This window comes from Rhinolophus ferrumequinum, chromosome 4 (genome assembly GCF_004115265.2).
Source record: "Rhinolophus ferrumequinum isolate MPI-CBG mRhiFer1 chromosome 4, mRhiFer1_v1.p, whole genome shotgun sequence".
Lineage (NCBI taxonomy): Eukaryota > Metazoa > Chordata > Mammalia > Chiroptera > Rhinolophidae > Rhinolophus > Rhinolophus ferrumequinum.
This window is the reverse complement of record NC_046287.1, coordinates 56,415,098-56,559,276: the sequence shown is the minus strand read 5'-3', so window position 1 is coordinate 56,559,276 and position 144,179 is coordinate 56,415,098. Positions and strand designations below refer to the sequence as shown.

Sequence of the window (144,179 nt, the reverse complement as noted above, 5' to 3'; positions counted from 1 at the left end):
AAAAAAAAAAAAAAAAAAAAAAAAGAGCCCTTTAAGAACAACAACAGCTTTTTTACTTCATCTTTAAAACATTTCTCCAGGTATTTGTAGTGCCTGATTAACTTGTTAAAAATCTGAGCAAATGCTTGCATGTTCCCGAGGCCTTCTTGTGCTGCGAACACAGACATTTGTACACATCATGTCATCTGCCAGTGTACTACCTGGGGCCAGCATTCCACCAGCCACCAGAATGTCAGTGCTTCTGCATATCGACGGTAATCAAGTTTTGTTCCAGAATCATCAAGCAACTTTGTTACTGCTTCCAAATCAGCACGTTTCAGTTATGCCTTAAATAATACAGTCTTGAAACGGAGTAGGGTCAAACCTCTCTTTCCACCACTTTTTCTGGTTTGAAAATGCTGGCCTGATGGTGTTAGCTCTTGCTGTTTTTGATTATTCATAAAAGACATCCCTCAAGTCGTGCCTGTGACCACAGCAGCCACTTTACTACCAGCTGCAAAATGAACCAACAGCAGGCTTAGCCTCTTCTGTCCCGGAAAATCCAAGCCTCCTCCAAAGGCACGTGTCTCCCTCAGATACATTTTTATAAGAAGTGTTCTTCAACACTTCACTACATGCATTACAGGCAGGTTATCACTTCAATTCAGTGAAATAATGCTGTGCTAATGTCTCTTGCAAGTAACTTGTTATAAACAACTTTACTAAATGTGTTCAACACTTCACTGCATGCATTACAGAGTAAACGTGACTTCCATTCACTGAAATAAAACTGCTGAATGCATCTATCAAGTAGCTTATTATAAACATCTTTATTAATTATGTTGTTAAACACTTCACCACAGGCATTAAAAAGTGGGTATCACTTCCATTCCCTGAAATAACAGTGCTGAACACACCTTCAAGCTTGTCAAACATCTGAATTAAATGTGTTCTTAAACACTTCATTAGATGCATTCCTGAATGCCTATTACTTCGATTCACTGAATTAACACTGTGCTGGATGCCTCTTAAAGTAGCTTTTTAGAAACATCTTTATCTTTATTAAATGTGTTCTTAAAAACTTCATGGCGTGCATTAAAAATGGTATCACTTCCGTTCACTGAAATAACACTTGCTGATCGTGTCTTCTAAGTGGCTAGTTAAAAATAACTTTATAAGAAGTTTTCTTAAACACTTCAGGTCATGCATTATAGTCACTGAAATAAAACTGTGCTGGACAAATTTCCAAGTAGCTTGGTAGACACATCTTTCTAACAAGTGTTATTAAAAACACGACATGCATTACAGATGGGGCATCATTTTCGTTCTCTAAATAACACTGTTCTAACTGCAATTGCAAGTATCTTGTTAGAAACAGCTTTATAACTGTGTTTTTAAACATATCACTACATGCATTACAGAAGAACTTCCAGTGGGAAAAAAGTAACACTGTGCCAAACTCATCTTTCAATTAGCTCCTTAGAACATCTTTACTAAATAAGTTCTTAAAAACTTCACTACATGCATTACAGACTGTCACTTTCACACACTGAAATAACACTGTGCTGAACGCATCTTGCAAGTAACTTGTAGAAACATCATTAGAAGAGTATTTTAAACACTTCACTGTAGGCATTAAGAGTGGGTATATCTTCTATTCACTGAAAATTTCTGTCCTGAACACATACTGCAAGTAGCCTGATAAAAACATTTTTATAAAAAGTATTCTGAAACACTTCACCACATGCATTACAGAATATTACATCAATTCTCTGGGAAAAAACTACATATATGGCAGAATAATACTAGCTCTTATTTCGTGAGTCCCCCCCCTTCCCCTCCCCCCCACGCCCCCACACCCTCCCACCTCCCAGTAAGGCTGTCTACACCTGAGGCATATGAGCACAGTCAGCGAGGCATCCAGGCCCCTTTCTCTGTGAGTTCATCACTCCAAGCATCAGTTTCATTCAGTAATGCACTTAGACACCACGGGTTGTCTACAACTAGTTAGGCTCAAATAGTATGTTTTTGAGTTTTCATTTTTCTTTCCAGTGGCTTTTCTATCTCTTCTTTGCCAGGCATCACATGTGCCTGCTTTTATGCTTCTCCTCTTTAGCTGAGGCTAGAAAATCAAATGACGGCACTTAAAATAATCATTTTTAAAGAAATAAAAATGAAGGTATTCTATTAATACCTTCTTGTACATTAATTTTGCACAGCAGACCAAAATATTTCTTCATTTAGTGTCTTCATTGATCATGTGGTATGACTTTTGAGGTTTCTGGAAAAGTGAACTCCTGCACGGGAGCCATTACCATATTGACAGTGCTTTGAGACACAAAAGGTAAAAGCTTCACCTACTGGACTAACAACAGTTTGCTGCCAATGTTTAGACTTCAGAGAGTATCAAAAAAGGTAATGTGTAACTGTAAGCCAAGTATTTTTCTGGGACTACCCAGTTCTCCAGTATCTCATAATGATGCATAGTTTCCTAAAAAGGTATCCTTACTGCCACCTTTAAAGTGACCATGCTGTCGTCTTCAAAGGAAAATGGGAGTGTTAGGGTCACCGTCTACCTTAAGCCACTGTCATTTACCAGTTAGACCTGTGCTCCCAAGTAAATATAGTCTTTCCTATGACAGGCATTTATCCCAGGACCACATTCATGGGTGGAGTGTTCAGTTAAGCAAAAACAAAGTTACCTACTATATTCACTCTGACATTTGGAGATTTGTTCTTACTGCTTTATTTTTGACTATAGTTCTGCATGTATGTAAAACAAGACATTTTAACAGGCTCGGTGTTGTGTGAGAAGCTAGACTTTCTTTGTGATATACTTATTTTTTCATATAAAATCATAACTATTTTCATATAAAATCATAACTAGTATTTCATTTACTGTATCTTGCAAACTGTGTTATAATATTTTATTGAAAGCATAATTTCAGCAAAAAACCCGAATTCTAAAATTCTGTCATATTTCTGAAACCTTTTCTTTGAACTTTTTTTGTAACAGGAAGTTACAGAATCAGAGGGGTCTTTAAAAATTGACAGTGGTGCCTGTTGCTTGGTGGGGGGTGGGGGAACAACTTTTGGGCATTTTGCTGGCTGGATTGACAAGAAATATACATCCAGCAAACATGAGAGTATCTGTAAGTGCCAGAGACAGGCCTGGGCTGGGCACAGAGTTGAACAGAGTTTCTGCTTAAGTGACGTCACAGTTTTGGGTTGTAGGGAGTATCCTTTCAACACTAGCATAATGTCACCAGTAAATGGGGGTGTGCTCAAGGTTCTGGGGGATCTCAAATGAAGATCCCATGGTTGTGACAGTGTTTGTTTGGACTGAGAGAGATTCATAGCATAAGCCATGGCTCCATAGTGGTGGGGGCAAAATATGGACTCAAGAAACATCACCAGGCATTGTGACCGATGGGGCCTATTGAGAAGCGGAGGACAGGAGATCTTTTCTCCTTTTGATAATCTTGGTGGGTTTTGGCTGAGTAATAAACAATTCCCTTAGTGCTAGAGTGCTTCAATAAGAATAGATGTGGGGTGTGAAATTTAGAGTCCTTTTTATTACCCCTATTGAGAAATATCACTAATGAGCTAAAATTAGATATTGTTAGATGATTGTTTAATCTAATATTTAGAAATTAGAGAGGGAAGACCTGCAAATAGATTGAGAACAGTTATTTTTAAAGATATTCCAAATACAAGCTTTTGTGTTTTAAGACTGCTGAAACATTGAAAATTTTGAAATAAATGGTTTGCATATTTTTCACCATCAGCCCCCTCCACCCCTACCTCCCACCCTATATTAAAAGATTTTATCTGGGAACCACATTTTCCCTCTTTTTAACATAGATAAGATCATCAGAGATTTTCATCAACGTAAGCAGCTTTTTTTATATACGGACTTGATTTGGACAAAAAAGGACACTGTAGATCTAGTGTGCGACTGTATCATAGGTGTGTTTCTAACAGGATTCCTTTAGGCTTTATGAGATATTGAAAACAGCTCCTTGCCCCCTCATGGGGTTTGGGAGAATTCAGTTTTGGAACTACTTTGTGAATCTTTTGGCCCATTAATATGTCACATTTCTAGTGTGTTCATAGATATTTAGTGGTTCAAGGATCAGCACTGGATTGAGTTAAGCCTGGATTTACTTTCCATACCTCCCAGTGACCCCCTTGATCTCTTAATGCCTCAGTTACTCCATTCTCTAGTTTCTTTTTTTGATTTCTACTTGAGTTCCTTGGGATAAAGGTGCTGTGGATAAAAAGTATAGCCAACATGCATAAAGAAAAATATGAGAAAATATGAAATATATGGCATTTAAAAATGAAGAACTTCCATATATGTTATTCTAACCAAGTGTCACTGCCTGCATGTTTGTAAAAGAAAAGTATACAAATGTGAATCTGGCTTGGTTGCTGTCCCATTAATTGAGAGCCCCAAAAAGTTGAATAAAAGTCGTATTGGAAAACCTTCTGAAGGCTCTGTTTTGTGGGTGCCGTGGGTCTATTAGTTACTCTAACCCAGCCTGTAACGCCATCCAGAAGGTAGTCAGCGTTGCCACCTGAGCGCCTGAAGACAGCTGAAGTGAACCTTCCACGCCGGCCAATTTCTGCTCTCAATTCTGGTACATTTATTCTATTCCGAATAGCAAAGCCATGTAGCTATTTGTGCTGTTTGTGAATCCGTCAATTTTTCTTGAGTACAATTACTATTCTGTGTTGAAACTTTCAGATTTCTTTGAAAAAGCATAGCTGTAAATAGTTTATGAAGCGCGTGAATGTAATTCTCAGGAATGTTTAGCTAACGGACCAGCTCTCCTCCGTGGGAAACAGATCAGCCCTTCAGAGTTTTATTAAAGGCTCCTGCTGGAGCCAAACGTCCTTTGGTGCTGAATTTCCCGCTGACCGCTGACCTGCTAACAGGCGTGGCGGTCGAATCCTTGTCCTATCCCAGGCCCTCCGAAGTCCGGGCTGTAGGAGAGCGCGGGCAGTCTCGACATGGGAACCACCCTGCCCACTGCTTCCAGGTGACCACACAACAGAGCGGTAGTCAGAGGTGCGGGTCCAGGGCCTACGCCGTGCGGCCCGGACACCAGACTCTAGGTTCAGGGTCCGGAGCCTGCAGCAAGCCCCCTGACCCCGTGTGTCTCCCGTGCGGGGAAAGGTGGCAGCATCGAAGGTCATAGGCTGCGGGGGATGGAGATGCAGAACCAGCAGCTTCATGGGGGGGGCGGGAGGGAGGGACAGGCGGCAACTGAACTGAGGGGGTGGGGTGAGGGAAGGGGTGACACTGGGGGCAACCTCGAACTTAGTTCTTGCGAAGTCTGGGCCAAGGCGAGGGGAGGCGGTGGATCTGCAGCGGGTACTGGATGCGATGGGAGCAGGGGCCCAGAGGCTCCGGGGTGGCCCCTGCTGCACAAGATCCGAGAGGGAGGGAGAAGCCGTGAGCCGTGGAAGCCCACTTCCACGGTGATTTGCAGCCGCGAGAGCCCGAGGCGCCTTCAGTCTTGTCCTCAGGCTGTGGGGGTAGCGCAGGCAACCTCGCGAGGAGGAAGGATGGTGCTGAGCGAGGTCGGGGCTGGGCGGTACTTGCAAACCTCAGTTCAGAAAGGTGGGGCGGGGCGGGGTGAGGACCTGGCAACGCGGACACACCTCGCCTAAGGAGGAGGGTCCTCAGCAAAGTGGAGAGTGGCGAGGACGCGGTGGTGCAGACAAACATCACGAAAAAAGGATGGTCCTGAACTGGGCAGGGATGGGGCGAGGAAAGAGGCGGGGTGGGCGGAGGGGCGAGCGGGACAGGGCGGAGGAGTGGGGTGGCGGCGGAGGGGAGGGGCTGAGAATGGTGAGCTGCTGGTGGGGCCAAAGGAGGGCGTCCGCTTCAGCACCGCGGACAGCGGCCGGGCAGCGGGGCCGCGAGCTCCTGGTTCCAGCAGATACTGGATTTTCCGCGCCCTCCGACGCGGTTTTTCTGGTTTGGGGAGAAAGAAATGTCTTTTCAACCTGTACAGGTATCCCGTTGGGGCTAAGAAGCTGGGCTCACCAGCGCTGGGCAGTAGCTGTCCATACTGCCCAGGAGAGGACAGGAGGTATTATTTTTCACTGGGGCACAGATACTAAGCGTCATGCCAAGAGTTGTCGGGTAGTAATGACATGATTGCATGAAAAAGAACTATTAGGCTCAGCCTTTTCTGACCTCACTGATGTCTTTTCAATTTTTCAACCCCCATTACTCTTTTGACAGCCATGTTTTCTATGTACTCGTATGTATTTCTTTTTCATTATTATTTTTTATTTTTCACCTGTGGTACATTTATACAATGGAGTATTACTCGGCTATAAAGAAGAATGAAATCTTACCATTTGCAATGATATGGATGGACCTAAAGGACATAATGCTAAGTGAAATAAGTCAATCGGAGAAAGACAAATACCATTTGATCTCTGTTACATGTGGAATCTAAAGAACTGAATAAATGAGCAAAGTAAACAGAAATACAATGTTTCCACAAAAATAAGACCTCACCGGAAAATAAGCCCTAGCATTTTTCAGGATGACATCCCCTGAACATAAGCCCTAATGCACCTTTTGGAGCAAAAATTAATATAAGACCTGGTCTTATTTTCGGGGAAACATGGTAGTATCAGAGATATAGAGGAAAAACTGATGGTTGCTAGATGGGAGGGGGGTTGGGATGACAGAGAAGGGGAGGGGTTTAGAAAGCACAAATTGGTAACTACAATATAGTCACAGGGATATGAAAGACAGTTTGGGGGATATAATCAATAATGTTGTAAAGATTTTGTAGGGTGTCAGATGGACATATGTCTTATTAGGGAGACTATTTCATATATACTTCTTAACTGTTCCTAAAATGTGTGTTTCTATAGACTCCTGGTTTAGATTTTCTCTCAGCATAAACACAGGTCACTAGGTATTGAAATAATTGAAGGTTAATACAGTAAGAGTGAAACAAAACCCAGCCAGCCTCCTTTCCCCAGGTAGTGATCCGGCACCTTCCTCCCAGCCTCACCAAGGAGCAGCTGGAAGAGCAGCTACACCCGCTGCCTGCACACGATTACTTTGAGTTCTTTACTGCAGATCTCAGGTGAGCAGCTGTTTACCAACATTAAGAAGCTGATAGGTGTTGTCGTTTGCTGGCAAATTATTACAGATAACAGAAGGCATCCCCACTTCCATCTTATTTCCCACATGTACCCAGAAATCAATGCAGATCTGTATTTCTGCAAGTTATTTCTAAGTAGGCAGATCATTAAATTCCTGTAAAATAGATTTAAAATATGCCTCTACTAGCACCACCATAATCTAAAAAGAAACACATGCCAACTAACAACATATTAGTTGCTTTATGTATTTTGGATATCAACAAACCTTATTTCACAGAGGTTTTTTAAGAAAACTGTATTGAGATATAACAAAGGAAAGTGAATAAAAAATAGGTATATAACCTCATGAATTTTCACAAATGAACACACCCATGTAATAACACCGGATAAAGAGACAGAATATTCCAGACCCTAGAAGCCCCTTGTACTCCCTTCCATCACTAACATCCAGACCCCACACCATCCCTCTCAAGTTGTATCTTTTTTTAATTCCCTTTTACAGCTTTGTAGTTAGATGACTCTGACAAAACTTCTTACTTCCAAATCCCTCTTCATTAACAGAAAGAGCCAACCTCAGGTTAGACCTTCAACAGGTGATAGATAGTTCATCAGTGATTTAGTGATTTTCACTATGTTTGGATTATTCTCTTTATTATCATTGTTATTCTTTTTATCTTCAATATCATGAGTTCTCATTTATGGTAGCCATATAAACTTTCCTTCTGAATAAAGACATTTAAGTAAAAGGTGTCAGTCCATTCAACTAAAAACACCACTAACAGATAAATATAGATATGGTTTTAAAAAACATGAAGATGATTTTCAAATGACTAAAGTTTAGGAAAATTGGTACAGTTAAAGGAGGACAGATGCTGGACTCACAGAGTGACTCAGATTGGTCCTAGTCCCACCTTTTAACTATCTGCACTCTCTACAAGTACCTAATTTCTCTGAGCCTCAGTGTTCTCATCTGTGAAATGGGGTTGAAAGTTACTGCCAGTGAGGGAAACTGTTAGCTCTGAGATAGCAGACAAAAGTCTTAGGTCTTCTATAACATGTGCTATAGTAAATCATCTTAAAAACCTAAAAGTGTTCTTTAAATCAGTAAAGACTGTTTTACAGTATAACATTTCTTCTATGAATGAATGAATCGCAGCTAGGTTGTATTGCAGCCATCATGCATGATTAGGTATGACCTTTGAATAACCTTGCCTTTGGTTTTCAACCTCTGAGGACCAGTATTGTAACCCTTATTTGTACAGTAGAGAAAGTGACCTAAATTGTCTCTCCCAAATCATTAAAGAGATCTCAATTAATGTTTTGTTTGTTTGTTTTGGGGGGTTTTGCTCAAGAATATCCAGATTGTTGTGATGTGTGGAGAGGTGATTCTTTGGCATAAAGATTTTATCTGAAGCAGTTTGTTATATCCAGACAAGGGAAAAAATAGCAAAATTAAAGAAGTCTTATATTTGTCACTAATCATTTTCACTGTTATCTGTTATTACAGTCTTTATCCTCATCTCTATTCAAGAGCATACATTAATTTTAGAAATCTTGAAGACATCTTTCTTTTTAGAGATAATTTTGATGAATATATCTTCATTGACAATAAAGTTTGGGTCATTGGCCTTTTAAACTCCTTGTGATAATCTCTAAGTACATTAAGTTTTGCTGGAATGCTTGTGAGTTTTAATTAAGAAGTTTAATTAAGAAGTTCTCAGATACTAATCTAAAATTATTTTATAAATTTTGACTGTTACTGTGATTGTGTGCTTACATTAAAAAATTAAAATTACATATAATATATATAATTCTTTGTAATAGTGACAACCTATTTATATATTGTCATCAGAGAGTGAAGTTTTTCATTTAAATGAGTTTTCTGGATAAGTGAACTTTATTTTTTTATTTCCCAAAACTAAATTATTTTAGCCATGCTTTAAAGAAATTTTCTAAAATATACTATTCACTTATATTAATGCCTTCCTAAACAGAGTATGCTTCATAATTATACAATTTCTGGATGACATCATGGGGGAAGACATTGTAGTAATAAACATCAGTTTTGATCCTGTAAATAGCATTGTCTGTGAGACAACGTAATTAACATCTACACTACATGGTTCCAATTCTCTTTTTAGGTTCTGCTTTGATTTTTTTTTTTCTTTTCCACCTATCCTGTGAGACTGTCAGCTGGTGTTCTCGCTGCTATCAAGTCTGTACACTTTTAATAGCATATTATTTTCTATAAACCCCTCTCAAACCAAACTTTTTCCACTCTACCCCAACCACACTACTGATGTATTTCCTTCCCCTCCACTGAGGGGTCACAGACTAGAAAAGATGGTTAAAGAGTGACTCGGCTGAGGCCAAAAGATTTTTCCTGTGACTAAAAGCAAGTTTAATGCTTGAATTATTTGACATTTGTGTGGAATGTTCACTTTTTCTGTAATTCATTTGAGTGCCTGTTTTCTTTTTTAAAAAAATCGTGGTAAAATACATATAACATGAATTTATCATCTTATTCCCTTTTAGATGTACAGGTCAGTAGTGTTAAGTATATTCATATTGTTGTGCAACCAATCTACAGAACTCTTTTCTTCTTATAAAACTGAAACTCTGCACTTGCTACAGAAATAGTCCTCATTTCTCCCTCTCCCCAGCCCCTGGAAATCACTCTTCTACCTTGTTTCTATGCACTTGACTACTCTAGATACCCCACAAAAGTGGAATCATACGGTACTTGTCTTTTGTGTGCCTGGCTTATTTCACTTAGCATAATGTCCACTAGGTTCACCTCAATGTTGTAGCGTGTGTCTCCCAGAAAAATGAGAGATACAAAATCATAGTCACCTGGTCCTTCCTGACAGGACAAAAAGTGAGTGCTCAGTGAGTTTAGAGTCAAGGTACAGTGTTCTGACAGATGATTAAGCATATAGCAGATTATCTTAGTGATCATTTCTGTGTTTATGTTTTCCCCCACATAAAAACAAAATGAGTTTCTAATGACTTTCATTTTAAAATTTTCTATGTAAAGCAAATATTACCTGAATGTTATATACACTCTGAAGCCCACTCTTTAAGCCAAGTGTCACTTCTAAGTAAAGTTGTTTCCTTGAACTCATATAACAGATTCATAATTGAATTAACCTTTTAAAACTTATAATTTTTCAATGTGATTAAGAAATCTATATAAAGATATATCATGATAAACTCTTTGTTTGAGACAGATCTGATTTATTGAGGTATAAATTGTATATGGTCAAGTCACCATTTTAGCATGTTCAGTTTGGTGAATTTTGACTGTATTCAGTCATGTAACCACCACTACAACAGGAATTATGTTGTTTAATACATAATGGCTTCTCCTTTATTTAAATCTTGATTTTGACATGCTAAGTTTGCAGTGGCTTGAAAGTATAATTAAATTATAGTTTAAACAGTAACACTATCATTGTTATGCTCAATCCTTAAATTAGCTATTAATAGATTTTTTTTCCCCAAAATAAATATAGTAGAATTTCAACACGGTTTTTGGAATTTGTTTCCTATTATAGGCCTAGAATACCTGGAACTGGTAGAGTTGGCTCCATTCCAGAAGATAGCCAAAAGGAAGCTAAAGAAAAAAGATGCCAAAACAGGAAGCATTGAAGATGGTGAGTCCTTTCTCAAAGGCTGGATTATGGAACCACTGAATTAAATATACTGATCAATTATGAGTTCTCTCCCATATATGGGGAAGAATGTATGTATTTTCTTTATAAATTTACAGATGTAGAATATAAGAAGTTTTTAGAAACTTACTGTGTGGAGGAAGAGAAAACTAGTGCCAATCCCGAAACTCTTCTGGGAGACATAGAGGCAAAGACAAGAGAACTTATTGGTGTGTTTTGCTCATTTCTTCTCTTTACTATATTAAGATATGTATTTATAGAGTACGTATTTATTTCCTCTTTTCATGATTATCATATAAAATTGACACTTCTGACAGGCGTGGTAGAAATGTAGACTATTTCTAAGTTTTGAGGAAAGGATGGCAAGATGGCGGCTTGGGAAAACATTCTGAGCGTCTGTTGATGGAGCTCACCTGAGTTATCAGTGAATTCGTTTGTTTCCAAGCTGTGGTGAATGAACAGTAGAGAAGATATTTGAGTGCTCTGTGCCTGGCTGCATCGGGAAGGAGCATTATGTCTCAAAGTTGAAGTCCGTCATCTTTGCAAAGAGCAGTTACAGAAATCAGATGCTGGGCTTAGGTAGAAAGTCACCTTGCAGCTGCTATTCAAAAAAAAGTAACAAGCCTCCCGAGCAGGCCAAGCAAACAAGTGGATAAACCCAGCCAGATCATAGAACCTGGTTTGAAACAGGCCTTCACCTGCAAGTGGTGTATTTTAGAAATGGTTATCTCCTAGGAGCAGTCCCCCAAAAGTCAAGAGTAGACATGAGACACCTTTTTCTGTCATCGGACACTTTGATTGTAGCTCCCAAACATACCTGTAGTGTCTCCTTTCCTGTCTGACTCCACTGGGTGCCAGGCCGGCCCCCAAGGCCCCGGCTATGCTCACCCATGACGAATTGTAGAATAGACATCACACTGTTCATAATTTATCTTCTTATTTGTCCATCTCCCTCTACATAAACTCTCTTCTCATTTTGTCTCCCCACTCCCCATCAGAACTATATTTTTGTCTTTGTAGTCCCAGCACATAGTACATTGCTTGGACAAGTTTAGGTATTTAGTAAATGTTTGTTGAGTAAATTAATAAGAAAGGTCAACATTATTGAAATATTCTTCATTTGTCTAATAACGAAGTTTTTCTTTTATAATAGTGGATTTAACATGTTGGTCAAAGGACTTTTAATCACTAAAGTAAATACTTATTAAGATGCTCTTAGGATACATTTGCTCATTTTCATTCATCTCATGTTGACTGGGTACCGACTCTGATCCTGGGCCTGGGGACAGAACATGAATAGGATGCACGAGGCCTCTGCCCTCCGGTACCTGACTTTTTAGTGGGGCTGCCTGTGGTAAACCCACGCAGAAATCATCGAGCTTCAAGCCAGAGCATTTCCATATGTGGTAAGTGCCACAAAGGTCATGAAATGGATGATGGGATAGCGAGTAAGGCCCATATTTGAGCTGAGACCAGCTGTGCTAAGGTTAGAAGTAGAGGGAACTTCCAGAGGCAGGGGCTAGAAGCTGGCGCTTTGGGCCTGTAGGAGCAGGATATGTGCTTGTATGGTTAACACACGGTGGACAAGGAGCAGTGTGGCTGGAGAGGCAGGTGGACACACCAGGTGGGGCTGGTAGGTAAGAAGTTTGGATTTTATTTGTGGGACACCGAGAAACCATTGAAAGAGTGACAAGTTTTGATTTATTTTCCCTGTCATTCCAATTGATCCATACATGATGGCTTATGGATGCCAAGAAGAAAACCTGGGCCTCTGGTTAGGGAAGGCTGCTTGAATGAGGCCGCAGAATCAACATGTATTTTGGAGGGAGAACTGACAGGACTGAATGATGGATTGGATGTGGGAGGTAAGGACACAGAAAGAATCAAGGCCTCCAGGAGTTTGACTTGAGGAGATCGGTGGGTGATGGCATCGTTACTGTCATGGGGAAGCCATACAGTATTCACCCCTATGACTGAATTCTCATTTCTGTGTCGGTCTTTTTTATTTTTTTTTTAATTTTTTTTTTTAATTTTATTTTTTAATTTATTGGGGTGGCAATTGTTAGTAAAATTACATAGATTTCAGGTGTGCAATTCTGTATCACATCATCCATAAATCACACTGTGTGTTCACCACCCAGAGTCAGCTGTGTCGGTCTTTTTAACTCCGATGAAAAAAGATATAATCATCTATGCTTTAAGCAGATTTGCTTTCTATTCTATTCTTATCTTTAAAATGAAGGACATGTCAGAGTTTAAAGTAGAGAATTAAGTAGGTATTTGATCTGTGTTAATAGATTAATAATGAAAAAGAAAATTGAAGGAAAGTTTCTTTTCAGAATAATATTCAGAGTCAAGAGGGGTTTGTTTTTTTAAAAACAAATTATCTTACTTAAATCCACCAGATAATTGCATCAACCTAGTCTCAGCTACAGGCAAGATCTAATGGTAATAACTGTTGTATGAAAACTCAGTTTAAATCTTTTTTTAAATTTATTTTGTCACTTCAGTTAAATTTAGAAAAATGCTGTGTGTCTTCTCTGTGTGAGTTTCTGTTGGGCTGCACTTTGGTGGAAAGCTAACAGCTTCTTACAAATGGTTATCTCTGTCTTCTTTGAATCAAGAACATGTTTATCCTGTAAAGTTCTAAATTTCTCCCAGAATTCTTCATTGTTACACATCTAAAAGAAAAATAACTATGTAAGTAACCTTGAATCAAAAAAGGGATAAAAGAGATCTTGGTCAATTTAAACACAAGTAGTCTACCCCATAAAAGGAATGGCATTTTTCAATGATAATAGCATTTTTAGTAGAATAATTTTAAATTATCAAGGTAGAAAAATCAATGTGCCAAATTGAGAGCATTGTGTGCACATATTATTAATATATACAATATATCTACATATGATTACCTCTGTTACACGCCTATGTCACTAGGACCATATTTTTCCGAACAACAAAAAAAATGAAACAATTGATTTCATAGAGGATTCTTGTTCCACTTTGGGGTGTGAGGGCCACTGTAGGAGATGCTGTTTGGATACCAAACTGCTGGCATTCCTATGATATCCTAACAGATGACAGAAAGCATGATATTTGGAGTCAGGCCTTGCTATGCACTGAATTGCATTCCCTCATTCACACATTGAATTCACACATTGAAGCCCTAACACCCCAGTGTGGCTGTATTCGGAGTAAAGAAGTGATTAAAGATATGAGGTCAGAAGGATGAGGCTCTGATCCAGTAGGATTAGTGTCCTTACAAAGGAAGACACCAGAGAGTTCATTCGCTTGACCACATGAGGACACTGCTAGAAGGCAGCTGTCTGCAAGCCAGGAAGGGCCTCATCAAGAACAAAATAGGCCAGCACTTCCATCTTAGACTTACAGCCTCTAGACTGTGAGAAAATAAATGTCTGTCGTGTAAATCACCCGGTCTGTGGTATTTTGTTATGGCAGCCTGAGCTGACTAAGTCAGGCCTGACCCGGGAGGGAGACCTAAGGACTGAGAGGAAACAAAATGTCAGGAAGGAGCCCAGTTGATGGCCTGTAGCAATGGGCCCTCTCTCCTGGACCTTTAACCTCTTCTTCTCTTGGATCATTGCTGTCATCATTCAATCAAGATTTTGTAGTTCCTATGTTATAAAGAAAATTCCTCAGGCAAAACTGCTATATCTAGTATCAAAACATAAAATGGAAATATCCATACACCCAGCATTTGAATTCCTAACACTACATCCTATAGCGAGACCTGCACAAGTACAAAAAATAAACACACCAAACTGTTACTATGTCCTGCTATAACAGGGAAATGGACACAACCCAATGTTCATCGGGGGGATGGCTGCGTGATAGTTCCAGGAATACTGACACTGAAATGCCCACAATGTATTAGGTTGGTGCAAAAGTAATTGTGGTTTTGGACTGAGAATTTTAAATCATTATAACTAGGCTCAAACACATCTTTATTAATCAATGTAGGAACTACTACAATCAACCCATTTTTGCCAACGAGAAATAAGTTTGTTAATTCCTGTAGCGTAAAAATTCGTGCTTCAGGATTCGATGAACTCTTGGAAAGCATTTTCTGCCTCCTCCTGGTTGTGGAATTGTTTTCCCTGCAAAAAGTTGTCGAGATGCTTGAAGAAGTGGCAGTTGGTTGGCGAGAAGTCAGGTGAATATGGCGGATGAGGCAAAACTTCGTAGCCCAATCCGTTCAACTTTTGAAGCGTTGATTGTGTGACGTGTAGCTGGGCGTTGTTATAGAGAAGAATTGGGCCCTTTCTGTTGACCAATGCCGGCCGCAGGCATTGCAGTTTTTGGTGCATCTCATCGATTTGCTGAGCATACTTCTCAGATGTAATGGTTTCGCCAGGATTCAGAAAGCTGTAGTGGATCAGACCGGCAGCAGACCACCAAACAGTGAGCATGACCTTTTTTGGTGAAAGTTTGGCTTTGGGAGCTTCTTCTATGTCCAACCACTGAGCTGGTCGTCTCCGGTTGTCGCATGAAATCCACTTTTCATCACACGTCACAATCCGATCGACAAATGGCTTGTTATTGTTGCATAGAATAAGAGAAGATGACACTTTAAAACGATGATTTCTTTTATTTTCAATCAGCTCACGAGGCACCCACCTATTGAGCTTTTTCACCTTTCTAGTTTGCTTCAAATACCCAATGACCATACAATGGTTGGCGTTGAGTTCTTTGGCAACTTCTCGTGTAGTCATAGGAGGATCAGCTCCAATGATTGCTCTCAGTTGGTCGTTGTCAACTTCTGATGGCCAGCCACTATGCTCCTCATCTTCAAGGCTCTCGTCTCCGCACTGTACGTTCATTAGCAGTTCCTGGGCCAAATGCATTGTTGATGTTGTGAGTTGTCTCCGCTGCTCTATGACCCATTTTGAACTCGAATAAGAAAATCGCTCAAATTTGCTTTTTGTCTAACATAATTTCCATAGTCCAAAATAAATATAAAATAAGCAGCAAGCAATAAGGCATTAGCAAGAAAATATAAAGCGAGCAAAATTCGCATTAAAATGATGTATAACATAAACACATTTATTTAAGAATGTATCCCAATATCAAGCAGCAAATTTCAACAATGCAAAAACCGCAATTACGTTTCCACCACCCTAATAGTAAAAAGTTAGAAGGGCAGAAAATGCTTTAAATAGTTTATAGACACATAGGATGTTTGTGTATGTGTAGAAAATGTCTGGAAAGATGTGCACCAATTACTAAGAGTTTACAGTGGCTAATCACAAAGATTACTTTGTGGAAATAGAGTTTTACAGTTTGTTGCACATTTTTAAACTTATTTTTTTTTAAACATTCTTAGCCCTACATACTCCTCTAGCTATTGCACCTTCTCTGTACTTCCCTTCTGTGATTCTTGAAGCAGATTTTTCGCACAGCCTCCTTCACTGCCCCTCCCCCGTCCAATGAGACCACCCTTCAGAGTCTCCCTGGGCTTCATGCCCATGTGGACCTCTGGCCCCTCAACAGCACCCAACACGGACAGTTTCACTCACTCTCTCCCCCGCCCCAGTGCTTTTATATTAGGTTGGTGCAAAAGTAATTGCAGTTTTGGCAATTTTCTTTTAACCTTTTAAACCGCAATTACTTTTGCATCAACCTAATACATTCCCTTGACTTTAAATATCTCCCTGTGTCCCAAATTAGCGCCAATGTATCTTTTGACTTCTGAATCTGATGCCTACCTGTCCGTTCAACCACTGTTACCTGTATATCTCACAGGCAGCTCAAGTCCTGAACCCTTGTTGTGTTGCACACTAACGCCACCAGCTCCTGCCCACAGGAGCACAGGCACATCTCCTCACTGCCATTGTCCTCCACTGTCCACCTGCACACCTCTTCCCATCCCTCTGCTCCCTGTACCCAGTGCTGCCTTCTTCAACCAGATAATGTTGATGTTTACCACAGTCTAAAAGCCCCATGTGACCCATCCTCCTGGAGTCTCCAGCCACCTTCACACTTTCTGACCCTCCGTCTGTGCTCTGGCCACATCACCATTCAGATCTGGGAAAGCTCCCTTCTTACACACACAAGTCACAGCCTGTGCCTCTGCAGAGAGCACCTTGGTTCTTGGGTTTACAAGTCACTTCCTCAGAGAGGCCTTCCTTTGTTCCCAGTTTAAATGGAGCACCCCATAGCAGTTGTACTTATTTATTTTTATAAACTTTGGATTTATCTCCCTTATTTATTTTTATGGAGACTTTGGATTTATCTCCCTTGCCCATCCCCTGGACAGTAAGTCCATGAAGCCAAAGACTAGATTGTGTACTACTGTAAATATTTGTTGGAACTATATTTACAGCAATTGGTGTAACTCAGTAAAAATTTGTTGGAACTCAGCAATCGGTTGAACTCAGTAAATATTTGTTGAACTCAGTAAATCTTTGTTGAATGAATGCTAGAATGACTGAAAAGATACAGTACCTAATGCTGTAATTTACTCCTTATTTTTTTATTAAATTTGTTGGGGTGGCGTTGGTTAATAAAATTATATAGTGTACAATTCTACAATACATCATCTATATATTGCATTGTGTGTTCAACACCCAAAGTCAAATCTTCCATCACCATGGATTTGACCTCCTTTAACTCTTTTACCTCCTCCCCTCCCCCTTACCCAACTAAACTATTGTCCGTGTCTTGTGTTTTTGCTTGTTTGTCTTGTTCGTTTGTTGCTTTCAGTTTTATATCCCACATATGAGTGAAATCATATGGTTCTTGACTTTTTCTGTCTGACTTATTTTGCTTAGCATGATAACCTCAGGATTCATCATTGTTGTTGCAAATGGCACTATTTCATCTTTTCTTATGGCAGAATAATATTCCATTGTGTATATATACCACATCTTCTTTATGCAATCATCTATCAAAGGACACTTCGGTTGTTTCTATGTCTTGGACACCACAAATAATGCTGCAGTGTACACAGGCATAACTATGTCTTTATGGATAAATGTTTTCAGATTTTTGGAGTAGATACCCAGAAGAGGGTTTGCTGGGCCATGGAGTAATTCTATTCTTAATTTTTTGAGGAACCTCCATACTGTTTTCCATAGGAGCTGTACCATTTTACATTCCCACTAGCAGTGCATGAGCGTTCTTTTTTCTCCACAGCCTCTCCAACACTTGTTACTATTTGTCTTGTTGATAATAGCCATTCTAATGGGTATGAGCTGGTATCTCATTGTGGTTTTTGATTTGCATTTCCCTAATAGCTGTTGAAGTTGCATCTTTTCATATATCTGTTGGCTGTTTATATGTCTTCTTGGGAGAAGTGTCTGTTCAGGTCCTCTGCCCGTTTTTTAATTGGATTTTTTGTTGTTGTTGTTGAGTTGTATAAGTTCTCTATATATTTTGGATATTAGCACCTTATTGGCTGTGTTGTTTGCAAATATTTTCTCCCTTTCAGTTGGTTGACTCTTTGTTTTGTTGATGGTTTCTTTTGCTGTGCAGAAGCTTTTTAGTTTGATATAGTCCCGTTAATTTATTTTAGCTTTTACTTCCCTTGCCTTTGAGGTCAAATTCAAAAATCCTCTCTAAGACCAAGGTCCATAAGTTTAGTACCTATGTTTTCTTCTACGGAATTTTTGGTTTTAGGTCTTTATATTTAGGTCTTTGATCCATTTTGAGTTCATTTTGGTATATGGTGACAGAGAGCAGTCTAGTTTCATTCGTTTGCACATGACTTTCCAATTTTCCCGGCACCATTTATTGAAGAGGCTTGCTTTTCTCCAATGTATATTTTTGGTTTCTTTGTCAAAAATTATTTGCCCAATATATGTGAGTTTATTTCTGCGTTCTCAATTCTGTTCCATTGCTCTGCATGTCTATTTTCCTGCTACTGCCATGCTGTTACGATCATTGTCACTTTGTATACATTGAAATCAAGGAGTGTGATGCTTCTGGCCTTGTTCTTTTTTCTCAGGATTGCTTTGGCTATTCTGGGTCTTTTGTGATTCCATACAAATCTGATGATTTTTTGTTCTATGTCTTTTAAAAAATGCCATTCAGATTTTGATGCAGATTGCATTAAATCTGTATATTCCTTTGGGTAATATGGCCATTTTAACTATGTTGATATCTTTAAGCCAATATTTATCTTATAAGTAACAAACTGTTTTATGACTAGAATTTCTGACTAACTGAATATTTTTAGTTATGTACTTTGGTCTAGATGCCACCTAAACTTCATAATGAAATATCTTTAAAAATACTCAAGCTTTTAGGGAAAATACTGACAGGAAATATACCAAAACTTAATAGCAATTGAACGTAGGATTGAGATGATTTTTAGTTCTAATTTTTAAACAATAATTATGTACAAAAAATAGGTTTTCATTACTACTCTTTCCAAACGGATTCAAAACTTATTATTACCAAATATGCACAAGTGCCTTAAACAATAATCTAAAATGAGGAATTTGAAAACTAATTTTTCCCCAGAGATCTCTGTTAATCTGCTGCCAAGTTTCCCACCGAACACTGGCAAAATCTGCATTTAGGAGTTCCTATGCAATTTCTTTTTCTGTTTTGGTATTTGCTTAAGTTCAAGTATGAGTAGAAACTATATTAGTACTATTTTTAACACTTTCTTTTATGTGTGCCTTTTTTAAAAATGTCATTTACCTTGAAATGCAGCATAATGGATTTCCCCTTACTGTAATTGCTTTGCCTGTGACCCTCATCGACCTTATGTTTTACAAACAACCACTGTATTGTTCTCTCTACTTGTGCTACATTTTCCTCTCAAGGGGTAATTTAACCACAGGTCATAAGTAAAAAATGGTTTCTTACATTATTTTTAAATTATTTTTATTTTAATTATTTTTGCCCCAATCCAATGTTTGTCATCATATGAAGTTAAGATTTTCTAAATGACTCCCTCTCTATTTCAAATTCTGTGCAATATTTACAAGTAAAAAAATGTTTTAAGGCCTTACCTTTTGGAATCTTTTGCAAGTGTCTGATAGCTGCCCAATGCCATCCAAATCAAGAAAAGATCTGTAGGATTATGTTGTCAGGCATGCGAACTAACAAGTCAGGTTTTCCCTGACAGAAATTCAAAGAATAATCCAGTACTTCTTTCCCAAACACTTTCTGCATCTGCTCTAAACATCAGCGAGCGAGAGAGAGAGATGGGAGACAGAAACAGCTTAGGTTATGACAGGCCAACTCAATGCCATCCACTCTCAAAAAGTCACCTATGCTTTTTCACAAATAATACACCTCTCTTTATAATACATCCATATTTCCACTGGAAAGGGTCATATCATTAAGAAATCCTAGCTTACTTAAGTTGAAATAATAGAATCTCATATTTATGAAGTTCCTTACATTTTTCCTGACGACAGCTCTTTGAAGAGACAGTTATTGTTACCTTTGCACATTTATCCATTCATCAAATTTTCACTGAATGCGTCTGTGTGGCAGGTACTTTTCCAAGGATCAAGCGTACAGTGTGAGCAAAGCAGACCCTTCCCTAACTTCACAGGGTCACACCCTTCCTCTCACATAAAAGGAGCGGAAACCCCCTAAAAAGTCACGGTCTTCATCAAACCCTCCGAGTCATAAATGGCATAACCAGATCCTCTGCATCAGGAATTCTTAAGCAGAAACCCATGCTGGGGGCTATTGAGACGCTGTTGTTCTTCGGGTCATCCGTGGGTTCCCTAAATTAGTACCACGATATTATGAGTGAGCATATCAAATATTTTTCTATGGAATGGTCTATATTAGCTTTCATCAGATCCTCAAAGGAATAACTTTTAAAAAGTTACATTTTTTATGCCTTAGGTTGTCAGTAATTCAGCACTAAATTGTTTTCACAATCTTCTTGCTCCAAAATATGAAATGGAGCAATTCCATATTACAGGCAAAAACTATTGCTTGAAGTAACAGACACTTCATATTCTGTCTCCACTGAAAAGTGGGTAAGTAATCACTGTCTCCTTCTTTCTTCCAAACAGAACCTACCACTGCCTGCAGCCCACCCACCCACAGCCCACCCCCTCCCCCACCAAGCCCACATGGCTCAGGCCAGGTCTGATCAACGCAGCCCCCAGACACAAGCCAGTCTACTCCTAGCATGTGCCTGGTGGTTGTCATTGATCAAGTTGTGGATGCATGACCTCAGTGAGTCCAGAGACGGCAGGCCTAAGGGGAGTCAGCCTCCAAACAGAGCCAAAATGTGCATGCAGAATGCAGAGGTGGAACGACCCTGGGCCCCTGACTGCAGTGGGGGGGCTGCTGGACCAACTCGCCCTGAAGCCCCTATCCCCTTGTAGACTTCTGTTAGGTGAGATGGGGCCTTCCTTGCTTTGTAAGCAGTTTGAGTCGTGGTATCGACTGCTTTCAGTCAAATCTGATCTTAACTGACAGGTTTGGTTTTGTTGTAACGTATGAGAAATCTTTGACTCATAGGAAAACCACTACTTGCACTATAGTCTTGATGCTCAAAATGTGATTCCTCAGGCCAGCAGCAGCTTGCCTGTACTCGGGCACTTGTTAAAAACGCATTCTCAAGCCCCGCCTCAGAAGTACTCATATTCTAGGCCCCAGCCCTCATCCTCCAGGTTATTCTGATGCCTCAAGAGACCCCCCTTCACCATCATGCTGCCTGTAAGACCAGGAGTCCACACCAACATAGAACCACAACCTCGTTTACAAAACAGCTGCAAAGAAACACTCCAAAGTCTCAAAGTTCTAACTTAGAACTAATAGGTTGTAATGCAATAGAGCTGTGGTTCCTCTTGCAATTTTTGCTAATTAAACAAGAAATATTTAGAAAAATTCTAAGCCTATCAAGTTTTCCTGGAAACTAGCATTTCCATGTAATAGGCATTTCGATAAACCTCTTGTGCTGTTTCCAAGAGGTACATCATAGGTTCTACCTTGAGGAGTAAAAGGCAGATCTGCATGGCCACTCCTCCACACCACAGACAAACTTCCACTTGCCAAGCGCCCCCCTACACAGGACTGTCATTCACTCTAACCACACTCATCTGGGGGTGTATATCCTGCCAGGGGATGGTTAGGATACAAAGCACAAGAATGCTGATAACGGGCTCTCCATTTGGCAGAGAAGTCCACGCACATGGATGGACCATTACAGTTCACTGGGAAAAGGGCTGAAATAAGATGCGGACAGGAAATCGGGATTTTTTAATTTTATCAATCACCTTCTCCCCAAGTACAGTGACCTATTTAGGAGGAATAAACATGTGGGATCCCTTGCCCCTGACAGCAGGAGGCCAGAGCTCGACCAACGAGGCGTTCCTGCCCGTGACCCTGGCTCACTGTACAGAGGTGAGGCGATGATTCAGTGCCCTGCTGGGCAGCTGCATGCGGTGGTGGGGATAACGGCACTCCACTGGTGCCAACAGTGATCCACGGGGCCTGGTATGTGCTTTCTGCATGTACCCTCTCTCTGTTGGGTCTGAGCCTCATCTCATTCTCCAGAACCTCCTAATAACTTCCCTTCTCTTCTTCAGTCAGCCAGGATAGGTTGCTATTGTTTGAAACCAAGAACTCCAAAGAAAAACTGATAAACAGGGAGGGAGTTAGAGGCAACAGTAACAGAGGGAAATTTGGGGAAATAAGTTCCACTGCACTGAGTAAAAATCCCATCAATACCCAGGAGCGAGACTCTGGCAGACCACAGTCAATGGGATAACGGCTAATTACCTGTGGTCACCTGAAGTAAACTGTTCATTATGGGTCAGGCTTGGAGAAACGACCTTGCCACTGCTGTAGAACAGTGTAGAAAGCAAGAGGCTCATATACCAGCAGGGGCCAGGGAGCTGTGTCCTATGCAACTAGACTGAGAAACAACGGCTTGAACGGAGTGGGGAGAGGGGGGAGGAGGCGGAAGAAAAGAAAACAAAGAAAATTCATTTTAGACAGATGGAGATTTTTTTCCAATTGGTTCAAATATTGACAGATAAATACTTTTTATTAATAGAATAAGATGATGTTGGGCAATTCTATTCCAGTTTTTCATTTTTATTAATCTAATTGCTGAGAAACCTTGTTGAACTAAAAGGGAGCAGAGGAGTTTGGTTATAGTACTACATTTAATTCTTTAATTTTTTTTTAAGTTATATGCCAAATGTCCATAGTTGTCTACAATAAAAAATTACTTCTAATGGTCTACCATCTGATGGTTCTTTTAATTTTATTGAGAGCAAAGAATTAGAAACTACTTGATTTCCCCCTCCTCGTCTTCCGCCTCCCCTCCCCCACTCTGGTTCTATCTGACTTTTAAAAGGACTTGTTATTCAATCACTAGAGTCACTTAGTTTCTCATTTTCTGGGAAGTAGACATAAAAGTCTTTTTCAAGATTTACCAGCCTCTTCTGAATGACTGTTTAGCAAACATTTAAAGACCATCAGCTTGAAGGGGAACCAACCTATTAACCACATTGGGCACCCACGTGGCTCACTCAGTCTGGCTTCATCTCAACCCTCTTCTCTTCCTGAATGTAGAGCTCACAATTTAAACATTGAACTCATTTGGCCTCTTCTCTGCTCATTTAGATATTGAATTTTACAACTCAAAATACAGTATGTGTTAAGATGTTCCTGCTTCCACAAATGTGATTCACAATGTACACAGCCACTTTCTCTTAATCACTTTTTTCCTAACAGCTCCGTGAAGTAGATATCCTATTACCTTTTTAAAGAAAAAAAACCGAGGTGTCATGTAAAGGTGCCCCCTCACTTGACAGCAGATCCCCTTCCCACATGGGGAGTTTCTGTTACCACAGCACAGGTGGGTGGTGGGTAAGACTGAGGACTAATAAATATGGTCTATAACCATCATTCTTAACCTTGGCTGTTTGGAAGCATATGAGACTCTAGAAAACACCCAGGACTGTGCCTGACACCTAAAATATTTCACTGGTCTGGGGTAGGGCCCAGGAACCAGTAGTTTTTAAAGCTTTCCAGGTAATTCCAATGTGTAGCCAGGGTTGAAAACGACTGCTAGGTAACACTGTGTCCGTGGGGAAACGCTGGGTACCAAAGGATGCCCCATCCTCTCCTCATTCAGCAAATACTTCTTCTATATTCCAGGAAGAACGCATGCAGAGCTCTGCCTTTAAGGAGGGGGAGACACGCCAGTAAAAGTCAGTAACAATAGAGTGTAGGTGTCTGGGTGCCCTGCCCAGCCAGGGAGGCAGGAAAGTCTTCTGGATGAGGAAGTGCTGCAGGGGCTGTTTTATCCAGGACCTGAGGCCTTCTTTCTGTGGTGACAGCACAAAAGGTGAAGGGAAAATCGGGTATGACTTCTTCCCCACTGGAGCTCCTACCCCAGGGTGGGAGTCCACCATGAGTATTTCCAGGGTGGTTACAAACTGGCTATTTATAACTCAGATGTTTGATAGTGTCCAATCCAAAGGCTCTAACTAATTGCCAAGAAGAGGTAAGCCATAAAATCCTGCACTTTCAATATGAACTATTTTGCCTACTAGTGGTCAAAGTTCTTCTTAGTATAAGTAAACCAGAACATGAAGTAATGACAGCATCTAACATTTATTAAGTACATTCAGTGTGCCAGGCTCTCTAAGTGCCCAGAGCGCTTTCTGCTATCTTATGCCAGTAACAACCTTATGAGGTAGGTCCTACAAGTCTACCCTGTTTTACATTTGAGGAGAATAGGTCGCCCAAGTTCACCTTCACCACACACATACACACACACACACACACACACACACACACACATACACACACAGTGATGGAGGTAGGTTCAAACGTAGGTTTGCCCAAGCTCCCAATCGCTGTGCTTGTTATTCCCAGCATGAGAGGCAGCGTGTGCTTGTCAAGCCTTAAAGCTGTAATATCCATGAAAGCAGGTCCTTAGCCTAGCCAGTGTCTTACCTCAGTTGTGGTGATGACTAGGTAGTGGAAGTCCTTGCTCAGAGAGGGAGCCTGGCTTCCAAACTCATACAGAACACTGGGCAGGAGAGAAGTCATGAACTTGTCCTGCAGCTCCAGTATCCAGCAACAAGAAACAGCCTCCAAGGCCAGGTTGGTTTCTATGCTCACCACTCCTATTTTCGTCACCAAGAGCAGGCGACATTCACTCTTGGGGCAGCCTGCTTGAAGCAAAGTGCCCTCTGACTTCCCCTTCACAGGAGCAAACAAGACTGTTGGAAGAGGTTAAGCTTTGCACTTACAATACACGGGCCAGGCATGAAGGCACTCATCTGGCCAGTGTGTTTCCTGGTAGCCTTTCACTTGCACATGTGCGGGATTCCCACAATGCACCAGGCCCTGGGGAGTCAGGAGATCCTGTCAGTTCCCACCTGACTTACCCCGGCCGGCTGTGTGCAACTTAGGTTGGTCATTCAGTAGAGCCAGCTCTGCCTGGCGTTAAGAGAAAGAGCCCCACTTCCACCAGTAGTCTTCTGGGGGCTTGGCTCCCCCTCTGGCTTCCTCCTATAAGGTGGGCTCATGAATGGTCCTCAGGCCACGGTTGGTCATCCAGTTGTCTTGCTGAGGTGGAAAGTTTCTGCCTCATCCACCAGACAAGACATTGTGTTGGGTGTTTTCTGTTAATATATGCTTGATAGCCCACAGAGCATATAGAATATTTGTCTGTGGTTTTTGTCCCTCATTCCTTGTATTTGTCTTATTTTGCATTTAGTTGATTTTTTTTTTGTAGTGAAACGTTTAAATTCCTTAATTTCCTTTTGCATATGCTCTATAGCAATTTTCTTTGTGGTTACCATAAAACGAACATCCTAAAGTTATAATATCCTAATTTGAATTTACAGCAGCTTAACTTCAAAAACATACAAAAACTCTGCTCCTTTACAGCTCCATCCCCACCCCTTTATACAAAATTACATCTTTATACATTACGTGCCCCAAAACATAAAATGCATTAGTCTCCTCAATTATGTAGAAAAAAGATTTGGAGTTATATAGTCACAGTAATGCTAGTTTCACACTAATTATTTTATTTTTAAAATGTATTTTTATGAGTTTCAGGTGTAAAAAACAATGTAATAGACATTTACACCCCTCACAAAGCGATAACCACCCCCAATCTACCACCCCTCTGACATCATATATAGCTGTTACAATACCATTGTCTATATTCCCTATGCTATACTTTACATCCCATGACTATATATATATATATATATATATATATATATATATACACACACACACACACACACACCTCCAAGAGCAGTATATATATATATATTACACTTGACATTCAATACTATTCTACTTCAGCTTCAGGTGTACATACAGTGCAGTGGTCAGGCATCTACAGTCTATGAAATGATCACCCTGATAAGTCTGGTACCCATCTGGCACCCTACAGTCTTTACAACAGGGGTGTCCAAACTGCGGCCCGCGGGCCAACTGCGGCCCATGATCCATTGTTAATTGGCCCGCAGCAAATTCTAAAAATATATGTAGTTTACTTAAATAAACCAGGTGAGGCAATACGTACTTCACCTCGAGTGAGTGGCCCAGCTGTTTGTGTATTTTACCGCATATGGTCCTTGGTGAAAAACGTTGAAAAAAGTTTGGACACCCCTGCTTTACAACATTATTGATTATATTCCACATACTGTATTTTACATACCCGTGACTATATTGTAACTATTACTTTGTACTTTCTAATCCCTTCACCTTCTTCCCCATCCCCATCTCCCTCCCATCTAGCAACTGTATTTTTTTTCCTATATCTGAGTCTATGTTTTGTTTGCTCATTTATTGTTCTAGATTCCACATATAAATGAGATCATATGGTATTTGTCTTTCTCAGTCTGACTTATTTCACTTAGCATAATATTCTCTAGGTCCATCCATGTTGCAAATGGTATTTCATTCTTTTTTATGGCCGAGTAATACTCCATGGTATGTATAAATGAACGACAGTTTCTTTATCCAGTCGTCTATCGATGGGCATTTCGGTTTTTTCCACATTTTGGCTATTGTGAATAGCGCTGCAGTGAACATAGGGGTGCATATATTTTTTTCAAATTAGTGTTTTGGATTTCTTTTGATAGACACCCAGGAGTGGAACTGCTGGGTCATTAAGGTCGTCCCATTTTCAACTTTTTGAGGAACCTCCATAGTGTTTTCCATAGTGGTTGCCCCAATCTGGAATCCCACCAACAGCGCACGAGGGTTCCCTTTTCTCCACATCCTCACCAACACTTGTTTGCTGACTGATTTATTGATAGCCATTCTGACAGGAGTGAAGTGGTATCTCATTGTGGTTATTTGCATTTTTCTAATGATTAGTGACATTGAGCATTTTTTCATATATGTGTTGGCCATTTGTCTGGCCTCTTCAATGTCTCTTAAAGAGACATTTTTTAATTGGGTTTGTTTTTTTTTTGGTGTTACACTATTTTTTTTCTTTAAATGTATTAGTCTCTTAAATAGTGTGGAAAACAAAAAGTACAGTTCCAAACCACTGTTACAATATTAGCTTTTACAATTGTCCATATATTTACCTTTATTAAAGATATTTTTTCGCCATAGGGCTTCGAGGTACTGTCTACTGTACTTTCATTTCACCTGGCTGAATTCCCTTGAGCATTTTTTTAATTTATTGGGGTGACAATTGTTAGTAAAATTACATAGATTTCAGGTGTGCAATTCTGTATCACATCATCTATAAATTACATTGTGTGTTCACCACCCAGAGTCAGTTCTCCTTCCATCACCATATATTTGATCCCCCTCACCCTCATCTCCCACCCCCCAACCCCCTTACCCTCTGGTAACCACTAAATTACGTTCCTCAGATTAATTTTCAAACCCCATGGCCATCTTATGGTTGCTGATTGTTTTCTAATCCCCCCCTTGAGCATTTCTTGCAGGGCATGTCTAGTGGTCACAAACTTCTTCAGCTTTTATCTGGGAATGTCTTGATTTGCCAGATATAGGATTTTGGGTTGACAGGTTTTTTTCTTTTCTTTTAGGACTTTGAATATATCAACTCAGTATCTTCTGGCCTCTAAAGTTTCAGGTAAGAAATCTGCAAATCTTATTAAGAATTCCTTGTATATGATAACTGTTTTTTTACTGTTTTTTAAATGCTTTCAGCATTTGCTTTTTGTCTTTGGCTTTTGAAAGTTTGATTATAATATATCTCATTGTGGGTCTCTGAGTTCATCTTACTTGGAGTTTGCTGTTTCTTGAGTGTTTATATTCATGTTTTTCATCAAATTTGGAAAGTGTTCAGCCATTATTTCTTCAAATATTCTGTCCCCTTTTCTCTTCTCCATCTAGAATTCCACAATGACTATTTTTGTCTGCTTGATGGTGTCCCACAGGTCCCTTAAGCTCTGCTCACTTTCTTTTGAATGTTTTCTCTGTTCCTCATCCTTGATAATTTGCATTGATTGATTATAAATTTAACTCACCTGGAAGTCACTTCAGCGGGAGTAAGAGGGGCTTGCAACAATGGGGGAAGGTACAATAAGAATGGATGCCCACCTCTTTGCACTTCTGTGATCAAAAGCAGCAATTAGCAATCAAAGCAGAGATCCCCAATATTTGGAAGACATGGTCCTTTTTGCCCACCCTAGCTCCCACAGGTTGTGCAAGATGCTCAGATGGCTGGGGTTGAGGGAAGGGTGGCTGCTGTATGAAGAACTGAAATTAACTAAAATTAACCGTAAGTTTCTACCCAAGCCTTCTCCAGAGTTCCAAAAGCTGTATCAGATTCTGCCAATACAATTGCTATGTAGATAGGCAGATTCCTGTGCTTCCTACTCCAGAATCCTCTCCATTTCACTGCTTTTGGTTTACTGTTTTCCAATGTAGAGGCAATTTGAGTGGTTTCCAACTGGCCTTTGCCACTGTAATAGGCCTCACCCCATAGGTCAGGGAACCAATGTAGGGATACTGCCAGTTCCTGAGTACGTCTACTTACACATTCCAGAACTGGGAAGTAACCACTGGATGGTTTGGGGACCCACTGAACCCATTGTTGAGATGTACCTGAGCTGAAATTCCATTGATTATCTGACCTCCATAAGCACCTCCTTTGACTGGAGGGCTAGTGATGCTTGGGGTCTCCTGGAATCAATGCCAGTTCAGAGCCAGTATCTAGGCACTCCTAAAGGGTCTGATTATTTCCCTTTCCCAAAGCAGTCGCTCAGATAAACGGCCATAGTTCTCTTTGGGGAAGGCCATGAGAGGGATTAAGTGTTTTTTGGCCATGTACTGGGGTCCTCACTCAAGGGGACCTAGCCTCCCTTTCATTCAAGGGGCTCTGGGCCTATAAACTGGCTCAAGTGTGGGAACTGACTGCAGAGTCATGTCTGTTTTTATAACTCAAGTTATATTTTTGTTCACTTGACCTAGAACTCTTACATTTATACAAATCAAGTTAAGAATTTAGTAGTCTTCCGATTTCATTTAATCATCCCTATGGCCAAAGGCAAATATTTGGAAGAGATTTGGAAGGCTGGTGGTGTTAGAAGCAAAATGTTAATTGACGTCATGCTCAAACCAACTAAACTACTAATTGATCAGCATCAAAGGTGTTGAAACATCAGATTTTATTCCAGCAGTATTGTTAGAATTGAGGGTAGCGTCCAATCTGGGGAATGTGTAAATAAGTAGCATTCCTGAACTAAATTAACAGCAAATGAGGTCCAATTCAGTCTTACAGGTTTTTTTTTTTTTTTTCCCAGCTCATAAAATAAAAAAGCAGTTTGGCAAGAATATCCTTGGCAGGTGGAGAGAACTGTACGAGGCTTAGTGAGGGTAGGACTTTAATAGGAAAAAGGGTGAGCATTACTGGTTGGGGAAGAAAAAGCGATGAGCAAGGTGGGGTGGGAAAGTTACTTGAGTATCGTTTGCCAATGCCTTAAGTAACTGGATCTTAAGGGGTCATTTTGTATTGAGAGTGCAACATAAAATCCGTGTTGTGGAGACCTTATTTTGGTGTGTAAAGGGTGGATAAGGGTTGACACTGGAGGCCCCAGACTGAGTCTCTACTACACCAATCTGTGCACACAATGATGAGGGCCTAGACCAGTGAGGTGCTAACAACAGATGTACTGCCCAAGAAACCCAACCAGACTTGCTTAGGCCAGAGGCACCAAACCCCTCATTTCCAAGCCCAGGTGTGATAGGGAGAATGGCCCCCAAAGATGTCCAAGTCCCAACTGCCAGACCCTGTGAATATGGTAGTTTATATGACAAAGGAGACTTAAGGTTGCTAATCAGCTAACTTTAAAACAGGGAGGCCATCCTGTATTATCTGGGTGGCCCAATGTAATCACAAGGGTCCTCAAGTCAAAGAGGGAAGCAGGAGAATCAGAGAAAGAGATGTGATAGCAGAAGCAGTGTCAAAGAGATGCTATGTGATAGCTCAAAGATGCAGGAAGGGAACCATGAGTGCAAGTGACTTCTAGAAGCTGGAAAAGGGAAGGGAATGGATTTTCTTCTAGTGCCTCCAGGAAAGAATGCAGCCCTGCTGACACCCTAACTTTAGCTCAGTGAAGTACAGAACTGTCAGAGAACTAAGCAGTGTTGTTTTTAAGCCACTTAAGTTTTATATAATTTGTTATAGCGAAACTAATACATCACATGATCAAAATAACATGTGAACAGAAACAGCTAGATGGCAAAAGCAGTACAATTTCAGAGTTTTTTAGACCTAGGGAGTAATTCAATTTTAAAAGATAGCCCTCTACATTTTGTGATCAGAGATCAGATTTGATAAGCATCCGTCTCCATCCAAGACAAAGCTGTAGAATCCACACCAATATTAAAAACAAAAGAATCTGCTATAGACACATTACAATTCATGTAGTCAAATTAATGAAAATTAAAATGGTCACCCAAAATATAACGCCATCAAGTCCATGACTGTTGAGTAAAAGATGACACAATAATCGATTCCCTTGCAGATTAAGTAAAATTACTGGTTTGAGAATTCATTAGTTGTAATTACATAGGAAAGTAAGAAAATGAAAATGTACAGAGGATCATATTAGAGGGATGCTACTGTATAGGAGGCAAAGTTATCAAGTTTAAAAAAGGTATTAGGTTCTAAAGTTAATAGCACAGCTTACCCTGACCTTAGAGGTAAAAGAAGAAACATTTTAGTGGGAAGCCACCAGTAAGGGGAGCCAAGAACATGCTGATTTAATTAAGTAGGGTTAAGGCCTTAAGGCCAAAACTACACATGCATCGCTACTACTTGCCCTAATATCCTCTATTCTATGAAAATATTATGAAAAAACCCACATCAGATGGCAAGTCACGGGATCTAGTTGGCTCCATCTTGAGCAAAGGTCTAGGTAGTATTCTGTGAGACGTTTGCACCAAAAAGTGTGCTGTCCTAAGGAAAAGAATGTTGCATTAACACGGTTGGTTTGAGATTGCAGGCTTCAAAAGGGTTTCTGGGTACTGCAGACCCTTTGTTTTTCCATTCATAATTTTAATTAAGTCAGTATAGATGAGAAAAAGACAACAGTAGATCCAATACATCTTTACTGGCCTACTTGCTGGCATCATGCCTAGAAACTCCAGATCTGGAAGCTTCTCAAGGTGCACAGTGTAAATTAACGACAGAACCAACTATTCATAGTGCTTTCCTGCCTGACTGTGCTCAACAAAGTGATAGACCTGAAACTTTTAAGACTTCCCTAATCGTATCTAAACATTAAGCCTTCCCAACTGGCATACTAATTTGGATGCCATGAAAAAAAAAAACACTCTTTGTTCAAAAATGTCAAGGAATAGCTTAATTAAAGCCAGTGTCTCAATCCTGGCTACATATCAGAATCCTTAAGGCACTGAAGGCTTCACATTGTTTAAATGAGGCAGCCAGGACTGCCATCTGCTGGGATTAAACCTTTAATAAGGTAATGTGCACTGAGATTTTCCACAAGGAGCACGTGGTACAGTGATTCTCTAACTTACCTGACCACAGAACTCTGAGAAAATGCTGCTCCAGATATGAAAAAAATTAGTGTGCTGAAAAAAAGTGGAAATAGGCAAAAGTAATAGAATTTGGATATCATACAATGAAAAAGAAAACACACACATGAAGATGTTGGTGACATGAAAACCTTTGTTTTTAATTTGGTTGATACACATTTGACAAAATATTTTAGAATAAAATAACCCATGAACAGGCTCACAGTATTTACAATAACAACTTTAAAAACATAAAATTGACACATTCTCAAACAGAAATGCTATTTATAAAATTTTCCATTGTGAATCTGGAAGACTTTCAGTTCCTACTCATTACCTGATCTGAAGCCCCAACAGGTAGCACATAAAGCCCAGGAGTAGGAGGTACATATCTAACACATTTGGCAATTAAGGGTCATCTATTGGTGTGAGCTCACAGGGAACTGAAGAGCCAGATCTTGGGATAAGATAGAGAATGGAAGACTCCAAAGGAAATAATAACTAATATAAGACATAAAATCATACTCACCTTTTTCAGTTTCCTATAGAAGGCTGCAAACAATTTTTTAAACTTACTCAATTTTCCCCCTTTTAGCAGAAAATCAGCAACTCTGACTCCAATTTTCCATGACATAAAAGTTAATAAACATGTAGAAACTGTTCAAGATTTAAAAACTAATTTTGTACGATCAAATAGAAACTTCAAAATAACTTTTATGATCTGCAAGTACATTTAAGAGAACAAAATTTCTCAAATTTTTCATGCCTAATTCTTAAATATTCCAAATAATTTCCATTGTCTGAAATTAGTTTCACCAAAAAAATACACTTTTAACTAGATGATTTAAATTGAGTACAACTTGCTCTTGATTGTTAAATGGAACGCCTACATCTTTGTTATTCAAATGTACTAAAGAAATTAGAAAAATTTTACCCATCTGGAATATACAGTATGAATTTATTGACTTACAAGATAGCCACATAAACAGAGACCATGAAAAAAAATAACCAAATGCTTATTCTCTGTAGTACTACTGAGACAATTAAACACTGTATATCATACACATCAACATCTACTGATCCAACTAGACTATTTGACTATACTTTCAACAAATGGTTTCAACAAACAACTTTGTAGAGCATATATCCACACTGTTTAAAAATCAAATTTGCTGCTCCTCCAGTGGTGGTTCAAGAGCTTCCATTAGCTTTTTATTTGCCTCTTCATTATGCCGGCTTTGACAATGAGTTAAATGTTTCTTGAAGCCTCGTGGGAAATTTGATTCAAAATTACAACGGGGACATTTAAGTAAACTTTGCCCATGGGCTGCTACATGATTTTTAAGGAGAGATTCCAAAAGAAAAGCCTTTCCACAAATTGTGCATTTGTAAGGGCTATGGACATTATGCTTATTAACCAAATGATGCAAAACAGCACCTTTTTTCATAGCACGACAGCAACAAATTTTGCAATAATACTTTCCTTTTCCACGCTTCATATATTTTGCAATTTCTTCTTCAGAGATAAAAGCTTCCTTTTCTTCAGTAAATTGTAGTACATTTTTGGACTGCTCTGGACTACTCATGTCCATTTTGTTCTCTTTACTAAAATCAATAGATTCCACATCAACCTGCTCTTGATCACTGCTTGATTCTTGGCCCTTACTATCTATCGCATCCAAATCTGTTTTTATATACTCACTACTACTAAGCTCAGCATCAGAGTTCTCTTGGTTGTCTTTCTTGAGCTTCTTTGAGGAAGGAAATAAAGTGTCTTCTAAGAGTTTCTTAGGTGTAGCTAGTAGTTCTTCCTGAACCAAAACGTCACACTTTTGATCATCTATGGCATCTGTCTGTAGTTCATCACCAAGCTCAACTGCCTTTTGAGCTTCTGAGAAGATAGCAGACTTGGGAAGTTCAGGGAAAAGGGCATGTTTCCGTGGCTCTGGAAAAAGAGCACGTTTTCGTGGTTCAGGAGAAGCAGGAGGAGCTGTTTTGGTAGGCTCAGAAAACAGGGCAGGCTTTCTAGGCTCAGTGTCAATGGAGAGAACAGGCTTCCAGATATCGGAGGCCACTTTAGGGGACTCAGATGGCCCAGAAGGTTTCCGGGTCTCAGGGAAGACAGGTTTCTGAGGTTCTATAAAAAAGGAAGACTTCCAGAGATCAGGGGAACCACCACGGGAACTTTTCTGGGACTCAGGAAAATCAAGTGAAGCAGGAGAAGTCTTCCGCTGATCAGGAGAAAGCTTCCAAAGCTCTGGAGACCCTGAGGGTTTTCTGAGCTCTGGAGATCCTGCTGGACTACGGATATCTGGGGACAATGGTGGGCCGGGTTTGCGAAGCTCAGGAGACAAGGGGGCTCCTGCTTTACGGAGCTCAGGAGATACTGGGGGAACTGTCTTCCAATGTTCAGGTGACAAGGTGGGAGTTGTCTTTCGGAGTTCTGGCGGGCCAGATTTCCACGACTCAGGAGACGCAGAGGGAGATTTCCAGGAACCAGGTGAGACTGATGAAGACTTCCAGGATGCAGGGGACACAGACGGAGTTGGTTTCCAAGGTCCAGGTGATATAGAAGGAATTGGTTTCCAAGGTCCAGGAGACACAGATGGAGCAGGTTTAGCTGGCTTCCAAGGTCCTGATGATGCCGAAGGACTGGATTTCCAAGACCTGGGGGACCCAGGTGGCCCTGGCTTCCAAGAACCTGGTGACACAGCTGGGGCTGGTCTCCTAGGCTCTGGAGAAACAGCAGGGAATGGCTTCCAAGATTCAGGAGACTCTGATGGGGATGGCTTTCTTGGCTCAGGGGAGACCGCCCGGGCTGGCTTCCGAGACTCTGGAGATGCAGTTGGGGACGGCCCCCAAGGTTCAGGGGAAGCAGCTAGAACTGGTGACTCTGGAGACGACGCTGAAGGTGGCCCCAATGTTTCTGGAAAATGGGAGTGTTTCTGAGATTTGGGATTAGTAAGAGTAGCCTTTACTGGCTCAGGAGAAACAGGAGCAAGTTTCTGTGGTTCTGGAGAAGGAATAGGGACTGGTTTCTGAGATTCAGAAACAACAGGGACTGGTTTTAGAAGTTCAGGAGAAGAAATAGGGGTAGGTTTTGGAGGCTCAGGAGAAGGAAGAGAAGGTGTCTGTGGCTCAGGAGAAACAGGGCCAGGCTTCTGAGGCTCCAGGGAAGTAAGAGGAGTAGGTTTTGGTGATTCTGGAGACAAAACTGGGCAAAGTTTCTGTGTTTCTATGGAAAGGGCAGGTACAGGTTTCAGGAGTTCTGCTGAATTAGAGGGCATTTTCTGGTGTTCAGGAGGGCTTTTCACAGAATCTGATTCTTTGTTCAACTGATTTTTTGGTTTCTCATTCCATTTCTCTGGGCCTGAATGTTTGGATGTGATGTGATAGTATACATTAGAGTACATCTTGCTGGTGAAGAAGCATTTATGGCAGTGAAATAGTTTTGCACTTTTCTGGTAAAATATCATTTTACCTAATCCACCAGCATCCATTTCATCACAAAATTCTGGATGGATGGTGCCCATGTGAATTTGTACATTTTCATAATCTGTGCCTCTGAAATTGCAGTGGTCACACTCCAAACGTACTGATGGTTTACGAAGTTCCTGGAATACTTCCATTTTCTTTTCTGTTACAACACACACGATTATATCTTTAAAAACTTTCAACAGTGCTGCAAAAAGTAAAAATAAATTATTTTCAGAAAATATGATCTTAAATGAAATGCTGTTCTAGTTAATTCTAAAACTGTGTAATTTTAAGCCTAGGATGGCACATGCATTTATTCAATAATATCTCTATCAAGATTTTGAAGAAGAAGAAATCAAACTAATTTTGAACTGAGTTCCAGGAACTCTGCTAGGTCTATATACATCACTTTATATACATCACTTTATTTAATCTTCCTTAACAATATGATTCAAGTATTATTTTTTCTCATTTACAGATGAAGTGACTTATCCAGGTTATATGACTATCAGTGCCACAAACCTAACCTCAGAATTATTTACTGCATGTACCTTAGACCTTGACTCTAAAACCCTGAACATCAACAAGCTGTCAGCACACAAAGCTAAGTAAATATCAAAATTCAAGCTAGACTATTTAGGCTGAGCAAGAAACTTTCAATCCATTTCAGAAAGCACTTTTACTAAACTAACTATGAAAAGATAGCTTTCAAAAAATATCAACATATAATGTTTTATCCATCCTAATATTATTTTTCATTTATTTAATAAATGAATTACTTTGTGTCCCATGCTTTTCTAGGCACTCAGGTTTAAAGAGGTGTCTTGCAATATGGTGCTTACATTAGTTGGAAGGTAAGAGTATGGAAGGCAACATAGAGAAAGCTGTCAAGGAGACACTCGAGCCGAGTTCTTGAATGTAAAGGAGTCTGCCAAGAAAAAGGGCAATTCAGATAGAGGACAGCCTTGAGGGAGGAACTTGCTTGCCAGAAAATGACTTTTTAAAATTTTAAATGCAACTTAAGTGATAAAGCAACAGCAGCTCACTGTTAAAAACATACTCATTTACGCAGTAGAAGATAGTCACACAGTATCACTCCCAAAGGATAGCCACTGTACTCATATGTCACTGAAGAAATGTGCTATGTATGCACAAATGTATAAGCACATTCTACACAAATTGGGTGTTAAACATATTGTTCTGCAACTTGCTTTCATTTAATGAAGAGAAAGTGTCTGTGGCGGACAAGAAACAACAGGATTCTGAGACTCCAGGGAAGTAAAAATTATAGGTTTTGGTGATTCTGAAAACAAAACTAAGCTAAGTTTCTGAGTTTCTATGAAAGGGCAGGTATGGGTTTCAGGAGTCCCGCTGAATTAGAGGGCATTTTCTAGGACATTTTTACATAGTGTAAGTACCGAATTTCCTTGTACATGCAACTTGGAATGTGAGGGTATTTCTGAAGGGAAAATTTCTAGAAATGGATTACCTGCTTCAAAGGCAATTTGCAATTAAAATTGATACATTTTACCAAACTCTCAAGAAGTTACAGCATTATTACATACCAACCAACAGTATATATGCAGAACAATTCCCCAACTAACTCATCAACACTGAGTATCATTAAACTTCTAATCTTTGGTATTTCTTAAGTGAAAACTGGTCTTACTATTGTTTTAGTGTTCTTTTCTTTAATGAAAAACATTGAATATTTTCCCTTGGGTTTATTAGCCATGTATATTTCTTTTTCTACGATACGTTTTGTCCATTTTTCTTAATTATTTATAGTTTTTGTACATGAGGAATCAGCTCTTCGACTGAAAATATTTAGTTTATCATTTGTCTCTTGACTTTACTTACGACATTTTTTTTTACCACACAATTGTTTACTTAAAAATTAAAAATTGAAACTATTTTTTTTAGTTAAAAGTTTATTGGGTGGCAAGTGTTAGTAAAGTTACATAAACTTCAGGTATACAATTCTGTATTACATCCTCCATAAATCACATGGTGTGTTCACCACCAAGAGTCAGTTCTCCTTCCATCACCATATATTTGATCCCTTTAACCCTCATCTACCACCCCCCTCGCCCTTTACCCTCTGGTAACCACTAAACTATTGTGTCTATGAGTTTTTGTTTCTGAGTGTTTGTCTTGTTCTTTTGTTGTTTTTGGTTTATATACCACATATCAGTGAAATCATATGGTTCTCTCCTTTTTCTGTCTGACTTATTTCACTTAGCATTATAATCTCAAGATCTATCCATGTTGTCACAAATGATCCTATTGCATCTTTTCTTACCGCTGAATAGTATTCCATTGTGCATATATGCCACACCTTCTTTGTCCATTCATCTATTGAAGGACATTTTGGTTGTTTCCATGTCTTGGCCACTGTAAATAAAGCTGCAATGAACATTGGAGCACACTGTCTTTGTGGATAAATGTTTTCAGATTTTTTGGGTAGATACCCAGGAGAGGTATTGCTGGGTCATATGGTAATTCTATTCATAATTTTTTGAGGAACCTAGACACTGCCTTCCATAGCGGCTGCACCAATCTGCATTCCCACCAACAGTGTATGAGAGTTTCTTTTTCTCCACAGCCTCTCCAACACTTGTTACTATTTATCTTGATGATAGTCATTCTAACCGGGGTGAGGTGATATCTCATTGTGGTTTTTATTTGCATTTCTCTGATGATTAGTGATGTTGAGCCTTTTTTCATATATCTATTTGCCATTTGTATGTCCTCTTTGGAGAAATGTCTCTTCAGGTCCTCTGCCCATTTCGCAATTGGGTTGTTTGTTTTTTTGTTGTTGAGTTGTATGAGTTCCTTGCATATTTTGGATCTTATCCCCTTATCAGAGGCACTGTTTGCAAAAATATTCTCCTATTCAGTTGGTTGCCCCTTTATTTTGTCAATGGTTTCTTTGGCTGTGCAGAAGCTTTTAATTAAGTTTGATATAGTCCTATTCATTTATTTTAGCTTTTACTTCCCTTGCCTTTGGAGTCAAATTCATAAAATGCTCTTTGAACCCAAGGTCCATAAGTTTAGTACCTATGTTTTCTTTTATGCAGTTTATTGTTTCAGGTTTTATGCTTAAGTATTTGATCCATTTTGAATTAATTTTGGTACATGGTGACAGATAATTCAGTTTCATTCTTTTCCACATGGCTTTCCAATTTGGCCAGCACCATTTATTGAAGAGGCTGTCTTTTCTCCATTGTATGTTTTCTGTTTCTTTGTCAAAAATTATCTGTCCATATTTATGTGGTTTTATTTCTGAGTTCTCAATTCTATTCCATTGATCTGTGTGTCCGTTTTTCTGCCAATACCATGCTGTCCTGATTATAGTTGCCCTGTAGTATAAGCTAAAGTCAGGGAGTGTGATACCTCCAGCACTAATCTTTTTTCTTAAGATTGCTTTGGCTATTCGGGGTCTTTTGTGGTTCCAAACAAATCTGATGATTTTTTGTTCTATTTCTTTAAAAGGCCATTGGGATTTTGATGGGGATTGCATTAAGTCTGTATATTGCTTTGGGTAATATGGCCATTTTAAGTATTTTGTTTCTTCCAATCCATGAGCACAGAATGTCTTTCTATTTCTTTGTGTCTTCTTCAATTTCCTTTAAAATGGTCTTACAGTTTTCAGCATATAGGTCTTTTACATCCTTGGTTAAGTTTATTCCTAAGTATTTTATTTTTTTTGTTGTAATTGCAAAAGGAATTGTTTTTTTATTTCTTTTTCTGAGATTTGTTAGTATATAGGAATGCAATGGACTTTTCTATGTTGATTTTGCACCTAGCAACTTTATTGTATTCGTTGATTGTTTCTAATAGCTTTTTGGTGGAGTCTTTAGGATTTTCTATACATAGAGCATCATGTCATCTGCAAAGAATGACATTTTAACTTCTTCATTCCCAATTTGGATGCCTTTTATTTCTTTCTCTTGCCTGATTGCTCTGGCGAGGACTTCCAACACTGTTGAAAAGCAGAGGTGATAGGGGACAGCCCTGTCGTGTTCGAACGTAGAGCAAAGGGCTTCGGTTTTTCACCTTTAATTATGATATTAGCTAAGGGTTTGTCATGTGTGGCCTTTATTATGTTATTTTCTTTCTGTATCTATTTTATTAAGTGTTTTAATCATAAATGGATGTCGTATCTTGTCAAATGTTTTTTCTGTGTCAATTGATATAGTCATATGATTTTTGTCCTTTATTTTGTTTATGTGATGGATCACATTGATGGACTTGCGTATGTTGAACTATCCTTGTGCCCTTGGGATAAACTCCACTTGGTCCTCATGAATGAATCATCTTTTGGTCTACAGATATTGGTCTGTAATTTTCTTTTTTTGTGTTATCCTTACCAGGTTTTGGTATCAGGGTAATGTTGGCCGCATAAAATGAGTTAGGGAGTACTGTCTCTTCTTCAATATTTTGGAAGAGTTTGAGCAGGGCAGGTATTAGATCCTCTTTGAAGGTCTGGTAGAATTCACTAGTGAAGCCATCTGGTCCCAGACTTTTGCTTTTGGGAAGGTTTCAGATGACTGATTCAATTTCCTTACTGGTGATCGGGTTTTTTAGATTTTCCAATTCTTCATGATTCAGCCTAGGAAGGCTATATGTTTCTAAGAACTTCTCCATTCTTCTAGGTTATTGAATTTTGTGGCATATAGTCCTTCATAGTATTCTTGGATGATCCTTTGTATTTCTGTGGCATCCGTGATAAATTCCCCTTTCATTTCTGACTTTGTTTATCAGTGTCTTTTCTCTTTTTATCTTAGTGAATCTAGCCAAGGGTTTGTCAATTTTTTAAATCTTTTCAAAGAACCAGCTCTTTGTCACATTAATGTTTTTCTATTGTCTTTTTGTTCTCTATTTCATTTAGTTCTGCTCTGATTTTTATTATTTCCTTTCTTCTGCTGCCTTTGGGTTTCATTTGTTCTTCTTTTGCTAGTTCCTTAAGGTGTAACGTAGGTTATTTATTTGGGGTTTTTCTTTTTTTTTTTTGAGTTAGGCCTGTAATGATGTAAATTTTCCTCTTAAAACTGCTTTTGCTGCATCCCAAAAATTTTGGTAGGATGTACTTTCATTCTCATTTGTTTCTATGTATCTTTAGATCTCTCCTATTTCTTCTTTGACCCAGTCATTCTTTAAAAGTATGTTGTTTAATCTTCACGTATTTGTGGTTTTTCCTGCTTTCGTTTTACAGTTGATACCCAATTTCCAAGCCTTGTGATCAGAGAATATGCTTGGGATGATTTCAATCTTCCTAAATTTGCGAGGCTAGTTTTATGTCCCAATATATGGTCTATCCTTGAGAATGTTCTATGTACACTAGAAAAAAAATGTATAGTCTCATGTTTTAGGATGAAGTGCTCTATAAATGTCAATTATGTCCATTGTATCTAATGTGTCATTTAGGGATGGTATTTTTTTATTTTCTGTTTGGATGATCTATCCATAGCTGTCAATGATATACTTAGGTCCCCTAGTATAACTGTGTTTTAGTCAATTTCTCCCTTTAATTTCTGTTAGTAGCTACTTGGTATATTTCGGTGCTTCCTGATTGGGGGCATAAATGTTGATGACTGTTTTGTCTTCTTATTGTATAGTCCCCTTTACCCTTATGAAATGTCCATCTTTGTCTCTTGTTACCTTTTTTACCCTGAAGTCCGTTTTATCTGATACCAGTATGGATACACCTGATTTTCTCTGGATACCATTTGCTTGGAGTGTCAATTTCCACCCTTTCACTTTGAGTCTATGTTCGTCCTTATAGCTGAGATGTGTCTCTTGGAGACAGTATATGGTTGGGTTTAGTTCTTTGATCCAATCTGCTACTCTGTGCCTTTTTATTGGTGAGTTCAGTTCATTTACATTTAGGGTGATTATTGATATATGAGGATTTCCTATCATTCTGTCTTTAGTTTTCTGGTAAGACTGTGTCTCCATCGTTTGCCTTTTTATTGTTGTCAATACCACCACAATTTCTGTGTGGTGGTATTCTATGATTTTTCCCTCTGTTTATTCTTTTATTACAGTATGTATTTCCATTCTGGATTTTTTTTTTAAGTGGTTACCATTAAGTTTATGTAAAAGAAAGTTTGATATTTAGAGTATTCCATTTTCTTCAGCATGCTTACTTTCTCCATTCCTATATTCCAGTTCAGGCTTTTACTCTCCCCCCTTTTATGTTTTGGTTGCCACAAATTGTCCCTGTTGATGGTGGTCTAATAGCCTCCTTTAGTATTTCTGGTAGTGCAGGTCATGTGTTAGAAAATTCTCTCAGCTTCTGTATGTCTGGAAATGTCTTTATTCCTCCTTCATATCTAAAGGATATCTTTGCTGGATATATTCTTCTTGGCTCACAATTTCTCTCTTTCAATAGTTTGAATATTTGGTTCCACTCCCTCCTGGCTTGTAGAGTTTCTGCTGAAAAATCTGATGATATTCTAATGGGCTTTCCTTTGTAGGTTACCATCTTCTTTTCCCTGGCTGCCTTGAGGATTCTTTCTTTGTTGTTGATTTTTGACAGCTTCAATACAATGTGCCTTGGAGAAGGCCTGTTGGGGTTGAGGTAATTAGGTGTTCTATTTGCTTTTTGGATTCAAGGATCCAATTCTTTCCACAATTTTGGGAGGTTCTCATCAACTATTTGTTTGAATATACTCTCTGTTCCCTTCTCTCTTTCTTCTCCTTCTGGTATGCCCATTATTCTTATATTGCTCTTTCTGATGGTGTCAGAAAGTTCTTGTAGAGTTCTTTCATTTCTTTTAAGTCTCAAATCTCTTTCTTCTTCCATCCGTGTCATTTCCAGATTTCTATCTTTGATGTCACTGATTCTTTCCTCCATCTGGTCAACTCTACTACCTAAGCTGGCTATTTCATTCATTTCTTTTACTGAGTTCTTAATCTCCAGAAATTCTATTTGGTTCTTTTTTTAAATTTCAATCTCTTTGGTAAAATGTTCATTTTGTTCTTTGATTGTGTTTCTGAGTTCATTAAACTGCCTGTCTATGTTTTCTTGCATCTCGTTGAGTTTTTTAAGAACTGCAATCTTGAATTCTCTGTTGTTTAAGTCACATATTTCCATATCTTTAAGTTCATTTTCTGGAGACTTTTCATTTTCTTTTTGAGCTGTCTTGTTGCCTTGGTTATTCACGGCCATTAATGATTTATTATTTCTCTTCCTAGACATCTACAGCAGTGGGTTCTGCAACAGGTTGATAGAAAGAGGTCTTTCTTTTGTTTTCCAGTAGGTTTTGGTAGAATGTTTTATTTTCTTTCCAAATGCAGCCTTATATTCTCTCTCACAATGTAGCGTTGTTTTCTCTGTACTATTCCGGCTTCTCACAAAATGGGGGGATTACCTGGAAGGCAGGCTTCTACTCTGTGAACAATTGGCCTTAGTCATATGGCACCACCTCTGAGGAGGGATGTGGAGAGCTTCTGAGGTTTCAAAGCTCTTCCTGTGCCAGATTCAGAGCCTGTGTGCTTCAGCAGCTCTATATACTCCTGCAGGGATCCCCCCAGATAGGTGGGGCCAGGGTCAGGGTGAGTTGTGAGAGGTGGCCAGAGCAATGGCAGCAACCATCACCACAGCCAGTCCTGCTTCCAGAGCTCCCTCCCCTTCGCCGGAACTAGTTGGGCTACAAGTCCGTGTCTGTGGACCACAGTTCTCAGAACTGCAAATATTCTGTTCTTTTGATCTGACACTGCTACTGTTCCACTTCTAGCATTGAGCAGATGGGGGCGGGACGAGCTCTGGGAAGGTAGGGAGGGGGCGGCTAGTCTCAGTGCCTAAGTCTTCCGTTCTCTGCGGCAGTGAGGGCTTAAACCACCGTTTTCAGCCTTCTTCCCTCAGTCTTTGCTCCAAGGTCTGTGCTGTGAGCATTGGGTTCAGCCATGTAATATGCTGTCGCCTCAGCCCTATGGGCCATAAATGGATCCCTAGCAGTCTGAATTCTTCCTTCTCCTACAGCTGCGGTAGTTCCGGGATGCAGCAAGCTCGGAGCACTGAGCTAGGTCTGCGTCCTGTGCCCGAGCGTCCCCGTCTCCGCACTTCTCCCTTCCCTCCTCCCCCACTTGTGCAATTTGCCCACCTTTAGGTGAATTCAGTAGTGTACCTTGTAGTCTTGCCTGTCTGCTGTGCAGGGAGTCCTTTGTGGAGTTACAATTGTTCAATTTGTTGTAAATTTCAGGGGAGATTTCAAGAGGCTCACCTCGTGCTGCTATTTTATGACGTCTGAAAGTATTTTCTTCATGACTCTTTTAAATCATGTTTTCCCACTTCTTTATTTTTTAATCAATATTTCTTCCTATGATTTTGATAATTTCATTCTTTTTTACATTTGTATCTTTAATCCATCCGGTATAAAGAGGTTAGGTAGGGATTCATCCTATGTTTGCACCCCAAATGAATAGTTCAGTTGTCTCAACAACACTAATTACACAACCCTTTTTCTCACTAATACGTAACGTTCCATTTATTATTTACTAAATTTCATGTACATGATTCTATTCTGGACTCTATTCTCCACCAGTTCCATCTGGTATGCTTACCTCAGCATGGGAATCCAACAAGTGCTAAAACATATTCTATAACTAACATATACAATGAATTTATTCACCAAGTGGATTGCAAAATCTTTTCTCATTAAATTATGCCCCATTAAATTTACCAAAAGTAGCAGCCATTACTAAGAGCATACAATGTGCTCTGTGTTAATGGTAACTATGGTCAAAATATACTCTTTCCATGTACTGCTCCTCAAAAAAAAAAACAGTACAGATTAGAAACACTTACTTATAACCACAGGATCTCCCTTTATTAATTTAAAAAACATTAATTAAAAAAATGTACTATCATTACTAATTTTGACAATTTGTTTTTAAAGATGTTATTATTGACAATATTGTCTTCTATCACCTGTATCAGTGGTGCATCAATTGTATTTTTGAGGAGTCTAAAGTTAAAAAAGGTGATAACTGGAGAAACAAACTAGTGCTTTGGAAAGTATCAGCTCCTTCTGAATTACCCTGCAATTATCCTGTCTTTTAGAAAATTGTGGTTAGGGCTAGAAGAACTACAAAAAAAGAAAAACATAATCACTTAGTAATGAAGAATATTCTCTAAAAAGAATCTTAACTTACAAACATAATGAAGAAAACATGGAGAAATAATAGGTTACGTCAGTAACCCCAGCTGGCCTTAAGTGACAATAATGAACAGTCAAGGGATGCTCATATTAGAGAGGTGAGGTATATTGTCACATATCGTATCATTATATCATATCATTATCATGTCATGTGTCATATATATTATAGCATAAGAGGCTGAGCTCAGGTTTGCTGGGTTCGAGTCCTGGCTCCACTATGTGGCTTTTATCAAGTTACTAAATCTTTCTATGCTTCAGTTTTCTCAACTATAAAATGGATGTAATATTTTATAGCATGATTAGAACAGTATCTGATAAACAGTAAGCACTCAGTGTTAACTATCATTATTATTGTTATTATTATTATTACTACTACTATTCTGGACACTACAAAGTAGCCTCTAAAATATAGACCCCTTCCGTTTGTGGTAATTAAATAGTCCCAAATCACCTCGTAGCTGACCAACACACAATAGCTTATCCAAAACAAGTCCTACTTGTGACACGCAGCGAGGCATTACTTTCATGATTTCTGTCCAAGTTTCTTAAGCATAATTAAACAAACTGTTAGCTAGAGAAACTTTTCCCAATTTCTCAAGCAATTCGTATACAGTATGGAGAAAGTATTTTTGTTTTTCTCATTTCAATGTAGTACGTACTTAACTACCCCCCTCCTCTCTTTACATAATGCGTACTCCCATTAACAAAACAACTTTCTTCCTTTCCTACATGCTGCCTCATAAAGTTTTACCAACAGTAATTCGTAAAATAGTTCATCAAAAAGCCCACAAGTATATAATACATGGATTAGATTATAAACTGTAAGGGTAAAGCACTTTTTCTTCTACTCTCACAGAAATGTCTGAGGACATTGTTCTATAATTAGGAAGGTTTTTTAAAAACGCTCTGGCAAACTTACCAAATACAGAATAAAACAAAACCACATCTCAAAAATGGACGTCTCTGACACAGTGCAACAGTAGAGAGCTGGTCCCTCTTTCTCCCTTTCTTACCTCTTTGGAAATTTTATACTAACCCTACATTTTACAGCTGCTCCTGTAAATCAGTGCCTGTTTTTAATGAATACCACTTAGCCTAATGCCCAATGCTCTTGCCTCAATCACCTCCAGCTACCTCAGCTTCTCCGAGTAAACAGAATCCCTTTATCCTCGATTGCTGCCTGCTCAATCTGTCCATTCACCAGCTCTCCCACTCTTTATCTAGGGCCATTCAGTAAATATATTATCCATTTCCATTCCCTTTCAGTTTGTATTAAATCCCGATGTCTCCTCAGACCCATATCATTCCCCCTCTCCCATCTGGCCCTCTGTTTTTTCTCTTCCTGCCTCACTATCATACTTCAATAACTTATTAGTTTAAAAAAAAAATTAAAAAGAATGTTACAGAATTTACCTCTCTAATCCCAAATTCTATCATATACATCCATATCAACATACTGTGTTTTCCCCGAAAATAAGATCTAGCCATAAGATCTTACATTAATTTTTGCTCCAAAAGACGCATTAGATTGTCCGGCTAGATCTTATTTTCGGGGAAACACGGTATGTTCAGACATCACTTGATATGGTGTTTGCTTTTATAGAGTTTTTCTCTAAGATATCTAAGCACTTTTCAAAAATGTTCTCATCATAAAATATTCTCCTAAGCTTTTAAAAAGACAGAAATGTTAAAAGCAAACAAAAATATATGCAAAGAAATGAGTAACAAAGCCACATCTCATAAATGGACGTCTGACTCAGTACAACAGTAGAGAGCTGGTCCCTCTTTTAGCCACACACGCTTTCCCGATTGCTATCCCAGTCTTGTGGTCCCTTTCAGTAGATAAAGCTCTATTACCCTCTCCTTATTTCTACTTTCCATTGACTGTATTTCTGCCTTTCTTACCTCTTTGGAAATTTTATATTAACCCTACATTTTACAGCTGCTCCTGTAAATTAATCCCTGTTAGAATACTACTTTATAAATCCAGGACAAGTAGAGTGGGTAAGAAATAAAGACCAATATGCTTTTCCCTAGTAGACTCACCAGCTGTCTTAACAGAAGTCTTAAAAGTGGTCTTCAAAGGGCAGCAAGTCTACATGGTTTTTTGACTAAACCACAGAAAACAGTCTGTAGTACATGAAGGACAAAGATGAGAAGTTGAACCTAAAAAAAAATATAGAAAACATAATCAAAATTACATCTCTGTGATAATTAGTGCCCCCGTAATACAATTCTGCCTATTTCTCTCACTAATCTGCCCCCTCCAACAGTGAGAGAAGTCCAATCCAATCAGCTAGGATACTTATTTAATGAACTGACACCAAATACAGTAGATACTATCTATGACACCGTCCCTGTCTCGTTCCACTTTAATAATAATGCTCCCGTATATAAACAACCCTTTTTCAAATCCACCATCTAACTTCAGCTGATATGACAAGCTCTTAGAAGACTGCTGTCGCAACTACAAACTACAAGAGCAGCTGCCATTTTGTCAATTATCCATCCTACCCAGCAGAGCAGCATATTAACAGGCAGTGGAAGGGACAACATAATCAACAGAACACATGGGCAAAGAAAGAGGCGTCTAAAAAAAGGATGGTGGTGCTTCAGTGACTGTTCCTGCCTTTTCATGCCTGAATTTCAAAAAGAAGACTAAAGGTCAGGGTAAGTTGTTGACTTGAACAGAATGAGATAAACTGGCCATGAAAAAGCTGGACAATGGCTCACATACTGTTCTGGTTAAGTTCCAACACATTTATCTACCCTTCCCTCTATTCCCTACACTTGTCAATTGCTTTTTTTCCTACTGCTTTAATTCTGATGCCTTATCACCCTAACACTAGTCTCACTTCCTTCCAATCCACTCATCATACTGCTACCAGTCATCTTCCAAACATAAAAGCCTAATGTGACTTGTCTGCTCACAATTCTTCAAGGTAAGCCCAACACCTACACTACAAAATTTGAACATGGCATATAAAGCTCTTCACAATTGGGCGCAACTGTACTGCATTCTTACCCACCTGTAATTCCCTGACAATTCAAGCTTCTGGGCCTTTGCTCAAGGTATTTCCTCTCCTTTACACTCCACATCTTGCCACCCTGTCGCCAGGCAAGTTCCTCCGTTCTTCAGGCGAGACTGCTTCTTAAAAACTGGTCAATTCCCCAACCTTTCCCAATCTTTCTTGGATCCCCTGCTGTACACACTCCTCCAATGTAGTGGTCACCCTCCAGCACTACAGCCTGATCCATACCACGCCATGGGCTCCTGGAGGGCAGGGACTACCCATTCACCTTGGTAACCCTTGCACATCCCTGGTACATAGTATGTGCCCAGGAAGTAGCTGTTAATCTAAAATATTCTCTCGTGAAATTGGGGGCTTGCTCTTAGATTCACAGGATTTTAAAACTATAAAGACCTGAGCTACCATCTAGTTTTGAAGTCATTGGATTTTCGGATAGAAGACCCCAGGAACCACCTAGTTTAAAACTTCAATTTATAGTCGAGGAACTCAAACCTAGACATTAAATAACTTGCTCAAGATCAGGCAAATAATCAGCACCTGACAGAGGACCAGAATAAGGTTCTGCGATCTATCCAAGTTCTTTCTCGTTCATTTTGACAAACCTAATGCAGTGGAATTTAGTTAAGATCTTGAAAAGGCAGTACAGTGGCCAAAATCAACAAGATGAAATTTACCAAATATTTAAAATCCACATATCAGATATAGAGAACCTTAGAGAACTGCATTCCATATTCTCCACTGGGCAGAGTATCCCAGTGGATCACGGTCTCCAACTCTTTAAAAGAGCAACTAACACTAGGGAACTTGCAAAAGAAAGCAACTAGGATGGCAGGCAGTTTTTAAAAGCATATCATTTGTGAGTTCAGGCACTTAACTTCAAAAGGGGAAGAAATATGGACAATATGTAAGCTGTCTTAGAAGCAACAAGTGGAAGCCAGCAAGAAAACAGATTTCAAGCTCAACATATAAATTTCTACGAACTACTCAATCATGGACTACTCAATCATAGAAAAGACTGCTTTGTCAGGCAGGAGGAGCCCTCCATTATTGGAGCCAATGATCAAGATAGGACTGGAACGAACCTCAGAGGACTTGAGACCTACCTCTTCATTTTACAACTGAGAAAACTGATGCTGAGGGGAAGTGACTTGTCAAAGATCACATGAATTAGGTCAGAGGAAGCAACAGAAGACCATGGTTTCTTAATTCTAGATCTCTGCTGTAACACAGTTCTGTCTTTCACAGGAATGTTGCAGAATCGAGTTCAGAATTCAGCTGCTGGGTACAAGCTAGACACTGACATTCCTTCCAGTTATAAGATTCTAGCCATTTTTTTTTCTAATTTTCAGAGCTCCTAAGACTAACCATGAAAGTAACTCAAAATTATCCAGTTAATAAAAATTTACCTCACCTCACTTTTTACCACCCTCTACAGACTTCATGTTGTCTCTAAAATACATAAGTTTTAATCCATTAGTGTTTTGCCCGTCCATCATCCTGTATTTTTCAACGAGGTTCTATGCTATATGGCATCACACCTATTTTCCATTACAATCCAATTTCTTCCTTAAAGTCTAACACCATTGGTCATTTTAAAAAACATTTTGATGTCAAGATTTTAAAACTAAAACTCAATAGGTAGGGCATGTTTAAAGCTAACTGGGTTCTATACATATAAATACCAGCATTGTTCTTTAACCTAGATGATTTTTTTTTAAAATTAGTAAACTTTATTTTTAGAGCAGTTTTAGATTTAAAGAAAAACTGAACAGAAAATTCTGTTTTCACATTACCTGTCTGCACATTTCTCCTATTATTAACATCCTGTATTAGTGTGGTATATTTGTTACAATTGATGAACAAATACTGATATATTATTATTAACTAAAATCCACAGTTTACATTAGGGGTCACTTTACATGTTGTACAGTTCTGTGGGTTTTCATAAATGTAGTGTCACGTATCCACCATTACAGGACAATACAGAACACTTCCACTGCCATAACAATTCCCTGTGCTCCTATTGTTTCCCCGAAAATAAGACCTAGCCAGACAATCAGCTCTAATGTGTCTTTTAGAGCAAAAATTAATGTAAGACCCGGTATTATATTATATTAATTATATTATATTATAGCGGGTCTTATAGTAAAATAAGACCAGGCCTTATATTCATTTTTGCTCCAAAAGATGCATTAGAGCTGACTGTCCGGCTAGGTCTTATTTTCGGGGAAACACGGTAACAACCATTGATCTTTTTACTATCCCTGTAGTTTTGCCTTTTCCTATACATTTAAAAATACTGTGTTAAAAGATAACAGAAAACTTACCATTCTAGCCATTTTTAAAAACACGATTAAGTACATTCACAATGTTGTAAAACCATCACCATTATCCATTTCCAGAACTTTTTATCATCAGAAACAGAAACTCTGTACCCATTAAACAATAACTTCCCATGCTTACCCCACCTCCCAGCCCTTGGTTAACTTCTATTTGATTGTCTCTATGAATGTAATCATACATTCGTCCTGATGTGTCTGGCTTATTTCACTTAGCACATCTATACCACAGCATGTATCAGAATTTTAGTCCTTGTTAAGGATGTATATAGCACAATCTGTTTTGCAGTCATCTACTGAAAGACATTTGGATTGTTTCCTCCTTTTGGCTATTTTGAAGAAGGCTGCTAGGAACACTGGCGTAAAATATCTATCAGTCCCTGCTTTCAATTCTTAGGAGTTTACACCAAAGGGTGAAATTGCAGGATCACAAAGTAACAGTTTATAAATTTTTGAGAAACCACTAAACCGTTTTCCACAGCTGCTGGTTGCACCGTTTTACATTCCCTCCAGCAATGCACAAATGTTCCAGTTTCTCCACATCCTCGCCATCACTTGTGATTATTTTGATAACAGCCACCCTAGTGGTTACCATATGGTATTTCATTCTGATTTCATTTCATAACTTTGATGGCTAATGAACATCCTTTGAAATTCTCATTGGCCATTTTTATATCTTCTCTGTAGAAGTAACTACAGAAGCCTTTGCCCATTTTTGAATTGGATTGCTTTTCGTTGTCGAGTTGTAAGGGTTCTTTACATTTCTGGACACTAACCGCTTATCAGACACATGATTACATTTCTCCCATTCTGTGGGTTGTCTCGCTGATTTTAAAACAGCAACGATGACAAAAGCCCACGCAGACTACGGGCAGAGAAAATTGTATGTAGGATTGAAACGAAAAGAAAGCATTCCTTGAGAGCCAGAACCGACTTCCCAGCAGGGTTTTAAACAAAACGTTTCCTGCCTCCCCACCCCCAAGTCCCCAAGAGTCCACCCCGCCCGCGGCCTCTGGGGAGGGGTCCTTCCGCCAGGCCGGCGTGAGCGGACAGGGTGCAGGCCCCTCGGCAGTGGATGCCCTAGGCTTCCATGGGACGCGGGCCTCGGAGTCCGCCGCTCCGGACCACGCTCCTCCCTCCCCTCCCCGCTTCTCACCGCTATGCCGCAGCGGCGTCCAGGGGTGCGAACGTCGGCGGGAGGCCGGGCTCGCGGTCCCAGGCTGCTCCGCGAGGCCCTGCAGAGTGGCGGCCTTCCGAATGGCGGCGAGGCGCAGGCGCGGGCTCCAGACAGGCGAGCGTGCGCGCGGCCGTAGGACGGGGGGACTGACAGGAAGCGAGTTTGGCACCGCGCGCCCTTCCGCCCGGGCCAATCAGATCGCCGATCGCCGGGCGCTTCTTTGCTGAGTGTGTCGGCGCGTGGAGTAGCCCACCCAGCCCCCGGAAGTGACGAGTCTCCCGCCTGGTGCAAGAAGTGCCTTCCGCGGCCGCCCTGGGCCACACCTCTGGAAGTGCCTGCGCGGTGGCCGGGACTGCGGGGGCGGCGTTGGGGGGTGGTCCTGGCTGTCCTCACCCAAGCGGACCGTCGCCCTCTGTTGCCTTCCTGCGGGTCAAGGGGACGAGCCCCAGCCTGGGGTCGCTCAGCCGTGAAGGTGCTGCGAAAGGAAAAGCACTGGAGTTTCAGATTTGCTGCCCGAAAGCCGATAGAATCTGTTTAGGGTAAAAGAAGCAGATCTTTACCCTGCATTCCTGCCCCGGTCAAATTGGCTTCTCCTGTGTGAGCAAACGGTATTGCCTGCAGGTGCACCTGCAGGAGCAAACGGCCCAGGTTCCCCTTTGTGAGCAAAAGGGCATCGCCGCCAGCTTCACCTGTGCGAGCAAACAGCATCCACTCGACCTCAGTTGCAGGCATCTCCAGTTCTGCCGTTCTTTGTTCTAACCTCCCGTTCACGCCGAATTTAAGATCCTGCGGTCTTTCATTTCTGGAAACATTCTGACTTCTAATGTTTATGTAGTAACGGGTGCATTTTAGGACATTTTCAGATTTTCGTTTTTGTAGCAAAGTGATCCATTCATTTTGATTAGGTTTAATAGATTTAAAAGAAAACTTCCCCATAACTAAAGGTTTTAAAAGTTATCTTTTTCACTTGAGCTTCATGGGCTCCTCCCGAATGGAGGCGCCTGCGTGGGCTTAACCAGCGTCCCTATTCAGGTACACTAAACTCACTGCTGGGAGCGGGAAGGGGCCAGAGGGACCACAAATAAATGAACACCATTCATCTTTACCTAGGCAAACTCTTCCCGTCCTCGTAGGCCCAGCTTTGAAATGAACTCTAATTTCCTAACATCAAGAAGTTCTTTATGAAAAAGAAAAGTTGAACTAGAAATACAGGCAAAGACACAACTCATTTACAAAAGAGACAAATGTACAATAAACAAAAATCCTCTGCCTTAATAAAAATGCAAATAAAAGCACTTTTTAATCTCTGTATTTTGCATGAAGAAATGAGAGGATCTTTTCTCTGAACATCAAGTTTTATATATTAACTTTTGTGATTGTTACCTTTAAAGTGAAATTACGTTGTGAAATTCAGTAAGGGCATATATAGAGAGTGCTGTTTTTCTTATTTTAAGTCTGTATTGTAAAAGTCTTGTAATAACATATGTATTGCTGGTATGTCAGCATTACCAAAATAACTTGCAATTTTATTATTATTATATCATTATCATCATCATCATCATCATCATCATCATAGGGTTACTCCTAAAGTTACCTCCTGGAAGGTAGTTTAATGTCATCAAAATTTCCAGTTAAAGAATTGGTTAGAGCCCAGAAACTGGTAGAAATATATTAGTTTATTATTTCTGCAGTTTGGTAAAGATGAGCTGTCCTGGGGTTGTCAATGAAATTTATCAACGTGCAGATCCATACTTACTGGTTACTTAGGTATGTTGTGATTTCTTACCCTTGGGAGTCCCTTGGGTCTAGAGGTGGTTGTGGAGTGTGGGGAGCGTCTAGAGCACTGGAGTTCTAGATTTCATTAAGAAGCTGCTTTGAAGCTTTTTAACTTCTATTGTGAAATCTACTTTTAGAAACAAGGTTCATTGTGGCTGCAGGCCATCATTTGTAAGGCTGCATTACTTTGTTTTTTCCTGAAGTGTTAGAATGAGTTAATTATCTCAACTGAACTTTCAAAAAACCTCCCTTATAGGGCAACTCTTGGAAGCCAAAATCTACATTGTGATGTGGCACTAGCTCTGGCTCTTTTTCATTGATGTTTTCTCTGTAAACAACAAAATAACAAAACACAAAACACCTTCTGCTATTATTTTGAATTAAAATTATGCCCCTCTCCCTTCCTCTCTCATCTTCTGGGACCCCCACAATGCATACATTTATCTGCTTGATCCTGTCCTATAAGTCCCTTATAAGGGACTTCACTCTTTTTCATTCTTTTTTCTTCTTGCTCCTCTAATTGAATTCTACTGTTCTGCCTTCCAGTTTACTGATCCTTCATTCCACTTAATTTAATCTGCTGTTGAACCCCTATATTGAATTTTTCAGTTATTGTATTGTTCAGCTCTATGATTTGTTTGGTACTTTTTAATATTTTCTATTTCTTTGTTGAAATTCTTTGTTCATGCATTGCTCTCCTGATATCAATGACAATCTTTATAACCATCAGTTTGAACTCTTGGGTAAATCATTTATTTCCTTTTCATTAAGATCTGTTTCTGGAAATTTATGTGTTTTTTATTGTTTGGCACATATTCCCTATTTCTTCATTTTCCATGATGCTCTGTGTTGGTTTCTGTGCATTAGAAAAAACATCTCTCCCAGTCTTGAAAGAGTGTTCTCATGTAGAAGGTGAACCTTGTCAGTCAGCTCAGCCCAAACAGCTGGTTGCCTCTCAAACCTTTGTGATTGTCCAAGCCTGTCTTTGTTCTTAGTGGCTCCCAGTAGTTGAGGGTGTGCCAGGATCCATCAGTGTCCCAAAGGGGAGGATCCTGTTATCAGACCAAACCAGGTCCAATTACTCAGTTGCTGCCAGCCAAAAGACAACTCCGATATGATTTTATGAAAAGGAACTTTACTATGAGCCAGCAAGTACAGACACACCGGGGATCAGTCCCAAAGCAGTGCATCCCCAAACAAAGAATCAGATATGTCTTTATTCAGGGAAATCATATATAAACATCAAGGTGAATTTCGCCATTGCATGTATAGGTGGAAACATTACTGCACATGAGCAGTTTGAAAACATGGTTATACTTCTATCACATGTTCAAAAATGGCAGAAAATATCCACCCCTGGGAGACTTTAGTATTATAATGAGGGTATAATGAGAAAAGTTCAAGAGGAGGTCACTAGAGGGTCCTCCAAGCCACTTAGGTCAGTCTGAGGTGGTTCCAGCCCAATCAACCCCTAGTTCTGCAAAACATCCTGAGCCTGTTCCTGAAAAACAGCTCTGGCAATCATCAGTTTCAGAGATGGCATGGATATGGAAGGAAGTTTAACTACTTAAGTCTCAGCCTTTCTGTTAAACAATTAACAAATGACAGGATATGGTTACACAAACCTTGTAAAATCTACGGTGATTTAAGTGGGTCTACAGATTAACCTATAGATGAATTCTAAATTAAGGTTGTGTATTCTAAATGTAAGTTAGCCTGTGCTAGGCTACCTACCAGGCTGTAAGTATAGGGTTATATTACAGTCTCAGTCAGCTTCCACATGCAGACTGATTAGAAGCTGGAACCTCTGGTAGCAACTGTGAGAGTATGCAGTCAAATCCTTGCAGGAAGGAACTGAGAGATCAGTGTTTTTGCCTGCTCTGGTCTGCACTGAGCCCTGGAGGGATAGCCACAGAGAGCGCATTGGTGCACATCTGTAAAAAAACTGCTTCTTTGTTTGCTATTGTCCTGTGGCACTTGTGAATGCAAGCCCCCAGTTGTATATCACAACTGGGGTGTTCCAAGGGCTGTCCCTCAGGCAGCAGCTACAAAAGCTGATGCATCAGAAAAAGGTACAAGCTTCATCCAGAGAGGTGCTGGAGACTTGATTTTATCATTGGAGCAAGCTGGAGGGAGGAGGAAGGGAGAGTGCCCTCCAGCTGCGTCAGGCTCCAGGGAGGATTGCAGTTAGTACCTAGATGTGTGCCAATTAGAAGCGGCCCCACTCTGGCAGCAGCTTGTATTCAGTCAAAGTTCTTCCAGGGAAATACTGGGAGATGGACATGTTTGTCTGCTCCCTCTGCACGGAGCCCTGGGGTGGTAACAACAGCAAGTACTCACATCACCCATCACTGCTTCTGTGTTTGCAATAGCTCTGTGGGTTTCAATGATGCAAGCCCCACCGGCTTACAGAGCTAGGTGTTTTGGGGGCCCATCCCTCAGGTGGGAGCCTTAACCATTGGATGATAGGTGTGGGGACTCTAGGTTTCTCCTGAAGGACACCTGGGAACTGGGGGTTCCCTTCTGATTGCATGGTGTGTTACCAGGGTTGGGGTTTATGGCAAGAGCGTGTCTCAGACTTAACCTACCTGTCACTCTCTTGGTCCCTCCCATGGCAAAACTACTTTTACAGTAAGACTAAGACATTATTCACCTTTCACTCTGGTCCTCTCGTGGGTGTATAGCTGAGTTTTCCAGAGGTTACCTGATGTTCAGTGATGTTACTATTCTGCCAGTAAATGGAACATGTGTTTATGTATTCTTGTGCTTTAAACATTTCTGAATACCGTAATATCAATAGATATAAGCTAGTTGATAAGCAAAAGTTCCTTGGGGTTACCAATAATTTTTAAGATTGTAAAAAGTTCCTAAGACCAAAATGTATAAGAATCATTGTTTTAAACCACAAATTTTGAAAATGAGCACTAAGACCTGCACTCCCCACCACCCAAAAAAAGTAAGCCAACAAACCAACAGAACCAAAACGGGGGCCTTAGAAATGAGATTTACTACTTCCCAGACTTTCAGGTCTGGAAATCTCAAGGCCAAAGCCAAAGTAAGCAGCGAGGACCACAGCAGTTCACTATTCATGAGATCCAGTCTGATTCATACTCTAAGCAGGGGTCAGCAAATATGATCTACAGGTCAAATATGGCCTGCTCCCTGTTTTTATAAATAAAGTTTTATTGGAACCAGCCCTGCCCATTCATTTATATATTGTCTAAGGCTGCTTTCTCCTAACAGCAGCAATTTAGTGTAAATTGTATAACAAAGACCACATGGCCTGCGAAGTGTAAAATACAAACTATTTAGCCCTTTTCAGTCAAGATTGGCGCCACTGGATCACAGGACCTTGCTGAGTCCACAGCAAGTCCTTCTCTCCCTTCCCCCACCAAATTCTTGGAGCTCAGGAGTCAAGAGCAAGAACACAGCAATGCCATAAAACTGTCCGACAATCACAGATGTTTTTAATGACAAGTGAGTAATTCTTAGTTTTTTGACAATCATTTCATATTTAATAAGGAACAGATATAATCAACAAAATATTCAGATAATTAAAACTATGTTTTAAAAAGCAAAATTTTACTGTGTAAAATTCTATGTAGGAAAAGTACTATAACGGGACTTCAAATCCACAACTACTAAAATTTTTATTTAATAAACGGTTCAAAGCACGGTGCCAAGAATAACATTTAAAAATTTGACTAAAAGGAAACAATACTGTCGAATGCAGTTGCAGAAAGCTCCATGTCACTTGAAAACTACCTCAGACTACAAAAAGGAAAACCCTAGATGCTGCACCTAAGTGATCCATGTCCCAAAGTCATGCTATTTATGTTGTCTCAGTAATCCTTAAGCCATCATCGAGCACATACATCAAAACACTGTGAAACTATTTTCACCAAATCAGTAGCCAAGTTGTTAAAAGAGCAATAATTAAAGCTGTTGGGCTTTACATAGTGTTAAGTCTCCTATCAGAGGGACTACAACACAATTGACTTCCTGGAATCTTATGACAGAAGGCGCATAAGTGGCTGAATTACAAAGGTTATAATGGAATGAGAGTGGCCTCACATAAAACCAACAAGAAGCACAATGATACAGATTCCCATAGAATGTGTAAAATGTAAAATGCAAGTTATTCCTATAACACGTTTAAAGTGCTTCAGAATTCATACTGACACAATACTCAAGTTCTTCCCTGTTTTGGTCACACTTTTCTACTTTCCAAAGGAGATCATTTTCTGTTTTGGCTAAATGATATACACTGGTTACACCACAAATGGTAAAATCTAAGAAAACTATGCTCAAATTTTTAAAAGACTGTTTCTATGCCACCGTTGTATTTCTAGTTTCTAATGTCTTTGTAGGGAGTAAATTCACCTTGCTGGTTGTATTCCAAGCTAATTTATGTATTTCTGGAATGCTCCTTTTAATCCATGGAGTCTGGAATGGGAGCTCACCCCTGTCACAAGCACGGCATGCAAGCTGACTCACTCGGCCTCTTCACTCTTCTTGGCACCAGCCCCTGTTGAATCTTCTGCGGCAGCCCTCCTCCCATCATGGCCCTCCTCAGATGATCTTCCAGCTCGTTCACGTGCTCTCATGCAAGCTCCTGGCTGGTATAGCTGCAAGGCCGGCCGGTCCTGCCATGACAGAAGGGTGGGTTACTCTTCCAACGCTGGCAATGAAGGAGCAACACTTCTATTTCTAGGGCCTGAGGATCCCAATTATCTAAAGACTATCAGTCTTGCAGCTAAAAATCAGCCTTTTTTTTCACAGCACTATCTCAAAAACCAATCATTTTGAGGCCAAAAAAAAAAAATCCATGAAAATAAAGACAGTTAATACGTTAATTGCTCAAACTTAGAACACTCTCTGGAAACAGTACAGTCATGGCATTCTCCTCCCAGTTTGAGAGACGACAAGTCAAACACAACTCTCAATCCCTCAAACTTGCCAAGCAGTGAACCTGAGGTCTGAACCAAAAAGAGGCATGGCGCCTGAGAGACAGCTAGCTTTTAGAGTGCTAAACTAAACAGTTATTAACATTCACAAGAAGCAATTTCTGTGTGGATTATTTCTGAACTGTCTCCTGTATAGAAAATACCCATCATCTAATAAACTCTTAGAGGTGGTGGGATAAAAACAAAGACTAAATAAAGTATACGAAATGCAATTAAATAGCTTCCGGGCATGAAGACAGTGAAGCCAGGGAAGGCCAGAATGATTCTGAAGGCTGGGACCTGTCATCCCGATGGGAACCACTCCTCCTCTCAGGGAAACCAATGCTCAAGGAGAGGGAGGGAGCAACGCCTCCCGCCAGCTCAGTGGAGAGCAGTGTGCAGCCCAGGCAGGAAGCCCCGCCTCAGCCCCGGCACTCCTTCCTCCTGTGAGTGTGACAGCAGTGCAGCCTTAGCCTTTCCACACCACCTGGACTGCAAGGACAGTGATGTTGCACCTTTACGCACTCCTGGGATGTGTGTGGAGGCCCCACCGTAACCACCTGTGCTCATCAGAATGTTCTTTTCCTTAATACAAGCCCAGTCAATGACAAGAGTGGGAAAAGGCTCGCAGGCCCCAGGGATCTGAACCCCTGTGTAGGCAGAGACGCAGCCTCCACAGGCCACCTTCTGCCAGCCAACAAGCGTGTCTCTGCTTTCCTCCAGGGTAACTGTGTGTAGAGACAGTGCTTGAAACTGATCCTAGAACATCATAACCTGTCAGGCCTGGAAAGAAAGGCGTTATCACTCACAAAGCCCGTTATCACCACTATAGCACTGCAGATTTAACTGACAGGAGTCACCATGACAGCCCACATCGAAAGCCGTGCAAATACCCAAATTACTCACTCCTGCTAAATAAAAAGGCAGTTGAGAAACACGGATTCATAGGAACAACCGCCTCCAATGAGACCCATGGTTGTACTTGATGCACCTGAGGGTAAGACAACTACAGAAAGCCTTTGTGATACAGACGTGATTAATCAAGGGTGAAGTTAGAAGTTTCTGACTTTTCTGGAGCTCCCCCTCGCCTTTACTGGAAACATTTAGAAAATCTACATCACTGATACCGTAAGAAAGCGGATGGATCTGAAGGGAATCACGCTGAGTGAAAAAGCCAACCTCAAAAGGTTACCTACTCTTATTTCCACTTGTATAACTTTCCTGAAATGACAAAGTCATAGAGACAGAGAACAGAGAGTGGCGGTCAGGGACAGGGTGGGAGGTGGGCGTGACCTGCAACCCAGGCAGCTTCGGTCCCCTGGGCTCCCCTGGAAGCGAGGCTGTGGGGGCGGCACCACCATGGGGCCTGGCCCAGGAAGGGAGATGGTCCCACTGATAGTGCTTCTCTGTGACAGTGACCTGAATACAAATTAACCTCAAACTTAGGAAAGAAAAGCTGTTTTGTTGGGCTGAGTGCACAATCTCAGCCCTGTGTCGATTGTGCAGATCTAACTTATGGGTGTTTGTGAGCCTTTTGATGGTCCATTAATAATCAGAGGTTGTTCATAATGGAAAAGAAAGCTCCATGAAATGTCATTAATATTTTCCTTCCTGTCTTAGGGGTAAATCTGATAATATACCATTATGTATTCTCAAGCAAATGGTATGAATGTGCTAGTTTTATACTAAGTTAAAGCTTTTTTTTTTTTTTTTTTGCCTGGTGAAAACTACTTTATTCTCTGAGAAAAGATGATGGCTGGTTCTATCTTTGGATTTGACATTCAGCACTTGGTGCCCACTGAGTAGGCAAGAATAACTGCTCTAGCAAATGCAGGCTCCTTAGGGCAGCCCACTTCCTAAGCCAAGGCAGCATCCAGTGAGGAGGGCAGGCTTCTCACTGTCAGAGTGTGAGATCCTGGACCTCAGACACGGGTGTACATTTTCCTTTTTTGGTTAAATAAAAGAATTTCTGTTTGGAAAAACAGTCGTAAGCCTGCAGAAGTACAGTTTTTACTTTTAGTACAGACGGATAAATGAGGGATTATTCTAAATGAATAAAAGAACCTTGTTTCCCACGCGCTCCTTTTTGGGTGCCAGGCCATCTTCACTCTTCTGCTCTCTCCCTGGTCTCTCTGCTGCTTCCACAGGGATACCACTGTCCTGGTTCCCTGTCTTCCCTCTGTCGGGGGTGAATCCTTTCCCCCATTTCGGCTCTTCATTTCTTCTTGAAAGCTTGTCAGACTCATAGTGACCTCTAAGCTTTCTGCTGTCATCCACGTAGTATCTTTGTGTTTCAAGTTCTTTTTCTCGCAATTTTCTCTCCATATCCTTTTGCTCTTTATCACTGTCATTTTGTGACCTGTGATTTAACACAAATTATCAGTAACTTTATGTAAACTGCTTGTCAATTACCTGTCTTCCACTCCAGATTGTAAGCTCCAGAAAAGGCAGAGAATATGTAAATCCGCCCATCACTTCATGCCAAGTTTGCACATGGTGGGCACACCACAGGCATTCAATAAAAAAAGTTGAAAAGATGAATAAATCGTACTAACAATATGTATCATTCATTATACTTGAATAACACATATGTATTAGGTGCTAAGCTAAGGTACCACATATACATATTTTTCTAATCCTCAGTAACCCTCCAAAGTAAATATAATCACCCCTTTTGACAGAGAGAGTAGATCAGATGACAAGGGGGCGAGTGACTATCCCAGTTGCCCATATACACATCCATCATGACACAGAGCTGATACTGACAGCTAAGTTTCTGCTCCAAGCATAGCTAAAATTAACTGAAATTTAATAATATTTACGCATACATCAAACTATTAAGTGCATAGTAAATAAATAAGTGCGAGTTAAGCTCATTTGGTTCTTAAAGTCTTTGCTTCCCCAAACCACAGGCAAAAGTCCTCACACACCATCTGTAGCTCCCCATACACAGAAGCAGCAGGACTGGTAGGGATAAAAGATCTGTAAGCAAAGCATGAATTGGTGCCAGAAACACGACAAAGGCACTGCTGTATCAGCAGCAATAATAATAATACCTGTAACATAAACCACAGTGCTAACAGATCACCAACTTGATAATCATGCATAATTTTATAAACAAACCAATAAACCAGAACTGCCAAAAAGAGAAAAACAAAAAAATGTTAACATAACCGTGTGTGCAAGTAAGACAGTAAGAAATCATTCAGATTCACGTGACCCTGGGCAAGTAGCAGCCTAATCCCATGACCTTGCCATCTCTCCTCGAGTCGAATCCTCCAAGCCATCCCTGTGAGCAGAGCAGCCTGGGCTCCAGGAAGCTCTGAGGGTGTCCAGATGCAGTGCATGGGCAGGAGCCCTGGGTCAGGGGGACAAGAAGCCCAGCTGCATGTGGCCCCACTGACTATGGGAAGGTGACCAAACCCTGTGGACATGGGCAGGGGCAGGAGGGGAGGGTGGGGCTCCCTCCTGACGAGCGTCTGGCTGGTCTCTCTCTGGACGCTGTGCAGGGACTGCTGTGTCCGTCCCATTCCCAGAGAAGCCCTGCCTAAGCTCCTTTCATGAGCTCATGTCATGAGCAGGCAAAGACCTCTGTGTCTAAGGACCCCCCAAAGAGAGAGAGGCAGGGCTAGTGGAACACCGGGATCCATAGCTATGGGCAATTCCACAGTGGGGGATGGCCAGTTAGCTCAGTTAGTTAGAGCGCGGTGCTCTTAACAAGATTACCTGTTCGATCCCCACATGGGCCACTGTGAGCTGCACCCTCCACAACTAGATTGAAACAACTACTTGACTTGGAGTTGATGGGTCCTGGAAAAACACACTTAAATAAATAAAAAAGTTTTAAAAATTCCATAGTGGGACCAGAGGGGTGACAACTCCAACAAAGGAATGACAGCACTTAGAATTCTGTAACTGTAGCACAAAAAACTTTCAGCATCTAAAAGACTGGGTTCTCAAATTGACAATTCTGTAGACAAATTGAAGGAGGTCTGCAAGATCAGAGGGACAAGATATCTCAAAACACAGAGCAAAATTATAAACCAATAAAAATCATGAAGGAAAAGAGACTGGGAAGAAGATCCTGAAAACCTCAAGTGTAATAACAGGAATCCAAAGGAAGAGGCAAGGAGAAGCCATAGTTAGGGACATAAAAGAAGGATATATCTCCCCCTGGTTCAAACACAGACTTGAGGCTGCAGACTACATGGGTCTAACAAGTTCCCAGCACGACCACAGAGAGACAAAAATGTGGATAAGCATTCAAGAATTCCAAGAATATTATGAAATACAAGCACTCGTGCTGACAAAGGACATATGACTATGACTTGATGACAATCCAGTGACACTTAATGTGGTCAAAGAAACAAAAGTGTGGGGCTCACTTTTCCCTGCGCTCCTCCAGCCTGCTCTCCCAGGGCCTGGACTTCACGACGGCACAGCTCACACAGGCTTCCCGTTGTCCAGCTCCAGTGTCAATTTCCTCTCCTCGTTCTTTTGGCTTCTCAGTGGCTGCTTCCTCTCCTTTTTCTGGTTTCTTAAGAAGCTGAGAAATTACAATGTTAATAAAATATCACTACAAGAGGATATGATAAAAGAGGTTGTTTAATAAATAATTAAAAATATATAACAATATTGAGCCCAAATGTTTGAACAGCAAAAAAATGTAAGATAAAGGTCCAATGAACAGGTTTTTGGTTAAATACCTAGGACAACATTCAGTCAATTAAAGACTTTGTACTTAAGAAAAATGATTTAGAATAGTTAATGTGATGAATCGATGCTCGTATTAACGAATAAAGGAGTGTTACAAAAAGAATGCTCTGATTTCTATTTCTACGTTGATACACACACACACAGAAAAATGTCTGGAAGGCTTGCAACACTATGGTAATGATTATTTTTAGATGGCAAAATTGAAATGATTTTCTTTCATATACAGGTTCTAGTTGTTTTTTTAGTGAACACGTATTACTTTTGTAATAAGGAAAAAAGCCAATTTTTAAAAGGCTGCTTTATATTGATGAATTTTGAGACAGTTTTAGAGGTTTTGTTTTGTTTTTTTTATTTTTTTTATTGGGGAAGGGGAACAGGACTTTATTGGGGAACAGTGTGTACTTCCAGGCCTTTTTTTTTTCCAAGTCAAGTTGTTGTCCTTTCAGTCTTAGTTGTGGAGGGCGCAGCTCAGCTCCAGGTCCAGTTGCCTTTGCTAGTTGCAGGGGGCACAGCCCACCATCCCTTGCGGGAGTCGAACCGGCAACCTTGTGGTTGAGAGGATGCGCTCTAACCAACTGAGCCATCTGGGAGCTCAGCAGCAGCTCAGCTCCAAGTGCCGTGTTCAATCGTAGTTGCAGGGGGCGCTGCCCACCATCCCTTGGGGGACTCGAGGAATTGAACTGTCAACCTTGTGGTTGAGAGCCCACTGGCTCATGTGAAAATCGAACCGGCAGCCTTCGGAGTTAGGAGCCTGGAGCTCCAACCGCCTGAGCCACCGGGCCGACCCCAGTTTTAGAGTTTTAAAAAGACTTGTTATTCTCTTTCTTGAAACAGACTTAGCAGGTTGCTATGACACATTTAATTTGGCATGCTTTTTATTTGGCCCTTCCTCCCAGTTCCCTATATAGCTTACTCTTTGAAATTTAAGTACCACAGGTAGAGTCAGTTTGTAGAACATAAACGAAGCTCTACTTCTGAGAATTTTGTTCTCACAAAAGTAAACACATTTTAAATTGCAGTACAGCAAAATTATAAACATACATATTTGGACTAAATGAGTTCATTTAAGAAACACATATAATGTAAGGCAAAGACTAAAAGTTGCTTCTCATCAAAAGTATGTATTATATTACCAGTGTATATGTTCTTATTCTGCCTATGTGGGATCTGTGAATTTAAACATTTCATTTCAGATAACTATCGACCTTTTTTACAAAATTATAAAAGTAACATATGCTTATAATAAATGCAAACCATAGGGAAGTGCAATAGTATGTGTCTCCATCCATCCATCCAACAGATAATTCGTGCAACTATGAACTGTTCTTACTCATAATACTTCTGAAACCATGTGTGTGGTGTCTCTTCCAACACCACTCCCCCAGCTCAATACAGGCTGGTTATCTACAATTCAATTCAGTCCTGACACTGAAAGGTCTCCTATAAATTACCTTAATCCTTACTTCTTTCTCAGCAGTTTTCTTTTGTTTGTCTGCTTCTTTTCTCTTACATTTTTCTTCTTCTCTTCTCTTTCTTTTTTCTTCTTCCCGTAAACGTTTCTTTTCCAACTCCCTCCTCCTTCGCTCTTCTCGCTTCTCTTCTCGAATTCTCTAAATAGGTAGAAAAGTATCTGTATAAATTGTCTGCATGGATGTGGTGGAAACAGGAAGGGTATTCATCAGGAAAAAGGCCAGACCTACCTGCTTTTCTAATTTTCTATTTTTAATATATTCCAAAAGAGGTGTGGTTCTTCTAGCTAAAACACAAAAAATTGTAAGGCAGTATTTAACTTGAAAATAAGACTTTTCATCTATTTTAAATACTTGTTTTTAATATAACCTTTAAAATAATTAGGGGAAGAACATTATCATTTTTACCTTTACATAAGCATACATTTTATGTGTGTGGGTCTTCTTCTCACGATAAAGTCAAGTAATTTAGAAGTACTAACAGTTTTACACATTGCAGGCATTTAATTTTTGCTTCTTAAGGGAGTCTTATACATTACTCACAAAGATGGTATAAAAGTAAAAATGAGTACAATACATTAAACTTCCCAAATGTTATGAATATTTTCATATTTTTGTAGATATTTTAAATCATTACATATTTTATATATTCACATTGATTCAACACATATTCTGTAATTTTTTTCCTTTTCTGCTCTCCAGACAATGGCTTTAAGCAATGCGGATTCCAATAATTTCTTACAATATATACTCTATAAATCAGAATAACCAGGTATAAAAGTTTAAAAAATGACTCCATGTGGCACTGTTGATCTAAAAAGCACCAACTACCCAGGAATGAAGGTCTACACAAACTCTAACTGGATCCTCAACTTTCATGCCCCTGACCTGTCTGAGCTGACCTGGATGTGGGGTGCCAAAAGGTGTGGCAGGCCTCTAGGTGCTGCCTGCCCGAGGGACAAGCTCCGAGAGGCATGTATTGTCCATGGCGCTGGTTGAGGACCTAGGTGGGAAGGTGAAATGTGGTTTGGGTCTATTCCACAGGTCAATGAGACCTCAGATTAAATGGAGGAAGAATCCCTGGAATGCACATGTGAAGACTCACATGTCACTTCTGGAATTCTGAGGATAAGAAATGAATCAGAAACTATAAGAGAGCCCCTGGCTCTTAAATTAGGGGTTCCTAACTTGGAACTGAGGACCCCTCAACACCCCAAAATCATGTATCAAATGACATCCACCATGGGAGCTTTGCCCAAGGTTCCCGGCCATGGCGAAGAGCTGATGCCCAGGTGCAGATGCCCAGGTTTCGTCACAGATACAGTAGCCAAGAAGGGCCCACTCTCTTCCTGGATGACTCATTAATCACCAACTCTGGCTTAGGATTAGCGCAGATAATTCCCTTTGTAACAGGTAAGTCACAATTAGTGAGAACTCTGCTTTGCGCTGTGGAAGTTCTGCAAAGGAAAGGGCGAGACCTACCTTGGTGGGTGAAGCGGTTGACACCGAACCCCCAGCTGCCTTCCCTCCTCTCCCAAAAAACACCTGCCTTGTTACCCCCAAAATATCGATGTGAAGGAAAAATGAGACCCTGTATAAGAAAGAGCTTTTCAAACCAGAAAAAGTGTGTATTTATTATATAGAGGATACATGACCACACGATATAATACTAATTTAAGCAACAGTGCAACTGTTACCACGTGCAGAGAGCCGTTGCACACTAAGCACTGTCAAAACAATGCATGAGGAAACAAGGAAACTGAGGCTCGGGATGAGACCACATAGTTGGCAGGATTCAGAGCTGGGAGGTCTGTCTGCTCTAAAGAACCTGATATGCCACTGCACTAACCCATAACTTCAGAGTGAATTAATATTTCCATTTAACCCTGCTCGATTACCCTTGATCATAAGAATCCACTGAAAGCCAAAATCTAAGAAAAGAAAGAAAAGAAGCAATTCGCCATGAGCTGCCTGATTAAGCAAATCTAAATGGGCAGAAACAGGAATCACAGAAACAAAGCTCTGTAGCCTCGTCCTGGGCTAGTGGATAATAAGTCACATTTATTTCATTCAGTAAATAATTAAGATACATCTATTGTGTGTCAGGAAGTGGGCCAGACTTGTCCCTCCTCTGCAGGAGGACGGCTGGAATCTGCTGGAAGGTGTGTGTCTGATCCCTAAGAGGATGTCTCAAAACTGCCCAAAGTGAAAGATCCTGCCACTCTCCTGAGCTATCCTCTATGAGGTCATTTAAAACAAAATGGGAACGAAACGGGACCGGGGAAGAAGGCGAGTTCTGTATATAATTTGTAACTTGCTGCTTCTTTTACCTCTTCTTAAATTTAACATGTTTGACAGTGAAAACTCCATTTGCCTACAATCCTGTTTCTCCCCATGTCAGTAACGATGCCATCACCCACCGATCTCCTAAAGTCAAACTCCTGGAGGCCTTGATTCTTTCTGTGTCCTTACCTCTCACATCCAATCCATCATTCAGTCCTGTCAGTTCTCCCTCCAAAATACATGCTGATTCTGCGGCCTCATTCAAGCAACCTTCCCTGGACTATAGCCAGAGCCTCCTAACCAGAGGCCCAGGTTCTCCTCTCAGTATCCACAATCCATCATATATGGAGCAATCAGAGTGATGGGGAAAATAAATCAGGCCGTGTCACTCCCTCAGTGGTTTCTTGGTGTCACACAAATAAAATCCAAACCTCTTATCCACCAGCCCAACATGATGTGCCCACCTGCCTGCATCTTGTCCACCATGTGCCAACCATACAGGTATGCATCCTGCTCCTACAGACCCAAAGCACCAGCTTCTAGCCCCTGCCTTTGGAAGTTCCCTCTACTTCCAACCTTAGCACAGCTGGTCTCAGCTCAAATATGGGCCTTACTCGCTATCCCATCATCCATTTCATGACCTTTGTGGCACTTACCACATATGGAAATGCTCTGGCTTAAAGCTCGATGATTTCTGCGTGGGTTTACCACAGGCAGCCCCACTAAAAAGGCAGGTACCGGAGGGCAGAGGCCTCGTGCGTCCTATTCATGTTCTGTCCCCAGGCCCAGGATCAGAGTCGGTACCCAGTCAACATGCGATGAATGAAAATGAGCAAATGTATCCTAAGAGCATCTTAATAAGTATTTACTTTAGTGATTAAAAGTCCTTTGACCAACATGTTAAATCCACTATTATAAAAGAAAAACTTCATTATTAGACAAATGAAGAATATCTCAATAATGTTGACCTTTCTTATTAATTTACTCAACAAACATTTACTAAATACCTAAACTTGCCCAAGCAATGTACTATGTGCTGGGACTACAAAGACAAAAATACAGTTCTGATGGGGAGTGGGGAGACAAAATGAGAAGAGAGTTTATGTAGAGGGAGATGGACAAATAAGAAGATAAATTATGAACAGTGTAATGTCTATTCTACAATTCGTCACGGGTGAGCATAGACAGGGCTTTGGGGGGCGGCGTGGCACCCAGTGGAGTCAGACAGGAAAGGAAGACACTACAGGTATGTTTGGGAGCTACAATCAAAGTGTCCGATGACAGAAAAAGGTGTCTCATGTCTACTCTTGACTTTTGGGGGACTGCTCCTAGGAGATAACCATTTCTAAAATACACCACTTGCAGGTGAAGGCCTGTTTCAAACCAGGTTCTATGATCTGGCTGGGTTTATCCACTTGTTTGCTTGGCCTGCTCGGGAGGCTTGTTACTTTTTTTTGAATAGCAGCAGCAAGATAACCTTCTACTTAAGTCAAGCATCTGATTTCTGTGACTGCTCTTTGCAAAGATGACGGACTTCAACTTTGAGACATAATGCTCCTTCCCGATGCAGCCAGGCACAGAGCACTCAAATATCTTCTCTACTGTTCATTCACCACAGCTTTGAAACAAACGAATTCACTGATAACTCAGGTGAGCTCCATCAACAGACGCTCAGAATGTTTTCCCAAGCCGCCATCTTGCCATCCTTTCCTCAAAACTTAGAAATAGTCTACATTTCTACCACGCCTGTCAGAAGTGTCAATTTTATATGATAATCATGAAAAGAGGAAATAAATACGTACTCTATAAATACATATCTTAATAAAGTAAAGAGAAGAAATGAGCAAAACACACCAATAAGTTCTCTTGTCTTTGCCTCTATGTCTCCCAGAAGAGTTTCGGGATTGGCACTAGTTTTCTCTTCCTCCACACAGTAAGTTTCTAAAAACTTCTTATATTCTAGATCTGCAAATTTAAAAAGAAAAAAAGAAAATACATGCATTCTTCCCCATATATAGGAGAGAAATCACAATTGATCAGTATATTTAATTCAGTGGTTCCATAATCCAGCCTTTGAGAAAGGACTCACCATCTTCAATGCTTCCTGTTTTGGCATCTTTTTTCTTTAGCTTCCTTTTGGCTATCTTCTGGAATGGAGCCAACTCTACCACTGCAGGGTATTCTAGGCCTATAACAAAAAAACAAATTCCAAAAACCATTCTGAACTTCTACTATATTTATTTTGGAAAACAAAATATGATCTAGCATTAAGGAGTGAGCATGACAATGATAATGTTACTGTTTAAACTATAATTTAATTACACTTTCAAGCCATTGCAACCTTAGCATGTCAAAATCATGATTTAAACAAAGGAGGAGCAATTATTTATTAAATAAAACAATTCCTTCTGTTGTAGTGGTAATTATATGACAGAATATGTTCAAAATTCATGAAATTATATACCTTAGAATGGTAAATTTTACCATATGTAACCTATACCTCAATAAACCTGATCTCCCCTCCAAAAAGTTTATCATAGAACACCTATAAATAGGTTTCTTAGTCCCACATAAAATGTTTAAATTTTAAAAGATTAATTCAGTTATCGATCTGTTATGTGAGTTCAAAGAAATTACTTTGCTTAGAAGAGACATTTGGCTAAAAGAGGGGGCTTCAAAGGGTATACATAATATTCAGGTAAGATTTGCTTCAAATAAGAAAGTTTAAAATAAAAGTCACTAGAAATTCATTTTGTAGTTATGTGGGGGGAATATACACACAGTGATATCCACCAAGACAGCTGCTATATGCTTACCAACAAATGAAACACTCTACCTCCGTACCAAACCCACTGAATAATCACTTTTAGTCTTGTGAGGAATAACCAGGTGACTATGATATTGTAAGTCTCATTTATCTGGAAAACACATGCTAGAATAATAATGATACACCTTGAGGACTTTATGCTAAATCAAATAAGCCAGTCACAAGAAGACACATATTGTATGATTACACTTCTATGAGGTCTACCTAGAGTAGTCAAATTCATGGAAACAGAAAGTAGAAAGGTGGTTGTCAGGGGCTGGGGAGCCGGTGAAATGGGGAGTTGTTGTGTATTGAGTACAGAGTTTCAGTTTTGCAAGAAGAAAAGAGTTCTGGAGATTGGTTGTACAATGTGAATATACTTAAAACAACTGAGTTGTACACTTAAAAATATAGATGGTGAATTTCTGTTACATGTATTATAACACAATTTTTAAAAAGAAAGAAAAAAGGCACTTTAATGAATTACTGAAAGAGTATTCAACACAAATGTCAAATATTTCAAGCATTAAACTTGCTTTGACTCATAGGAAAAATCTCTTGGCCTCAGCCGAATCACTCTTTTAACCATCTTTTTTAGTTTGTGACCCCTCAGTGGAGGGAAAGGAAACACATCAGTAGTGGGTGTGGGGTAGAGTAGGAAGAGTTTGGTTGGTGAGGGATGTATAGAAAATAATATGCTATTACAAGTGTACCAATTTTATAGCAGAGAACACAACAGTTGACAGTCTGACAAAAAGGGAGGAAAAAGAGGGCCGGCCTGGTGGCTCAGGTGATTGGAGCGCCGTGCTCCAAACGCCACAGTCGCCGGTTCACAGGGAGCTGTGTCCTACACAACTAAACTGAGAAACAAGAGCTTGAACCGGAGTGGTGGGGGGAGGCAGAATGAAAGAGGTAAAGGAGGAAAAAAAAAAAATACGTATCAAAACCAGAACCCAAAAATACAGAGAATTTGAAATATTTAGAGTAGAGGTAAATATCACTGTCTCAGCAGGAAATGCTGTTCAACAGGATCAAAAACTGATGTTCTTTATTACAATCCCCTTCCCCATGACACCAGACAGACATGGTACAATTATGAAGCTAACTGTGTTTAATATAAGTAAATAACACATTTTAGAAAATTTTTATCAAACATGGGTAAAATAATTTAGTGTGGGGTCATCAAAAAGTAAAGTTCACTTATCCAGAAAACTCATTTATATGAAAAACTTGTGATGATAACACATAAATAGGCTGTCACTATTACACAATTGCTGAACTCTTTGGTTTATAGAATTTTAATTTTTAACGTAAGCACACCATCAAAATAACAATCTAAATTTACGCAATTATTTTAGATTGAGAACTTCATAATTAAAACTCACAAACATTCCAGCAAAACTTAATGTACTTAGAGATTACAACAGAGTTTTAAAAAAGCTAACCCAACCTTTATTGTCAATGAAGATATATCCATCAAAACGATCTCTAAAAAGAAGGATGTCATCAGGATTTCTAAAATTAATGTATGCTCTTGAGTAGAGATGAGGATAAAGACTGAAATAAGAAATAACAGTGAAAATGGTTAGTACAAAATATGGCTTCTTTAATTTTGCCATGTTTTTCCTTGTCTGGATATAACAAACTACTTAAGATTCTTTATGCCAAAGAATTATCTCTCCACAAATCACAACAATCTGGATATTCTTGAGCAAAAACAAACAAACAAAACATTAACTGAGATCTCTTTAATGATTTAGGAGAGACACTTTAGGTCACTTTCTCTACTGCACCGAGCCAGGGCTAAAACACTAGTTAGTCCTCAGGGGTTGAAAACCAAAGGCAAGGTTCTTCAACGGTCATGCCTAATCATTCATCATGGCTGCAAAACAACCTACTTATGATTCATGCATAGAAGAAAATGTTATATTGTAAAATAGTCTTTACTGATTTAGAGAACAGTTTTAGTTTTTTAGGATGATTTACCGTAGCATACATTACAGGGTTTACAGAAGAACTAAGCTTTTCTCTGATATCTCTGACCTACCAATTTCTTTCATTGGCAGGAACTTTCAACCCCATTTCACAGATGAGAACACTGAGGCTCAGAGAAACTAGATACTTGCAGGGAGTGCAGTTAGTTAAAAGGTGGGACTAGGATTCCAATCTGAGTCACTCTGTTAGTCCAGTATCTGTCCTCCTTTAACTGTACCAGTTTTCCTAAACTTTAGTCATTTGAAAATCATCTTTATGTGTTTTTTTTAACCATATCTGTATTTACCTGTTAGTGGTATTTTTTTGTTGAATGGACTGACATTTTTTACTTAAATGTATTTATTCAAAAGGAAAGTTTATTTGGCTACCATAAATGAGAACTCATGATATTGAAGATAAAAAGAATAATAATGATAATAAAGAATGATACAAACATAGTGAAAATCACTAAATCACTGATGAACTGTCTGTCACCTGTTGAAGGTCTAACCTGAGGTTGGCTCTCTCTGTTAATGAAAAGATTTGGAAGTAAGAAGTTTTGTCAGAGTCATCTAACTACAAAGCTGTAAAAGGGAATTAAAAAAGATACAACTTGAGAGGGGCGGTGTGGGGTCTGGGTGTTAGTGATGGAAGGGAGTACAAGGGGCTTCTAGGGTCTGGAATATTCTGTTTCTTTATCTGGTGTTAAGTTACATGGGCGTGTTCATTTGTGAAAATTCATGAGTTATATATCCATTATATTCACTCTTTTTTATATCTCAATACAATTTACTTTAAAAAGTTTTATGAAATAAGTTTTATTGATGTGCAAAATACAATAAGGAAATAGTATGTTGTTAATGGTATGTGTTTCTTTTTAGACTACGGTGGTGCTAGTAGAGGCATATTTTAAATCTATTTTACAGGAATTTAATGATCTGCCTACTTAGAAATAACTTGCAGAAATAAAGGTCTGCACTAATTTCTCGGTACATGTGGGAAATAAGATGGAAGTGGAGATGGCTTCTATTACCTGTAATAATTTGCCAGCAAGTGACAATGTCTCTCAGCTTTATTATTGGGGAAGGGAAACAGGACTTTATTGGGGAACAGTGTGTATCTCCAGGACTTTTCCAAGTCAAATTGTTGTCCTTTCAATCTTATTTGTGGAGGGCACAGCTCAGCTCCAGGTCCAGTTGCCACTGTTAGTTGCAGGGGGCACAGCCCACCATCCCTTGCGGGAGTTGAACCAGCAACCTTGTGGTTGAGAGCCAGCGCTCCAACCAACTGAGCCATCTGGCCACCCAGGAGCTGAGCAGCACCTCACTGACTTCATTCTAGTTGAGGAGGGCATAGCTTGCTGGCTCCTCAATGTGGGAATTGAACTGGCAGCCCCATTGCCTGGAGCTCGCGCTCTAACCAACTGAGCCACCTGTCCGACCCTGTCAGCTTCTTAATGTTGGTAAACAGCTGCTCACCTGAGATCTGCAGTAAAGAACTCAAAGTAATCGTGTGCAGGCAGCGGGTGTAGCTGCTCTTCCAGCTGCTCTTTGGTGAGGCTGGGAGGAAGGCGCCGGATCACCACCTGGGGAAAGGAGGCTGGCTGGGTTTTGTTTCACTCTTACTGTATTAACCTTCAATTATTTCAATGCTTGGTGACCTATGTGTATGCTCAAAGGAAAATATAAACCTTCAAAAGCACACATTTTAGGAACAGTTAAGGAACACATATATGGACAACATGGCTGTCAAAAGGTTAATGGGAGTTGAATAATTGAGAAGGGATCAGTGAGGTCAGAAAAGGCTGAGCTTAACAGTTCTTTTTCATGCAATCATGTCATTACTACCAAACAACACTTCACGTGACACGTACTGTCTGTGCCCCCAGTGAAAAATAACAGCTCCTGCATTCTCTCTGCATGATAACCCACAGTAGAAGGTAAGATCTACGCAGGGAATGTATGTATGTTGGAATTTTTGTTACCAACAGTAGCAAACCAACGGTGTATTTGCTGGTTCTGCCAAGAGGAACTCCGCCTGCACTGGACACCTTTCGCCTCCGGTCCACAGTGTCCACATCGCGGGTCCTCACCCACCGCGCCACCAAGCTTTCCAGGCTCTCTCTCTTGGCTTCACTATACTGGAAAGGACCTTTGGCGAGCCGCCGTTCCCCTTTCGTGCCCCCTCAGGCCGTGGTCCAAAGCACTGTGGACAGCTACTGCCCCTCGCTGGTGAGCCCAGTGTCTCAGCTCTACACGCTGAAAAGACTTTTCTTCCTTCCCAATCCATAAAGAACTAACGTTTCAGAGGGTGCTGAAAACTCTTGTCTCAGGCGGTAAGAGTTGCTCGCCGCAGCGCTGCCCGGCCGCTGTCCGCGGTGCTGATTCCCCCGCTAGCGGCCCCGCCCCGACTCCGCCCAGCAGCCCAGCTCTGGACACCACCCACCCACCCACGGAACGCACCACCCTTGGTCACCCCCCTTGGTCTCCCCCCCTCCACTGCCACTCCACCCCTTGGCCTCGCCCACTCCCTCTCTCTCCTGATCACCACCCCGCACTTCCACTCGCCCCGCCTCCCCCTCTCGGTCTGGACCAATCTCTTCTCCAGACGTTTGCTCGTACCACCCCGTCCTCGTCCCGCCTCGGCTCGCGGAAATCCCTCCTTCTCTGGCGAGGTTTGCCGGCACCTCTCAGCCCACCCCACTCCTGCCCTCGCATCCCCGGGTCCTGCCTAGGACTCAGCTCCTCTCCTCCGGGGTTTCACGCACAACCCGTTCTCGCTCCGCTCTATCCTGCGAAGCACGTTCCTCCTTTCGCGAAGTTTGCTTGCATCGCCCCGTCCTCACCCCGCCCCCGCTCCTTGTCCCACACCCACCTTGCTCAGGACTGTCCTCTTCTCGCGAGGTTTGCCTGTGCTGCTCCCACAGCTGGAGGACAAAGCCAGCGGCGATGCTGGCTCTCGCCGCGGCGACTCTCGGCGGAACTGAACTTCCGCAGCCGACGGCTTCTCCCTCCAGCTCTGGCCCCGCGCAGCAACGGCCGCCCCGGGGCCTCCGGCACACTCCCTTTCCGAGCGCATTCCGCTCCCGCCGCAGAGTCGCCGCCGCCTCCCGCCCCGGCCTAAACTTCGCGAGAACTGGAATGCCGCCGCCCCCACTGCCACCCCCACCCCCTGGTTCAGATGCCGCCCGCCCCTCCCTCCTTCCCCCTGCCACGGTCCCTGTTACCCACGTCCGGTTCTGGCCCACGACCTCCGAGCCCGCCCCTCTCACGGGGTTGGAGACACCCGGGAAACAGGGGCTGTCGGACTGGGCCCGGATCCCAAGCCTGGAGTCTGGTGTCCCGGTACACGGGGTGCCCCTGGACCCGCACCTCCGACCAGCGCTCTATTGTGTGGTCAACCGAAGCAGCGGTCTGGGTGGTTGAGATGTCGAGACTGCCCGCACTCTCCTGCAGCCCGGACTTCGTAGAGTCTTGGGACGAAGGAGGGTTCCAAGGCCTTGGAGATCAGCGGGAAATTCAGCACCAGAGGACGTTTGGCTCCAGAAGGAGCCTTTAATAAAACTCTGAAGGGCTGAAACTTTCCCACGGAGGAGAGCTGGTCCTTTAGCTAAACATTCCTGAGAATTACATTCACGCGCTTCATAAACTATTTACAGCTATTCTTTTCCAAAGGAGTCTGAAAGTTTCAACAGAATAGTAATTGTACTCAAGAAAAATCAACCAATTGACAAACAGCACAAATGGCTACATGGCTTTGCTATTCGGAATAGAATAAATGTACCAGAATTGAGAGCAGAAATTGGCCAGCGTGGAAGGTTCAAGCGCTCAGGTGTCAACGCTGACTACGCATCACAGGCTGGGTTAGAGTAACTAATAGACCCACGGCACCCACAAAACAGGGCCTTCAGAAGGTTTTCCAATACGATTTTTACTCAGCTTTTTGGGGCTCTCAATGGAACAGCAACCAAGCCAGATTTACATTTGTATACTTTTCTTTTACAAACATGCAGGCAGTGACACTTGGTTAGAATAACATAGATGAAAGTTTTTCGTTTTTAAATGCTATATTTTATACTTTCTCACTTTTCTTTATGCATGTTGGCCACATTTTATTCACAGCACCTTTATCCCAAGAATTTCAAGTAGAAATCAAAAAAGAAACCAGAAAATGGAGTAAGTGAGGCATTAAGAGATCAAGGGAGTCACTCCACCCAACAAAAGCAGAATATACTTCTCAAGCAAATAGGGCACTTTCTGCAGGATGGAGCACAAATTAGGCCACAAGATAAGTCTTAATACACTTAGAAAGATTGAAATCACACCAAGTATCCTTTCCAACCACAATGGAATGAAACGAAAACTCACAAAATGTGGAAATTAAACAACACACTCAAACGGCCAATGGGTACAAAATCATGAGAAAAATTAGAAAATAAGACAAATGAAAATGAAAACACAACATACCAAAACTTATAGGTTGAAGCAAAAACAGTGCTCAGAAGGAAATTTACAGCTGTAAAGGCCTATGTTAAAAAAAAAAAAAATCTTAATTCAATAACCTAACTGCATACCTTATAGGAGCTAGAAAAATAACACCAGAACTTAACCCAAAGGTAGCAGAAGGAAGGAAATAATAAAGATTAGAGTGGAAATGAAAAAAAGACTAGAAAATTAACAGAGAAAGTCAACAAAATCAAAAGTTGGTTCTTTGAAAAGGTATACAAAATTAACAAACCTTTAGCCAGATTGACTAAGAAAAGTAAAGAAGAGACAAGAGACTCAAATTACTAAAATCATAGAAGGGAAATTGTTACTGACTTTAGAAAAATAAAAAGGATTATAACAGGATAGTATGAACAACTATACACCAACAAATTGAATAACCTAAATAAAATGGACAAACTCCTAGATACATACAAATTACCAAAACTGACTCAAGAAGAAATAGCTATAACAAGTAAGGAGGTAGTATTAGTAATCAAAAACCTCCAAACATATATTAGAAAGGCCCAGGACAAGATGACCTCAGTGGTGAAGTTTACCAAACATTTAAAGAATTACCACCAATTCTCAAACATTTCTAAACAATTGAAAAGGAGGGACACTGCCTAATTCATTCTATGAGGCCAGTATTACCCCGATACCAAAGCCAAAGATACTACAAGAAAACTACAGACCAATATCTCTAATGAATATAAACATCTCAACAAAATATTAGCAAATTAAATTCAGCATTATATTAAAAGGATCATACACCATGACCATGTAGGATTTATCCCAGAATTGTAAGGGTGGTTCAATACACAAAAAGTCAATGTAATATACAACATTAATAGAATGAAGGGAAAAAAACCTGCAAGATGTTATATAAATGAACCAAAGATGGCTCTTGTATACTGCTCTCTATGTTGTTTACTTCACAGCGGGCTGGAATGGTTAGCTCCAGTCCACCAGCACCAAATCAAATTTTTACACTTGCAATTATTTTAAATATAGCCCAAACAATATATCTTTAGCCAATTAGAGCCTGCCTGTTCTGCATACCTGGCAATACTACACACAGCATCCACTAGCATAAATAAGAAAAACCCCAGGCTATAGAAGACTCCAAGCTGCTGCTGCACTGAGGATTTCTCTAACGCAGAGACTGCCATGTTGCTACTACTACATCACCAAGACATGTGAACCTCCTCTGTGATTCCCCTCCCCCAGGAGTTCCCTTGCCGTGGTCCCCTTCTGGGTGGAGGTCCCACACTGTTGTCTTTGGAAGGGGCTACCCCCTCCTACAACTTGTCAAAGCACAGCTTAAAGAAAGCTACCCCAAACAAAATGTGCTACTGCCACCTCATGGTCATGTCTTTTCCTTGAACAGACCTGAAAATCTAGAACTCATTACACCTGACCATCTCAACTGATCAAAAACAAAGCATATGTGCTACTGCCACCTCATGGTCATGTCTTTTCCTTGAACAGACCTGAAAATCTAGAACTCATTACACCTGACCATCTCAACTGATCAAAAACAAAGCATTTGATAAAATCTGCACCCTTTCCTGATTAAAAACAAACAAACAAACAAACAAAACGCCACCACACACTCAGTATATTATGAAGAAAGGGAACTTTTCTAACACCACAAAGGGTATCTGAAAAACTCACAGCTATCGTCATACTCAATGGTGAAAACTGAAAGCTTTCTCTATATGATCAGGAATTAGACGAGAATGCCTACTTTTGCCACTTCTATTCAAAACAATAGTGGAATCCTAGCCAGAGCAGTTACGCAAAGAAAAGAAATGAAATGAATCCAAATTGGAAGGAAGAAATAAAACTCTCTCTATTCGTAGATGACATGATCCTATTATTGAGAAAACTCTAAATAATACAACGTACACACACACACACACACACACACACACACACAAACACACGCACAATGTTAAAGCTAATAAATACATTCAGGATACAAAGTCAATATACAAAAATCAGTTGTATTTCTATTCACTAGGAATGAACAATCCAAAAAGGAAACTAAAAAAACAATTCTATTTACAATAATATCCAAAAGAATACTGAGGAATAAATTTAACCAAGGAGGTGAAAGACTTGTAAATGAAAACTACAAAACAATGAAAGAAATTAAAGACATAAATAAATGGAAAGACATCCTGTTCATGGATTAGACGACATAATATTAAGTCATAAAAATTCAGTAAAATCCCTATCAAAATCCCAATGGCTTCCCCCTCCCCCAGAAATGGAAAAAACTACCCTAAAATTCATATGAAAATTCAAGGGACTCACAATATCCAAAACAATCTTGTAAAAGATTACGTTTGGAGGACTCACACTTCCCAATTTCAAAACTTTCTACAAAGTTACAGCAATCAAAACAGTGTGATACTAACATAAAGGATATACATATGGACCAATGGAATAGAATTCAGAGCCCAGAAATAAACTCTCTTATTTTTTGACATGGGTGCCAAGATTATTCAACTGGGAAAGGACAGTCTCTTCAAGAAATGGTGCTGGGAAAACTGAATATCCACATGCAAAAGAATGAAGTTGGACCTTTAACTTACATTTACAAAAATTAACTCAAAATGGATCAAAGACCGACAACTAAGAGCTAAAATTATTTTTTTAAAAATCTTATAAGAAAACATAAGTAAAAATCTGCATAACCTTGGCTTTGGCAATAGTTACATAAATATGACACCGAAAGCAGTCAACAAAAGAAAAACTAGATAAACTGGACTTCATTAAATTAAAACCTTTTGTGTATGAAAGGACACTATCAAGAGAGTGAATAGACAACCCAAAGAATGGGAGAAAATATGTGTAAAACATGTATCTGGTAAGGGTTTAACATCCAAAATCTGTAAAAGAACGCCTACAACTCAACCACAGAAAGATAGCCCAATTTCAAAATGGGCAAAAGACTTGAATAGACATTTGTCCAAAAAGATAAATAAATGATAATAAGCACAGAATAAAATTAAAAAGAACAGGAAAAAGCTTTGGTAAGGGTGCAGAGAAATTGAAACCCTTGTGCTTGGTGGTGGGAAATGTAAAATGGTGCAGCCACATGAATAAAGTTTGCCAGTTTCTCAAAGAGTTAAGCACAGAATTATCACATGACAAAACAATTCCACTCCTAGGTATATACCCAAAGAACTCAAAACAGGGACACAGATATTTATACACCCATGTTCCTAGCAGGATTATTCACAATAACCAAAAGGTGGAAACAACTCAAGTGTCCATCAACAGATGAATATGTAATATACATATAATGGAATATTATTCAGCCATAAAAAGAGAATGAAGTTCTGATAAAAGCTATAATATGGATAAACCTTAAAAATATTGCACTAAGTAAAATAAAACCAGACACAAAATGACAAATATTGTATGACTCCACTTATATGAAATTATCTAGAACGAGCAAATTCATAGACAGGAAGTAGATTAGAGGTTACCGGCTGGGGGGAGGGACGAGTGGGGAGTTACTGCTTAATCAGTACAAAGTTTCTGTTTGGGATGATGAAAAAAAAATGGAAATAATGCCACTGAATCACACACTTCAAAATGATTAAAATGGCTATGTCCACACATACACACAATTATTTCTTAGAGCAATTTAGGTTTACAGCAAAATGGAACAGAAAACAGAGTTTCCATATACTCTCTGCCTCTCCCTTCCCCCATATTCCATCTTGAACTGGTATGGTACATTCGTTACCAAAAGTGATATATATTATATACATATAATATATATGTCATGTGTGTATATATATATATTATATATATGCACATATTATATATATTATATATATATAATATATATGTGAACACATGACCATAATAAAGAAAAGACAAAACAATGAAAAACACAAGGGATGGGGCATGTCACAGGGACACAGGAGCCAACCTGAAAGCCATACAATAAGCAAAATTATATATATGTATATATGTATATATGTATGTTTTTTCTTAATTTTTTATTAGTGTCAGGTGTACAAAACAATGTAATAGACATTTATCATTTATATCCTCCACACAGTGATAACCCCTTTCCCCCAATCTACTACCCCTCTGACATCGCATACAGTTATTACATTTCCACTGTCTCTATTCCTAATGCTGTACTCCGCTTCTTGTAACTACATATATATATTAAATTATAGTTGACAATCATTATTGTTCAGCTTCAGGTGTACAGCGCGGTGATCCGGCATCTACATCATGCCTGAGGTGGTCTCCCTAATAAGTCAAGTGTCCATCGGATACCCTACAAAATCTTTACATTATTGATTACATTCCCCAGATTGACTTTCGTATCCCCGTGGCAATCTTGTGGTTACCGATTGTGCTTTCTGATCCCCTCACCTTCCCCTCTATTCCCACCCCCCCTCCCATCTAGCAACCCTCAGTGTTTCCTCTATGTCTCTGAGACTGTTTTGATTCGTTCGTTTATTTATTCTTTTCTTTAGATTCCACATATAAGTGAGATCATATGGTATTTGTCTTTCTCTGTCTGACTTATTTCACTTAGCATAATGTTCTCTAGGTCCATCCATATTGTTGCAAATGGTAAGATTTCATTCTTCTTTATGGCTACATAATACTCCATTGCATAAATGTACCACTGTTACTTAATCCAGTTGTCTACTGATGGGCATTTTCGGTTGTTTCCATGTCTTGGCTATTGTGTATAGTGCTGCAATAAACATAGGTGTGCATAAATTTTTTTGCATTAGAGTTTTGGATTTCTCCAGATAGATACTAAGGAGTGGAACTGCTGGATCATAAGGTAGTTCCATTTTCAGTTCTTTGAGATACCTCCATACTGTTTTCCATAGTGGCTGCACGAATCTGCAATCCCACCAACAGTGCACAAGCGTTCCCTTTTCTCCACATCTGCGCCAACACTTGTTGTTTGTTGATTTATTGATGATAGCCATTTTGACTGGGGTGAAGGTGGTATCTCATTGTGGTTTTTATTTGCATTTCTCTAATGATTAGTGAGGCTGAGCATTTTTTCATATGTCTGTTTGCCATCTGTATGTCTTTAGAAAAATGTCTCTTCATGTCCTCTGCCCATTTTTTAATTGGGTTGTTTTTTTTTGGAGTTGAGTTTTTTATAAATTTGGGATATTAACCCCTTATCGGATATATCATTGGCAAATATTTTCTCCCATGAAAATATTTTTCCCTTTTTGTTTGATGGTTTCCTTTGCTGTGAAAAAATTTTTCAGTTTGATGTAATCCCTTACTTCATTTTGATGTAATTTCCTTAATTCTCTTACTTCCCTTGCCCAAGGGAAGTATATATCAATAAAAATCTTACTCCGGGTAATGTCTGTAAATTTTTTCCCTATATTTTCTTCTAGGAGTTTGATGGTTTCAGATTTTACATTTAAGTCTTTAATCCATTTTGAATTTATTCTTGTATATGATGTAAGGAGGTGGTCCAGCTTCATTTTTTTGCATGTGTCTGTCCAGGTTTCCCAGCACCATTTATTGAATAGACTGTCTTTACCCCACCATAAATTCTTGCTTCCAATTTCATAGATTAAATGACCATATAGGCATGGATTTATTTCTGGGCTCTCTATTCTGTTCCATTGATCTATGTGTGTCTGTTCTTATGCCAGTACCATGTTGTTTTGATTACTGTAGCCTTGTAGTATAATTTGATGTCAGGTATCATTATACCTCCCACTTTGTTCTTATTTCTCAAGATTGCTGAGGCTATCTGGGGTCTTTTATATTTCAATACAAATTTTAGGATTATTTGTTCTATTTCTGTGAAAAATGTCCTTGGTAGTTTGATATGAATTATGTTAAATCTGTATATTGCCTTAGACAGTATGGACATTTTAATGATATTAATTCTTCCTATCCATGAGCATGGTGTGTTTCCATCTATCTGTATCTTCTTTTTCTCTTTAGTGTCATAATTTTCTGAGAACAGATCTTTTACTTCTTTGGTTAAATTTATTCCTAGGTATTTTATAGTCTTTGAAGCAATTGTAAATGGGATTTTCTTAATTTCTCCTTCTGATATTTTATTATTGGTATATACAAATGCAACTGATTTCTGAATATTAATTTTGTATCCTGCTATTTTACTAAATTCATTTATCAGTTCTAATAGTTTTTTTTGTGGAGTCTTTAGGGTTCTCTCTATATATGTATCATGTCATCTGCATTTAATGACTTTTACTTCCTCCTTACCCATTTGGATGCCTTTTGTTTCTTTTTATTGTCTGATTGCTGTGGCTAGAACTTCCAGAACTATGGTGAATAGAAGTGGAGGAAGTGGGCAACCTTGCCTTGTTCCTGATCTTAAGGGGAATGGTTTTAGCTTTTTCCCATTGAGTATGATGTTAGCTGTGGGTTTATCATATACAGCCTTTATGTTGAGATACGGTCCCTCTATTCCCACTTTCTTAAGAGTTTTTATCATAAATCGTTGCTGGATTTTGTCAAATGCTTTTTCTGCATCTATTGATATGATCATGTGATTTTTATTTTTCACTTTGTTAATGCGGTGTATCACATTGATTGATTTGTGGAGGTTGAACCACCCTTGCATACCAGGAATGAATTCCACTTGATGATGGTGTATGATCTTTTTAATGTATTGCTGAATTCTGTTCACTAATATTTTGTTGAGGATTTCTGCATCTATGTTCACTAGGGATATCGGCCTGTACTTTTCTTTTATACATGTTTTTTTAACCTAAAATATAAAATCCGTATATGTGAGTTCCATATATGTGAGTCCATACTGATGATTAAATAAATGGAAGAGACAACTTTTCATTATGGAATAATTCCAAATAATATGTGCAGATATACTCCCTTCCAGAGGGTGGAGCTTAAACCCCAATTCCATCAAGGGTAGCCCGTACTTAGTGATTGCTTCTAAAGAATACAGTATGGAAAGGGAAAAACAGTAACTTTATAGTGGAGAAAGTGGGCAGACACCATTGTAACCAAGTGATCAAGGTTAACACCATCTTTGATAACTCAAGTTAATATCATGTACCCCCCGACATATAATGAGAAAGATACTCACATCTGTCGTATTTTTTCCCCTAAACCGACAACCCCAATCCAATCATGAGAAATACATCAGGCAAATTCAAATTGAAGCACATTCTACAAAATATCTGACCACTCCACCTCAATACCATCCAGGTCATGACGGATAAGAGAAGTCTGAGACACTGTCAGGCAAGAGGAGCTTAAGGAGACGTGACAACTAAGTGCAGTGGGACCCTAGATGGGATGCTGGGGCAGCAAGAGGACATTAGTAGAAAACTGGTGAAATCCAAATAATGTCTGGAGTTCGGTTACTAGTAACATACCAGTGTAGGTTTCTTAGTTATAACAAAGGTTTCATGGTAATGTAAGATGTTAACAATGGGAAGAAACTGGGTGAGGGGCATATGGAAGCTCTCTGTACTATCATTGCAGCTTTTCTGTGAATCTAAAGTTAGTCCAAAATAAAAGTTTATTTAAAAAGAATAAAAAGACGTAACAGATAGTTTACCTTCTTTATTCCACTATGTATAATTATTTTGTAGGATCAGAAAACATCTGTTGCAAAGGTGTGTTATCCAGTCTTTTAAGGCAGGTCTCCATTCCTAAATGTAGAGGTGTAGTCCGGATTCATTTTAAGAAATGGGAAATTCTTAAGACATGACAAGAATGTGAAGAACACTGACCTACTCTACTCTAGGACAAAATGAAATCAGGACCTATTTGGAATCACGTACTGTGGTCTGACATAGATGTCTCTAACATCATGTCACTCTCATTCATTTCAATTTCAAAGGTTTCTTCCAAGGAAGGTCTGGAATCTGGAGTTTTCCTTGAGGTTTCCAGTGGTGCAAGCCCCGTTTCTTCTGTAGTCTGTTTTTCTACTTCAAATTCCCTGAAATCCCACGGAGGTGAAATAATGTTTTTTAGCGTCTTCATTGTATGCACATCAAAGTCATAACATTTTAATTTGTCTTTAATGTCCGCTCCTAAAAAAAACACCATAATAAGAAATTCCGTCACTTATCTGTCAAATCCATTGTTACATAACACTGTCTCTATCATTAAAGCAAATGGTACTTTTAAGAGCACAAGTATAGCTCAGAAAGAAAAAAAATGTTCCAATCATTTTCCTTCTCTTCCGTTTTTATTACCAAGGGAGACTGCTGGGAAGACTTCTATTAGGTTGGTGCAAAAGTAATTGCGGTCTAACAGGTTAAAAAATGCAAAAACCGCAATTACTTTTGCACCAACCTAATAGAAGCACGTGCAGTTTCAGCTCCAGTGTGGCTCAATAGCCACCCCATTCCCAAAGCCCCTTAAACACGGATAGGAACCTGGGGGTGACTTTTTCTCAGCTGTTACAGACAGGAACTGCCTGTTGGCATTTTGGCATTGGTACAGTCACAGGTCTTATGCACATAAAAACCACAGTAAAGGGAACTATATTTTCCACATATCAAAATCTTAAAAATGGAAGACTTTCAACAGATGTATAAGGTTCAATCATTTCTGATATAAACAAAATGACAATTTTACACAGTTCAAACTAAGTTTTCAGTAATAGGTGTTTTGACAGATAATGACATACAAGCCTTCTAAAATGAAAACAGTACAGCATGGTGACTATAGTCAATAATACTGTATTGCATATGTGAAAGTTGCTAAGAGAGTAGATCTTAAAAATTCTCATCACAAGAAAAAAATTTTCTATGTATAGTGATGACTGTTAGCTAGGCTTACTGTGGTGTTCATTTTACAATACACCCAAATATCAAATCTTTCTGTATACATCTGAAACGAATACAATGTTATATGTCAATTGTACCTCAGTAAAATAAAAAGTAGTACATAATGAACGACACACTTGGAAATCTTCTCTGTAAGACCATTACCTTTGTGAGGACAGGCAAAATGTCTGTCCTACTCAGTGTCCTATCTCCAGACTTTACTTAGCTGTATAGGAAAATTTTGCATGTAATCCCCACAACTCTTCCTTTAACAAATGAGGGAACTCAGGCTCCGACTTGCCCCAAGTCACACAGCTACTGAGTGGCAAAGCTAAGATTTCAACCAAGGGTCTTCAGGATGCCAGAACTCAAGCTTCTTTGTTTTTTTAACTTTTAAAAACTGAGCCACAACCTACAAACTGTAAAGGATGAATTCTCACATATGCATATACCCACAAAACTAGCACCAGACCAAACCGGAACATTTCCAGGTCCTAAAAAAAACCCACTTCATGCCCCTTCTAGTGAATACTTCTCTCTTCCAAGCCAGAAGTAATCACTTCTCTGATTTTTCTATCACTGCTTAGTTATGTTTTATACTAATCTTCATATACATGGAACTAATCAGTATATATTCTTGGTCAAAAATTTGAGATTTCACCTATGTCACAACATGACTCAGAAGTTAGTCCTTTTAATTGTGTAGTGTTCTACTGTATCAGTAGGCCACAATTTATTTCTCCATTCTACTACTGGTGTGCATTCCATTATTTCTAGTTAGGTGCTACTACGATTAAAGCTGCTATGAACAATCTTGTGTGTGAACTTTGGCTTACGGAGGCACGTGTTTCTGTTGGGCATAAACCTGGCAGTAGCACAGCTGCATCATAAGGTCAGTACAGTAGATCACTACCCTAATACCCCCCCAGAGTATCGCACCTCCCAGCACCTATGCCCTTGAACAGCTTCTTCCAATGTTGACTGTACTTAATCACATGACTCGTCTTGATGATTAGAATGTGATAGAAGTGATTTTGTGCCACGTCCAGCTTTCACGAGGTCTTGAAGCTTTAGTTCTTGTCCTTTAGAACCCTGCAACCACCACGCTATTCCAAGCCTGGGATAAAAGACCCATGGAAAGGCCCAGCTGTGTCAGCTGAGATCCCCACCTGTGTATAACACCTTAGACCATAAGCCCCACCAACTGCCTGCCGACCACAGTAACGTAAGTGAATGAGACCAGCAAATGAGCCAATAATCAACCCACAGAACTGTGAGAAATAATACCTCTTTGTTGGTTGGAGTGGTTGGTTAGGCAGCAACAGATGACTGATATAATAGGTCTGTTTAACTTTAGTAGCTATGTTGAACAATTTTCCAAAAAAGTTTTACCTGTTCATAACCCCACCAATAATCAGTAACATACGAGCGTTCCAGTAGCTCTGTGTCATCGCCAGCACTAGGCACTATCAGTCTTTTTAAGTTTTAGCCATTCTGACAGGTGTGCAGTGGTATCTCATTATGGTTTTAATTTCATTTCCCTAATAAGTAACGATATTAAGCACCTTAATTTGCTTTGTAACTATCTGGATATCCTTTTGTGAAGCTCCTGTTCCAGTATTTTGTCCATTTTTGACTGAACTTTTTCTTATTGGTTTGTAGGATTTTTTTGTATGATAGACACAGGTTATTTGATGAGTGTGTGTTGTGAGAAACTTCTCCCAGTGTATGATACGCCTTTTCACTCTCTTAATATGCGTGTTTTTAATGAGCAGGTCTTCTGTTGAAGGCTAATATAACATTTTTTGCCTCTATGGTTTTACGTCCTGTTAAAGAACTCTTTGTCCACCCCAAAGTCCAGGTCTCACTGCACCCTCCTTACCTGACAATGTTCCTAACTAAATGAGTGCCCGAGTACAGTAATTCCACCCAAACTTGTCTTATGACTTGATTATCATTTACAAAAATTTGAAGAATTATAGAGCACTGTAATGTGAATGCAAGCCAACTTAATATTCCACTGAAATATAAAGATTAATATGCCATCCCTGCCTTATAAAATATTAAGGCCAGAGCCCTTTACTTGTTTATTAGAAAAATGTCTCCAAGATTTTTCAATGATGCAATTAGATTGATTCTTGATATCACAGTGCTTAAACCATATTCTGTAATAGTATTTTGCATATAGCAAGTACTCAACTTTAAAGTGAATGAATACTTAATGAGTCATTAATTCCCATAGCATTGTTCCAGCAGAATAAATGGAGTTTCTTATATTAATGTAATTAGAATGGTTAGAAAGATAAACTTAGAATCTTACATAAAAATTTAAGAAACCTTAACAGAGATATACAACAATCTGAAAAATGTAATGTCAATGAGAATAATTATAATCTTACCAATATAAGCTTCAGAATCACCAATGTACATTTCAATGCAATGACCAAGCATTGTAACAGAAAATGTATCATCGCGCCTAAGACCAAGGGCCTGCCAGAAAAGATTCAGCATGGTTATCATAAGAAAATGTATTTCCTTCTCTTTTGTTTAAAAATATTCCTGCAAAACTCAATTCAATATACTCCAGGGAATCCAGGTTGGGGCTAGAGGGAGGTGAATGGGGATACAGCTAAAACAAGAGTGGCCGTGAGTTAGTGATTGCTGTAGTTAGGTAATGGGTACACAAAGGGCCATTACACTATTCTATTTTTATGTTTAAAATCCTCCTCCTCCAATAAGATTTTAAAAACTGTATCTCTACAGAGAGCCCTCTAAGCCTCGGTATTAAATCACAGAAAAGAAATAAATTATATAATATTCAAATATGCATTAAATCACAGAAAAGAAATAAATTATATAATATTCAAATATGCATACAGAGGGTGCCGAAAAAATGTATACACATTTTAAGAAAGGAAACACTGTATTAAAATTACAATACTCAGTATATACTGATAACAAAAGATGAACACAAGTCACGTTTCACTTCTGCAATTACAAAAAGTGCTCAAAGTGGTTACCATCAGCATAATTTTAGTACAGTTCTTTCCTTTCTTAAAATGTGTATACATTTTTTTTTGGCACCCTCTGTATTTGAAAGATGACACAAACTAGAAAAGTTGCTTAGTCTACACCTCTGACTAGCTCAGTAGTCTGGTTATCAGTGGCACCTTGAAGACATCATCATCTTGCCTGAAAATCTCTAACCAACCCTTGAAAATCAGTTAGGAATCTATCACTTAGGAATTTATCTTTGAAATACTGCATTTCTTCATTTTTCATCTTTCGCCAAACATCATTATCTCATTGATTCTAAGACCCACAATTTTTTCAAATTCTAACATTTCTGAACTTGGGATGTCCTACAACTGGTGGTTTCTTACTATTGCTGTCAGCAGGCCACAGTCGTGATAAGGGTGTCTGTGAAAGCAGCGTAGACTTAGTGGCCACGTGGATGGCACAGACTAGACCACAAACCATGCGAGGAACACTCACAGAAGATACGTGACTTGTTGTTGTCTAAAAACCTTCTGGCAGCATAAGATTTGCAGGGCCAATGTCTTTGGCTAGAAGGAACCTGATTCAAAAGCAGGGTGTGTGTGCTGGCACGAGGACAATACTTTAGGAAAACAGGGATATTCACCACCCGGTACAAAAGTGATTTAGAGGAACCAAACTCTGATTGTGAAGAACTGAATAACTTAAAATAACTTAACTATTTATTTCACTTATATTTTCTTTTTTATGTAGGTACTAGAGTGATCCCTGGTAAAAATCTATACTGTAATATAATCTATACTGTAATATGTTCAAACGAGCATGTTTTCTAATTACAAAACAACAAAGTGAAAGGAAACAATTATGTTAAAGTTTAAATGGCAGTGTATTTTTTTGTGTGTGGTCATCTTGCTTACTAATGGTGTCTTTGATTTGATGAAATACAGTGTATGGATTAAAGAGAGACTTCTTCCTTGTAATGAACGCAGATTGTTTTGTTCATCTATTAAGTGATTTAAGGGAATTAAGTCTACATCATAAATAGAAAGACTAAAATTCTCGAAGAGTGCTCTCATTGTGCAACATGAATTTCTGTACTCCCCGCCTAGATGTAATGCTCAGCTTGGACTGGGCTCACAAACATCACTGGATACTATTACGACTAGCTACACACACACACACGACAAGTCTCACATTTGTTTCTAACACACAACATGCACATGCTTTTCTCTGCAAAGAAGAATAAGATACAAGGCCCCCTAAAAATTTTTAAAATGGTAAAGTAACAAAACACTATCTAGAAAAGATCTGTTTAAAAAAAGAAGTGGTAAATGTCAACCAGATTTAAAGTTAGGTAAAACAAAAGACGTACTGTGTGGAAATAGTCCACAGCATTTTCAAAGTTGCCCATCAGACTATGGATATACCCTATGGCAGAATAGGTGGATGCGTTTTGAGGAATTAACACCAATGCCTGACGGTGATAATCCAATGCCTCCGCATACTTTCTGTGAGAGATGAGAGGGAGTCGGGAGAGGGACAGAGAATGGGAAGAAAGAAAACAATTAGTGGGTACAGTAAAAGTACTAAATTCCTAAGCCCAAGATAACCATTCATCTATGTAAACACATAAGAAACACTTTCCTATATCAGAATAACAGTTGAGACTGATAACGTGCCTTTACATCCACTTTTGTGTATCTCAGCACCTCCTTGAAATGTATTTTCCTGCCTTGCTCACTCAGGTTGCTGAGGGTAGTCCTGCAGGGATGTTAGCTGCATTCCTTTTGCCACGCGGCAGGTGATGGGAACCAGAATCTAACCTTGACTGTTGGGCCTGTGCCCTATCACAGGGTAAGGCCTCTTTCTGTGACGTCAAACCTCCCACACCAGGGGTGGTTAAAGGCAACCAAAAAGTTTTGCTTTTAGGTCCAAAGGAGTTAGTTGGAACAGCATTTCCCAAAGTTCTCTGGAATACATTTCCTGTAAAATCTTTTGTGAAAAAAAGGGTTTGTGCTTAATAAAGTTTGGGAAATGCTGCAGCTCATAATGCATAATAAAGACTCCAAGAAATCCTGAAATAGAAAAACCTGTTAAATTTTGAGTAACCTAGAGTTTCCTAAAATTGCCTATTAATTTTAAACTTTGACTGCTTTCCTGTGGCTATTGACATTAATTAAAAACTTCTTATTTACCAAAAGAATCTATTTTTCAAGTACCATCTGTTTATCATACCAGAAAACTGGTATCTAGAGGAAAGTAGTGAGTTAGAATATAGATATGATTTTAATTAAATCCTACTGTCCTAATTCTTCTAAATTAATTTTGAACACTAAATTCTCTTCAATATAAGAAAATAAAAGTTACTATAATTTTCAATATATTACTAAAATAAAATTACACCAACAGAGATAATAAAAACAATTACTTTGATGCTTGTTATACCTGAACAGCCAAGTACAAGAAAGATGGAGGCTCTCATAAAATAAAAATACGGAAAAAGTTACATGAAATTAAGTAAACTTGTACTCACAAAGAATATTTCTGAAAATGCTCTACTTCACTTACTTAAGTTTTCTGCAGACATGCCCCAAGTTGTTCAACAAAGGTTCCCACTTGTCAACAGTTACCTGAAACACAGCAACATTAAACCCATGATTTACCTACGTCACTTTTTTCTTTTATTAGTTTCAACAATACAAAACAATGTAATAGACATTTATCATTTATATCCCTCACAAAGTTATAACCCCCCTCTCCCAATCTACTACCCCTCTGACATCGCATACACCCATCACATTTCCACTGCCTCTATTCCTAATGCTGTACTCCACTTCTTGTAATATATATAGTAATATAAATGATATATATATATATATATATTATATTAACAATAATGAATGTCAACTACAATTATTATACATATATAATTGTAGTTGACATTCATTATTGTTCAGCTTCAGCTTCAGGTGTACAGTTCAGTGATCAGGCACCTACATCATCCCTGAGGTGGTCTCCCTAATGAGACTGATTGTGCTTTCTAATCCCCTCACCTTCCCCCTTAACCCCCTTCCCACTCCCATCTAGCAACCCTCAGTTTTTGCTCTATGTCTCTGAGACTGTTTCTGATTCGTTCGTTTATTTATTCCTTTCTTTAGATTCCACATATAAGTGAGATCATATAGTATTTGTCTTTCTCTGTCTGACATATTTCACTTAGCATAATATTCTCTAGGTCCATCCATACTGTTGCAAATGGTAAGATTTCATTCTTCTTTATGGCTACGTAATACTCCATTGTATAAATGTACCACTGTTTCTTAATCCAGTCGTCTACTGATGGGCATTTCGGTTGTTTCCATGTCTTCGCTATTGTGTATAGTGCTGCAATAAACATATTTTTTTCGAATTTATTAAATATTTATTTCGAAGAGGGTGCATACATTTCTTCAAATTACAGTTTTGGATTTCTCCGGATAGATACCTAGGAATGGAATTGCTGGATCATAAGGTAGTTCCATTTCAGTTTTTCAAGATACCTCCATACTGTTTTCCATAGTGGTTGCACCAATCTGCAATCCCACCAACAGTGCACAAGCGTTCCCTTTTCTCCACATCTGCGCCAGCACTTGTTGTTTGTTGATTTATTGATGAGAGCCATTTTGACTGGGGTGAGGTGGTATCTCATTGTGGTTTTTATTTGATTTCTCTAATGATTAGTGAGGTTGAGCATTTTTTCATATGTCTGTTTGCCATCTGTATGTCCTCTTTAGAAAAATGTCCTCTGCCCTTTTTTAATTGGGTTGTTTGTTTTTTCGGAGTTCACTGAGTTTTTTATAAATTTGGGATATTAATCCCTTATCCAATGATATTGGATATATCACTGGCAAATATCTTCTCCCATGCAGTAGGATCCCTTTTTGTTTGATGGTTTCCTTTTCTGTGAAAAAACTTTTCAGTTTGATGTAATCCCACAGGTTTATTTTTTCTCTTACTTCCCTTGCCCGAGGGGATATATCAGTAAAAATTTTACTCTGGGTAATGTCTGTAAACTTTTTTCCTATATTTTCTTCTAGGAGTTTGATGGTTTCAGATCTTACATTTAAGCCTTTAATCCATTTTGAACTTATTCTTGTATATGGTGTAAGGAGGTGGTCTGGCTTCATTTTTTTGCATGTGTCTGTCCAGGTTTCCCAGCACCATTTATTGAGTAGACTGTCTTTACCCCACCGTAAATTCTTGCTTCCATTTTTGTAGATTAAATGACCATACAGGCATGGATTTATTTCTGGGCTCTCTATTCTGTTCCATTGATCTATGTATCTGTTCTTATGCCAGTACCATGCTGTTTTGATTACTGTAGACTTCTAGTATAATTTGATGTCAGGTATCATTACACCTCCCACTTTGTTCTTATTTCTCAAGATTGCCAAGGCTATCTGGGGTCTTTTATGGTTCCATATAAATTTTAGGATTATATGTTCTATTTCTGTGAAAACTGTGCTTGGTAGTTTGATAGGAATTGTGTTGAATCTGTATATTGCCTTAGGCGGTATGGACATTTTAACAATATTAGTTCTTCCTATCCATGAGTAAGGTATGCGTTTCCATCTATTTGTATCTTCTTTAATGTCTATCTTCAGTGTCTTATAATTTTCTGAGAACAGATCTTTTACTTCTTTGGTTAAATTTATTCTTAGGTATTTTATAGTCTTTGAAGCAATTGTAAATGGGATTGTTTTCTTAATTTCTCCTTCTGATATTTTATTATTGGTATATACAAATGCAACTGATTTCTGAATATTAATTTTGTATCCTGCTACTTTACTAAATTCATTTATCAGTTCTAATAGTTTTTTGGAGGAGTCTTTAGGGTTCTCTCTATATAATATCATGTCATCTGCATATAATGACACTTTTACTTCCTCCTTACCCATTTGGATGCCTTTTGTTTCTTTTTGTTGTCTGATTGCGGTAGCTAGAACTTCCAGAACTATGGTGAATAGAAGTGGAGAAAGTGGGCAACCTTGCCTTGTTCCTGATCTTAAGGGGAATGGTTTTAGCTTTTCCCCATTGAGTATGACATTAGCTGTGGGTTTATCATATATGGCTGTTATTGTGTTGAGAAATGGTCCCTCTATTCCCACTTTCTTAAGAGTTTTTATCATAAATCGTTGCTGGATTTTGTCAAATGCTTTTTCTGCATCTATTGATATGATCATATGATTTTTATTTTTCATTTTGTTAATGTGGTGTATCACATTGATTGATTTGCAGAGGTTGAACCACGCTTGCATACCAGGAATGAATCCCACTTGATCATGGTGTATGATCTTTTTAATGTATTGCTGAATTCTGTTCACTAATATTTTGTTGAGGATTTTTGCATCTATGTTCATTAAGGATATTGGCCTGTAGTTTTCTTTTTTGTAATGTCTTTGTCTGATTTTGGGATCAGGGTGATAGTGGCCTCATAAAAAGTTTTTGGGATCCTTCCCTCCTTCTGGATTTTTTGGAACAGTTTAAGAATAGGTAATAATACTTTTTTGATTGTTTTGTAAAATTCACCTGTAAAGCCATCTTGTCCAGGGCTTTTGTTTGTTGGGAGCTTGTTGATTACTGATTCAATTTCCCTAGTGATAATCAGTCTATTCAGGTTTTCCGTTTCTTCTTGAGTTAGCCTTGGAAGGTTGTATGCTTCTAGAAAATTGTCCATTTCTTCCAGATTGTGTAATTTGTTGGTATATTGTTGCTCATAGTAATTTCTTAAAATTTTTTGTATTTCTGTGGTGTCTGTTGTCACTTCTCTTTCATTTCTGATTTTATTAATTTGGGTCCTCTCTCTTTTTTTGATGAGTCTGGCTAAAAAGTTGTCGATTTTGTTTATCTTCTCTAAAAACCAGCTCTTGGATTCATTGATCTTTTCTATTGTTTATTTGGTCTCTATTTCATTTATTTCCACTCTGATCTTTATTATCTTCTTCCTTGTACTCCCTTTGGGCTTGTTTTGCTGTTCTTTTTCCAGATCCCTTAAGTGTAAAGATAAACTGTTGATTAGTGATTTTTCTTGTTTCTTTAGGTAGGCCTGAATTGCTATGAATTTCCCTCTTAGGACTGCTTTCGCTGCATCCCATAGATTTTGGGACGTCGTGTTTTCATTTTATTTGTCTCAAGATATCTTTTGATTTCTTCCTTTATCTCATTGTTGACCCATTCATTAGTAACATGTTATTCAGCCTCCATGTATTTGTGTGTCATCCAGTTTTTTCCTGTAGTTTATTTCTAATTTCATAGCACTGTAGTCAGAGAAGACAATTGGTGTGATTTCAATTTTCTTAAATTTATCAAGACTTTTTTTGTGGCCTAACATGTGGTCTATTGTGTTCCACATGCGCTTGAGAAGCATGTGTATTCTGCAGCTTTGGGGTAAAATGCTCTGAAAATATCAAACCCAACTGGTCCAATGTGTGATTTAAGGCCATTGTTTCCATATTGATTTTCTGTCTGGAAGATCTGTCCCTTGTTGTCAGAGGTGTGTTGAAGTCCCCTACTATGATAGTGTTACTGTTGATCTCTGTCTTTATGTCAGTCAATATGTTTTATATATTTAGGTTCTCCTATGTTGGGTGCATAGATGTTTACTAGGGTTACGTCTTCTTGTCGGATCGATTCCTTTATTATTATGTAGTACCATCTTTGTCTTTTAATATATTCATTTTAAAGTCTATTTTGTCAGATATAAGTATTGCAACTCCAGCTGTTTTCTCATTTCCATTTGCATGAAATATCTTACTCCAACCTTTCACTTTCAGCCTGTGTGTGTCTTTTGATCTGAGGTGAGTCTTTCATATACAGCATATGCAAGGGTCTTGCTTTCTTATTTACTCAGCCACCCTATGTCTTTTCATTGGAGCATTTAATCCATTTACATTTAAAGTGATTATTGATAGGTACATAGTTATTTCCATTGTTTTATTTATAGTTAGATTGTTTTCATCTTTCTTCTGCTCACAGAAACCCTTTTAATGTTTCCTGCAATGCTGCTGGCTTGATGCTGGCTTTTATGGAGCAAAAATTAATATAAGACCCGGTATTATATTATATAAGACCCGGTCTTATTTTAATATAAGGTATTATATTAATATATAATATTATATTAAAATAAGACCGGGCCTTATATAAGACGAGGTATAATAATATAATATAATATAATATAATATAATATAAATATAATACCAGGTCTTATATAATACCAGGTCTTATATTATACAAATATAATTAATATATATTAATTTTTGCTCCGAAAGACGCATTAAAGCTGATGGTCTGGCTAGGTCTTATTTTCGGGGAAACACGGTAAGTACAAGGTAAGGAAGAACAATAGGTCTGAATTTGAATGACACCTAGCCCTATTTGTGCAAAAGTGTTATCTGCTACAATATTTACCCAGTGATCAAAGATGAGGTTCTTTTGGGTTCTACAGAAGAACATACTCTGTTAAATGCTACAGTGTCCACCAGTTTCCACTAAACATCACATATTGACTGAATCAGATAATCATTAAATATATTGATTACTCCCACATATCAAAACAAGAGCTTCTTAAGAAGCAAACGGCAAATACCTGCCCTCTCAATTAGAAAGAAACTAATTTTGTATCATGTAGTAAAACAGTTAATTGCCTGACAATTCAAACATTAACAAGTCATTTGTTATGATAAATATTAAGTTATTACAGTCTAGGCAAGACAGATTTTTTTCTCTATCATTTTCCTCATTCAATAATAAACACACTTAGGAGTATATGTGTATATTTACAGATATTACATAAAATACCTCATTTCCAATTGCTTTAATTTTTTCCAAAGCATCGAGAAACCATTTTTCTGCTGTTTTCCATCTAAAATAGAAGGAAAAAAGGTTGCAGGTTATTCAAAGTTAGCAAGTATAAAGAAATCTGAATATCTCTTTCTAGAATTACTAAAAAGAAATAAGGTAAACTTCTGTAAATAGTTTATCACAATTCAAACTTTAAGTCAGATGCTAAATGATTAATTTTGTGGCATTAACATCAGAGTTCAAGATTGTAATTATTCTCATTCTCGGTAATTATGTTCTATAGTCACTGTAACCAAGGCTTCAGTGAATACTGAACCACTTCTCCCAGTGGAAATAGAGGATTAGGTTCCTACAAACCTCTGGTCACATTTTTTCACCAACTGTTCAACATATAACCTGTTTTATATATGCTTCTGTTTAGTGATGCCTAACTTAGCGTATATTGTTTATCCATTAACATTGAACTCACGGGCCCTAGAACTCATGCCTTATCTAACAAAAGAATTTTCTCCGAGGCACAACACAACCTTCCCGTGCTTAGGAACAGTAGACAACATTTCAATACTACATTTGGGGGTCATTTTAAACAGTGAAATCACCAACTAAAAGCACAAAAATGTGGCACAAACAGACTGTAAAAAGAACACGTGTTTACAGCAGGAGAGTAGATGTAAGAAGCAGAACACCATTTGTTTAACCTTAACTGGGAAAACGCATGTGTCTGCGTATGGGAAAGCACCTTGAACGACTCTGGGGTTAAAAATAAATTGACTGTATATTAAAATATTACTATACATTATTTTTTAAAAGCGCCAAACTTTCTTTTATAAATACTAGACAATCCAATTTTCAGAATACACATACATGCAACAACAAACCACTACAGTAGTATAATTTATTTTTTTTAAATTTATGTATAATTCAGTGTGAAGGGCTACAGATATTTTTCTGTTTGAGCATGACACTGAATTCCTTATTCTATAAATATCCAAGGCTTTAGTAACACCTCAATTTACCAGGAAACTCAGATTGGGTCATTCTAATTAGTTTAATTTTCGAATTACCTGGTAACTAAACAAAAAACATTTTTGTTTCAAAATGTGGAAAATTTTTCTCAAATGTATGAATCCAACTCCTCATTGACAAGGAGATAGATGACTGAGGGTTCTGTGGTGCCTTCAGGCCACCCTGTGGAGTTCAGTGACTTTGGACCAATTGGCAACAACTGTCCAGTCCTGGAAAGTAAGAGTTTGTGAGAGCCTACATCAAAGAGGACCAAAACCCGGGGTTTAATATTTTTAAAGAAATCCAAGATAATACTTTCTATTTCCTTTTTTAACTGTCCACCTTCTTCTCTTAAGATAGAACACATTTAAAAATAAAAATCTACTGAATAGTCATTTTGATCGGTTAAATCCTAGCAATTGAGATATTATTCTAGTTACAAAAGGCAACAGAGGGCTTTAGGCCGTTCAGTACTTACTCTCCATTTTGAAATGCAACCACACCAACCTCATGCATAACGAAAGGATCTTCCGGTGCAATGCTTAGAGCTTGGCCAAAGAACCTTTCAGCCAATTTTGAGTTATTGGTCAATCCATATTCTAATCCGATATAGAGCATTGGCAAATGACACCTAAAATATTGGAAAATTTCACATATTCAACACCAAAGACTTTATAACTCAGCAGAAATTAATCTAACGACTTCAAATTCTGCCTGTAAAATAATTTAAACATAGCCAAAAACAGAGCATTTACTTTTGTTCTGACATTTCACTTACTAATATTTAATGAATGTCGAATGGGCTTTTAGACTATCCACTGCCACTTCTAACACATATCAGCAGCCTATTCACCTTTGTTTTTCATTACTCCACAGAAAATCCAAAAGAAAAATCCTCTAAAGCACAAGGGCAGCTCTAGCTGCCTGTCTTCCTCCACTAGGCTAACTCATGCCTCTAGCCTAGACGGGCTTCCACCTTCTCCTTTATGGATTCAGCACCATTTATCCTTCACGCTTGTGTTCAAGTTCCACTTCCCTTTATGAAGCTGCTTCTGACTTTCTAAGCTAACGGCTCTCCCTTGTGTGGATTCCCCTCATATGAGTTATTATCAGCTCTACACCCGAGTTCTGAATATTCCATTTCCATACCCTCTGAGACAGTTCTAAGCACAAAGTACTAATCACTTTTTAAATTTTTTATCTCCTCACATTGTCAAACCAGTGATTACATGAAAGCAAACACAGTAAGATAATCTTTCTTTGAAGATGGCTCTAAGGATGTCAATAAATACTGACTTGACTGGTTGGTACGTGCTTTGGTTCTAATCTAGAATCATGATTCTATCTTCTACAGCAGGGTCACAAAGAACCCTTTAAAAGTTTTTATCTGGAGGAGGTACTTTTGAAATAGCAGAGTAAGGACCTCCAAAAATCCATTCCTCCATAAAAACAACAAAAACACTGCCAAAAATTGTCAAAATAAACGTTTTCAGAACTTTGGAAGTTAGCCAAATGCTTACAACAATCTGAGGAGTGTTTATTCTAGAAAAACAGCTGAGTCTCAGTAAGAATAGCAAACTTTATGACGTTTTAACTTGTCCTATTTCCTGCTCCCTTTCCCCAGCTCCACATTAGCCTAAAAACCAGAAATTTGCTCTGCCATACCCTTTCATCAGCTGTGCTGCTGTGAAGTAAGCAGCCATTGCTTGGTCATGTTCACTCTCAACTGCAAAGGAATGGCCATATGCTATCCACGCGGGTCCGTAGGTCTTCTCAAGTGTTGTAGCTTTACTAAAACAAGGGGTTTCATTCAATTAATATAATATTTATTCTTAAGTTAATTTTATGTAAGCTGATGGCTTCAAGTACATTCAAATTAAATGAGCTGTCAACATATTAAACACTAATGTAACATTTCTGTTAATTTATTTGAGATAAAAGAATGTTTAAGAGTACAATCAAAATTTTAAGAAATATTAGAAGAGGTCCACAACTTTTTAGGTACTACAGTTAAATCCAGTAGCAATCTGTGTAGAATTTACAAATATTACTTAACCCAGGAGCTTCATTTTGCAACCTTGTAGATAAATGGTAATAGCAGCAGTCATTTAATGAGGGCCTGTTTTGTGTCAGGCTCCATGTTAGAAGCCTTATATGCATTGTCTAATCTTAATAACTTACAAGATAAACTGTTATTTATATTTTAAACATAAGTACGTATACTGAGGCTGGAAAGATTAAGTGACATCCTACAGAGGGTGGTAAGAGAATCACCCTGGTTCCACGAACTGGACTACAGAGTCTATTTAAATAGTCATAAATAGTTTTCAACCAGTGGCCCACTGGTGACCCACAACAAGGAACAAAGAGAACATATCACAAAACATGGCCAATATAAAGGGTGAGTTTCACACTTCCTAGCATTTTACTTTCTAAATATTCTGTCACCCAAATGTTCCATTGCACGTGGAGTCCATCACTGATTAAGCAACCTAAATCAAAGAAGCATAGCTCAAGAACTATTACAACACAAGTCATCGTCCTACTCCAGGAAAAAGCACACGCGGACTTGCCTAAACTGCTCAACACAAACAGCCAGTGCGCTCTCCCTATTTTCTTCCTGTACAGGATCCTTTCATGTCAACTTATCAATTTTCCTAACAATCCTGGGATACAAGTGTTACATCACTCCATTTTTAGGGAAAATTAAACGGAGAAATTAACTTTCCCAAGGAATTATGGCTAGTAAGTGACAGAACTTGGATTAGAATTCAAGTCAGTGTCCAAAGTTCACATCCTTTCCCTCAGATCCATTTTCTATTTTGTGTGCATGGAGGAAATCACAAGTATTATTATATTTTAAATCTTTAGTAATTAATTCTTCACATACTAGATATTTTCCTGTACTTGAACTGAATTATACTGGTGAAGTAGCTTGATTGGGCTGCATGTTCCTTAAACTAAAACCACAGTAGGTTCATTGAGCCAAGAATTCTGTTTTATAGTCACATTAGTAACCCTAATTGCATGTGAAGTTTTATGTAATTTCACAACTATTAAAAAAGAAGTCCTAAAAGTAAAAAGTTAATACTATCTCTGTTAATGAAAAACAGAACCTTTGAAACTACTTTACATCATTCTCTACTGTTTCATTATTCTTTTATAAATAAAAATTGAAATATAAGCTCCTCAAGTTCTACACCACTGATTACTCTTATCTCCTCTCACGACATCTTATAAAGAGCAAGGTTCATAACTGATGCAACTGAACTGACTCTGCTGAAGAAAACATTAATGCTTTTACACTACTGTTAAAGTACTATTTATTGCATTAAAGCAGATGAGCAAGAAATCTCTTCCTACAGGTTCACCACAAAGGGAGTAAGATAATACATTCATACCTGAGATATCTTCTGGCATGTTCATTCTTATGACCAACCATGAGATAATAGCATCCCACTGCAAACCAAGATACCTACAAAGTTCAAAATTTACCATGACGAAAGATGCTGAACTTGGAATTGGAAATCTCTAACAAATTAAGCAAGAGGGTGGGCTAAATGTTCCATCCCATATTCTAGTTCAAGTTAGAAACTTCTCTGAGACAGGCTGTCTATTGGGGTCCTAGATGAAAAAAGGACAGACTGTCCAAAGCTCTTCCTCAAGATACCTTCAATCACATCCCTGCAACATTTGATACAAGACAAGGCTCTTCCGATTTCACTTCCGATTTCAAATCCAGCCTGAGTCCTGGCCTGCCACCTGCACTGTGTGTCTTCCCTGGCTTGACACTGGTTCTACCAGGTTCTATATCGTTAGCTGACTTCTCTTGCATTAGTTTTACCTCTTTATAAATTATTTCACACTGGTCTAGGGTGCAGATTCTCATTTGACACTTAGACCTTGTTTCCTGACTTTTGTCTTTGCAGACTCAGTTCCTGATTTCATTTTCAATTTCTAGGTCTTAGTTCTGATCCATGGCAGTTTGGAAGACACAATGATTCAATCAGTGCACAATTTAATAAGTTACCTTATATATGTAATGTGAGGAAGCTACTAAGCAATAACTAAGATTACTTAGGAGAACTGGGAGTGTGAGTTTGACTTTCAATACTTTATTTTTCTGTATGTTAAGTGTTTTTAATAATAAGCCTACCTAATTCCTATAATCAGAAAAAAATGGAGATTTTAAGTTATATTTCAGTAGACAAAAAAAATAACTTCGTGGATTGAGAAAGTTAATGCTGCTTCTAATTACCATAAGCACTAGGATATTCTGCTCCAACACCTTAAGATAAAACATATTTGCTTAAACTTAAATATAAGGTACTGTCTAGATATTAGTTAAGCATTTTCCTTAAGTTCAAGTAAGAAAAAACACTATAAGAAAAAAAAAGGTTTATATTTACTTACAGGATTACTAGGGTATAAATCCACCAATTTATGAGAAAGGTAGAAAAGTTCTACATTAGGGAAAAAATAAATAAATAAAATTATTCACATCAAATGAACTGTAAGATATGACTTTCCCCCAGGAGTCACAACTCTTCATAAACATATAGTTTGTTCTCACAGCAATAATTTAATACTTTTCTTTCTTTCTGGATACAAAATTCATTTACCTAATGAAATATAGAAACTCCAGGGAGCAGATATTACAGTGTTTCATTCAAACCCTACCCCCACAACTCCTTACCCGGTGCCAGACCCATAAGTGGGCACTGAGTGCTTGCTGAGTGACTGGAAAATTGGATGAACGGCACATGATAGAACACTTCATGGTGCTTAAGAGATTATTTGAAAGCACCTCATCTATCTTAAAAACCCATATCTCTTACTCCATGAGTCTATCATGGACCATCTTAACCATCCACAACCAATTTGGCTGACTAAACTCTCAAGTTTATCAAATCAGCAAGGTGATTTCCTCTTGAGTAATACATGTGAGTCCTAGCATATCACAATGACGTTTCCAGATTTGAGTTCATTAGACCAGAGCAAGTAGAGAGTCTGTATCTCCAAGCTCCCAGGAGATATGATGCTGTTGGTGACAGACACACTTACAGCAGCAGGTGTTTGGAGCTCATCATTCAGTTTAAAGATTTAAGGGTAAATACAGTCCAAACGCAACTAAATGTTTCTAAAATATTAAAATACAGAAAACATGAGCAAAAAAACTGCTCCCTTCCAACTTCTAAACAGTTCTGACTCTTTGTCATATCAGTTTGTTTATGGATTTTACAAAAAAAAAAATAGAAAAAAGGCAAAACTTCCCCCCAACACTTAAACCACAAATTATGTTTGAGAAAAGGAAGCAGGAAGCAGGGATAAAGAACCAGTGTTCTGTTGTGATAATAGGATAGATCACCCGGTCACTTTGATAAGGATTTCTTCCCCCAGTTGTTACTTTTATTGTATAACTCCATTATGTTATTACCTGCAATCTCAATTATCCAGGATTTGTGAGATAAAATTTCAAGAGTTACCAAAAATTTTTTATCTTAAAAATTATATTACAAAAATTCTTACCATTTGCTTTATTCAGCTCCACAAGTGTCCCTATGTGTACAGGTAAACAATTTGCATGGAAAGGATCTTTTTCCATTACTCTAAAAGTTAAAGAAACACATTACTACCCCAGAAATAGTACATAACAGCACCCATTATAATTAGCTATGTTTGAGTAGTCATTACAGCATTATGTACAATACTGAGTTATACTATTTTTTTACTTTCTTAACTCCATTATCTTCATGTTGGTTCAGTTAAGGCAACGATTAGGTTATAAATGAAAGGGAAAATTCTGCTTTTTGGAGGGAAAGAATAAAAATAAACATCATGTACATTTACTTTAAATCAATAGAACTGTAACACATAAAATAAGTTGTCCAATTAGTTAGAAGGATCAAAGACAATGTAAAATATAAAATAGATCACAATTATTTGTCAATTAAAATTTTTGTGAATTCAAGGATTTAGGCAACCTTAAAGATCCATTAAAAATAGCACATGTAATTTAGCTAAGTTTGAGCTACGTACAGTGGAAAACTGGTATGCAGGGCGATGGCTTGGCCAGCTAGTGAGCCTGACGAAGCACCTAGCATCTATAGGGTTTTATTAGTCTGTACCTTAGCAAAGGAGGGATTTTATGAAACTATGTGCCAGAATCGTATTTTCAAACTTGCAAATTACCAAAGACTGGAATGAGGAACATACGCATATACACTCCCAAGTTAATGGAATAATCCTACAAATATGCATAAACCTGTGTCTGTAAATGCTCTTTGAAGACAGCTGCAAATTGGTAAAGATCACTTAAATTATCATCAATTAGTTCCAAATTACTCAGAAAGCACGTCCCATGCATTTCTTAAGTGAAATGGACTGAATTCTATGTTCCTACACAAAAATAAGCAGATATACTTACACAGACGTAAGCTTGTAGCACATTTTAAAATCACAGTTATAATAATGTCTTTCAGCTAAAGACACTACAACATCCAGATTCTCTTGCAAGCCATCGACAGACTCGGGGATGACAGTTTCACTAGGTTTATTATACTGAAACAGAGAAAGGTGAACATAAACTCAACGAGCAATACCAATCAAAGGCAGGCTCAATTTGACCCAAATATTTCACGGATTGACACCAGGACATATGTGAGCCTCTGGAAACTGAATTTCAAGACTCATGAGTACCCCTCTCAGTAAGTTTCTCTTCTCAATTTTATATCACAGAATTCCCTGCTGGGAAGTATTTCACAAAGTAGAAATTCAGGAAGCATAAGAAAAAATCCTCATTTTCATGTAACATCATTCCATTTATCTGATAGTTCAATCTTTTAGTATAAGGAGTGCTTGGGAGGAAGAAGACAGATATTTTCAGAAGCTTTTTATATATAAGGGAATCATATATATTTTAAACAATCTAAATCTATTCTTGCAAATATGCTAAATTAATAAAAAAAATTTTAATTTAACTAGTAAAAATATAGAAGCCAATCTGAGTGAAAGAAGTAAGATTTACATAAAGCAAATATTAACTTTGTTTCTACTTACCTTTTTTAATTTATTCTCAAATAGAAAACGTAACAATTCTTGTTCTTCAGTACAGAGCTTGCTAAGAGGTAGTGATTCAAGAAGTTCTTTTTCTTAAAAACATTGAGAAAAAAAAGAATGTTCTAACAATATTTATGGAGGGGAAAGTCAGCAATGAAAAATATTCTTCTATAATTCCTACTGTAAGTAAATCAAATTCAAAATGAAAATAACAAGATCAAAATGTACTAGAGAAAACTAGATGGTGCTTCCAGACCCAGGTGATGAGAACCCCTTGGAGGGCTATGCCATGAAGCCTTCCAGGCGATTCTGGTCATCACCAGACTAATAGAGCACCAGGCCAGTTTCCCAACCTCAGCTCTATTGACACTTCATGTAGATAATTCTCTGCTGTGTTGGCTGTCCTATGCACCACAGGGTGTTTAGCAGGATCTCTGGCCACTAGCAACCAGCAGCAATGTCCCACCCCCTTCGCCATCCCCAAGTTGTAACAATCAAAAATGTCTCCACATATTGCCCAATGGGAGTCCCCTAGGAGGCAAAATCACCCTGTATGAGAACCACTGCACTAAGCTAAAATATGTTTGAATCCCATTAATGCAACATGTCCATTTTCTCTCTGTTTCTCTTGTTTATACACCTCACATCACTGTTGACGTACTAGGTCAATGGTTCGCAGCCCTTGCTGTACCTTAGAATCATTTGGGAGCTTTAAACTATCTGATGCCAGGGTCTCACAACCAGAGATTCTGATTCAGTTGGTCTGGAGATGGGACCTACACACTGATGTTTTTAAAGCTCCTCGGGGATTTAAAGTGCAGCCAGGTTGAGAATCACTGAATCAGAAATCTTGGGTTATACTATTGCAAATCACTTCTCAAAAATATAGCCTCATTCTATCACAATCCCTAAAGATTCTGATTGCAAGAGACACTGCACAATACTGTATTCTGAAATGTGCTTCACATTTGAAGACATTAAGGAAGTTAATAGGCTGGTTTAAGCCTGTACATGGCCTGCTTTTGATTCTACAGATTTCAGAGAAAAAAACCCCAATGCAAACAATATCAATGGTGCTAAACATAAAAACACCTGAGTTTCCAAACCTTCTTGGGCTGTCAACATGTGATGTGATGTCAAAAGATCAAATGCTTCAAAACAGTAGACATCGAGCTTCAAAGCTTCTTTATAGCTGTAGGTAGCTAGGGTTCGGTTATCTAGAGCATCATAAATTTTCCCTCGTAAAAGACAAATAGAACTCTTTATCTGTTAGGAAAACGAGTCACATACTAAGTCAACACTTTTAAACTTAATTTTTTATCAAAAATTATATATTACCTGAAGGCTGAGACTATTTTTTACATCTAAACGGATTGGTTCCATCCCAACTGTCAGACACAGTATAAATTAATAGAAACATGAAAACAAATAAAACTTCTCTAATCTATCTTCCCTAGGCTCTCCTCACTTCAACAAATCTTTACAACTAGTGTACATGTCACTGCTACTTTGTTCATTAGTTCTGTCTCAAACAAGGTAATAATTTAGAGCCAGCGAACAGCATACATATATTAAATCAAACTTTGATACAGTTTGATAGCTAGATCTTAATGAAACGATCTTAGTAAATATTAGAAAACTGGCAGCAATGTAGCACTATGGTTAGGAGCATGGCTTTCTGGAATTAGACAGACTTTACTTCAAATCCCAGCTCTGACACTTACTAGTGACCTTCGACAAGTGATACAACCTCTCTTGGCTTCAGTTTCTTTTCCTCATCTAACTTACAGGACTCTGTGAGGAGTAGACGTGATACTCTCCGTAGAGCTAGCACATGGTAAGCTTTTCACACAGTAGCCACCTCACTACAATCATTAACAAAAGGATAGGAAAATCAGATTGATGTTCCAGACTCTGAACCTCAAAAAACATAACTGAGCCTAAAGATGATCTAGAGATGGGCAGCTTAAATTGGCAAAGGGCTGAAGAAGATTCATCATAAAATCAAAATGTAAAATATATTGGAGGACATTATGAGAATCTTGGACCTATGTGGTATCTGATAAAATTATAAAAAAAAAATAGTAATTTCATAAAATAATACTAAATCACATATTTCTTAGCAAATAAGTTAATGGATAAAAGATCCAAAAGTAATAATGATAATACCAATATCCCTCAGAAATGCATTTCTTTGCAGAAAAATGAACGTGCGCTTCGTAGCACATAAATTAATAGACAAATAGTCCCAAAAAAATGGAAAAAGAAAACATCTAAGAATGTATAGTATTCCTACCTTTTTGAGGTGAAAAATACAGTAACCAAGTTCCTTCATAAATATGTTATAAAGAATAACTGGGGGAATTGATGGGTGACAGCTAAAGGGTACACGGTTTCTTTCTGAAGTAACAAAAATGTTCTGAAATTGATTATGGTGAGGGTTGTACAGTTCAGTGAATATACTAAAAGCCAACCAACTGTATACTTTAAACAAATGAATTGCATGGCACATGAATGATAGCTCAAGAAAACTGTTAATGTCTGCAGATGTCATTTATTATCATATAATCTCTGCCAGCAAGGAATTTGCAATTTCATTGGTATAAAGTATACAAACTGAAATGTACAATATATCATAAATAGTAACACCAAACCACTCCCTGGAAAAAAACAATCTAAGGTAATCAAGGTTTCTTGGTGGTAGGTATAAACACTGTTGAAACACAGTAAGAAGTGTAAAGGTGATTCAACCTATTGAGAGTAACTAGTCCGCTTAAGGCATCAAATATGAGAAGAAAGATCTCAGCCTATTTCAGATTCAAGCATCTGGGGACATAATTACAGCTTCCAACGGATGGCTCAGAAATGTCTTGGATCTTTTTGGTTTTGGTGGGCAAATTAAATAAGTTGGCAACCAAACTGTTTTAACATGGTTATACTCAAGTAAAGGAAAAAAAAAAAGATTTATGCTTGCCATGTCGAGTAGATAATTCTGAACTGTTACTGAAGCATGTTCCTTATAGTATTACTTACTGAGGACTGTGACATTTCCCAGTCATTGGAGGGGTCTTTCAAGCCACTTTCATCCTTCAAGTACTTCTCAAATAATCTTTTGTTGATTGGCTCCTCCATATCAAGAATATCGAGAGCCTGCTGATGCTCTTTTGCAGCATACTATGTTGGAAACAGAAATACCATTCATCAGCCATGACCTCTAAAACTAGATATACAAAGAAATACTGTAGATTTTTAAAGGGTCATGGATATTATATGTACACATTACTTAAATTTAAAATGTCTAAAGTAGAATTTTCTTCATGCATGTCACCTTTTAGTAAATGGAGAATCAATATTTTATAGTAAATAATACTAGAACAGACGATTTCTTCACAAGATGTTAATCTGCCAAGCTCCAGCATTAGAACTCTCACACATATGTGACAGATGCATGACATTCACATAATTAAAGTTTTAGCAAATAAAAATGAAACTGAGAGCATACTTACATGGCATCTAGCTGCAAGGTAGCGACATGATTCATACAACTAGAAAATAAATTAATTCATTAAAAAAGTCAAGATGATATGCATCGTCACTCTAAAAGAAAACTATGAGGACAAAATAAAGAAAGCTATTTTCACAATTTCTCCTTTTACTCTTGCAGAGAAAAAAAATCCAGTCTTTTTAACCCACATTCACCATAAACCTACTGTTTACTAGACACTGAGGGTTCAAAAAGGAATAAGGACCTGCTCTCTAGAAGGTTATAGCAGGGGAAACATAGACATAGCACCCAGTATCTTTCAGAAACTATGAAAGAAAGGCATAAAAAGTACTAGCCACTTGAAGAAGGAAACAGTTGCAGGGGAGAGGGTGAGTGAGGAGTTGGTCAGCATTCCAGGCACTGAGTCTGAAAAATCACCACATGTCTAAGGAAGTGAAAGTAGTCAGCATAACTGGAGTACATGTTACATGTATTGGTAGTGGGAAGTTAGAAGCAGAACGGCAAGAAATCATAAAGGACTCTGGGTGTCTATTAAAGTATCTGATTTTATCTTGTAGGTAATGGGAAATCACTGATACTGTGAATGATATAATCAGATCTGTGTTTTAGGAAGACCACCCCTGTGATAGTTTGCAAGATGAACTGGGAAGGTGGGAAGTGGGAAAGATGTTACCGGAGAAAAGAGAAAGAAGAGAGGCGAAAACAACAAAGCAGACAAATTAACAGCCTAATATGTATAAGTGGTAATGAGATGGAAAGGAATATCCATAACTTCAGAGCTATTTAGAAAACAGAATTTTCAAAACTTAGTGATGGGAGGAGGGAAGGCCAAGGTGACTGAGCTTAGGAATAAAAATTTTCTCTTTACATTCCGTAAGAAAATTGAATCCTTTTAAATAATTTTGACATAAAGAAAGCATACAGCTAATACTAATCTAATGACATTTTTTAAAGCTTTGAAAAGCTTCAGAGTTCATATAATCACTTACTTTGTCCAGTTTTCGTGACCGAAGTGCATGGGCTGCTCTATGATACTGTGCTGTCAGGTAAAGACACTGAGCCAACCAATAAATGTCCTGGGGTTCCTCTGGAGGGAAAAAACCATATAAATGGTCAGAGATGCAAGGTAAAATAGAAAGATTTTTTTAAATAGAGGAATCAGAAAAAAAAAATTAGAATTTGTCACTTACCATGAGAGAGTGAAGCTACTTTATCTGCCCAAAATAGAGCACTTTGATACTGTTGCTATATATAAAAAAAAAAGTAGTAATTTCTCTGTTATTTCAAGTTTTAAACATATCTAATATTATTAGAATGCTATATAATAAGTCAACATCTCAATACAATATATTTTATTTTTACATGTAGTAGGGGTCTATCAATCATATCTCTATATTATATCTCAGCTAGAGTTTTAGTTCAATGGCACAATAAGAACACCATTATAAGATCTTTGATATATACTGTTTAAGAAGGTAGCTATTATTTTAAACTATACATTGCAAAAATGTATCAGCAGGTACTGGCATAAAAACAGATATATAGATCAATGAAATAGAATAGAAAGCCCAGAAATAAATCTTAAGTTATATGGTCAATTAATCTATGACAAAGGAGGCAAGGATATACAATGGAGTGAAGACCACCTCTTCAGTCAGTGGTGCTAGGAAAACTGGACAGATACATGTAAAAAATGAAATGGGACCACTTTCTTACACCATGCACAAAAATAAAGTCAAAATGGATTAAAGACTTAAATGTAAGACCCGAAACCATAAAACTCCTAGAAGAAAACATGAGCAGTAAACTCTTGACATCACACTTACCAATCAATATCTTTTTGAATATGTCTCAGGCAAGGACAACGAAAGGAAAAATAAATGGGAGTACATCAAACCAAAAAGGTTTTGCATAGCGAAGGAAACCATCAACAAAACAAAAAGATGACCTACTGAATGGGAGAAGATATTCACAAATGATACATCCAATAAGGTGTTACTATCCAAAATACAAAAGGAACCCATACAACGTAACACCAAAAACACCAATCATCCAATTAAAACATGGGCAGAGGACTTGAAAAGACCCAAAAGAGTTTCCCAAAAGAGGACATATAGATGATCAACAGACATATGGAAAGAGGCTCAACATCACTAATCATCAGGGAAATGCAAATTAAAACCAGAATGAGATATCACCTTACATCTGTCCGTATGTCTATCATGAAAAAAATCAACAAACAACAAGTGCTGGTGAGGATGTGAAGGGAACCCTTGTGTACAATTAGGATTGTAAATTGATACAGCCACTATGGAAAACAGAATGGAGATTCCTCAAAAAATTAAAAACAGAACTGCCATTCAATTCAGCAATTCCACTTCTGGGTATTTAGCAGAAGAAAATAAAAACACTAATTCGAAAAGATATATGCACCCCTATGTTCACTGCAGCGTTACTTACAATAACCAAGACATGGAAGCAATCTAGGTATCCATCGAGATATATCTATGAAATAGATAGCAGGTATCTAAAACAGTAGATAATTTAAGTGATTATTTTGCAATATGATTAGCAATGGTTCTCATTTTTCTACAATCTTTGCCTCAGTCCTCCCGGATGCAAACCAGAAACTCAGCTGCCAGTCAGAAACTCTCCTGCCAGTCAGCTGCCAGGAGAAGGAATGCTTATGGGATGGTTACAAATCTGCTCAATGTAAGTACCCCAAGGGTGGAAACCAGGCCTGTCTTATTCCTCTCCGCATCTCCAAGTGCCAAAGAAAAAGTGCTCAGGAAACATTTGTTCAATTCAACTAATGGTAAACCAAAATACAGCCCTCCTATGCACTGCAAACATTTGGCAGCATCTTTTCACATCCAGTTCTGAACATTGACATGCTTTTGCCGGCCTTCCTTGGTTTCCAATTTATTGGGAGAGCATACATTTTACTAAAACTAAGTGACATCATAGATTAAACTGATCTCATGCTGGAGACATTTCTTTCCTTAAACATTGTTTGCTGTTCACTGAAGGGCAGTGCAGGGAACGCAGATAATACACGTAGTTAATACAGATAATTAACGTAGTTAATACAAATTTTTTAAAGTACTGATTTGAGACAACAGGCTTGTTTGTATTTTTATTCACTTAAATTCGGCCAAATAAGAATTACAACTTCTCGAAAATTTTCTATTAGCTAGCTAAATTCAAAGGCCACCCTGCAATTTTCCTCCTGAAGTAATCCTTCATCTTCCACTTAGCACCGTGTCCGTACTGAGCACCTACAATGTGCCTCGGAGTTAGGCCGGCTGCAGAGCGCGACCTTAATTTAAGCACATGTGAGTTTCACTCTACGTTTAGGTGCCTTTCATGTTTAGTGTTCCTCGTCCTCCCGGCTGCAGAGAGGGCTGCTGGGCGCTGGATCCCACCCTTCGAGAGCTTTACCCTAGAACGAAAGCCCAGGCTCGTCCAGGCCATCCACCACCAAGCCCCTGATGACAGTTACCCTTGCCGACAAAAGTGTAACTTACGAGTCCCGGGGCCAGGGCTCCCAGGTCGGGCCACCCACCTGATCAAGGTACTGCCGGACTCGCTTCCGAAGCCGCTCCAGGTTCATGGCCGCACGGGCGCCGGGCCCGGCCGAGCGTTCCCACTGCCGGCTGGGCGGACCTGGATCCCAACCCCGCGCCGCGGCGTCCCGCGTCCCGGACCGGCCCAGACGGCGCCCGGCTGCGATCGCCCAGCTCTTCCGCTCCAGCCAGACCCCGCCCCGGAAGTCCTCAGCAAACGTGTCCCCTCCGGCGCCTGAAACGGGAGTCGTGCCGTTGGTTCTGAGGTGCTGTCTTGGCCGTCGGGTGTCAGGGCTTCTTGGGGGGCCTCTAGAAGACTTTCCTCTCTGATTCGAGTTCCTAGGACGCGCAGCCCATTTACTTGTCCCTGCGCCGTTCTCTCATTGACCCCGTTTACTCATTGACCCGTCCTTGGTGGGGCGTCGGCAACCAGGGTCTGGGCGTCACTGGAGCTCAGTCCCGCTTCCCTCGTGTCGGACCTTGGTTCCAAATGTGCCTCGTTTTTCTTATGTGTACAAATGATGATACTCACCTCAGAGGCGGTTGTGAGGGTTAAATGAGCACACACACCAAGTCCTGGGACACGATGATAAGCTTTAACTGTTATCACCACGCCCAAGTGTCCCTTTCAGATGGTCTTGGCGAAACCAAAAGGCTCGTTCCTCAACTTCAGGTAGAGGAAGATGTGATCAAAAAAAGGTAAAAACTGAAAATCTGATGTAGTAAAACTTTGAATCTATACAATGGAATATTATTCAGCAATAAAAATGAATTAAGTGTTGACACATGCTGCAACACAGATGAACCTTACATGTCCTGAAAAAAGCCAGGCACAAATGATCACACAATGTATGATATCATTGAACACAGATTCTCTCATGGACTAAATGCTACTCAGGCTCCCTTATCAAGAAACAAGCTGAACTCTTTTTCAACTAGTCCTGACTATTGGACTTCCATGTTTCTTTATGCATTGTCCAATTTTAGCATGAAATCTGGTAAGTCAGTTTAGCCAGAATCCTCCCCACTCAATATCTAATCACCCTCAATATATGACCAAATTGCTTACCCCCCACTACCCCCCAAAGAATGTCTGATCACCCTGGCCAGCCTTCAGCAAAAATCCTATTAGGTCAGTTTAGACAGAATCTGACGGCAAATAATGGGGGAGAATGTGAGGAAAGGAAAGTAAATAGAATTTTCTCTATTAGTCAAACCACTCTTGAGCATGTAAATATATGGCAGAGTTCTAATTTTGTTTACTAATCTCCAATCACTATCTAAAGTGGGTCTCAGCAGGCTAATGTCAAGGTGTTGGCAGGGCTGTTTTCCTGCTAGAGGCTCTAGGGGAGAAGCCAATGCCTTGTCTTTTCCAGCTACTAGAAGTCGCCTGCATTCCTTGGCTCTTGGCTTCTTCCACCATCTTCAAAGCCAGCAGAGTAGCATCTTCAAATCTCTCTCTGATACTGATCCCCCCTTCTGCCTCCCTCTTTCACTTATAAGGATCCTTGTGATTACATTGCACCTACCCAAATAACCCAGGATAATGTTGCCTTATTCAAAATCCTTAGTCACTTCTGTGAATTCCTTTTTGCCATTTGAGTTAACGTGATCACAAGTTCAGGAATCAGGCATGGTCATCTTAGGGGTTGTTATCCTCCCAACACATTACCTAACCAAGTTAGCCACTCAAAGGCGAGCCTTTATTACAACAAGGTAAGAAAACATAGATGGATCAGAGAAAATTCACCCTTCCTACTGGAAACCAACTCGAAGTACCTGGACCACCTTCCCCAGGACGGTCTCTTCTTTCTGATGCCATAGTCAAGTGATTTACCCACTGGAGGGTAGCCATGGGGTGGGGTGGGCAGACCTCCATATTGCAGGCAGAGGTAGAAGAGTAACAAAAGTGAGGCCAAGGAAGGCCTCAGAACCATCGTGCAGAGCCACACCATGGAGGAGGCAATAAGTGTGCTGTTTGGTGAGAAAGGGGGTGCTGGAGTTAGACCACGTTGGTTCTGATTTTAGGCAAGTACTTCAATCTCTCTATGTTATTTTCCTCAGCTATAAAATGGGAATGATAATAGCTCATATTTCATGGGATTGATGCATGTAAGGATTGAATGAGATCATTCATGGAAAGTGCTTAGAATAATGCTAAACATATTATTGCAATTATAATTAATATGTATATCAGTATATATTGCATTGCATTATGTTACATTGCTAATGGCATTTATTCGTAGTGATAGCAGTTGTAGAAGTCTTGCCAACAAGTCTAAAAGACAAACTAGCAGCATGGAAATCTGTCTTAGCCATATCTCAGGGTCCATCTCGAAATTAGACAGTTTGTTCCAGTTCCATTATGAGGTCTCTACATCAAGGCAGTTCTTGTTTACCTCTGGCCTGCTTGACTACATAGAATGCCTAAAAAGTACTGACCAGGCTGCTGAACAAAGTTTCTGGAACCTCGGATAGGTCTGGAGTTTCTCTATTGTGGTAAGATTGGCCAGGAGATTTGTCATATCTGATTTCATGTTTAGAATCTTGACTAAAAAATTTTTATTAACCTATATGTACTAGTTAAAGTCGTATATTTGAGACGAGTAATTAGTAAAATCACAAATATAGTCTAAAATTTTCCTTTCCATCAAACTCATTTTTAAAAAGACAAAATAAAATAATGAACTTAGTTTGGAATACAAGCCCTAAGTAATTGAATCACGTTGACATTTCCCAGATGTGTTTGAAGTGCACACATCTTTCATTTCTTTCCATGTGACCAGGCTCTCCAAATGTCTTCATGTCTTAAAAGCTTTGCTGCAAAATGATTGAATAAAGTAAACACATACCCTTGAGAGCACAATTTATTACCTTTTTTCTATTTGTTCTTTCCTGTTCTTAATGGCAGCTCCAGAATCCTCTCCACTACACTCAAATCAAGACAATTGCTATGACATTTGACTATCTGAAGATCTAAACTTTGGAACATTTCATTTCAAAGTTCCAAGAATCTTTAAATAATAACCAATATCCATCCACATGTGTCTTCTCCCTTTTCAAAGTACCTTCCCGTGTAGCATGTCCCTCACCTCCCACCTTGCTGTGTTGTGCTGTTTAGAATCATTGTTAGGATGGACTCTGAGTCTCAGGGATTTGCTGAGACTCAGCACCAGTGGGCTGGCTCATTTTGAACTGTTTGCTCTTTCAGGTCACCCCACTGAAGGGGCATCCACTGTTCTTGGCTATAGTAAAATTTCAATGAATGAGTCTCAGAACTTTCTAGTTAATATCATTTCTTTTTTCAAATGTTGTTGCCAGAAATAGGTATAAGCCATATCAGTTTACTTTAATGAGTTAATAAGTGTGGTAGAAGAAATATTAATATAATGATGGAAGGTTTAACCTAAGGAGCGTCATTCTAAGATCAATGTTGATAATGTGGCAGTTGGTTACAGTAGATATGCAAGGAAAATAAGCACAAGAAAAAATTAAGTGGCTTCTATACACTGAATGTTTGTGTGCCCCCCGATTCATATGTAGAATCCTAACAAAGAATTGGGTATTACTAATGCCTGTTCCCAACCTGCCCTCGGGAGGGTGGCTTGTTATTTGCCCAGCAGCTCCAGGCCATTCTCAGCCACACTGCACAGCAAACTTGTCAGCTATCCAGAACCACCCCTTCTTCTCCTTCTGTGGCCACAGTGGCAGTGAGAGGTGGCATGGCCTCCCCTCACCTCGGATGCTCCATTGCTTAGCAACTGGGCCTGCAGTCCTTGACCCTCACGGGTCCTGGGTACCAAGGCCCAGACAGCTACTGCATGGCAGGGTGACTACATTGGACTCCCACCGTGGAAGAAGTAGCACGTTTATCTTCCTAGAATAACAACTTAATCTGGATTTGCTGTCTTTGACTTCCATGTTTTGTCAGATCACCATCTGTGAAATTTGTAACTACTGTATTCATCTTCTCTAACCAAGAATGTGAAATAAAACAGTAGCCAATGCTCACAGGGCTCATTGGGGGCCCATGTGCAGGAATAGTCACGTTATTTTAGGTAACAGCAATTTAAGATGTACAACCAAGGTGTGTGTGTGTGTGTGTTGGGCATGATATTCCCTCTACTTGCTCCCTCACACCTACACTCATGACCTGAATGCACCAGATATCACTGCTCAGGTGTCTAAAGGGATGGTAAAGGCCAAGGAACAGCGACAGACCCCTTGCAATGCCTGCAGAATAACAAGGGGCAATGGGCATGGTGGCCTACCTTACGCTCCTCAAATTCCCTGTGTTTCTGCAGGAGGAATTTCCAATGCCTTCAAAATGAGACAATGAAGAGTCATGTGTAGAAAGAGAAGAGGACAGTGATATCATCAGTCAAGTCACATGTTATGATAGACAATAATAAATTTTCATTCAAGGGGTTCTAAATCCTTAACATTTTTTTTTTTAGTGTGTTAACTAGTCCGATGTCAGCCAAATACTGGGGAACAGTTGCATATTTGTATTTATATGCAATACTAAATTTTGTAAAATTGCATATGTATAAATCTCTGGTTTAGTGTTTATTTTTGTAATGATTCCTTCCTTAATCTTGTTCATGAAATACAGTCAGGAAAACAAAGCATAGGTTTTCAGTATGAACAGAAAATTAAACATCTCAAGTAATTGCTCAACAATTTAAATTACTCTGAAATGAAGAGGGAACAATAATCTTGCTCTCTTGCTCATTGGATTGAGAAGTGATGTGACACTGTCACTACAGGAGAGTACTTTAAGAATTGGTAGACTCCTGTTGGCTGCAATTGGAAAAATACTGAGGCTTTGAAAGGACATACATAATTATTAAGAAGTCAACGATCTGTAAACATCTCTGTTGTCATTTTCCAATGACAATTCTACAAATTTAGAAATAACCTCTACCCGAACATCAAATCTTGATTTACTATACGTTTCTCTGTATACGTTTTTACTATACGATTTACTATACGTTTCATACTGCTTGCTGCAGTATGCTAAGGCTCTGCACCAAACACCTACTTAGAAATGGTCAGTTGAACCCATTCGGGCTCTGACGGGCTTTCCGTGTCTCCAGCAGAGGCAGGCAGTGGAAGCTCAGTCTACCAGCCCTTCCCCCTGCCCAGACACCACTCTGCAACAAGGCTCTGTTTGATAATGCAAGGAAGAGGGGCTCTTAAGGAGAAATCAAAATCTTCTTAATAACTGTCTGAATTAACCTCTGGCCAGATAAATAACGTTTGATTAATAAATGTTTGTTCATTTAAATTGAGGCTTTTGGTTGGTTTATAAATGTGTAGCTTGTGAGGCTTTCTCTTGTGTAAAATGGGACCCTGAGAGGATAAGTTACCTGTGCAAGGTTATAGAGTCAGTCAGTACCAAAGGCCACAGCTAAAACATGGACGTTGAACTAACATGACTTGTGTTGTCTAACTCACTGGTGATTCTAACTGTGGGGTTTTAAGGCAAGTGTAAGTTCTGAGGGAAATATTTTGGGGCAAAAGATCATCTCAGAATCTTCAGAGTCTTGCCGATTGCTTGCTTCTGTGACCCTGTGTTCACTAGAGCCCTGGGATATTAATTACTTCTTGGTTTTGCTGGGCCTCTCACAGTTGAGTATGTGGTATATTATTTTGAGCATATTTGTATTATGGAATACTATTGGTTTATTTATTGATTTATTCAGTTGGTCAAAGTCAGGGCATGTGATTGGGGGCATGTCACATTTCTGTGTCGGTGGGAGTCACAGCTGACTCATGAGCACAGGACTTTACAGGAACAACAGGAATTGCTGAGTCTACGAGTAGGGAGTCCCCTTGCCAGGGAATGGCTTTCAGGCTTGGGAAAATGAGCACCCTGATGTCTCCACGTGGTGTTTGCTCTGTGCAGGGGCAGATTCTCCATGGAAAATGTTCTCAGGTTAGGGGTGATTGTATTCTGCCTGTGCAGGTGAAATTCTGCCAGGTGAAGGGACACATTGAGAGTATTTACAATGTCCCTTGTGTCTGTAACCATCACCATTACGTGACTGCAGCATTATGTGACCGCAAAGCTGTCTGCAGCAAGCCATGCCACCGGGGCATAACATCTAGTTCTGGACGTATTTCTTCCTAGCAACCAGTACACCCTGCCACACCGTCTGCGGGACATAAAGATGAGCAGTCATCGTTCAGGTGCTTCATTGCAGCTTTGCAAAGACCGCCAGTTTGTGGACATGGGCAACTGATCATCCAGAGGTGACAGGCGTGACTAGGCCTTTGCATCAGGATAAAGATCCAATTCACAAATGTCTTCTCTATCTGGTTACCCGATTATCTGTCTAAACCAGGGGTGTCCAAACTTTTTTCAACGGTTTTCACCAAGGGCCATATGCGGTAAAATAAACCAACAGCCGGGCCACTCACTCGAGGTGAAGTACGTATTGCCTCACCTAGTTTATTTAAGTAAACTAAATATATTTTTGGAATTTGCTGCGGGCCAATTAACAATGGATTGCGGGCCGCAGTTGGCCCGCGGGCCGCAGTTTGGACACCCCGATGTAAACGTATCAAATTCACTGAGTAAGTCTGCGATTTTATGTTAAGCAGGCATGGACTTCATTATTAGCCAAGGAGTGGTCCTCAGTCTCAGTTTTGATGTCAAATTCGGGAAAGCACCTTTTAATATAATGTATTTTCCTATTGATTCATTCACGTGTATTTTTTAGTCTCCTGTGCCCGTTGTTGTGCCAGGAGATGGGATGACAAAGAGAATGGAGCTGCAAAATCTATAGCTCAGCAGGAGAGAGGCAGTAAAAGAAGGGCCTTACAGCGTGTTAGGCATCATAAAGGAATCAACCAGTGGACCCTGGGAAGAAGGCCTGGCATGTCTTGTTCCTGGGGGGGTTTGGGTAGGGGGGTGGGTTCATAAATTCCCATGAGAAAGATGCCCTCCCTGCATCAAAAAGAGAATATTCTTATCACCAGAGACGGGAGTCAATGCAAGATGGATCTCTAACAACCCACTAAAATAACCCTTATCTTCCATTAATTTTCCTCATACGTTTTAGTCACTGTCCCACAATTTACTGCTCCTAGCTCCAAGCCCCTTTGTCCTATCACGTCCCCACAATTTATCGTTCTTTTTTTAAAAGGTCTATAAGCTTTTGGATCTAATGGTTTCCTTAGATTTTCATTTTCCTCTTGAAGATTCTCATGTACACATAAAAGCATGTTAAATACATCTGTATACTTTTCTCCTGGTTATCTATCTTACGTCAGTTCAATTCTTGGGCCAGCCACAGAACCTAGAATAGTAAAAGGAAGTTTTTTCCTCCCCTGCAGCTCTTACCTCTACTGCTTCTTAAACACGATTCTGTTAAGATTCTTGGGGAATCTAATATTTTCCCAAATTTAATTTTATCATTTATAGAATCACATTATAAAACAACAGCCCATAAAACTGTACCATGCTGAAGAATTGCTGATTTCAGTGGATGGAGCACTTGGTGACTGGATGCATTCTTCTTACTCAGGTCACAGTATTCTAGTACATATCTCAACCAACATGTACTAGGAATATGTATTCCTAGTACATGTTGTTTGAGAACAATCAATTATTTTGCTACAATGTACAATTTGATGAAAATATTGGGGGAAAACGTTAGAAAAAGAGTGCTAATTAGGTGAGTTAGAGTTGTGGGCTTCTTAAAATTTCTCCTCAAATTTGTAGAAAGAGAGAAATCTTAACTTAGTGTCCTTGAGTAATTTGGAAGTGCTCTGTGGTTTGTCCTTCTATCCCTCCTGGTGGCATCTTTGTTCCTGGAGTTGTAGCGGCAGTTATAGAGAACACCACTAGTGGGCACCACTTCTCCATTCATCCATTGGCTTTTCCCTAAGGTTTGTGGAGGACTGGGGCTGGCCTGGGTTGATTCACTTTTGTGGAAGTCCCTGACCAGGTCATGTAAGGGACATCAGAAAATTGTCATGAGGTCGAGGTCATGGAGCTTGAGAACCAATCAGGGCATCAGCTTAAGAATTGCAAGGGTTCTTTTGAATTTGAATTGATATTGTTAAAGATTTTGCTTACCTTGGAATTCATTCATTAATTCAAACGGAGACTGCAGCCAAGAAATCAAGGGAAGGCTGAGACTCAGAAGGGTAGCAATGGAAGAATTAGGAAGGATCACCAAGAGCAAAGGTGTGTCGTTAGAGACCAAGTTGAAGATCATCTACACTCTTGTATTCACAAGGACTGTGTACAGATGAGAAAGTTGGACAGTGAAGAAGGCCAATAGGAAATAATTAATTCATATGAAATATGGCATTGGAGGAGAGCTCTACATATACTCTGGACCACTAGAAAGATGAACAAGGGGGTCCTAGAGCAAATTAAGCCTGAAAGATCCCTGGAGGCAAAACCGACAAAACTGTAGCTGTCCTACTTCAAGCACATCACGAGAAGGAGGGGTTCTTTGGAAAAGACAATACTGTTGGGAAAAAGAAAAGGAAAAGAGGAAGACCAAATATGAGATGGATTGACTCCATAAAAGAAGCCATAGGCGTGAGTCTCCAGGAGCTGAGCTGGGCTGTTGAAGACAGGACATGGTGGACATCACACTTATTCATAAGGTCACCCGGAGTCAGAGCTGACTCCACAGACACACAGGGTTTCCTGTTTTAGCTTCTGTTTTGAGGGTCTGTCCTATTTGTGGTTTTCCCTAATCTTTGGGTTACACAAAAATTAATGTGGTCCTTGAAGAAGTATTATTATGTGTCGACAGTGTTTTAGGACATTATAGTAAATGGTAAGGGGAGAAGACAATTAAACAGCTACACAACAACAATCCTAGTTGATAAATACTATAAGCTACAGCAGTTTCATGAACAAAACAAGGCCTCATTGAGTGGCTCGACCTCAACATGACACGGGACAGGCTCATCTACAGACCTGCAAACACTGCTGTTTGCTTTTTAAAAGTTATCTTCAAAATCAGCTGCTCTGGTTTCCTGGTGAAAGTCCATGTCACACTTTCCAGTTTTAATTCGGTTTCAACGTACACTGTTGGGGTTCCACACAACCCAGTTTGTGGAATTTGAGTTTAGCTCACAGGAGTTTTCTTTCTCTGCTAATCTCCAGGCCAGACGACCATTCTGTGAAGGAAGAAGTTATAGACTTTCTGCATGGAAAGGGCCTGGATACTCCATCCAGCTGCCCACATCTGCATTTCTGAAATATTCCCTCACATTCAGGACTCTATCTACTTGGCCTACATGTACTCCAAGGCCAAAAGAGAGGGGACTGTCCTTTATAGTGACCTTCTTCTTTTCCATTTGAGATACAGGAGATACAGGAACCCCAAAGGCAGCCTTATATGGTCCTTTCAGGCAACTTTGGCTGATTTAGCAGCAAGTAAGAGGGTGAGTAATGTAAAACTTGACAAAATTGGCCCCAAATAGACTTTGGAGTTCCTGGCAGGCCCATATCTCACTGTCCTTGAGAAAAGGGAGCGTGGCCACTGCATTGTGGAGCTATCACTGGGGGCTGGGTAATACAGAGGAGGGGCCCAGGGGCCATGAAGGAAGGAGGCGTTCCCTCTTAGGTCCCCAAGTGCTGTCAGGCCCTCCATACCCTGAGGGGAGTACCTTGTCCGTTCTGCACAAGGCCTCTCCTTGCCTCACCCAGTGCCAGCCTGGGCCACAGCACCCAGCACAGGATGGCACAGCATGGCTCCCCCTTCTGGTCTTCCATCTCCCGCTCTCCCATCTTCTCCGCTTCCCCTCCTCCTGTCTTCTCCTCCTCCTCTCCTCCCCCCACACGTTTCTCATTCATTATATGTATGTGGATTTAAAAGTATTTCAAAACTTGACACATTTAAACTAATTTGATGCACAGTGTAAAATGGGACAAACACATCTCTTTACCTGAAAACGTACCCGGTATGTACTTTGCTTTCTCAAGTTATCTTCAAAAATCAGAGCTCCTGAATGGCCAGTTTTCACTCTAAGGGGTATATATGGAATAAGGCCCTTTTGCTGACTAAATACTCTCTGAGCAAAGTTCAGAGAGGAAAGAGCTGAAATCACCCTGTATCGGGAAGACTTGTAAAAATGTCTGTTTTCCAACAGAGAGAGCTACTTCTTGACCACCTGGAATAATTCAGCAGTCTTTACAAAGTGGCTCTCTGGGAAGTGGTAGGTAGAAAAAGAGAATAATGTTCTCATGACCAAATAGCAACATTTCCATATCTGTGATAGATTGTTTAAATTTCATTGCATTGGGGTTTTTCAGGACAAGACCAATCTAAAACACAACCCTGGGAGTCATGTGGTCATTGGGGTGAGGATCAAGGCACAAACAACACGGATTGTACAGTCAGAAAGTGCTGTTGCTGTGAACCCTAAATCGCCACGGTTAATAAGGAGGCACAAATATGAGGGCTTTCAACCAAGTTTACAATTGCTACTAAGAGGCCGTTTTTCTAACCAGTTTCGCCCTGATGTGGAGTCTTAATACAGTAGTGTGCCCGTTTTGAGGCTTCCCACTGGGAACCCGGAGAAGTCCTGAGGATCACTCCCACAGTGCACCGAAGGCCAAGCGCCCAGGTGCCAGCCAGGTTCTAGCACTACGTTGCTCTAGGGATGAGGGTTTCAGAGAGGGTGGGTAATCTGCTCAAAGATACTTGGTGATTCACCTGAAGAGTCAAAATTCATATCCATGTCTGTCTGACTCCAGGTCCATGATTTTAAACACCATTGATTAAAAGGTCTGCCTGCAAGGAGCAGTAACGGACCTGGGATGATTCTGTTTATAGATACAGAAACCTGAAACAAGACTCATTATTCATCTTTCAGTATGTTTTGAAGGCTTTGTGCATCAAGGAATGAAAGTAGTTTCTTTTTCTTCTCCTTTATTTTATTTTTAAAAAGGTTTTGGTTAAAATATAGCTAACATACAACATTATATTAGTTTCAAGTGTACACCACAGTTATTCAACATTTATACACTTAAAGAAGTGATCACCATGATAAGCCCAACAACCATCAGACATCTTACCACACTATCACAATATTACTGACTATATTTCTTAGGCTGCACATTACATCCCCACGACTTATTTGTTTTATACCTGGAGATTTGATCCTCTTATTCCCCTTCACCTTTCTCTTCCCCTTTTTTAATTTTTCAATTACAGTTAACATTCAATATTATTTTATATTAATTTCAGGTGTGCAGCATAGTGGTTAGACATTTATATAATTTAAGAAATGATCCCTCATTAGTCTAGTATCCACCTAACACTATACATAGTTATTACTGTATTATTGACTATATTCCCTGTGCTTTACATCCCCATGACTTTTTTTGTAACTATCAGTTTGTAATTCTTATTCCCTTCACTTTTTACGCTGTGCCCTCCAACCCCTTCCCATCTATCACCCCAACAAATCTAGTACCCATCTGACACCATACATAGTTATTACACTCTTATTGACTATATTCCTTATGCTGTACCCTACATCCCTTTGGTTACTCTGTAACAACCAATTTGTACTTCTTAATCCCTTTCTCTTTTTCCCTTATTCCCAACAATCCTCCCATCTGGTAACCATCAAAATGTTCTCTATATCTATGAGTTTGTTTCTGTTTTGTTTATTTTGCCCTTTAGATTCCACATATAAGCGAAATCTCACTGTGTCTGTCTTTCTCTGTCTGACATACTCCACTCATCACAATTCCCTCCAGGTCCATCCATGCCGCTGAAGATAGCAAGAACCCTTCCCTTCCCTGGCCGAGCAATATTCCGTTGTATATATGTACTACCTCCTCTGTATCTATTCATTCATTGATAGACAACCAGGCTGCCTCCACATCTTGGCCATTGGAAACAATGCTGCAATGAACACATGATTGCACATATCCCCTCGAAGTATCATTTGGGTTTCTTCAGATAAATACCCTGAAGTGAGATTACTGGGTCCTTCTTTGTCCCTTGTTATAGCCTTTGTTTTAAAGTCTATTTTGTCTGATATAAGTAGTGCTACCCCAGCTTTTTTGTTTATTTCAATTTTCGTGAAATATCTTTTTCCATCTCTTTACTTTCCATCTGTGTGTGTCTTTCAATCTGAAGTGAGTCTCTTGTAGACAGCATATGTAAGGGTTTTGTTTTCTTATCCATTCAGCCTTCCTATATCTTTTGATTAGAGCATTTAATCCATTTACATTGAAAGTAATTGTTGATAGATATGTAGCTATTACCATTTTATTATTCATAATTTTGATCTTTATTTTTTTCATCTTAAAGAAATCCCTTTAACATTCCTTGTAATACTGGTTTGGTGATGATGAACTCCTTTAGCTTTTTCTTGTGTGGGAAGCTCTTTATCTATCTTTTGATTCTAAATGAAAGCTTTGCTAGGTAGAGTAATCTTGGTTGTGGGTCCTTACTTTTTCATCATATTGAACATTTTGTGTCAATCCCTTCTGGCCTGCAAAGTTTCTGTTGAGAAATCAGCTGACAATCTTATGGGAGCTCCCTTACAAGTTACTAGTTGCCTTTCTCTTGCTGCTTTTAGGAGTCTCTCTTTGTCTTTAATCTTTGCCATTCTAATTATAATGTGTCTTGGTGTGGGCCTGTTTGGGTTCATCTTGTTTGGGACTCTCTGTGCATTCTGAACCTGTATGTCTATTTCCTTTGCCAGGTTAGGAAAGTTTTTAATCATTATTTATTCAAACAGGTTCTCAATCCCTTGCTTTCTCTCTTCTCCTCTGGTACCCTTATGATGTGAATATTGTTACACTTGATGTTCCCAAAGGTCTCTTAAACTATCCTCATTTTTTTGGATTCTTTTTTATTTTTGCTGTTCTGATTTGGTGTTTTGTGCTGTCTTGTCTTTCAAATCACTGATTTGATCCTCTGTTTCATCTAGTCTGCTTGTGCTGATTCCTTCTAGTGCATTCTTCATTTCAGTTATTGTATTCTTCACTTCTGAGTGGTTCTTTTTTTATGGTTTCTATGTCCTGTTTTATGCTTGCTATTTCTTTGTTGAAGTTCTCAATAAGTTCTTTGAGCTTCCTTATAATCATTGCTTTGAACTGCGTATCTGGTAGTTTACTTGCCTCCATTTTGTTTAGTTCTTTTTTTTTTTTTTTTAGTTTTCTCCTGTTCTTTCATTTAGGATGTTTCTTTGTTTCCTCATTTTGGCTGCCTCTCTGTTTGTTTCTATGTATTAGGTAGATCTGCTACGTCCCCCAGTCTTGGCCAGGTGGCCTTATGTAGTAGGTACCCTATGGGGCACAGTCTTCCTTGACACCTGCACCGGGTGCTCTAAGAGTGTCCCTTGTGTGGGTTCCGTGTACCCTCCTGTTGTAGTGGAGCCTTGGTTACTGTTTGCATGTCAATAGGAGGGATTGACCCTCAGTCTGATTGACTGTGGGGTTTGGCTACGTCCACAGCTTACAGGCAGCTGTACAGGCTTACCCCCACTGAGTGGGATTTGCCCCAGAGGGCCCCGGTGCCTGTTGAGACCACCCTTTTGGTGTGCCACTTGTGGGGCTAATTGGGCAATGCTCTGCTATGTTCTGAAGACAACTTCTAAGTATGTTGGTTCTGGAGCCTCTTGGGAGGGGCTTCAGTGCAGGCCCAGGTCACCCACTGCTTGTGACCAGCCAGGGACTACATGGTAAAATCTACAAAGTGATCTGTGATTGTTCACTGCCTGTGTTAACTCTGGAGGTGTGTGGAAGAGGCCATGCTTTGAACTGAAGATGTCTGCCACCGGTACCAGGCCTGGGGTAGCTCTATAAAAATGCCAAGACACCCCAACGCCTGTTGCCACCTTAAGGTTCAGCCACTGATAAAGCCTCATGTAGTATACGAGTTAAGTGACGCAGAGCCTCGGGGAGTTACTAGACTGGGAAGAGTTGTAGTCACCAGGTTAATGTAAATTCTGGTTTGGTGCCAGTACTGAGCCTGAAGTCACTCAGCAAAAGTCTCAAAACACACTGATGCCAGTCGCTACCTGCCTGGGCTCTGTCAGACTCTGAGAGTTTTCCTGGAAAGAAAACTCTCCTGCAATTCAGGCAGGATTGGTTGCTCTTGGAGAAAGTGCCTTCGGTGTTAGGTGTTAGGGAAGTTGAGTGGGGCGGAGTCCCAGTGAATCAACAGGGTGGAGCCCCAGAGCTCACCAGACCAATCAGATTCAGATTTGGCTGTAAGCGTAGGGGTTGGGCTTAACGCATTAAAGATGATGGCTGCCTCCCTGACTGTGTGGGAGTGGGACCTCACACAGGGAAAATAGTGGCTGTCCTCCAGCCCTCATCCTGCAGCCACACAACTCAGCCTGCCTCCTCCATATGTCTCTGACACCCCCTGACTTACTGTCCCTCCGCTGGAACCCAAGGTGAGTACCTGGGAGTGAAAGAGTCTATGCATAGGCCCTTTAAGAGGATGCCTGGGTTTCCTGTAGTCTTCCGTCCGTCCCACCTAGATGGCTGAAATCCCCACTGTTTTTCACAGCCAGATGTTATGGGAGCTCCTTTTCCAAGTACCAGTACTCTGGGCTGGGGAGGCCAGTGTGAGGCTGGGTTCCCTCACTCCTCTGGGGGGAACCTCCACAGCTGAGATATCCCTCCCAGTTCTCAACCGCCACACAGAGGTTTGGGGTTAGCGAGTTCCGCATCTCCGCCCCTCCTACCAGTCTCAATGTGGCATCTTTATATCTTTAGTTATAAAACTTCTGTGGTTCTCAGGTTGATTGTTCTATAATTTATTTGTAATTTTAATTTGTTCATGGAAGGAATCAGGCTAGTGTGTATATACTCCGCCATCTTAGATCTCCCTCTCCTTCATTTTTTTAGTAGCAAATTCAACTTAAATCTATAGCATGAGTTAAATATAGTGAAGAGTAATTAGGTACTGTGACCTTACCAAGAGGTCCAGCTCCATGAGGCAGGGACCACATCTGTCTTTCTCATCTTGAGTCTCAGGCTGCCCTAGTGCCTGGCGCATACACAGAGATTGTTGACTAAATGAATGAAGGTTGTATGAGTCTTTTAATCAGTTTTTGAGGCACTAACTATAAGACAGATATTAATTATTGTGGAATAGGTTAAGCATGATCTTACCTGGGCATAACAGAAAGTAAGCAGTTTCTGAGACACTCTTAGCCACACTTAATTACTCTAACCAGGACCCATTGATTCCTTGTACATCTTCGGTTATGTATTCGGGAGTTAGCTGGTAGTTTTAGCATATGGAAGAGTTTTCATCTGATTTACTTAGAGATGTGTTAAGGTAATAATCACAGGTTTTTTAAGGTAAATTATACAAATCCATCTGGGAATTATAAACACATCCACAACAGCACAAAATATGGTAACAGAATAAATATTATTAGCTAGAGAAAAAAAATTAAATTCAAAATCCTTGAATTCCCAATGTTACTATGCATAATTTGTTTCCAGCTATCAGCCTAAGAAGCACAAAAATAATTTTGCTAAATCATCCGGTCAAGTACATTGTGTAAACACACACCATTTTAGAGTGCTGCCTCATGCACATTTACAGCTGTCCTCAGTGTGATAACAGTGGAGATGACCTGGCCAGCACCCCTGGGGACCAGCAGTGGCTTGGGCATTGGGAGCCCATGGCAACCTGGCCATTTCCCCATCATCACTTCTCAGACTTGTCTTCTTTTTCCAATTTTTGTTCTGAGTCCTCCCTTCCTGCTTCACTTGTTGGGTCCAGGTTTGGATGTGGCCTTGCTGAAGTTCAGTTTCAGTTCCTGCTGGATCAAAAATACAAATTGGAACAAACACCTTCCTTAGGCAAGGACAGTAAAATATCTGTGTACTAAAATGCATGGGAAATGGAGTATTTCAATTCATTGATAATTCTACTTTATTTAGAATTATACAATTTTTTTTTAAAAATAAGCAGCTTCATTGAGTTGTAATTCTATGCTATAAAATTCACCCTTATAAAGTGCATAGTTCAGTGGTTTTTGGTGTATTCAGAGTTGCGTATTTTCACCAAATTCAATTTTAGAATTTATCACCCCTCCCTCCCAAAACCCATACTCCTTAGCTATCATTTCCCAATTCGCCTTCCCACAATCCCTGGCAATTATGAATCTACTTTGTGTCTCTATGGATTTGCCTATTCTGGACATTTCATATAAATGGCATCATACAATATGCGGCCTTTTGTATCCAGGTTCTTTAAGCATAATGATTTTAAGGTTTACCTTATATAACGTAACGTGTCAGAACTTTATTCCTTTTTATGATAGTATAATATTCCATTGTATGGTTATATCACATTTTGTTTATTTGTTCCTCAGTTGATTGACATTTGGGTTGTTTCTACTATTTGGATATTACAAATAATGCTGCTATAAACATTCTTATACAAGTTTTTATGTATGTTTTCAATTCTCTTGGGTAGGAGTGGAATTGTTAGGTTATATGGTGACTTTATGTTTAACTTTTTGAGGAACAACCAGCCTGTTTCACAAAGTGGCTGCACCATTTTACATTTCCACCAGCAGAGGATGAGGGTTCTACTTTCTCCACACCCCTCCTCAACACTTGTTATTTTCTCTCTTTTGATTCAAGTCAACTAGTGGGTATGAAGTTAGGTCTTGTGATTTTGAGTTACATTTCCCTAATAATATTGAGCACATTCTCATAGGTTTATTGGCCATTGATACATCTTCTGTGGAGAAATGTCTATTTAAATAATCAGATAATCTTTTATTATTACAGTTCTGTTGTTGAAAATCTTTCTAAAATGCATCGTAGTACTTTTACACGAAATCAGTGCTTCTACACTTGCACTTTAAACCTTGTTTGCTTGTTGGTGTTGGATGTACAGTGCCTTCAGAATGTCACCCAAACCCTAGTTGTTGTTGTGTTTTTTTTCCTTTCTTCCTTTTATTTCCCTCATCCCTCTCTGAAGGCTGTTCTGGGAATCATCTGTGAATCAAGTCTAGGGTAGTGAGAACTAGTTTGGCATGTCTATCAGGGAAAGAGGTAGATTAGAGTTCTTTTCTCTGCTATGGAATCATTTGCAATTGAAAAGAATTAAGGCTCACTGCCATCTCCTCCACCAGAGACTATCTGCTTACCTTTAACTTCCATAGTGTGTGGTGGCTGTGACGCACATACTAAAGTGCTAGGTAAATTCTTAGAGTTTTATTTATTTGCACAATATAGTTAAGATATAATCAGGCAAACAACCCATCAAGGAGTGGCCAATATAATCACAAAATATTCCCAAAGCCTGTATATTGCTCAAGGTGTAAATTGAAAAGCCACCTCAGTAAACACAGTGATGGATTCCTGTGGCTTAAAATAAACCACATTAAAGATTTTTCCATTATCTTAAATGGTTAAAGCCTTTAAATAGAACCTATTAGATTCTCTTTCAGCTCTAACTATAAGCCTAAAATAACAAATCCCTGTTGGGAGCTATGCTGAGTGCTCAATATACTTGTTCTCAATGAAACTTGTTAACTGATGATACAGGAATATTTTAATAATTAAACTCTTAATTCCAACTACTTATGTAAAAATGTAACTCTAATCCTGGTTCTATACTTTCATAAAAGAATGGAAATAACTTTAACAGCATCCTCTACTTTTTCATTATCCCATTTATTTCCACACCCACTTCTCCAACACACACACACACACACACACACACACACACGCATACACACCATACACACTAAATCCTTAAGGTGGGTAAATGTCTTAAGATACTACTTGCTCACATGTTCTTAATCAATGATTTTCAATAAACAGAAATTTAGGGTTTGCATAAATGTTAAAGGCTCTGTCTTTACTTTTTTTTTTAACCTTTTGAAGCTCTTCACCCATTTTTCCAATCCCCTACCGCCTCCCCCTGCCTCTGGCAACCATTAATCTGTTTTCTGTGTTTTTTGGTTTTTTTTTGTAAGATTTGACATATAGGAAAGATCATACAGTATTTGTTTTTCTCTGTCTTATTTATTTCACTTAGCATAATGCCCTTGAGGTCCATCTATAATGGCAAGATTTCACCATCATTTAGGCTGAATAATATTCCATTATTTATATATATATGTGTATATATATATATATTTATATATATACATATTTATATACACATATATATATATAAATATTATATACCACAGTGTCTTTATCCATTCATCCGTCGATGGACACTCAGATTGTTTCCATGTCTTGGCTATTATACATAGTGCTGCAAAGAACGTGGGGTTCAGATAACTTTTCTAGTCAGTGTTTTTTTTTCAGTGTTTTTATTCGGTGTGGCAGATGCATACAGTGAAGAAGGAAAGAAACAATTCATTGCTTGCCAAGTAAATGCCAGGCACTTTTAAAATCATTTTTGCAAACGCTACTCATTTAACCCTGACATGAGTTCTAGGTGGTGGTTCATATCCCCTCTTTACAAACTGGAAATGGAGGTTCAACGGGGCTGATTGAGCCTGGAGTCAGTCTCATGTCCCCTACGTCCCCGTGGTGCCATGCTGCACTAATCACATAGACATTTAACTGCTGCTCCTGGAGATCATTTGTGTTTGTTTTATTTTTGTTTCCCTCGTGTGTGGGTGGGCTGGGGTGGGGGGGTCATTTGGGGCTGAAGCCCTAGATTGGAGTAATACATACTTCCTGTTCACTGAGGGCTCCAATAAATTCCAGGATGGCTAATGGATTTTGTTGGATGATCTTATAGAAATCTAGCATCCCTCAGTAAAAAGCAGTTACCAAATTAGTTAAGTAATTTCTCACTTTGGAGTTAGGGGTAAATGAGGATGATTTGAAAAGGATTAGGAGGATGGAAAGTTGAAACCCTTTCTTCAAAATATTTGAGATATTTTTCAAGTTAATATTTAAACTAGCAAAAAAACCCAAAAAACAAAAAGAAAGCAACAACAAACGATTGAAACATCCAGGAGAGCTGACAGGGCAGCCCTTCAGCAAATTAAGAAAAGTGTAGTGTTCCCTTGGGAGGAGCTACTCGGGGAGTGGAGAAGGAATCTGGGCTTTAGGGAAGAAGGACAGTTTTTGCATTGACAGTTGTCAAGCCGATGAGAGGCATATTTGCTGGAAATTTAAGGGTATACTGTAGCATATCCTGTCTGTACTGGACCAGCATGGTCCCTGACCCAGCAGACAGGACGTCTGGGAGAGGGCATCTGACCTTCAGACCCAGGGTCAAGAGCAGCTAGCTACTAGAGTTTCTTTGGACCACTTTCCAACTTTCTTGTCCTATAAAACTGAGTTCTTTCCTCCCTAAACCTACAGTTTTTAAATGCATAGTTTGATTTTGTTTTTCTTTCGAAAGGGAAGTGCCCTACCCCTAAAAATGTGTCCTGCTACCCCCGCCCCCACCTCAACGCTGACTAAGCCCCTGATGTTTCCAAGCCTGGGAGGCAGGAGGCTCCTGGAGGAAAAGAGCAAGTCCTGCTAATTCGCAGCCCTCAGATCCAACAGCAGGGAAGGGGATTTTGGACAGAGGAACTCCATAGTCTGTCCCTCTGCCCCTGTGCCTGTTACCACCTTCCTACCTCACAGACACACAGAAGCAGAAGGCCTTGGAAACTTATTACAGGGCATGAGAGCCGTTGGTGACAGAACTGCCTTTTGATTTGGGACACTCAGATCACAATTCTGACTAGGGATCCAGAGGCAATGAGTTGGCAGTTGTTTCCTTATGCGTTTCCATGTTTGTCTTTTCCTGAGGAAGGAAAGCACAGAGCAGTGATAATCTCACCAGGAGGCCCAGCGCTGGGAAGTAGGCTGGCCTGGCTCCCCGCCGGCTGGTCTTTGTAAGCACTGAGCACGTCTTCGCCAAGGCACCATTCCTAAGGGCTGCCTCACAGAGGCCAAGCCTGAAATGCTTCAGCAAAGCTGGTGACACTTCAAATAAAGCGCCTTCTCTGGGCTGTCCGCTGCAGGAAACCCTATTTCTAGAGGCTTCTGTTTTCCCTTTCTTTGTTTTGCTTTATCTTAACATCTGTTGGGCTTTATCTATTTCCTGTTATATGAAAGAGGACTTTCAAGAGAGTCAAAGTAAATGAATGAAGTCTGGATTTGAACCATAGGCTCCAAGCATTTTCTTGACATTTGCTAAAGAAAACAATATAAACTCGAGGGTGTGGGAGAGGGTAAAAAAACAAAAACAATCAAAAAACCAGAAATGAAAGCAAACACAATACTTATGTCAATAAACGTAAACGGATAAAACTGAGTGGGGGGAAAGCCTCTCAGACAAGATAGAAAAATTACAGTGTTCTGTTTAGAAGACACAAACCAGAAATAAAAGGACACAGAAACACTAGGGATGCCCAAAAAAATGTATACACATGACTTGTATCCATCTTTTGTTATTGGTATATATTGAGTATTACAATTTTAATACAGTTTTTTCCTTTCTTAAAATGTGTATACATTTTTTGGCACCTTCTGTATTAAAAATAAAATGATGTCAAAAAACAAATTAGACAGGTATAAACTGAAGGACAACAGCAAAGGTAGCAATACAAATAACATGAGATCCCAGTGGAAAACGGCCTCATGATGCAGAGAACTCACAGGAAGAGACGTAATTTTACTGACAATCAAGGTGGTGATTCCTTCTTCTGTGCTGGTGAGGACTTAAGACATGCCTTTGTGTAAGCCTGGGGGAAAGGAGTGGGGGAAGGAAGCGGGTAGTGGAAGCTGCTGTAAACCTCTGGGTTTACTTTATGAAGTATGAAGAATATGAAAATTTTTGATATTGCAAACTGATTTTGTTAACTTGCAATACATTTAGGAAAAAAATGAACTGTGATCTCTAACTTACACAATGTATAAAAATTCCGTATTTATTAAATTCTATATTAATTAAAGATTTTAAATTAATCAAGAAAACTATAAAAGTATTAGGAGAAAATATAAGAGAATATTTTTCCAATCTTATCTTGAGAGAGCCCCTTCTGTGTGTGTATGGCACAAGAACCAGATGCAATAAAGGAAAACTGACAGATTTGATGATCTAAAAATAAACTTAGGTAAGGCAGCGGGATGGCTCTGTTGGTTAGAGCCAGAGCTCTTAACAACAAGGTTGCCTGTTCAATTCTCGCATGGGATGGCAGGTTGTGCAACTAAGATTGAAAATGGCAAATGGACCTGGAGCTGAGCTGCACCCTTCACAACTGGACTGAAGGACAACAACTTGACTTGGAGCTGATGGGCCCTGGAAAAACACACTGTTCCCCAATTAAAAAAAAAATAAATAAATAACAATAAATAAATAAAAATAAACTTAGGTAATATGACAAGTATTAAGGTGGGAAAAAGTTTGTGACATCAGTAATAGAAAAAAGTATACATTGGCAAAATATATATACAGTTTCTAGTACATATTAATACCAAAAAGAGACACACCCATAGGAAATTCATCAAAGGGTATGAACAGACAATTATAGAAGAAATCGGATGGAGTGAGATTCTAAAATATGCATAATATTGAGTGTTGGCAAGAGTGTGAAGAAACAGACATTTTGATGCCACTGCAAGTTAGAGGTACAAATTGCTAGACCATTTTGGAGAGCAATTTGGCAGTATCAAAAAATTAAATGTTTTGATTTAACAATTTTACTTCTAGGAATATAAATTACAGAAATAATATGTATAAAGACACATATGAGCTAGGATGATTGTCATAGTTTCATTTGGAATAGTGAAAAACTAGAAACAACCTAAATTTCTATAGTTAGGGGACTAATTAAATAAATTAGGGCACATCTGAACAAAAATACTTTCTAACTGCTAAAAAAGAATGGAAAAGATCTTTATGTACTGACAGGAAACTATTCCCCTGATACATTATTGAATAAAATGAGCAATTTACAGAAAACTACATAGAGTCTGATTCTATTTTTGTTTAAACAAATAAAGCATAAAGTCAATGTTCACAAACAAGTTGTTAACTGTTACTTCTAGGGAGTTCAGTCCAAGAGAAGCCCCGCCTTTTACTTAGACATTCTGTACTGCATGATATGTTATTTTTTACAGTAAAGAAATACTTGTTTCATAATTAAAACTAAAGATTTGAAACGTGTTCAAGTTTTCGATGCAAATTGCAAAACAAACTAAATTTTCTGAATGCCTTAGTAATCAGCAATTGTTTATTAGTTATGCATCTTTGCAAAAGACACTTGTTCTTTCCATGCCTCAAGATTCTGTAAGAAATGTCCAAGGCAAGGAGGCAGGAAGGCTGGGGCTTCTCGATGTCCCTACCAGGCAAGGAGAAAAGCACTGGGAGAGCCAACACCAACTCCAATGCCTGTGGGGCCAGCATGGACCTCTGGGGCAGAACCCCTTGGGGGAGGATCGTGGGATGGGAGACTGTTGGCCTGGAGCATGCTCAGGGGTGGGGGTTTGGGGCCAGGAGTGGTTATTTAAACTTTGATATCATGCATTTTCTCCTATGAAGGACCAGATTTCAAGGGAAAGCAAGCAATCTGAGAAAATGTTCCACAACATAATGGCTCTAAAGGAACTAAATGAAGATTTTACAACTCTAAGTTGATTCGTTGGGACATTCACAAGCAGGATAATTTATGACAAAATTAAAATTACATTTTTCTTCATTCAGAATTACGATGTTGCCAGCAACAAGGATAAGATAAAGAGAGAGAGTTTAGAGTTTAAACTATCTGGCAACCTCTTTCAAATTACTGATTTTCTTTGCTTTTCTGGATACAGTGAGTGACAGCTAATTCAGGATTATCACATGATTTCCTCATGAAGTTTTATGCATACTATCCTGATAAGTTATTATTTTTCACCAAATTTTTCTCCTACAACCTATAATTAATCAGCTGAGATCATTTTTATCTCCTCATAAATGTGTGTGTGTGTGTGTATGTGTGTGTGTAAATAGTGGATGAATTCATCAGTTGAGTCATTGTTCTGTGTCTTCTATTATTAGGATGTGACCATTTGGCATACGCTTGTTGACAATCGAATAAAGTGTCCTAAAACAGCAAAGAATTAGTGAGCCCATATGTTTGATGAATCTGAGGAAGTGAATAGAAATTTCAGATAGCTATGGATTTAAAATGAAAAAGAAACCACAGGTACCTTTTCCCTTTGCATGTCTGCTGTCTCCCGTGATACTTCATGAGAGTGTCCTGGTACTTCTCAGTTCTTGCCCAGTCTTCTTGCCATTTTCGAGCTTGATACAATGGCTCTGAATTTGTGATCCTTCCCAGAATGATTTGGTTTTTTCTTTGCACTCTGTGAAGTTCCTGTTCTCTGTTCCCTCTGTTTAAACTCCAAAAAACAGCATAGATATTTATTGAAATACTGAGAGTTAAAGCTTGTGACAGAGTTTTCATTCTGCATTCCAGAGGATGAGGCTGAGTGCCAACAGGACAGGAAGGGCTCCTAGAGAAGGTGTGTTTGCTCTTGTTTACTTATTTTACAAACGCTTAGGAGCCCATCCTTCTCCAGGTGCCCAGATTGAGGGGTGCTGGGCTTCAGCCCTGAACTCAGGGACGTTATGGCCCAGTTAGGGGAGATGACATGCAGAGGAGAAAATGCAACATGGCATTGTAGATGCATTGGGGATACAGAGAAGGGAATGCTCAGGGCTTCCTGCAGGCAAGAGATCGCAATCAGAAGTGACACTGAGACAGGGCCTTTGAAAGACTAGTGGGTGTCACCAAGCAAGCACAGAGAGAAAGAACATCCCAGGTGGCATGACATGTCTAGAGAAGCGCAGTGGGAGGTTGACAGAGGCTGGACTTGGGAGGGCTTGTGTGCAGCTCAGTGAGTTCTGACTTATCTTGAAGGTAATGGGGACCACCAAAGGCTTTAAACCACATTCAGACGTGCACTTTAGAAAGATCACTGTGGAGAATGGATGAAGAACAGTTGGAAGAAATGAGATTGGAGGGGTATCAATTGGGAGCCCAACTGCAGTGGTCCAAGCGAGAGGTGAAGAAGGCCTGAATCAGGTGGCTGCATCTGGATGCGGGAAGGAGCTACTGGAGAGGAAGGACCAAGAGTAGCTGGGTCCCGATCAGCTAGGGGAGAGCAGAGGAGCAAGGAGAGAAGAATGCAGCACAGGTTTTAGGATAAAGTGACCTTCAATCAAAAGGTCTGTTTGTCTTTTTTTTTAACTGTTATTTATTTTAAGTGTGTTTTTCCAGGACCCGTCAGCTCCAAGTCAAGTAGTTGTTTCAAACTAGTTGTGGAGGGCGCAGCTCTCAGTGGCCCATGTGGGGATCGAACCAGCAACCTTGTTGTTAAGAGCACCGCACTCTAACTAACTGAGCTAACCGGCTGCCCTAAAAGGCCTTTTGATTCTAGCTAACCTATTGGGTGTGAAGTGGTTTCACACTGAGATTTTGACCTGCATTTCTCTGATGACTAATGATGTTGAGCATGTTTCTTGTGCTTATTAGTCTTTTGAAATATCTATTCAGATCTTTTGCCCATCTTTTAATTGAGTTATTTGTCTTTTTATCATTGGTCTGGAAGTGTTCTTCATTTTTCTACATGCAATTCCATTATCAGATATATGATTTGCAAATATTTCCTCCCACTTTATGGGTTGTCTTTTCACTTTCTTAAGAGTGTTTTTGAAACACAAAAGTTTTAAATTTTGATTAAGTACAATTTATCTATTTTCTCTTTTGTTTTTCGTGCTTTTGGTGTCATATCTAAGACCATTGTCAAAGAGGAAGATTCACCTGTATGTTTTCTTCTGAGAGTTTAATAGTTTCAGCTCTTACATTTAGATTTTTAATTAATTAATTAATTAATTAATTAATTTATTTATTTATTTAAGTTTACTGGGTTGACAATTGTTAGTAAAATTACATAGATTTCAGGTGTACACTTCTGTATTACATCATCCATAAATCCCATTGTGTGTTCACCACCCAGAGTCAGTTCTCCTTCCATCACCATATATTTGATCCCCCTTACCCTTATCTCCCACCCCTCTCCCCCCTTACCCTCTGGTTTTTTATTTATTTTGAGTTAATTCTTGTATATCCTGTGAGGTAAGAGTCCACCTTCATTCTTTTACATATTAATATAGAGTTGTCCCTGCACCATTTATTGAAAATACTATTCTTTCCCTGTTCAATGGTCTTGGAACCTTTGTTGAAAACAAATTGGCTGTAGACACATGGGTGTATTTCTGGACTCTCAATTCTATTCCACTGACCTACACGTCTGCCCTTAGGCCAGTCTTGCTTATCACTGCTTTGTAGTAAGTTGAAATCAGGAAACATGAGCCCTCCTATTTTGTTCTTCTTTTCCAAGATTGTTTTGACTATTTGGTGTCTCTTTCAATTCCATATGAATTTTAGAACCAGCTTGCCAATTTTTATATAGCTGGGATTCTGATAGCATTGACTCTGTAGCTCAGTTTGGGGAATATTGCCATCTTAATAATATTAAGTCTTCTGATCCACGAACAAGGGATTTTTTCCCATTTATTTGGATCTTCTTTAATTTCTTTCAAAATATTTTGTAGTTTTCAGAATATAAGTTTTTCACTTCCTTTGTTAAATTTATCCCCAAATATTTTATTTATTTTGATGCTTTTGTGAATGAAATCAGTTTCATAATTTCATTTTCACATTGTTCATTGCAAGTATTTAAAAATACAATTGACTTTTGTATCTTATCTTTTGTATCTTACAATTGATCTTATATCCTGTTACCTTATTGAATTTGTGTATTAGTTTTAATAGCTTTTTCTTTTTTTAAAGTGGTTTCCTTAGGATTTTCTGTATGCAAGATCACACCATCTGTGAATAGGGACAGTTCACTTCTTCCCAATTTGAATGCCTTTGATTTCATGTTGGACTTCTCCACACTCTGCTGCAAATGAAGTCACTTCCTTTGGGGAGAGATCAGGAGCCTCTGTTTTATGGCCTGCTTCTCCCCCTGGCCAAAATCTCAGAGCTCTGGAGCTGGGGGTAGGGATGTGGTAAGCTTCTCCCCAAGTGACACCTCAGGTTAACTGTTAATCGTAGGCCCCTTCATTACAGCTTTAAAATAAGCAGCACTGAACAACGATTTTACACTCAGGTTAAATATCTGTCTTTAAGGTAGAGAGTGATTCTAGATCTAATGTAGTCTGTCCCAGGAAAATGGAGATTGACCCAGAGCTCCAGGTTTTAATCACAGGACTGGATAGTGGGTGCACCCAACCCCACTCCACCCGCCCCAAACCCTCCAGAGTGAAGCTGAGTCTTTGGCAAAACTTTGATTCATGGACCACAGTGGAAAAGGGATTTCTCTGGCACATGACTCTCTTGAGAGAGGACAGAAACGTCTCACTCTGGTTCATGGGCAACTTTTCTGCTCAGGCCTCGGTGCCAAGTGTTCTAGGTCCTTCCAGGTATGGTGCTGACCTGTGGCAGGGGCCCCAGTTACCTTCTGTGTGTGTAGTCATTTCTATTGTCCGTCTGTCCCCTGGTCCTCATGATGCAGGACACCTTCTCCAGCAGCAGATAGTTGTCCCTGTTAATGACAGAGAGCCGCTCCTCTTCCAGCTGCGGGCAGACACACAAGGAGCCTTTAGAGTCACCAGCTGTGTCCATGCTATTATGCACACATTTATTCAGAGGATTCCTTCACCCCACACTTCCTTTGACTTGAGCACCCTGTGGGTTTTACATCGCCTCCTCAAATATCATCAACGCTGCTGTGGCGAGCTTCAGCAACAAGGGTGACATGTGCGGGCTCCTTTGTCCAGGAATTGAAAGACATTAGGATGGGGCCAAATGTCATATGCTCAGAGTGGAAGGAACAGCGAGGATGATAGAATTCTTTGTGAAATTAGGTCATCCTCTCAAACTCTGACCTATAACAGTGATACTAATGAGGAAGTCACTTTATATTGTAAGAGAGATATTTTATACTGTTCAGCAGAAGAAAAGATTTAAACCCAGAGGAAATAACAATTCCCTTGTTTTAGGTTCTTAAGTTGGTTGATCTGCTGATTTGCTCAAAACTTGTTACTTGGCTTTTGTTCTGCCCATTTAGGAAATGATTACTTAACAGGCACATAAAAAGCACACAGCATTTTGCTTTTGGAGGCATTACTATCATCATAACTGTGTGATTCTCACTCTCACTAGATGGCTTAAGGTCCAAGAAAGAAATATTCTGAGGTGGTCATGAAACGGTCTGGATTAAGAAATAATGCTAATTCATCACTCTAGAACTGCACTGAATAAATTGCCACTGCAAATTTCCTCTCCTCCCTTTCTCCCTTTTCCTTAAGACATGATGGAAGACTACAGAAAGATTTCTCATGCAAGTACCCACCAGCTCCATTTGGGGCGAGATGAGGTTGATTGGTTGCCTAGACAGCATTTTACCTTTGATGGCCATTTGTTTATTCGTTATTGAGTCTTCCTTTTCTGTTACCGGGGTATTTAAGCTCACATTTTCTAGTTAGCTATGACAGTTAACTGGGAGGTAGCACTGAAAGGTACCTTCAGCTTCTTGATGTTCAGGTGGAGGTGGCGGAGACACAGCGGGGCACGGGTGTCCACGAGCGGCTGGGCATCCCGGACCTACGGCACAGAGCGGGCAGTAGGACCCCAGCCACACTTTTAGTGGATAATTAATGTGAGCTTAGACCACCCAGTTTCTGGGTTGCTAGCACTGGGGACATGCATAGATCATTATTCATGGCACCAAAGATTCCAAGTCAGCCTGTGGCAGAAAGTTCTGAATGAGGCTCAGGACTTCATTCAGAATGTGAATATACCCTGGAGGAACCAGGCAGCCCTCAAAAATGAGCCTACATTGTCATTTCCAAGTGGAGACGGAGAATTAAGTGGGTACTGAGGAATGAGAATTCATTAACCGTAACCACCAGCTGACATTTCTATTCTGTATTCTGTTGCCAAAGGCCTTTAAGACAGTGAATTATGTCCCTGTATCCACCTCACTCTAATCTCTGAGCCTCCAGCAATATTTTCAGGATGAGCGCCTCAAACCTTGATTAACTGCAAAATGATTCCTGCAGCGTTTCCTATCAGAAGATGTACAAACGAAAAAAAGCAACTTATGTTTTAAAATGTGATGAAATAAGTGCATGAGGGCTATATATATTACCATTTGCAATAAAAAGGAATTCCCCCATATTCTATATAGATACTTGTTTATAGATCACTAATTACTGGGACCTATTAGCTAATAATCTGAAAATGACAGCATTGGGAGGCTCCACCAGCTGAGTCTGTCTAAAATGAATGCATGAGCATCTGGGAATCAAAGCCCTGGAGTGTGTGGTGATGGGACACATATGGGGAGAGCTGGGAGATGGCAAACGGCCTAGATGGTGAGAGGGTTTGAATAACACCCTCATTCTGGAATGCTTTTAAAATTTAATTTTGTTTTATAATATGTAAAATATTTACATGGCCTCAAAGTCAAATCTGTCAACTTGTTTTTCTAAGTGGTCTGGGATCTATCTATATCATCTTCACCCTATTTCCTATTGACAAATCTTCTAACTTTAGTTATTTCTTTCATTTCTGAAAATATAAGAATATACATATAATGTGTATATATATAAATATATTTATAGGTGTGTATATGTATATACAGAGGGTGCCAAAAAAAGTATACACATTTTAAGAAAGGAAAACTGTATTAAAATTGTAATAAATACAAATGACAAAAGATGAATACAAGTCACATTTGACTTCTGCAATTACAAGAGGTGCTCAAAGTGGTTACCATCAGCGTCCAGACACTTCTGATTATGGTGAACTACCGCTTGAGCAACATTGACCAAAGTGTCCATTTGTATACATTTTTTTGGCACCCCAGGCATATATAATGTGTGTATGTGTAAATATATTTATAGGTGTATGTATATATATACCGGGGATGCCAAAAAAATGTATACACATGACTTGTATTCGTCTATTGTTATCAGTATATATTGAGTATTATAATTTTAATACAGTTTTTTCCTTTCTTAAAATGTGTATACTTTTTTTTGGCACCCTCTGTATATATACATTTTCATCCTCTCTTTTTTAGATAAACATAGCACATTTTACACATTTTTCACCCCATTGTTTTTTTCATTTCACAGTATATTCTAGAGATCACTATATATAGATGTTTTTCATTCCTTTTTATAGCTACATAGTACTTCACTGTATGAAAACATCGTAATTTCTTCACCTTGCTCACTTTTGAGGGACATTTGGGTTCAATTTTGCTATTACAAATAATGCTGCAATTAGAATCTTTTGCAATTTATTTTCCTATTTTTGCCAGTGTACCCTTAGAAGGCATACTTAGAAATGGGACTGCTGGATAAAGGGAAAAGGGTATACAATTTTATTAGATATTGCTAAATAAACCCTGCCCCAGAGCTGTGCCCTTTTACCCACCAGAGCACTGCCAACAAGTTTGGAGATTTTTGACAATCTGATAGTTGAGAAATGGTATTAGAGTGCAAGTTTAATTTGCATTTTTCTATTATAAATGAAGTTGATAATCTTTTTATAGGTTAAGAACTATTTGCAATTCTTTTTCTGTGACCTTTTTGTTCATATCACTTGCCCATTTTCATATGGGGTTGTTTGCATTTTTCTTATTTGTAGAAGTTTTTTTATATACAAGGATATTAATCTTTTTTCTGTGATACACGTGAAGTTATCAATTATTTTTCCCAATTTATATGTTTTTCCATTGGTTCTTTTGGGTTCTCCACATTTTTAATCATTTTATCTACAAATAGAAAAAGATACCTATTTTTTTGCCTAGTGGATTTGTCTTGTCTACATGCATTGATTAATATTTCCAACGCAGTTTAAAACAGTGTAAGAGATAGTAGGCATCCTTGTCTTATTTCTTACTTGATAGAGAACACCTTTAGCGTTTCTCTATTAATTAAGATACTGGTTTAGGGATGAGATAGTTATATTTTATTAGTTAGGGAAACATCAATAGCAATTCGTATTTTATTAAGGTTATTTTATTTCAGCATAAATGTGTGTTCAGGTGTAAGGTACAAGGCTCTGTTGAGATGCCAGTCTGAGGATGAAGTACTTGATTTCTAGAGATGGTTTTGGGCACAGTGTTCTCCTCCAAGTCTGTTTGCTCCCCTCTACTGCATCAAAGACCCTTTTATTCCCAGGGTTCTCAGTTAAGCACCAAGAAACGAAATTACTCTAAAGAGCTGACGCCCCACCCCAACTACTCTTCACATGGAAGAAGAATTTGTCCTGAGCCAAGTTTGAATGCCTACTGGTGAGGCTTGGAGTGGTAAAAGGGGTCTTGCTGCTTCTTTACTGCTGCTTCCAGGAAGAGCGGGGTGGCCTCCCCACTCACCATCCTTGCTCCTCCTCACCCTTCCTTCTGCTGCAGGCACATGTTTTCCCTTGTTACCGGGGCCTTTAGCGTCTGGTCCACAGCCCTGTCTTCCCCTAAATGAGTTCTACGCCATAGGGACAGCCCTGCCAGCTCCCTTTACCCTCCATCCTCTGACTTCCTCAAGTCCTGACCTCTGCTCTCCAGGAAACCCCTGCCAGGACTCCAGGTATTGTCCTCACTTGGAACCACCCCTTTGGGAAGCTGTACTTCAGTTGTCCCATTCCTCACCCCCAGGGTCCCCCCTTTTTTTTAAAGCTTCCTTAGTCAACCATGCCCTACAGTGACTCATCAACTTTATGTGGCTCCCAGTGTCCCTCCTTGACTGGCTCCCATCTTCACTTCATTCCCTTCCGTGTGAGATGTGTGGCCTTCCCTTTAACACCTCGCACCAGGCTCATCTGTTCCCTGGCCCCACGCCCTGCTGATGGCCCCAAGCCATACTGGGGTGTGCCAGCACTCCATTGTTAGACCCAGAGACCATGTGTTTCTGGGACATTGCAGAGCTGCATGCAGCAGTGCTGTGTGTATTTATGCTCTCCAACCACACCTGGGGCCCATGCCAACTGTCAACACACTGACTCTCTCCATTCAATAGGCTCTCCACTTTCCATAATGACTGTGTCAAATCTTCTTTCTCTTACAGTTTCTCAGCACAGAACCTGGTTACTCACTTAACCTGGGGGTGTTTATTGACCACCTATACCTTACCAGGGCAAGATTCTAGTCCCTGGTACGCAAAAATGATCAACAAAACACCCATGGTGTTTACATCCTTATCTATTATTGAAAGAAGTGATGCTAAGTGACTTATATTTATTATTGTCATGCACACCCTTTACAATCTTTCTCTAGCGACACCTATTAGCTAAGTGTGTACTGTGTGCTCTAGGTACTGAGAATATCATGGTGACAGGACACAGCCACCACCCTCACAGACTGGATAAAATAATAAATCTGTTACATTAATCATACAGTGACCTGAGACAGCAGAACAAGGGACTACAGAGCATTTTCTAGAGGACACAGACAAGATTTCTAGGAAGACCGGAGGACTAAGGAAGTGAGGGTGAGCCCTGGAACAGCTGAAGAGTGCTCAGGAAGGCTCTCAAGGGGATAGTGGGTGCAGGGCCCAAGTGTGTTTGTGGCGGAACCAGGCCAGCCGTGCTGTAAGTGCCACCCAAGCCTCCCTGAGGTCACCGTGCCACCACAACCCAGGCAATAGAAAGGCTTGCCTGGGTCTCCTTATCCTGCAGAAACTTTGGGTCCACTGCCTGGGGGGATTACTTCAGAGCAACCCTGTTCCAGAGCGTCCCCTTCTTAAGAGCATTTCCCAAACTTAATGAACACAGATGTGGAGACACATGCCCAGCCGAGCACTGAGCCGTTGGATGGCTCCACGGAGGTCTTACAGGCAGAAGACACAGCAGGCCATTTTGGAACCACATGGTGACCTTCTCAAAAGACATCCACATTTGCATCAAATAAAATGGAAATAATCATGTATCTTCTAATGGAGATAAAATCAGCTTTTCAGGCCCACTGAAATATACTATTTTGAGAGGGGAAAAGTTCCCTCGGATCTTTTAGTCTTATGATCATTTTTGAGTCATTTACGAAAAATTAAGTACTTTATAAACATATGCTTTAATTGAGGAAGGATGGTCCTAAAAGATGGCACATGAAAACTGTAATCTATTTAATAGAATTTTCAGTGTATGGCAACATATATGACCAACCTTTTAAGGAAATGTCATTTCAACCATTCCATCTCTGAAAAGAAAATTAGCTTTTGGTTTCCAGGGAAAGCCCTGGAATTTTGTGGGTTCTGCTCTGGGGGCCTCACCCTGAGCTGCCAGGGCCTGGCCCGTGCCTTTCCTACCTTTTTCCTGTGATCCTGGTAGGCTTTCTCCCAGGTGCACTGCAGGTACTTACTGCCACGGGGAAGAGTCAGCTGGGGTGCCCTGTGCATCTCAATCAACAAAAGCAACCTGCTCCCTTCAGAGAGCGGATGGTTCAGGCCACGGTGCAACCCTAGAGAGGTCTGTGTTTGCTGGATCACATGACGGTCGTCATGGCATCCAAGGGGGAAAGAAAGAGGGCAAGAGGATTGCCTGTGTGTGCTTGACAAAGAATTGAATATTTTTCCACTCCAATGAGTATTTTCTCGGAGATCTTGAATGGCTTAGTGATGCCATTTTGATGGCCACCCTCCCCTCTCCCATACTCATGAATAAGGTCAAAGAATTTCTCCTTCAACTAACTTTTTCTCTTCTTCCTTCTTTCCTTGCTTTCTTCCCTCTCACCCTATCTTTTCCTTCTCTCCTTTCCTTCCTTGTCCTCTTTTCCCCTATCTTTGAATAATTTATAATAATTTGGATAACTGCAAATATTTTTATTTTTATTTGCAGTTTAGGTGTCACAAATTCATTAAATTGTTTTTTTTTTTCAGTTGACAAGATTAGTGATAGAAAGTTTTCACCATGTTAAGTCATTTCTGGCTCAGTGGCTTTCATCTGGTTGGATTGGGTTTTCTGTGAGACAAATGAAGTAAAAGTAATTCTAGGATATCTGTTGAGTCATATATCCTTGTTGAAATTATCAGCATAATTTTGGAGATGACATGACTGGAGGAATTGGTTAGTGACAAAATAGCAATATTATTTTCATTTCAGAATTCTAGTCTTCATTACATTGCAGTATCCATTACAGAAAATGCTGTCGTGCAGAAGCTGTGAATGGGAACGCGTTCAGCTATGTGTAAATAAAGAATAAAGTAGGGGCATTTTGTGAGGAATTGTGTTCTGCCTATTAGCAGGATTCAGTGGCTGTCAATCTGAAAGAGAATTAGCCAAGCTTAAATTGAATCAGACTTGGGAAAAATAAGATGTGAATAAAATCAGATTATGATTCTCTCCAGTCTGGCTTTAGGCGGCTGAGTTACACTGTACTTAATGGGTTCTAACGATCTTCAAAAATTTGGCAGAAAACTTTACAGGCTGGTAAAATTGTTGATGTACTGACAGTTAAAAATTTTTCTGGATTTTTCTTAGAACTAATTTATTTTAGTTCAGAATTGTTCATAAGTATTAACTTGAGAAAACTATGCATATACAATAGAAGATAGAGATAAGAATTCTTACTTAAAAAATTATAGTCGGGCCGGCCCGGTGGCTCAGGCGGTTAGAGCTCCATGCTCCTAACTCCAAAGGCTGCCGGTTCGATTCCCACATGGGCCAGTGGGCTCTCAAACACAAGTTTGCCAGTTCAACTCGACTCCCGCAAGGGATAATGGGCTGCATCCCCTGCAACTAGCAATGGCAACTGTACCTGGAGCTGAGCTGCGCCCTCCACAACTAAGACTGAAAGGACAACAACTTGAAGCTGAACGGCACTCTCCACAACTAAGATTGAAAGGACAACAACTTGACTTGGAGAAAAACAAAAAGTTGTCCTGGAAGTACATACTGTTCCCCAATAAAGTCCTCCCCCAATAAAAACATCTTTAAAAAAAAAAATTATAGTCAACACTTTAAGACATAAGGCTTCATTAAGATTCCTTAGCCTG

The 144,179-nt window shown here is 39.4% G+C and overlaps 5 protein-coding genes and 2 pseudogenes across 9 annotated transcripts; 1 reads left to right on the top strand and 6 right to left on the bottom strand.

Moving 5' to 3' along the window:
• LOC117021660 (basic leucine zipper and W2 domain-containing protein 1-like) overlaps positions 1-449 on the bottom strand; it is a 1,255-nt pseudogene extending 806 nt beyond the window's left edge.
• Positions 450-5,749: 5,300 nt separating this feature from the next.
• Positions 5,750-11,690, top strand: LOC117021172 (regulator of nonsense transcripts 3A-like). The gene is made up of 6 exons (XM_033104013.1): positions 5,750-5,968; positions 6,997-7,103; positions 8,630-8,748; positions 10,680-10,778; positions 10,895-11,005; positions 11,620-11,690. Exons 1-6 carry the CDS (start codon positions 5,750-5,752, stop codon positions 11,688-11,690), a joined length of 726 nt encoding a protein of 241 aa, XP_032959904.1.
• Positions 11,691-14,764: 3,074 nt separating this feature from the next.
• Positions 14,765-15,758, bottom strand: LOC117021248 (histone-lysine N-methyltransferase SETMAR-like; annotated as a pseudogene).
• A 16,141-nt stretch (positions 15,759-31,899) lies between these two features.
• Positions 31,900-51,226, bottom strand: CHAMP1 (chromosome alignment maintaining phosphoprotein 1). Of its 2 annotated transcripts, XM_033104978.1 has the most exons (3): positions 50,926-51,226; positions 46,445-46,564; positions 31,900-35,436 (listed from the first exon to the last, which is right to left on the bottom strand). In XM_033104978.1, the coding sequence occupies exon 3, from the start codon at positions 35,381-35,383 to the stop codon at positions 32,918-32,920; it is 2,466 nt and encodes an 821-aa protein (XP_032960869.1). In that variant the 5' UTR covers positions 35,384-35,436; positions 46,445-46,564; positions 50,926-51,226; the 3' UTR covers positions 31,900-32,917. The 2 variants fall into 2 exon arrangements, with proteins under 2 accessions (XP_032960869.1, XP_032960870.1); XM_033104979.1 differs by lacking the exon at positions 46,445-46,564.
• A 4,453-nt stretch (positions 51,227-55,679) lies between these two features.
• On the bottom strand, positions 55,680-74,047 carry UPF3A (UPF3A regulator of nonsense mediated mRNA decay). 2 transcript variants are annotated; one of them, XM_033105145.1, is made up of 10 exons: positions 73,791-74,041; positions 72,395-72,501; positions 70,393-70,499; positions 68,226-68,324; positions 67,991-68,101; positions 64,085-64,140; positions 63,848-63,994; positions 62,054-62,214; positions 59,733-60,027; positions 55,680-57,368 (listed from the first exon to the last, which is right to left on the bottom strand). In XM_033105145.1, exons 1-10 carry the CDS (start codon positions 73,992-73,994, stop codon positions 57,216-57,218), a joined length of 1,440 nt encoding a protein of 479 aa, XP_032961036.1. In that variant the 5' UTR covers positions 73,995-74,041; the 3' UTR covers positions 55,680-57,215. The 2 variants fall into 2 exon arrangements, with proteins under 2 accessions (XP_032961036.1, XP_032961035.1); XM_033105144.1 differs by having other exon boundaries at positions 55,681-57,368; positions 63,836-63,994; positions 73,791-74,047.
• An 8,931-nt stretch (positions 74,048-82,978) lies between these two features.
• Positions 82,979-110,407, bottom strand: CDC16 (cell division cycle 16). The gene is made up of 18 exons (XM_033104949.1): positions 110,178-110,407; positions 107,803-107,857; positions 107,602-107,699; positions 106,614-106,652; positions 106,141-106,281; positions 104,214-104,373; positions 103,108-103,199; positions 102,476-102,609; positions 101,578-101,657; positions 100,462-100,511; positions 99,450-99,523; positions 97,714-97,839; positions 96,527-96,679; positions 95,041-95,104; positions 89,773-89,834; positions 88,577-88,712; positions 86,607-86,697; positions 82,979-83,466 (listed from the first exon to the last, which is right to left on the bottom strand). Exons 1-18 carry the CDS (start codon positions 110,223-110,225, stop codon positions 83,207-83,209), a joined length of 1,863 nt encoding a protein of 620 aa, XP_032960840.1. The 5' UTR covers positions 110,226-110,407; the 3' UTR covers positions 82,979-83,206.
• A 14,818-nt stretch (positions 110,408-125,225) lies between these two features.
• On the bottom strand, positions 125,226-142,645 carry CFAP97D2 (CFAP97 domain containing 2). Of its 3 annotated transcripts, none has more exons than XM_033104690.1 (5): positions 142,494-142,645; positions 137,707-137,787; positions 136,640-136,758; positions 133,322-133,513; positions 125,226-125,967 (listed from the first exon to the last, which is right to left on the bottom strand). In XM_033104690.1, exons 1-5 carry the CDS (start codon positions 142,581-142,583, stop codon positions 125,958-125,960), a joined length of 492 nt encoding a protein of 163 aa, XP_032960581.1. In that variant the 5' UTR covers positions 142,584-142,645; the 3' UTR covers positions 125,226-125,957. The 3 variants fall into 3 exon arrangements, with proteins under 3 accessions (XP_032960581.1, XP_032960582.1, XP_032960583.1); XM_033104691.1 differs by having other exon boundaries at positions 125,226-125,964; XM_033104692.1 differs by having other exon boundaries at positions 133,322-133,504.
• Positions 142,646-144,179: the final 1,534 nt, after the last annotated feature.

Bases quoted from the DNA above. Each gene is read 5' to 3' on its own strand.
- CFAP97D2 (XM_033104690.1), bottom strand. From the start codon at position 142,583: ATGCACAGGGCACCCCAGCTGACTCTTCCCCGTGGCAGTAAGTACCTG. The intron at 137,788-142,493 runs GTAGGAAAGGCA...TCTGTGCCGTAG, and splicing joins ACCAGGATCACAGGAAAAAG to GTCCGGGATGCCCAGCCGCT. The intron at 133,514-136,639 runs GTAACTGGGGCC...TGTTTTTTGGAG, and splicing joins AATGACTACACACACAGAAG to TTTAAACAGAGGGAACAGAG.
- UPF3A (XM_033105144.1), bottom strand. From the start codon at position 73,994: ATGCGCTCGGAAAGGGAGTGTGCCGGAGGCCCCGGGGCGGCCGTTGCT. The intron at 68,102-68,225 runs GTGAGTCCTTTC...TTAAATTTGCAG, and splicing joins AACAGGAAGCATTGAAGATG to ATCTAGAATATAAGAAGTTT. The intron at 63,995-64,084 runs GTAGGTCTGGCC...CTACCTATTTAG, and splicing joins ATAGAAAATTAGAAAAGCAG to AGAATTCGAGAAGAGAAGCG.
- CDC16 (XM_033104949.1), bottom strand. From the start codon at position 110,225: ATGAACCTGGAGCGGCTTCGGAAGCGAGTCCGGCAGTACCTTGATCAG. The intron at 104,374-106,140 runs GTAAGTAATACT...TTTTCCTAACAG, and splicing joins GGGAAATGTCACAGTCCTCA to ATAAAGAGTTCTATTTGTCT. The intron at 97,840-99,449 runs GTATGAATGTAT...CCCTTGTTTTAG, and splicing joins CATGCCAGAAGATATCTCAG to TAAAGCTACAACACTTGAGA.
- LOC117021172 (XM_033104013.1), top strand. From the start codon at position 5,750: ATGGGGCGAGGAAAGAGGCGGGGTGGGCGGAGGGGCGAGCGGGACAGG. The intron at 8,749-10,679 runs GCCTTTTAAACT...TTCCTATTATAG, and splicing joins CAATAAAGTTTGGGTCATTG to GCCTAGAATACCTGGAACTG. The intron at 10,779-10,894 runs GTGAGTCCTTTC...ATAAATTTACAG, and splicing joins AACAGGAAGCATTGAAGATG to ATGTAGAATATAAGAAGTTT.
- CHAMP1 (XM_033104978.1), bottom strand. From the start codon at position 35,383: ATGGAAGTATTCCAGGAACTTCGTAAACCATCAGTACGTTTGGAGTGT.